The following is a 144,179-nucleotide window of genomic DNA, read 5'->3' on the forward strand; positions in this document are numbered from 1 at the left end:
TTCACCCCAGGAAATAGAATCAGAGAAAGAGACTATTCAACTTCATGTGTTGGTGCACTTTTTCAAATGGACAATTTAAATAGGCCAATTCCCCTGCTTTTCTCCTCCCCCCAAACAAAGTTTACATTAATTCTTTAGAAATTCAGAAAGAGGAAGCCTTCCAAGTACTTAACTGTTGGCATTAGGTGAGGATCACCAAAGTTTGTAAGTGATAGAAGCCTGACTTACATTAGTCTGGTTCTAATAACATGCCCTTATTAATTACAAAGCTGAAATATACCACCTCATCAATCTTCCCAGTTTACTCGAGAATGACCTCACAAAAAGAATCAGGGAACGCTGTTTAAATATTTTCGCTGCCACTTTTAAGACAGAGATCAAGAGAATTTGGAACTCTCTGTGCCTCAGAAAGTGGTGCAAGTGGGGTCATTCAATATTTTAAAGAAGGAGGCAGAAAAATTCTAGTTAGGCAAGGTTGTCAGAAGGCACATGGGAGTGTGAAATTCAGAACACAAACAGAACAACCCCAATTTTGTTGAAACGTGAAGAGGTCAGATGACCTACCTCTCCTCCTAATTGGCATGTACACTACTATATCTTAAATTCTTATGGCAAGTTGATGTCTTGAATCACACAGACCATTTTGGAACTCTGATTTGTAATGAAACAAGTAAGGCTAACAAACTCAATTTCTCGCCAACTATATTTAATAAGCATGAAACCTTGACCTTTTCCAAAATGGATAACCTGTTTAATGACTAGCAACAAGTTGAAAACATGAACATATCCTAAAATCTGTAATTTTCAAAGAAGCCTTCTCAATTCTATTGATCACTATGAGTGGCATAAATGTTAAAATAGGTCACCTCTTCTGTTGTCAGTTACTTCACACTGCACTCTGACAACCCTGGATGAGTTCCAAATGAGTGTAATTTAGCATACCACATCATTTGTTAATTTCTGAAGTTCCATACATGCATAGAAACATGGAAGACAGGATCAGGAGTGGGACATAAAACCTCTTAAAACTGCTTTGCCATTCATTATGATCATGCTGGCCATTGAATTCAATAACCTAATCCCAACGTTTCCCCATATCCCTTGATCCCTTTAGCCACAAGAGCTACATCTACATCCTTTGTGAAAACACATCATGTTTTGGCCTCAGCCACTTCCTGTGATAGTTAATTTCACAGGCTCACCATTCTCTGGGTGAAGACATTCTCCACATCTCAATCCTAAAAGGTTTTCACCTTATCCTTATCCTTAAGTTATGACCCTAGGTTGTGAACTACCCCATCATCAAGAATGTCCTTCCTGCTCCTAACCTGTCTGGTCCTGTTAGAATTTCAGAGGTTTTAATGCAATCACCCCTCATTCTTCTACACTCCAGCGATTATGATTGCATCTTTCCTCATATGTCAGATCTGCCATCGCAGGAATCGATTTGGTGAACCTTCACTGCACTGCCTCCATAGCAAAAACATCCTTCCTCGGATAAAGAGAACAAAACTGTGTACAATATTTTGGTGTGGCCTCACCAATCCTCTCTATAATTGCAGCTCGGCATTCTTGCTCCAGCACTCAAATCCTGTTGGTTTTGAAGGCCAACATATAGTTTGCCTTCTTTACTGCCTGCTGCATCTCATGCTTACTTTTAGTGACTGGTGCCCTATGACGCCCAGGTCTCATTTAATATTCACTTCTTCCTATCAAGTTCTGAAGAAGGGTCACTGGACTTAAAGCGTTAACTCTGCTTCTCTTTCCAAGACGCTGCCAGACCTGCTGAGTTTCTCCAGCAATTTCTATTTTTATTTCAGATTTCCAGCATCTGCAGTTCTGTTTTATGTTTCATTTGTTAATTTAATTACTTCTCCAGTTTTGCCCACAGGTTCAGAAAAACCAGGCAATATTTATATTACGTTAATAAGCTTTCTATTATCCTTTTATTTTGATACATTTTCTATCCTAAATAATATTTTGTTTGTACAGTCCCAGGTGATGTTACTGCTCAACAATTTCGATGGCAGATTGACATCTGGCTTGAGAGTTTTATTTGTATTAACAAGGCAGTCTCTCACTGAAGCATAAGTGTGCATTGTTACAGATTTAGTTTTCGTAAAGAATAGAAGCTTATTTTGCAAATGAAATAAAGATTCAATACAATGAACCAAACTATTTACATATAACACACATTTATAGATTCTAAACCCAAAAGTATTCCTTTACCATCCTTGTAGTTACACCAAAGACAGTTCCCTTTTCTATCCCATCTGACTTAGCTATATCTTCAATTCTTGGTCATGAGAAGCTGATAACCTCTTCCTTGATTTGTTGTAAAACTGAGTGTAACATTTCTCAGCTTCAAATAGCCCCTCCAGGATTTTAACAAACTTCCCAGTCTAGAACTTTTAATAAACTCCTTATGCAAAGATAACCTATTTTAACAATTCTAAACCAGCTTCTCAATTCCTCAGGAGAAAGTCCATTACACATCCAGCTTCAGTTAAGAACCCTGCAGCACTTCCCAAACTAAAACTAGATAAAACCCTTTTTTTTCCCGAGATCGAGATGTTTCCCCAATAAAAAGAAAAACAAAAGCAATCAGTGATCTTCGAAACTGGAGCCTAAAGCTTAACTGTTTACCTTTTTCCCACTCCTAAAATTATCCTGTTGTAAGGAAAAGGCCATTACTCTCCAGGACATTACTATCACATTAGGAAGTACAGACTTTAAGAAAAAATTTTTCAGGTCACATGAGCATCACCACCTCGGCCAAAGTTTATCCAGAGGGTAGTTAAAAGTCAACAAGGTTTGGAGTCACAGGTTGGTCAAATACTGTAAGGGTAGCATATTTCCTTCCCTGATGGTCAAGTGAAACAGAAGGATTTTGTGACGTTCAACTGGGATTACATGTTCACCATTAGCACAGTTTTTTAAAAAAATCAAATTCAGGTTTTGCCATCAACCACGGCAGGAATTCAACCTATGTCTCCAGAACACCTCATGATTTGCTTTACTGAGCCAGTGTCATTATCACTACACCAGCACCTCCCCTCTTGCACTGTAAGGCACACCAGCAATTAATACTGAAAGCCTGTTGGAAGGACAGGACAGACAGTATATTGATTGGATCAGGTTGCTCACTTGCTCTCTTAGCACTTGCTGCCTTTGCACCTACCTGTGTTTGGAACATGCATGTTATTTATTGCCTTGTCATGCCAGTCCATGCCTGTTAGCACTTTGGCACTTCAGCTAGGACCAACAGCTGTCAGTACTGCTGCATGACTGTATGTATTGTTTTGTGCAAACACACAAACAGACAGATGGTCATGCTTGTCAGTAGGGACTTGTCAGGGGTTGGAGTGGGGGTCACTATGAATGGCACATAACAACATCACTCAAACACCGCATGTGCCAGCTGTACAACAAAGACTCTGCATATTTATTCTGACCATGTCAGAATTGGATAGATGATAGTCCTCAGTCCAGTCAAGGGGGAGGAGGGATATTGCAGTCTGTCAGTGGTTCCAGATACTGGCAATCATGGGCACAGTCTCTCATCTCTTTTCTCTTTCTTAACCAGTTTTGTGGTTTTCCTTTGGTAGCTTTTAAAATGATCCCAATCCTCCATCGACTATCAACTTTAGTTAAAGACTGCATTATATTAAGTATAAGGGATCACACAGTGAAAGAATATCTATTGAGAGTGGACAACAAATCTGCAATATCTCATGAATTTAACTAAGTTCTTGGAACAAGATGAAAAAGAAACAGACAATGATTTGGGTATAATATTTTAACTGAGTACATCATGTAAATTATTGAACAAAAATATTTAACAACAGACAAAATATTTTAAATGCTTTCAATCCTTATTCCTCATAGCTGCCTGGACAGAGGTGATATCATTTTTAGTTTTCTTCAATTTGTTTTCAGTCATTGGATTCTAATCAGACTGTTATAGACTTTCTCTGAACTTAGAGTTTATTGACTAAAGCGGTCTAGCAGCACTCCCACAACAAATCCAACTGTTCGTCCTTCATCTATCTTGGCATTTTTTGCTTTTTATATTCCAGAAATGCTCTTACAAACAATTAAACATTTCTCTTCCATTACCAAATCACTCATGGTAATCTATCTTGACATCAATTAATCAATCAACAGCCATCACTTGTTTTTCTTCTAATCTTAATTACTTAATACATTAGTAGATTCCTCTCTTCTCTTTAACTAATACATGTTTCAATATCCACGAAATATCTAATTAAAAGAATGAAGGAATAAAATTAATTTTCTTCCATGTTTATACGCTGCCCATAATACAATCAATCTGCCATATTAATTCTTCATCCTTTAAAGAAGAAGTACTTCAATTTCAAAGTGGTCCAAACAAACTATTAATTTGTCATATTTTTATAACACAAGACATCTCTCTTTGAGATTTCTAATAAGTCTTTGTGGCAATCACTTCCTTTTGTTAAACAGGTTGACAATTGATGACTCATGTCAGTCCATTTTATTTTTGTAATATTTTTTCTCTCAAACATTTCCTTCATACTAGCAAGGTCAATTCTCAATCTTCTCTCTGTAACATATTTTGTCAAATTAACATTGCCCCAAAAAGAAAAATTATAAAAATAACATTATATGGGCAATGTTTATTCAGATTATAATGTATAGAATGTTTTCAGAATGTGTGACAACTATTCTGAATAGACATGTCTATTCATGTCTATTCACACCTTCATGTCTATTACTTCTACGAATATCAGGTGGCCAGATAAGTAGGGTGCCACGTCGGTAGGATGCCAAGTAAGTCAATTGTGATTTCTGGCCTTGCGCATTGTTACCTCATTTTGCCAATCCCTTGTTCCTACCTCTTGCCCCTCATCATACATTTTCTAGATTCCCTGGTTGCTTTTCCTGGCTAAAGTGGAATCCCTCAATCACTAGTCCATTCTAGCACATAAATTACCTTCAGGTTAACTTTTGGTCGTTGTCCATTGGAATAAATAGATCAATCCTGTTCATTGGCATCAATTTGTCCATTATCAGTTAGCCCTTCATTTGCAAGAACTTTCATTGCATTGCTGTGCAATATATATGTGTGCATAGTGCATGGTGCCTCATCACTTTCTGACACTTATTCCAGTTCAGCAAATGTATGAGGAGGAGAATTAAACATTTTGGTGGCAATGTAGTATAATTATTGATTTTTAAAATATCCATATCTAAACTTTACCAGGACCTTTCCACTGTTTCTGGCATTTTGTTTTGTAACATGCCACATCTACAGATTAAGATGTATTTCGAATGGCCTTACACATGCAGTAAGATACATCAAATTTTGTCTGAATCTTTCTCCTTATGGATTGCCCTTCTCTCAGCATTCAAATATTCAGAAAAAAGGAAACTAATTATAAATCCTTTCCAGCTGGGGCATTACCACTCATTGCCAGAGCAGTTTTAGGAATTTTCCAAGAAAACAATTGATACAATTGTAGCCACTTGTAGTGGATTTCTAACAGAGACCACACATGCTGGGGCAGCCAGGACAACCTGTACCTACAACAAATCCGAAGCCTCCAGCAACAGACCTCCCTCTGGATCCTCCGCTCCACCCTTGCAGCCATGCGTTGCTACCTACATTCCCTGCAATCAGCCCTACCCCAGCTCAGGACAACACTCTCACAGACCTGCAAAGGACCCCTGCTGTTACATGCAGGTCCTTGGACTCCTCCACCGGCAGAACACAACAACACGACGGCTGGAGGAGGAGCGCCTCATCTTCCGCCTGGGAACCCTCCAACCACAAGGTATGAATTCAGATTTCTCCAGTTTCCTCATTTCCCCTCCCCCCACCTTGTCTCAGTCGGTTCCCTCAACTCAGCACCGCCCTCCTAACCTGCAATCCTCTTCCTGACCTCTCCGCCCTCACCCCACTCCGGCCTATCACCCTCACCTTGACCTCCTTCCACCTATCCCACCTCCATCGCCCCTCCCCCTAGTCCCTCCTCCCTACCTTTTATCTTAGCCTGCTTGGCTCTCTCTCTTATTCCTGATGAAGGGCTTATGGTCGAAACGTCGAATTCTCTATTCCTGAGATGCTGCCTGACCTGCTGTGCTTTGACCAGCAACACATTTGCAGATGCTAGTTTAAACCTGGTTGGTTCACTATGATTTTATGAAGCATCTCACTTCTTAATACATTAAAGGACTTCCCACTGCAGTGTTCATTACCAGAATTTTCATATTTTCACACATATCTTTAAATGTATCATCGTCAAATTTATCATTTAAAGGTGTAGTGTGCTCATTGTACTTTACCCATTCTTCCTCCATTAGTCTTTAACTTGTGAGAAGTTACATGAACAAACCGGTCATGTCGTTTGAAGATAATCAACCTGTTTTCCTTCAAAATCCTGTTCCTAATACTTCTTTCATATTTTGATTGGAGAAATTAAGTTTCGTTAGAATGTTACAATAACGACCAGATGGAGTAAACTCTAAGTCTACTGACTCCCTCTCTAAACAAATTGTTTCATTGTGTTCTATATCCAGTTTTATTTGAGTCTTTTTTATTGACAGCCTGCTCGACTGGAAGAGTATTTCACGAGATATAACATATATACTGATAACATAGTTTACACCAATTTTTTTTTATTTGAAGTTATGACTCTTGTTCGTGTCTTCAGTATGTGGTCATCCACAAAACTGATGCACATAGAAATATTAAATTCTTTAATTTTACTTTGGTTTTTATTATTTAGGGAATTTAAGTACATTTTAACCATACACACTGTGAATATGTATCCTCTGTCCAATGTAGCACAATTGAAAGACTGCAACTGGAGCATTCAGGCCTGGGTTGAGTCTTCATGCAATCAGTTCAATTCCTTTTGTCCAATCAGTCTCTTCATTTTCTACTCAGGAACCTAGATGTTTTGTGTCATTTTGAAAATGTGTTATTCCATTTAGGACAATTCATTGCATAATAATATTCAGAGTCATATCTGAAATACTTGTTGACCATACCTCTGGCATTTCATTCTTCTCTTATTAGTCTCCAGTTCCTGTTATCTGTCACAGAGAGACTTTGGGCAGCTAACTTCACTCATTCTAATTATAATTTGTCTTCCTGTCAACACTTACGCCTCACACCTGGATGGTCCTGAAATGTGTTTAATATTGGATGTTCCATTTTTATGTTACTGCTGAATGCCTCCTTTGCTCTATAAAGACCTTTGGGAATGAATGTTTTCTCAGCGAGTTATTAAGGCTCTTGACATCTGTTCCAAATGTATATTTCTTTCTGAAAATCTAACTCCAGTTAATATTCGAAATGTATTTGTGTTCAATACCTTAGCACAGTCCAACAATTTGTGGAAGCGGGTAAAAAGTGAGGTCTGCAGATGCTGGAGATCAGAGCTGAAAATGTGTTGCTGGTTAAAGCGCAGCAGGTCAGGCAGCATCCAAGGAACAGGAAATTCGACATTTCGGTCCAGAGCCTGAATGAAGGGCTCGGGCCCGAAACGTCGAATTTCCTGTTCCTTGCAATTTGTGGAAGCACCAAGTTAGGAATCTCCAAATAAACGTTTTTTTTCTACTCTTAAATATGGTCTGCTGAAACCAATTATATACTCTTCTATGAAATAACCATCCAGCTTTCCAAATTTATCAAAATCTGATCATGTGTTTAAATGGATCATTTCTCTTTGTAGCTTTTTCCATCAATATTAACAGATTACCCAAACCTTTCTCAGTGTATAAGTTTTGAGCCTTTAGCTCTGAAAATACTTTGCAGCTTATTTTGCTTGTATTAGGAGGCAATTGTGCCAACGCCATACCTTGTTTGCTTCTTTGGAAAGGACATAACCCATGCAAAGTCTGACACACTCATTCAATTGGCTGAACTGATCCTCGCCAACAACAATTTCTCCTTCAAATCCTCCCACTTCCTCCAGAATGAAGGGGTAGTCATAGGCAATCGCATAGGCCCCAGCTATGCCTGCTTCTTTGTCGGGTTCGTGGACCAGTTAATCTCCCGCAGCTACACCAGCACCATTCCCCACCTTTTCCTCTGCTACATCAATGACTGTATCAGCACCACCTCATGCTCCCACGAGGAGGTTGAACAGTTCATCATCTTCACTAACACCTTCCACCCTGATGTCAAGTTTGCCTGGACTATCTTGGACACCTCCCTCCCCTTTCTGGGACTCTCTGTCTCCATTTCCAGTGACTGACTCAGCACGGACATCTGCTTCAAACCCACTGATGCCCACAGCTTCCTGGATCACACGTCTTCCCAGCGTGCCATCTGTAAAAATGCTATCCCTGACTCCCAATTCCTCTGCCTCCACTGCATCGGCTCCCAGGTGGATCAATTCCACCATAGAACATCCCAGATGGCCACTTTCTTACTGGACCACAAATTTCCCTCCCACATGGTTGATGATGTCCTCCTGCACATCCCCATCCACTTCCCGCACCTCTGAACTTGAACCCCACCCCTCCAATCGCAACAAGGACAGAACCCTGGTTCTTACCTTGCATCCCACTGACCTCTGAATACAACACATCATCCGCCGCCATTTCTGCCACCTACAAACAGACCCCACGACCAGGGATTTATTTCTCTCCCCACCCCTATCTGCATTCCGCAGAGACCATTCTCTCCACGATTCCCTTGGCAGGTCCATGCCTCCCATCAACCCACCCTCCACTCCTGGCACCTTCCCCTGCCAGCGTGAGAATTGCAAAACCTACGCCCACACCTCCCCCATCACCTCCATCCAAGGCCCCAAAGGATCCTTCCACATCTGACAGAGATTTACCGTACTTCCACAAATGTCATCTACTGTGTCTGTTGCTCTTGATGTGGTCTCCTGTACATTGGGGATACAGGACCCCAACCTGCAGAATGTTTCAGAGAACATCTCTGGGACACATGCACTATCAAACCCACCGCCCTTTGGCTGAACACTTTAACTCCCCCTCCCACTCCACCAAGGACATGCAAGTCCTGAGCCTCCTCTACCATCATACTCTAGCCACCTGACGCCTGGAGGAAGAATGCCTCATCTTCCACTTGGGACCCTCCAACCACATGGGATCAATGTTGATTTCACCAGTTTCTTCATTTTCTCTGTCCCCACCTTATCCTAGATCCAACCTTCCAACTCCGCACTGCCTTTTTGAACTGTCCATCTTCCTTCCCACCTTTCCACTCCACCCTTCCCTCCGACCTATCACCATCAGCTCTCCCACCTTCATTTAACTATTGCATTACCAGCTACCATCCCCATTCCCTCATTCCTGATGAAGAGTTCATACTCGAAATGTCGACTCTCCTGCTCCTCGGATTCTCCATGACCAGCTGTGCTTTTCCAGCACCACACCTTTCGACTCTAATCTCCAGCATTTGATGTCCTCACTTTCTCCAAAATGAAGTAGACATAAGGTTTACCTTCACAGATCATCACTGGGAAATCATCCTGGCACTTACACTTGGTTTTAGCCATTCTTCTTGAAAATAGCGCCAATTACAACCTTCTATTTGAGGTAACCAACCTTTGCTTCTATTGTTATTGGAGTCTAACCAAGATGTTCAAATAATAAAAACAATGACTTACGCATTGTTATAGCTGTCCAGTAACTTACCTGTACCCAGTTCTGACTGCCCTTTTATGTATCCAGGCATCTTTATTTTATGAGACGTAAGTATTAAGAGTTACAGAACCAGATATTTGCTAATCAACCAGTTCAGACATATTAATGCATACCTCTGAAGCAGTTGGGCCTTGAACCCAAGCATCCTGGATCAGAGATAGGAACACTACTACTGCATCACAAGAGCACCCAAACATTTTGTTTTGTATTGAGAAGTGCTCTTACACAGAATTAAATGTTTCTTTTCCTGATCACCAAATTACCTGTAGTATTTTTCTTTCATCTATTAATCTCCACCAGTAAATCACTCATGTTTCTGTTTGAATAATTTATGTGCAAAGCAGAAATTGAGGACTGAAGATGCTGAAGATCAGAATGTGGTGCTGGAAAAGCACAGCCGGTCAGACAGCATCCAAGGAGCAGGAGAGTCAATGTTTTGGGCATAAGCTCTTCATCAGGAATGTGCAAAGCCCGTTAAGGGTGATTCAAACCAACAAAGGTGAGGGAGATGTAGAGAGAGAGGCAAAGGGCTAAATCACAATGGAGTTGATATATCCAGCCATCAATTTATCAATTAACATTCAATAGCTGTTTCCGTTATAAACGTAAGTTTTTGTTATTTTGCATTCTCATCTCTGGCTCCTCATTCTGTTTGCTATGGCCCTTGAGGTCCCTAGTTTTAAACTCTCCACAGGTCTGCCTCCTTGCACTTTTGCGCATTGCCCCCTACCCTCTATAACCTAGTTCGCTGACTATGTGTGGTTTGGGATCTAATATATGCTCATTGGTGAATTTTGCATATCATTTGTTGATCATGTGACAGTAGGGTCCATATTAGTGGCATAGCAGCCATAGACAAGCCAGTAGGCAGCCAGCAGATTTCTGTGGAAAATTTGCATTTTTAAAAATGTTTTAAATTTGAACTTCTTCATAGCTGCAAACGATACAATCAATTACTATGATAATTCAAACTTTTCTACAAAAAATACAGAACTGAGTTCTGAGGAAGGGTTAGTGGATCCGAAAATGTTAACTTTGATTTCTCTCTGCAGATGCTGCCAGACCTGCTGAGTTTTTCCAGCATTTTCTGATTTTGTATTTAATATTGGTTATACTGCCCTCTTCTGTAAATTTTAATGCATACTGGACAAATTCCCTGATGCACTGGGAAAGACTTAAAGATTGTTGTTGCAAATGAATTTGATCCAGTTAGAAAATGAAGTACTGAGATGGAAACATTTTTGCAGTTCAAAATGCCTAAAAGTGCAGCCTTTATTCTAGTTGTCCAAATCTTGAAGGGGTTACATGAATGTTGTGGTTCTGTTCGCCGAGCTGGGAATTTGTGTTGCAGACATTTCGCCCCCTGTCTAGGTGACATCCTCAGTGCTTGGGAGTAGCTTCTGTGATGTTTCCTCCGGCATTTATAGTGATTTGTACCTGCCTCTTCCGATTGTCAGTTACAGCTGTCCGCTGCAATGACCGGTATATTGGGTCCAGGTCGATGTGCTTATTGATTGAATCTGTGGATGAGTGCCATGCTTCTAGGAATTCCCTGGCTGTTCTCTGTTTGGATTGTCCTATAATAGTAGTGTTGTCCCAGTCGAACTCATGTTGCTTGTCATCTGAGTGTGTGGCTACTAAGGATAGCTGGTCATGTCGTTTCGTGGCTAGTTGGTGTTCATGGGTGCGGACCGTTAGCTGTCTTCCTGTTTGTCCTATGAAGTGTTTGCAATACAAATTCCCAGCTCGGCGAACAGAAGAATCACAACGAGCACCCGAGCTACAAATCTTCTCCCAAACTTTGGTTACATGAATACTTTTCTGTGTTTGCAAATGGGTGATGAAATGATTGCAGATTTAATGTAGCTGTAGTTTGCAAGTGCATACTTTACATAATTGACTCTTCAACCTTCTCATGTTGTAGTTGCATCCTAAAGTTTTAGCCCATCAAAGTGACACTCTGCCCATGCTGGGCATTGTCCCAGCTATATTTCAGTTGCATTTCCCACCTAGAGAATGGCAAATGATAGCAGGGCTCACCATCAGCACTGGACTCTGGTTTGTAAGCAAATACCCTCCCAGAGCCTCTGTGTCCTATATTACCTCACACTACCCCCTCAGCCCATTTCCACCCACTCCTCCCTCTCCTCCTCCACAGAGGATTTTGCCTCTGACTCTCCTCCTTGCTCACTATACCCCAACATTCCTCCTTAATGATGCCCAACTAGGTTTCTCTGCTTCTCCTGTGGGGGCAAGATGCTGGTCACTGCCAATAAATGAGTGAAGAATGCAAAGTTTTATTGTATAAACATTGTCATATATGAGAAAAGGAAATGATTAGTATGAACAAAAGTGGGCTATTACAGGTAGGGACAAAAGAATTTATATTGGAGGACAGGGATATAGCAAAGAAAACAAATAGTTACTTTTTGTCAATTTTCACAGAAGAAATGAAAAACTTTCAAAAATATTTGGCAAATAAGGGACTTGTAAAATTGAGAAACTGAAAGGAATTAGAATGAGTAAAGAGGTAATATTTGAAAAGTTAAATGGAATGGAAGTTGAAAAATCCCTTGCAGCAGTTATGTTTTATTCCAGAGTGTTGAAAGTGATGATGAGAGAGATGGTGGATGCTTTGCTAGTTATTGTCCAAAATACTATAGATTCTGGAAAGGTTCCTGCAGAGTGGAAAATAGCAAATGTAAGTCTCACTATTTAAGGAGAGAGGAACAGGGAGAACAGAGGACTACAAATCTTTTAGTTTGATGTCAGTACTTGAGGAAATGTTAAAATATAAGGATGTGATAATTGGAATAATATAAGGAATGGTAACATTAGGTAGAATCAACATAGATTTATGAAAGGGAAATCATTTTTGACAAACTCGCTAGAGTGTTTTGAGTACATTACTTGTAGAATTGATAAAGTGGAACTAGTGGATGTGATATATTTGGGAATTCAGAAGGATATTGATAATGTCCCATACATAAAGTTAGTAAATAAAATTAGAGTATATGGGATTCGGGAAAATATTCTAGTATGAATTGAGAATTGGTTAACTGAAAGAGTAGGAATTGGCAGATCATTCTCAGGATGGCAGACTATTACTGGTGTGATACCACAAGAATTGAACCAATACACAGCTCTTCACAAACAATATTATTGATTTGAATGTGGAGAATGATTATATCTCCAAATTTTGAATGATAACACTAAACTGAACAAGAACATAAATTATGAGGAGGATGTAAGAAAGCTTCAAGAGGACTTGGCTAGGCTATGTAAATGAGCTAGAACATGACACTTGGAATATAATGTGTATCAGTGTGAAGTTATTCACTTTGGTAGCCAAAAAAAGAAAAGCAGAATAGTTCTTGAATGGTAAGAGGTAGGAAAGTTCAGGTATCCAGAAGGACCTGGGTGTCATAGAATCATGGAGTCACACAGCTCAGAAACAGATCCATCAGCCCAATTTGTGCATGCCATCCAGGTTTCCTAAACTGTAACTAGTCCCATTTTCCTGTGTTTGATCCATATCCCTCTCAACCTTACCTGTCCAAATAAGAGTTCATGTGTACATGCAGCAAGCAATTAGGAAGGTGGATGCAATACTGGCATTCATTACAAAGGGATATGAGTCCAGGATTAAAAATGTCTTGCTGCAATTGTGCAGAGTGTTGTTGGCATTGCATCTGGTAATTTTACTCCCATAGCAAGCAAGTTATATGTCCCACACACGAAGTGCACCAGTTCACCCGATTAATCCTTGGGATAGTGAGATTGTTTTATGAGGAGAGATTGAGGAGATTGCATTGTATACCCTAAGGTTTTGTAGAATGACAAAATTCTTGCAGGGTGTAAAGGTTTCTCCTGACAAGAGTCTAAACCCAGGGGCATTAGCTCAAGATAAAGCATTATTTAAGACTGACATGACCAGAAATTACTTCTTTTAAAGGGTGGTGAATCTTGTGAATTCTCCACAGTAGAGGACTATGGGAGTTCAGTCGTTGAGCATTTTGAAGGCAGAAATTGATAGATCTCTTGTGACTAAGGACATCAAGGGTTATAGAGTCCTAGAGTCAGACAGCAGGGAAACAGACCATTCAGTCCAACTAGTTCATGCTGACCATGTTCCCAAACTCATCTCACCTGCTTGCATTTGGCCCATCTTACTCCAAACCTTTTCTATTCATGTACTTATTCAAATATCTTTTAAATATTCCAACTATACCAGTATCCACTACTTCCTCTGCTAGTTCATTACACTAACCACTCTCTGTGTAAAAAAGTTGTCCCTCATGTTCTCTTTGAATCTTTCCCTTCTCACCTTAAAAACATGCTCCCTAGTTTTGAACTCCCCTACCTTAGGGAAAAGACCTTTGCTATTCACCTTGTCTATGCCCCTCATCATTTTATGAACTTCTAAAAAGTCATTCCTTAACCTCCATTGCTCCAGTGAAACAAGCCCTATAGTGCTGGAAGTTGACATTTAAGTGGATAATCACCTGTGATTTAGTTGAATGACAGCAGAACAGCCAGGACAGGCTAATTAACCTCCTTATGTTCTTATGTTTCTAACAAGACTAGGAATCTGATAGAATGGGAAGAGCACTACGAAAAAAACATCTCTAGAATCAGTCTTCGTAGCATCAATGATACTTACATCCTAACTGAAGTAGAAGCAAACTTTTTTTAAATAGCACAAAACATTGCCTCGAACCCCGTAGCTTCCATGTCTAAATTGGGAGAATATATGAGAGAGACTGTAGAATCATTAGTAAAACAGGTCAAACTGTCATAAATTGCATTAAGGTACAGTAAAACCTGGAAATTAGAACACAAGAAATAGACTTGAGAAAAGGAACATCAAACACAGAATGAGAAAAGTGTGCTGATTGCTTGAGCCATCATTGGCATGAATTTGAGGCAAAAACAATTAGCTGTAAATGTTAGTTCTCAGGTAGAATAATTGGTCAAGGTATTATCACAGGAATACTGCAGAGATATACAGTCTGCATAACCCATTTCTTTTGCAGAAAATGTGCAATGCACATACAAATTCCTTTTATCTAAGTAAAATAGTGTCTTGTGTATTAATGTAAGCAGTTTTAGGCACATACAAATGAAGCACACTGATATGAATGACTTAAATGAGGGAATCAAATGCAATATTTCCAATATTTGCTGACAACACAATTTTAGGTGAGATTGTGAATTGTGAGGAGGACGCAAGGAGGCTTTAGGGCAATCTAAACAAGTAAGTGTGTGGAGAAACACAATGCAGATGCAGCACAATGTGCACAAATGTTACTTAGCTCAAAACGATACCACATTTTACTGAGTATCTTGTAGTAAAAGTTGTGTAATGCATTAAACTCAATTTTGTTTAAAGCATAAAGATGTGCTGCTGATCCTTTTTAAATTTCAAATTTTAAAATGAAAAGAGGAGTGAAACAAGCGATCAAAATTCACAGTTCACAGATGATTCTGAATTTGGGTTAAGACGATATAAGGCTCCCTGATGCTAACAAAGCTGTTGGGAAAGGGAAAATGGTGACAATGACTTTGGTGCAACAAGTTATTAAGTTTATTAAGTAAATGATTGAACAAATATATCGCCATTGGTGATAATAATCAAGCTGGTTTTCATTCTTGGTCCTTGAATCTGCCTGGATACAGGTGATTTCATCTTCAATTTTTATCGATGCCTTCTGTCTGTTACATTCTCTTCTTTGGCTCCTCCTTCTATATGCCAAGGTCCTCAATGCGTGGCTTCTAAACCCTCCCCGGTCTACCTAAATACAGAGTTGCACATTGCTGCCCACCTAAGATGTAGCTACCTGATTCCTTTACTACATGTACCCGAGTCACATAACAACATATATTCTGGTGATATTTTCCATAGTATTTTCACTGCCCTGACCCAAAATTATAAGCTTTGATCTTCACAGTTATGACACTGCATCTTAATGGGTTGAAGGGTTATGGACCAGTGGGTTGGAAAATGAGGGCAAGATGAGATCAGCCATGATCATATTAAATGGTGGAGCAGGCTTGAGGTGCTGAATTGCTTACTCCTGCTCCTAGTTCTTATGCCCTTAAGTGTGATATCCAATACTATAGGTGCTATAGTTTCTGGGATTCACTGTACCTTTTTTGCATGGTGCAACACTCCTTCCTGTTTTATCAATGGTTCTACAGTTTCTGTCGACCATTCTCCCAGTTTAGACAGGAAAACTAAGGGTATGGAAGCAATAAGACCGTACACTATGAGACACAGGAGCAGAAATTAGACCATTTGGTTCATTGAGTCTACTCCACCATTCAATTATGGCTGATAGGTTTTTCAACCCCATTTTCTCAGTTTCTGTCTGTAACCTTTGATCCTGTTGGTTTTTAAGATCTTACCTACCTCTGTTTTAAATATAGTCAATTACCCTGGCCTCCACAACCTTCTGTGGCAATTAATTCCACTGAATCACCACTTTCTGGCTAAAGAAGTTTTTCCTATTTCCATTTGAAAAGGTCTTTCCTTTACTTTAAGGCTGTGTGCTCAGGTCCTCAGATTGGTAAGACGGATAATTCAGTTGCAGATGAAGTCTAACCCTAATTAGTGTGAGGTGGTGCACTTTGGAAGAAGTAACAAAACATGGAAATACCCAATGAATAGCCGGACATTGGAAGTTCTGAGGAACACAGGGATCTTGGGTGTTTGTCCACACATACCTGAAGGCAGCAGGGCAAGATAATACACATATGGAATACTTGCCTTTATCAGTCAAAACATAGATTATAAGAGCAGGGAGGATATGTTGGAGCTGTACAAGACTTTGTTTAGGCCGCAGGAGTATTGTTTGCAGTTCTGGTCACTGCGCTATAGGATGTGTTTGTACTAGAAGGGGTGCACAAGTGATTCATCAGGATGTGGCCAGGGATGGAGTACTTTAGCTATGAAGAGAGATACAGCCCACAATGCTCTCTAGATTAGATTACTTTTTAGGTTAGATTACTTACAGTATGGAAACAGGCCCTTCGGCCCAACAAGTCCACACCGACCCGCCGAAGTGCACCCACCCAGACCCATTCTGCTACATTTACCCCTGCACCTAATGCTACGGGCAATTTAGCATGGCCAATTCACCTGACCTGCACATTTTTGGACTGTGGGAGGAAACCGGAGCACATGGAAGAAATCCACGTAGACACGAGGAGAACGTGCAAACTCCACTCAGACAGTCGCCTGAGGCGGGAATTGAACCCGCTAACTACTGTGCCACCATGCCGCTCTTAGGGATTGAATAAGTTTGGTTTGTTCTCTGTTCCAAAGAAAACATTGAAGGGGGATCTGATAGAGATGTGTGTTCTGATGTGCTGGATAGAAGGCAGTTGTTCCCATTAGTTGAAGGGTCATTGACAAGGGCATAATTTTAATGTGACAAGGAGGTTTAGAGGGGTTTTGAGGAAAATTATCTTACTCAGAGGATGGTGGGCATCTGAAATACACTGCCTGGAAGAGTAGTTGAGGCGGGAAACCTCACAACATTAAAGAGGTACTTGGGTGAGCCCTGAAATGGCATAACATTCAAACACTATGGGCCTTGTGTCAGAAGTTGGAACTGGAACGGCTGAATGGGCCTCTTCTTTCCTGTATGATTCTATGAGGCATTGCATCCAACGTGTCTGCACTGGCTCTCCGAGTATTATGACTTTACGCTATTTATCTGCATTTTCCCCACACCCATGCACATTGAATTTGAATAGCACTGATGTTCTCTTGAATGCCTTGACCAAAACTGCAGCCAGCGCATTCCAGACTCAAACACCTTGCTATGTGAAGGTGTTTTTTTTCACATCATTTTTGCTTTATTTGCAAATCACTTTAATCTGTGCCCTCTCATTCTCGATCCTTTTATTCAGTCTATCCTATCCAGTCTATTCATACCTTCATAATTTAGAAAACTTCTGTCAGATCTCTTTTTTGCCTTCTCTCCAAAGAGAACAGTCCTAACCTCTTACATGTTTGCAAGTATTTCTAGCCTCCACAGTTCATTTCATCATAAATATCAGTACTTGGGGAATTTGATTCACTGGAGAAAGTGAGGACTGCAGATGCTGGAGATCAGAGCTGAAAATGTGTTGTTGGAAAAGTGCAGCAGGTCAGGTAGCATCCAACGAACAGGAGATTCGACATTTCGGGCATAAGCCCTTCTTCAGGAATGAGGAAAGTGTGTCCACTCCACACTCCACGTTAAAAGGCAGCTGAGAGCCGTGGAGACAGCAAAGTCCTGATGACATCCATGCAACAGTACTGAAGACCCTGGCAACACAGCCAATACTTCTCATTGAAGAAAAAAACCCCGAAATATTAAAATAGGACTAAATAAATTAGCAAAATTATATGGAATGGATTCAAAACGCCTTTGATCTTCATATGGAACTCTGGTAGTAGGTGGTGACTTCCTGATTTAAATTTAAAATAGGAAAATTTGAAAGTGATTTCGGCCCCCGAATGATTCGATGCTCCTCACGTCCACTTTTTCGCCCTGTTGTTGAAATTACTTCTTACTTTCCTTTGTTAAAGCTATCACATTTATCAATTAATTATCGTTGCATGTAAAATAAAACATTATTCCTCTCAGCTCCGACCCACAAGCCTCATTCCTGATGAAGGGCTTATGTTCGAAACGTCGATTCTCCTGCTCCTGGGATGCTGCCTGACCTGCTGTGCTTTTCCAGCGCCACATTCTTGACTTTCTCCTGTAAAATAAAACGCCATGCATCAAATTTAATGCTAGAATTCAACATTTGTAATGTCAATTGTAAGAGATAAAAACGGAGCAAGAGACGATCCCTTTCTTATTGATCATCGCCAATACCGTCTACCGAATGCTGAAGGCACTGTGACCAGTTTGTTTTACTTATCAGAACAATCCTGCGGGACAGTGCCATTTACTTTCACCGTAATCATCGTGTTTTGTTCTTCTACAGGGTGTGGTATTTATATAAAAGGCATTGCTTTATATTATTTTAATGCGTTTGTTAAGTGAGCAATCTTGGGCACCATGTATGATTTTTGCCATTCAGCTGGAATGGACCCGCTGTCCATTATTGCACGACAGGTGGAGAAAGACAGCAGTATCTACGTTTACCGCTGGAGGCTTTGAGATGCGTCGCAGGGTTACATTAGCAGTTCGCCGGATTGGAAATGCAGTAAAAGGAGGTGGTGAGGCATGAGTGTTGACAATAAAATGCAAGTGGAATTGGTCACATTCAGTTTTTTTTGCTCTTAAAAATACCAACCTAATATTGCATTTCTTTTTTTTTGTGCTTCTGTGCTGCTAGCTCCGTGATTTACTACTCATCTCTTCGGTATTCCGCTGCAGACGCCCGTGATTTCCCTGCATGCTGCGTTTGCCTGTAAGACAGAGCGGCTCTCAGTCAGGCTGACACGTCCAGGAGCGAAGCTGCAAAGGAGAGAGGGACGCAGCCGGCTCGTGCCGGGCATAGAACGCGGCCCGGAGGGGGGAAGCGCGCCTGCGCGCGTCGTGAGGGCCGAAGGTGCCGTTGAAGGTGTCTCCGGGCTCGGGTGTGGGCGCGAGCCCGGGCACCGAGGTGACACAGGGACGGGGGGGAGTGCGAAGCCGTTCCAACCGACACCAGGCAGGCAGCAGGAAGGCACAGGCTGCGGAGATGCCGCTGTTTACCGCCAATCCATTCGATCAGGATGTCGGTGAGTCCTCTCGCGGGGTCGAAATTGTAATTTGCGAATTGCTGGCCTGTGGGCTCAGTGTTTGTTTGGAAGTTGACAATATGAGGCTCCGGTGTTTTCCGGACTTTCTCCCGGAGAAGGACCCGGGCAGGGTTCGCAGACGTGGGCCTTTTGTTTGCGGGAGGACGGGGTGAGAATTCGGGCACTTGTGCGATGTATTGGTCAAGTTTTGTTTTCATTCAGCGTCGCAAATCATACTTTGAGGGGCAAAGAACGCCGAACCCCAGATTAAAATGCTTCATTTAAGTTCATTTAATTTTGCTTTAAATGCATAATTTGAAAGCGTCGGTTAAATTTGAAGCGTAAATCGCAAATGTCCAATTGAAATGTCGGTCTTAAAATCACAGCATGCTTCAGGTCCCTTGTTGGAGGAGCGTGTAAACAATGCAGAGCAGACAAGGTTGAACTGAAAATAAAACATTGAATTTAAAAAGTGCATGGAGTATTTGCAAATGATATTTTAATATTGGTTGGGGTATGTTAAATTATGCTTTGTATAAATTTGTAAGGAGTTTGAAAAACTACAGATCGTGTAGTGCCTGCTGCCTTAATTTTACTAATACTTGTCGTGACAAATTTTGCAATTACTCCCCTCCCCCTCCTGGGAGGTAATGGAAACAAGAGCTGAACCCCACTGAGCCAAATCATACAGTGGATTGAATTATATGATTGAGGCAGATCCTTTTGAAGGTGGTTAATCCTGTCTAAATAACAGCATGTGCATTTTTCCTACATTTGTGCTGATGAGAAGCAACAATTTTCATTTTTTTAAATTTCAGGAGAAACTAGTTGGAAAAATTATGAAACCGTTATTGTTTAAAAACAATTGAAACAGACTTGTTCCAGTTTATCTAAACAGAAGCATACTGGAGATAGGTTGACATCTGTAGAGAATATATAAGTATGTATGCAGTCTTTCTTGGAACTAGAAAAATTATAAATGAACACAGTACAGAAAGGGATAGAATAAAGGGTTGAATAATTCCCCTCTGTGGAAAAAACTGTCTGTTAGGTCCCTTCTAAATCTTCCCTTCTCACCTTAAATCTATGCACTGTCACTTTGGACTCCCCTACAGTGTCATTTTGGATTCCCCTACCCTGGTGGAGAGAACCACTTTTATCTATGCCCCTCATGATTTTACAAACCTCTTGTAAGATCACCCCTCAGCCTCCAGTGCTTCAGTGGAAAAAATCCTAACTTATCTCCTCTTAACCCAAACTCTCTGGTTAACATCCTTTTAAATCTTTTCTCCACCCTTTCTGGTTTAATAACATCCTTCTATAGCAGAATTGTGTGCAGTATTCCAATGCCGTATCAATGTCGTGAACAGTGGCAACATGATGTCCCAACTTCTTTACTCTGTGCTCTGACCAACGAAGGCAAGTGTGCCAAACATCGCCTTTACCAGCCTGTTTACTTCTGTCACTACTTTCAAGGAATTATATTCCTGCACCCCTAGGTTTCGCTGTTTGGCAACTTTCCCCAGAACCCTTCCATTAACTATGGAAGTCTCACCCTGGTTTGTCTTCTCAAAATGCAATACCCTGTACCTTGCATTTATCTATATTAAACTCAATCTGCCACTCCTTGGCCCAACTTATTAAGAGCTTATTGTACTCTTGGATAACCATCTTCGCTGTTCACTGTACCACCAATTTTGGTGTCATCCATATGACTTATTTTATTGTTGCACTGCTGTTTGTGGAATCTTGCTGTGTGCAATTTGGCTCTATTTTAAGAATGGTATGAGAATGAAACCAGGAATTTTAGACCTATTAAAACCTATCTGGAATATGCCACTCCTCCCCTTGCATTTGCTTTACCATTTTAGATTGTGCTTTTTTTTCTATCAGAGAAACAAAACAGATGCTTTTTGTCTGTCTTCACTGAAGAAATTACTAAAACTGTCCCAGAAATAATGGAGAATCTAGCGACTAGTAAATACAAATGAAAATAGTACCAGAGAATTTAATGGGATTTAAAGTAGACTTGAACCTGATGATCTGCATACCAGTATGTTGAATAAGGTAGTGATGGGGATGATGGATGTGTTAATGGTTATCCTTCAAAATTCTATAAACTCTGGAATGTTTCCTGTGGATTTGAAAACAGTAAATGTAACCTCACTATTTAAGAAAAGGTGGAGGGAGAAAACAGAACTCCAGACCTGTCAGCCTGACATCAGTTGTAGAGAAAATCCTAGAATTTATAATAAAAGATGTGATGACAGAATGTTTAGGAAATAATGGTAGGAAGATTGGATAGAGTCAACATGGATTTACAGAAGGTCAACACATGCTTAACAAATCTATTATAGCTTTGAGGGATTGTGTTTGCTATGTTCTCAATCTTGACATATTCAGTGCCTGAGCATTAGGTTAGTTTCATTACTCTGAGTTCTGAAGTTCCTTATCTTAGGCCTAAATGGCTTGCCCAATCTTCTGGCACCTATGCTGTTATATCCTTGAAGAAGCTTGAAAGTCTCTTTGAGATGACCTCTCATGCTTCTAAACTCTATCGAAAACAGGCCTAGGCTCCTCAATCCCTCCTCATAGGACAGTCTGCTTTCCCAGGAATGAGTCTGGCGAATTTTAACTGATGTAAGGTAGCTAAAATTGTACGCAATACGTCAGGTGCTGACGCGCCAAGGTTCAAAATGTGGAATGTTTATTTCTGTACTATTAGCCTACCATCTGTCAAATAGAACTTTGTAGAGTCTATTATGAAGGAGAGAATGACTGAACAGCTTAAAGTTTCAGCTGATCAGAAGGATTCAACATGGGATTTGTAAAAGATAGTTCATACCTGACAAGTCTGTTTGAATTTTTTGAAGATGCGATAGAGGTAGTGGACAGCGGAAGCAATGTCTTTGCATGTTCCATGTGAACTTCCAGAAATCATTTGAAAAAGTCCTTCATAAGTTCCTAGTGCGTGTTAAAATTCATTGAATTGAAGATAAGTCATGGGCCTAGTTGGAGAATTGACAGAGTCATGGGGGAAGTAAGAGTAGGGATAGTGAGCAGGTATTCAAATTGGGACATGCTTCTATGTTGGTGCCCTGAATTATTCACGATTTGGAGATGCTGGTATTGGACTGGGGTGTACAAAGTTAAAAATCGCACAACACCAGGTTGTAGTCCAACAGGTTTAATTGGAAGCACACTAGCTTTCGGAGCGACGCTTCTTCATCAGGTGGTAGTGGAGGGCTCGATCGTAACACAGAATTTATAGCAAAAATTTAAGTGTTACGATCGGGCCCTCCACTATCACCTGATGAAGGAACGTCGCTCCGAAAACTAGTGTGCTTCCAATTAAACCTGTTGGACTATAACCTGGTGTTGTGTGATTTTTAACTGAATTATTCACTACCTTTATCAATGACTTCGTTAAAAATCACACAACATCAGGTTATAGTCCAACAGGTTTATTTGGCAGCACTAGCTTTCGGAGCAAAGCACTAAGTTTGCTTCAAGAGGTGGTGGTGGAGCATAAGATCATAAGACACAATTTATAGCAAAATATGATGTAACTGCAATTATATATTGAAAAAGACCTGGATTGTTTAAGTCTCTCATCTTTTAGAATGAACGTGTTGGTTTCATTCCTTTCATATGTAAATCGCAGAACTTTTTGAAGTTACATTCTCAAGTGAACTTTAATAATTGGTGTCATGTCGACCCAGATAATGCATTGAAGGTGTGAGGTGGCCTGTGTGTGACTGTCCGTGGCACAGACAGATCAGACCAATTCTAATCTAAAAAATGGATTTACAGAACCTTAGATGGATTCATGTCATTTTTGAGCAAAATAAAATGTCATTCTGCAAGTAAAAATTTACCTCACAAACTTGTGTGTGTGCGCGCGCGCACGTGGGTATGTGTGTGGGTGGGGGTTATGAGTGTCTGTGAGAGAGTGTGTAAATGGGTATAAGGCTTTGAGAGGGTGCGTGTGAGTGTGGGAGTGTATGTGTGAGCATATGAGAGAGAGCTTGTGTATGAGAGGGGGTCTGTAGGAGTGTATGTGTGTATTTGTCTCTGTAGTGTAGTGGGGTCACCTGCAGTGTGACATGAACCCAAGGTCCTGGTTGAGGCTATCCCCATGGGTGCTGAACTTGGCTATCAGCCTCAGCTTGGCCACTTTGCGTTGTTGCCTGTTCTGAAGTCTGCCTTGGAGGATAGTCACGAGAAGGTCCGAGGTCGAATGTCCCGCACCGCTAAAGTGCTCTCCGATTGGGAGGGAACACTCCTTTCTGTTGATTGTTGTGTGGTATCTGTTCATCTGTTGTAGCCTCTGCTCAGTCTCGCCAATGTGCCATGCCTCAGGGCATCCTTGTCTGCAGCATATGAGATAGACAATGTTGGCTGAGTTGCATGAGTACCTGCCACATACACGGTGGGAGGAGTCCCCACGTAATGGTGATATCCATGTCGACACTCTGACACGTCTTGCAGTATCTACTGTGACAAGGTTTTATGGTGTTGTCCTGGAAGTCTGGCAGTTTGCTACGAACCATGATCAGTTTGAGATTTGATGGTTGTTTTAAAGGCGAGAAGTGGAGATGTGGGGAAGGTCTTGGCCAGGTGCTTATCCTCATTGATAATGTGTTGTAGGCCGCAAAGAACATGGCGTAGTTTTTTGGCTCCTGGGAAGTACTGACAATGAAAGGTACCCTGTCGGTTGGAGCTTGTATCTGTCTCCTGAGGAGGTCATTACGGTTTCTCACTGTGGCACATCAGAATTGGCGGTCGATTGAGTTGAGCATCGTACCCTGTGCTTATGAGGGCATCCTGGAGTACCTCCGGGTGCTCGTTACGTTCCTTCTCATCTGAACAGATCCTGTGTATGTGTAGGGCTTGTCCATAGGGGATGGCTATTTTAATATGTTGCAGATGGAAGCTGGAGAAGTGTAGCATTGTGAGGTTATCTGCGAGTTTGTGATAGAGTGAGGTGCTGAGGTGCCCATCCTTGATGGAGATGCATGTGCCCAAGAATGAGACAGATACTAGAGAATAGTCCCATGGTGAGTTTGATGGTGGGATGAAACTCGTTGATATCATTGTAGCTTTTTCAGTGACTCCTCGCCATGTGCCCAGAAGAAGAAAATGACGTCAATGTACCTGGTATATGGTGTTGGTTGTAGGTCCTGTGTAGAGAAGAGGTCTTGTTCAAACTTGTGCATGAACATGTCAGCATATTGGGGTACAAATCTGGTCCTCATGGCTGTTCCTTGTGTCTGAATGAAGAACTGGTTGTCAAAGGTGAAGACATTCTGGTCGAGGATAAAGCAGATGAGTTGTAGGACGGTGCTCGGAGATTGACAGTTGTTGGTGTTGAGTACTGAGGCTATTGCCGCAATGCCGTAATTGTGGGGGATGCTGGTGTAGAGTGCTAAAATGTCCATTGTGACGAGGAATGTTCCTAGTTCAACTGGTCCGTGGGTGCTGGGTTTCTGTTGCAACAACAGATTTCTTACAGAAGTTGGGGATCCCCTATACAATTGGTTTCAAGATGCCTTTGACATAGCCAGAGGTTCTCTCACAGGGTCCCACTGTCTGATACAATGGGACGTCCTGGTGTGTTGGCTTTATGTATCTTCGGAAGGCAGTAGAAGTCGCCTACACGAGAATTACGTGGGATGAGGATGCGTAGGGAACTCTGAAGGACTGAATCCAAAGTCCTGATCAATGTGTTTAGTTCACGGGTGTGCTCTTTGGAGAAAGAGTTGTATGTAATTCTAAGGCCTCAAGGGATGAAATGATATGGGGAGAAAGCAAGGAAAAGCTACAGAGTGATCAGTGATGATCATATTGAATGGCAGAGCTGGCTCGAAGATTTGAGTGGCCTATTCCTGCTCCTATTTTCTACATTTCTCAGTAAAGATTAAACATAGGCAACTAAGGTCATATTTCCTGCAATTTAGCAGGTCCAGCAAGGACATTTTGATTTAGGTTTTCAAGATATTCAGGGGAGCAATTGGGATAGATAGAGAGAAAGTCTTTTGGGGTGTTTATAATTGAGGGCAAAGTTAAGAAGTTATAACCAGGACTTTCAGGAGTGAAATTGGGAAACACTTCCACAGGCAAAGTTTGATAGAAGTTTGGAGCTCTCTTCCAGAAATGACAATTGATGCCATTATCAGTTGCTAAATTAAAAAATTGAGATTTTTTTTTATTTGCTCTTTTGTATCACAGGATATGGAGCAAAGGTGAATGTTTGGATGATATGGAGTTAGGTCATAAATCAATCACCATCACGTTGAATGATGGAATATGCTCAAGGAGCTAAAGAGCCTGGTCCTGTTCCAATAAATGTCAAATATTTTACACAAAGGTTTACACTTTGAGGTGTGGCATGTTTGGTTTCGGTGGACCTTTTGAAGAAGCTGTAGAATCGTGGGAAAGGTCCCTGCTTGTAATACCGTCGGATTGTTAATAAATGTTCGAGTGGAGATTGGCCTCTGTCATCTGGAAAGTTTGCCCTGTTGCTTTTGAGTTATGGACTTTGGGGGCTAGCATCATCTTGACCAAATTGTTACCTTGGACATTAGTGCAAACTTCAGAGACAGTGAAGCTCTGCAACCTCTGTGATTTTCTGTTCCCTAATTTTTTTTTGTTTCTGTAGTAATGTTTAAGTACTGTTTGCAAATGAGAAACTGAAAACCAGAATTGTTAAAAGACATGTCTTGATCTCCATACTCTGCTGCTAATCAAGTTTTGAAATATAACCACTTTTGTAGGGAGCTGTAGTCAGACTGCATTCAGTAGGATCATTTAAAACACAGTTAGATAAATAGTTTAATAATTTGATTTGTTTTAGGACAAATGTAGAAAAGCTTGGAAATACTAAGTAGTTCTGACAGTACCTTTGCAGAGAGAAACAGAGTCCCATACTCTGACTTGTAACAGGCATCGAAATCATACCCTGTATATTCTTATTGAAAGCTGTTGTATTCTAGAGTCTCGCTAGAGCAATCATCATTAGGTCATAGATTAGAATGGTGCTGGAAAAGCACAGCAGGTCAGGCAGCATCCGAAGAGCAGGAAAATTGACGTTTCGGGCACGAGTCCTTCGTCAGGAATAGATGAATTGATTTCCTGCTCCTCGGATGCTGCCTGACCTGCTGTGCTTTTCCAGCACCACTCTAATCTAGATTCTGGTTTTTAGCATCTGCAGTCCTTGTTCTTACCTTCTTGATCGTTAGGTCATGCCCAGTCATTAACAATAAGTTGTGCTCAGTTTTCATAATAAATTTAAAAATCACACAACACCAGGTTATAGTCCAGTAGGTTTATTTGGAGGCACTAGCTTTCGATGCGCTGCTTCTTCAAGTGGACAGCCATCTGATGAAGGGCTTTTACCCGCAATGTCAATTTTCCTTCTCCTTGGATGCTGCCTGACCTGCTGTGCTTTTCCAGCACCACTCTAATCTAGATTCTGGTTTTTAGCATCTGCAGTCCTTGTTCTTACCTTCTTGATCGTTAGGTCATGCCCAGTCATTAACAATAAGTTGTGCTCAGTTTTCATAATAAATTTAAAAATCACACAACACCAGGTTATAGTCCAGTAGGTTTATTTGGAGGCACTAGCTTTCGATGCGCTGCTTCTTCAAGTGGACAGCCATCTGATGAAGGGCTTTTACCCGCAATGTCAATTTTCCTTCTCCTTGGATGCTGCCTGACCTGCTGCGCTTTTCTAGCGCCACATTCTTGACCCATATTCTTCTGAACGTTTCCTCTCCATGTACCTGTCCAAACATCATTTAAATGTAATTGTACCTGCGTATACCACTTTGGCTGGTGGCTCATTCCAAATATGCACCATGCTCTGTTTGAAAATGTTGTCACTCAAGTCCCTTTTAAATCTTTTCCCCTCTCATCTTAAACCTATGCTGTCTAGTTTTGAACTCCCCTGGAGAAAGGACCTTGGTTATTCACCTTATCTCTGTCCCTTATAGATTTTATAAACATCAACAGGGTCACCCTTCAACCTCCTATGTCCAGGGTAAAAACAATCCCAGCCTATGCAGCCTTTCCTATAACTCAAACCTTACAGTCTTGGTTACATCCTTGTACATCCTTTTTTGTACACTTTTCAATTTAATAACATCCTTCCTATAGCAGGGTGACCAGAATTGTACTTTGCGAGTCAAATATAATTGGATTGTCAATTTCCATGATGAATGCTTCTAACCCTTTTTGAGATGCATTGACCTTTTAAGATTGTCTCTTTCCTTGAGTCATAATATGTTTTTAACAATGTTTAAATTGTTTGAACCTGTGTTGATGGTCCTCTTGACATTCATATGGAACTTCGTTGTGCCCTGGAATTCAGAGTATATATCAGTGATTTTGGGAGTGGGGACCAAATGTAATTTTTCTAAGTTTGTAGGTGTGTTAAAAGAAAGATGTAAACTAGTTTTAAGTATTTGGCCAGACTTTGAGAGTGGGAAAGAACATGACTGATGGTCTCTAATGTCAGAAAATATAAGAATGTTTGATTTGTTGGAGGAACAGGTATGTAAAGTATTTCTTTCATAATTGAGAAAGTATAGATGTTTAAATACATCAGGGTGTCCTTGTCAACAAAAGACTAACATGCAGGTGCAGTAAGTTATTAGGAAGGCTAATAGTATGTTCGCCTTTATCACAAGAGTATTTGAAACCAAAGACTGTGTCTGGAGTTGTATTGTGTGTGGTTTTCGTCCCCTTACCATAGGAAGGACATTATTATTGTACAGGGAGTGCAAAGAATATTCATCAGGATGTGGGACCATCCTGTGCTGAAAGACTCAGATTTCCCAATCTGTGTTCTCTAGAATTTCAAAGAATCAGAGGTAATCTTGTCAAAATCAACAAAATAATTATAATAGTTTGCATAGATGCAAGTAAGATTGTCTTCCCAGTTGAGAGTCCAGATCCAGAAGAGAGAATTCTGAAATAAAGGGAAACTCTTTAGGATTACTTTTACTTTGAGAATGGAGTTTCTTTGGAATTCTCTACCCAAGAGCGATATGGAAGCTCAGTAATTGGGTATGTTTAAAATAAAGATTCACAGACATTTTAAAAATCCAAATGACCTAAAGGGATAACTGGGGCAAACGTATTGATTAACTATGATCATATGAATGGCGTATCAGACTTAATGGGATAAATGGCTTATTCTGGCTCCTGTGTCCCTATGAGCTAATGTTTTGAATCTGTGACCCTTCATTAGAACTAGGCTCCTTTCGGTTCAGAGAAAGGGTCACCGGACCTGAGAAGTTAACTTTGACTTTTCTCTACGGATACTGCCAGACTTGCTGAGTTGTTCCAGTATTTTCTGTTTTTGTTTCAAGTTTAGAGATGTTTGGCTTTTGAGTAGATGTAAAAAGGGATGGAAGGCCTCTGATTTATTTGCTTTCAGATAGCAGTTTATTCAAGATCTTGCTAATGTGAAGTGAGAACATCAGAAGTCTGGATAGGCCATTCAGCTCCTCAAGCCTACCCCATCATTCAATAAGTTCATGGCTAATCTGTCCCAGCCTTCAACTTCACTTTCATGACAGTTCATTATAGCCCTCAACTCGTTGAGATTTCAAAATCCATTTACCTTGTCTTTATATAATTTGTCATGTGGCTCCACAACTGAGGTGGAGAATTCCAGATTCACTCTATCTTTTCGGAGAAGAATTTCCATCTTCTCCGATTTTCCTCTTTCTTTCCCCTGGTGTGAAGTTCCCCTACATGTGGAATCACCTTCTCAACATTTACCTTGTTAAGCCCTCTTAGAGTTTTCTATGTACCACCAAGCTCACCTCTCATTCTTCTAAACTCTAATCAATAAAACCCTAACCTGCTTAGCCATTCTTGATAAATCATCCCTGGAATCAGCCTAGTGAATTTCTTTTAAATAGCCTCTGATGTCAGTATATCATTTCTTAAATCCAGGGACCAAACTGTACAGAGTATTCCAGATGTGGCCTTAATAAAACCCTGTACAATTTTAACATGACATGCCCAATTTTAAACTCTAAACCCCTAGCTATAAAAACTAAAATTCCATTTGCCACCTTAATTATTTTCTGCACTTGCATGCTAACATTTTGTTGTTTTTTTTGCACAAGAACACCTGATCCTTCTGAAACTGGGTTTAGTATTGTTACCAAATGTAACCTGGCAAAATGTAATCAGCACCTATTCTTAAGTTGGTGTCATATGTTTATTAAAAGCTCTACAGCTTAATGGATTGTTTTCATTAACACAGGGAAAGCTTTCACGGTATAAGGAAAGGATAACCGAAAACATCCTTTGAATTGAAACTTCTGAGCCAGTTTATTCTGAAAGTCAGCTGCTTATGGAAAAATAGTGCTGACTTTAAAAATTGACTTATTGAAAGCACAATACAGTTCTGCGGAAAGAATTAATTGTAATCAAAGCAGATCTGTACTGTCAACAAATATTAAAGCTGAGCCAAACAGTTAGTCGTGGCCTTACATTCATCTCTGCTTAATAGTTTACCCATTTCCAGTGATGACAGATTAGCTCTTAATGTAATGTTAGGTTGTAGTAACAGTTTGTTTATAACCTTGTGTGACACTGGGCTGATTGTTCATTACTTGTTGGCAAATGATGATTGTTAGGTGCAAAATTTATTCCTTTAGAAATATTTCAGCTATTGCTTGCCGAAGCTATTGGATAAATCTTTCTTTCTCTTCACTACCCACGTTGCAATTGACAGATCATCCTCTTGATTGACATTGATATTTCTCTGAACTCTGAGTCTCCTTCTTCTGATAATTTGCCCAACTAAAGCTCTTCTGCTTCATTAAAGGATTGGAAAATTCTGGAAGCCAACTCAACTCTGCTAGTTTCTGTACACTTCCTTGCAACCGGTTGTGGTGACATTAGCAGATCTTTGAGCTGACTCTGGTAACAGGACAAGGTGATAAAGCTGTTTTGAAAAAAACAAAACATGCAAGATCTTGAGCTGTATAAACAGAAGCTTGAAGTATAACAGCAAGGCAGTTACTGTACCCAGTATATGTATTATATACTGGTTAGGCCTCAGCTGGATCTTGTTCAATTTTGGGAACTGTGCTTTAAGGATAGACCTTGGAGGTGGTGGAGAGAAAGTTTATATGATTTTTTAGGAATATCAGTTATGTGGAAAGATGTACTCTATTTAGTGTTACAGAGTTATGATCTGAAATGCAGTCTCCAGCAGACAAGATAGGGGAGTAGGATTAATGACTAGTCCTTTCAAACCAGCACAATTATGGTGGCCAAAAGTGCTTCCTCTGTGCTGTGTGATTCTAATATTTTGAGGTATTTCATAAAAATGAGGAGAGACAAGCAGGACGTGCTCAATATTTTTGAAGAGGGTTGTGAATGGAGAACAACATATTTCTTGGCCTCTTGTTGAGATTTTATTGGGGCTACCTTTTGCCTTTCAGGGGCACTTTTTACATACTCAGTAGTACATTAGGCTATGCACGACACAGCAATAAAACCCTCTCTTTGTATACTTCAGAGTATTTGGGCTCTCAGATGCAGAATTAGTGCACTTAATACATTATGCTCACTAAACATCAACATTCCATTCAACTTAAAGTCACAACACAAGGAAAGCATTAATTTCCTAGGCACTGCAATACTTAAATTGGCACTTGACAAGAGGCATAGGTTAGCAACACAAGTTATTTTGGAAAAGAAACTGACACACACTTGTATACAAAAAGCTATCACCCTAAACATACATTATGCAAATTGATGAGGTCACAGTTAATGTGTTTCCATTGTATATGTACAAAACTAAAACACTTTAACCAGACAGTTGGCTGCTTATCTGACTTCAATCCTAGGTTTAAATGACTTGATACTGTTGTAATTATAATAGCTTCCAATGCATTTTCCACATGCAGTGGCTCTTGAACAGATGCAGCCTTGAATTAGAGATTCCACATTCATTTGCAAGGAATTCATTCCTCCATTGTTTCACATTTTCTGCCGTTAGTGTTCCCTATCTGTAGCCTCTTTCTTCCATTCGCCTTCCCCTTACAGTCTTGATGACTTGACAGTGTTAAAGGCCATTCTGCTGACCAAGCAAGCAGTAGTTAGAACTCCGACCAGTACATTCTATTAAGAAAACATTACATCAATGATTTTATATTTTTGAAACACAAAATTGGACATTGTGAAGAAACAGGAGTAACTAAGATGATGAACTTCTAAATAATCGACCAGCTATTTACAAAACCTGGAAGATGGCCTTAGTGGAGAGATGATATCATCTGATGATTCATATTCTGTCCATGTAGAATTTGGGAAAATGCATGGAGAGCTGGAATTCTCAATCTTAGACTTGACTACAATCTGTAGTGGTTATTCGGCAGCCACTACAGTGGTTACCTCCAAATTAGGAATGAAGCCAGATACAGAGGAACCTCAACTATCCAAACAACACGGGCAGGGAGTATTTTGCCGGATAATCGAACATTTGGATAATAGATGCCGGATAATTGAAGTTCGTCTATATTAAAGAAGGGGAGAGGGAAAAGAAGTTTGAGATGAAATGCAATGGATTGAGTCATTGACCTGGGGGAAAGATGTAGTGTAACTGATTAATATTCATATGAAGTAAATAAAATAGCTTACATATTGGGAAATGTTGTAGTATCACATGACCAACAGAGTAATAATGATTCTCTTTTACAATCATGACAGAAGCAAAGTTGAGAGCTGTGTGGAACTAATGTTTATGATTGTTGACCCTGCAACATCTATTCTCTCTTTTGGGCCCAGTTGTATTATAGACACTGTGCTGTTGGAGAAAGTTGCTTCTGGCCTCAGAATCCTACTCCCACTAAACTTGACCACAACTTCCCCTGTTAGCTTATATTGTGAACAGTTAACTCTCCGTTCTTATAGATTAGATTAGATTACTTAGTGTGGAAACAGGCCATTCGGCCCAACAAGTCCATACCGACCCTCTGAAGAGCAACCCAACCAGACCCACTCCCCTACACTTATCCCTTCACCTAACACTATGGGCAATTTAGCATGGCCAGTTCACCTAACCTGCACATTTTTGGACTGTGGGAGGAAACCGGAGTACCCGAAGGAAACCCATGCAGACATTGGGAGAATGTGCAATCTCCACACAGAGAATTGCCTGAAGCAGGAATTGAACCCAGGTCTCTGGCGCTGTGAGGCAGCAGTGCTAACCACTGTGCCATCGTGCCACCCACAAGGTTCTGGTTTTGTCCTACTCACTTTTAATTCCATCACCGTCATCACCTATTAAGAGAAAAAACAACTCTTGAACTCACCATCCTTACAAGCTACTGCTTCCATCTACAAGCTCCCTCTCATTGAAGTCTATAAAATTCCACCAGAACTAGACTGGGTAGATGCATAACAAATGCTCCAGCTGGCAGGGGAGTCCAAAATCAGGGGTAGATGATTTAGAACTGAGATAAGAAATTTCTTGATTCGTGGATTGGTGAGTCTGTTGAAGCCAAAAGGATATAGCACTTTGGGCTAAAAACATGGCATTTTTTTGGACGGGGGTGGGGGAAGGGTTGGGGGTGGGGCGGAGAGAGAGAGAGAGAGACGGACCTGTGGAAGCAGGAATTAGCTATTGAATTGGATGGTCAACCATGATCATAATAAATTGCAGAACAGGCTTGAATGGCCTTCTTCTTCTCTTGTTTTCTGTTTCAAGCCTATAGAAATTAGTGCAGACACTCCGGGGATGTGAGCTTATACACTATCTGTTTCAGTCATGAATCATGTATGTGATACTCAGATTGCATAAGTTATTTTGCAGTTATATGCCCATGTGGAATCTTTTCGTGCACACAGATAATAGCTGACAGTTACAGGATTGATATTAGCAAGTGCTCGTTGAGTCGTGTTATTAATTAATTTTGCTAGAAAAGAGGAAAAAGTGATACTGCAAAACCTAAGAATTGCAATCACAGTCTGACTAGGCAGAACATGTTGTGAAAAATGTGTGACACTTGATCCAAATAGGAATAGGTAGTTTGTGTTATGGAGTGATTAAGGAACTTCACATCGGAACTATCATCAGAAAAGTGTGTAAGAAATAAGTAATTTATCACGGAAAAATAACATTTCATTTTGCAACCTGAAACATTTGTTCTTTATAGATGTTTGAATAGATTTATGTTGTGAAGAAAAATGTTGCACAGGATTACCGCATTATTTGTATTTAGTGAGAAGGATTTTCAGCTTAAGTTTACTGATTAGACTAAATGGTTGTGAGGTGGGTTCAATTGTATGGAAAATAGTGGAAGAAGTTAAAGGAGGAGTGTGCTCAGCAGAGGTTATTGAAGTTTCCACAACAAGTAAAAGGACAGGGAGTATGGTAAGGGTCAGGAATCTTACTTCAGGCACAGACATAAAGGAACAACTGTGAGAAGGAGGCAGTCAGTAAGAACGGTATGTACTATCAACAAACACATTGAGTTAGACCCTCTGAGAAAAAGAACAGGAAGTGATTTCACCACAGGAAATAACATCACCATCACCATCACCAACCCAAAGAAACCCAAACATGTAAATAGAAAGCAGGAATTTTCAGCGTTGCTTCGCCTGAGGCCCACTGAAGAGGTTACCTAGTGGGGTGATGAAACGTCTGGAAATGAACCTTCCAGCTCAGCGAGCAAACCTACATCCAGTAAGCAGCGTATGTACTTACAAAACAGGATAAGTAAGTTCATAGCGCAGATTGAAATTGGCAGGTACAATGTTGGCTGAGACAAAGACATGGCTGCAAGGGGATGAGACTGTGAACTCAACATCCACGGAAACACATCCTACTGAAAGGACAGGGCAGAAAGGGTGGGATTGCCTTAGTAAGAAATGCAGTAAAATACTGTTAAATGCTATTAAATCACTAGCAAGATTTGATATGAAGTCAGAAGGCTAAAGGTTTGTGCGGGGAGAGTTGAGGAGCTACAAAGGAAAAAACGACGATGATGAGAGTTGTGCATAGGCCTTCTAGCAGGAGTCAGGACATGGGGAAGGAAATAAGTCGAGGAAAATCAGGTTGGTAGTAGTATCATGAAAAAGGAATTTGTGGAAAGTCTGAGATGGTTTATTTTTTGGAGCAGCTTGTGACACAGCCCACTGGGAACAGGCATTCTAGATTTGATGATGTGTAATGAGGCCAGTTTGACTAGGGAGCTTAAAGTGAAGCAAACCTGAGGGGATAGTGACCATAATTCACACTGCAGTTTCAGAAGGGGAAGATTGAATCAGATGTAACAGTACTATGATTGAGGAAAGGTAACAACAAAAACAGCAGGGATGAGCTGGCCAGAGTTGATTGGAAGGGGAATTTAACAGGGGTGTTGGTGGAACAGCAATGGGAGGAGTTTTTGAAGACACAACAGAAATTCATCCCAAGGAAGAAGAAACATGCCAAGAGGAGGATGAGGCAGCCATGACTGACAAGGGAGGTCAGGGACAGCATAAAAGCAAAAGGCGAAGCATATAATGTGGTGAAGATTAGTGGGAAATTAGAATATCGGGAAGCCTTTTTAAAAAATCAGCACAAGATAACTTTTGAAAAAAGCAATCAGGGGCAGAAGATGAAATATGAAAGTAAGCTAGCTCATAATTTGAAAGAACATAGCTTTAGTTATTTTAAATAAATTTGCAAAGGGAGAGGCAAGGGCAGACATTTTAATTGCTGGAAAATGAAGCTGGAGAGGTAGTAATGGTGAACAAAGAAATAGCGGATGTACTGAATAGCTACTTCACATCAATTTTCACAGAAGAAAACATCAGAAACATACCAGAACTTTGAGAGTCGGGGTACAGAGGAGAGTGTGGTGGCCATCGGAAAGAAGATGATACTGGGAAATTGAAAGATCTGAAGGTGGATAAGTCTCCCAGTCGAGATGGGCTACATCCAAGAGTTCTGAAGAAGATAGCTGTGGAGACATTGAAGGTGATCTTTCAAGAATCACTGGAGTCGGGGAGGTTCCCAGCGGAGTGCAAACTGGCTAATGTAACACTCCTGTTTTAAGAAGGGAGTGAGGGTGAGGATGGGAAATTATAGGCTGGTGAGCCTGATCTCGGTCTTAAGTAAGATTTTAGAGTCCATTGTTAACAATGAGATAATTGAATATATGCAAATGCGTGGTAAGAGGGTGAGTCAAGTTAGCACAGCCTCATTATAGGAAGGTCATGCTTGACAAATCTGTTGAATTCTTTGAGGATGTACCATGTAAGTTAGGTAAAGGAGACAGGAGATGTGATCTATTTGGATTTCCAGAAGGCTTTTTGTGAGATGCCACACAGGAGGCTGCTGAATAAGATAACAGCCTATGGTGTCAGGGCAAACTACTGGCATGGATAAAGGATTGATTGACAGAGGGCGGAGCGTAGGGATAAAGTGGTCTTTTTCAGAATGGCAACCAGTAACTAGTGGAGTTCATGTGTTGGGACTACAACTATTCAAGTTATACATTAATAATCTGGGAAAGGAACAGAGGATATTGCTGCAAGTTTGCAGATGTCACAAAGATAGTTGAAGGGACAGATCGTATTGATGAAGCAGGGAGGCTGGAGAAGGACTTAGACATGCTAGATGAGTGGAATAAGTGGCAGATGGAATACAGTGTGGGAAAGTGAGAGGTTTTTTATTTTGGTAGGAAGTATAGAGGCATAGCCTATTTTCTAAACTTGGAGAGCATTTAGAAATCAGAAGAATAAAAGCAATTAGGGAGTCCTAGTTCTGGATTTTGTTAAGGTCAACATTCAAGTTCAGTGGCAGTTTGGGAGGCAAAGAAGGGCTAGAATACAAGAGCATAGATGTCATGCTGAGACTGTATAAGGCTTTGGTCAGACCACACTTGGAACACTGAGCAGTTCTGGGCTCTGTACCTGAGGAAGATATGGTGGTGTTGGAGAAGGTCCAGAGCAGGCTTAGACAAATGTCCTGGGGAAGGAGGGGGGACACTTGCAGAATACTGAGATGCTTGGATAGATGTTTCCAATAAAAGAAGAGACTAGGACTTGAGGGCACAGTCTGAGTGAAGGGATGAGCCTTTAGAACTGGGATGAGGAAGATCTTCTTTAACCAGAAGGTGGTGAATCTGAGGAACGCATTGCTGCAGAAGGCTGTGGAGGCCAAGTCATTTAGTGTATTTAAGACAAAGATGGATAGGACCTTGATTGGTAACAACAGGATCATGGGTTACAGGGAGAAGGCAGGAGAATGGGATTGAGAATAATATATCAGCCATAATTGAATGGGAGAGCAGACTCGATGGGCCGAATTGCCTAATTTAAATCCTGTATCTTATGGCCTTATGATAAGGCCATTCAACTATCAATCCTGCACTGACCCTCCAAATTGTTTCCCCTCCATCCCTGTGTTTACCATAGCTAATTCACCTAGTCTGCCTATCCCAAAACACTGGGCTAATTTAGCATGGCCAATCCACCTAATCTACACATCTTTAAACTGTGGGAGGAAACTGGAGTACCCAGAGAAAACCCACACAGGCACCGGATGAATGTGCAAACTCCACACAGGCAGTCATGTAAAGCTGGAATCTAACCCAGGTCCCTGGCGCTGTGAGACAGCATGGTAACCACAGCCACTGTGCTGCCCTTTTCATCTAAGAGATTATTGGAAAAATTAAGGCTAGTTATTACGAGCTATAATGTAAATGGAAAGTTTGCTTTAAGTAAATGCACCAGTTATTAAAAGTGAACCATTTTATGAGCTGTTATTGTTTATAGTAGACATTTGAAAATGTCAGTGTTAAAAGTACTTTGGCATATGTGATTAAATATTTTGTGATTAAAGAGGCATAAAATGTTTCAGTTAACAAATTTGACTAGAAACAGAATTATTGCAGAGCAATAAGCAAATTGATGTCTAAATCTTAGTCCAAAGATACTTAAACTTCCTTTTGGAGATTTACGTACTTTTCATAATAATAGAATTCTGCTGTGCGAGAAGTAGCTGTGATTCATCCTTTTAATGTGTACATGTTGAAGTGTGTACAAAATCGATTCCACAATTTGCATGGAAATCCATTTAGCTGCTGCAGTTTATGTTGGGAGCAGTACTAATCATTGTAACTTAAAAGCTCTCTACTTTCAAAAGTGGAACCATCACTAAATCTATATTTGTAACAACTGTAAGAAAACAAAGAATTATGAATGCTCAAGATCTGAAGCAAATAGAAATTGCTGGAGCTACTCATCATCAGGTCTCGTAGCATCTATGGTAAGAAAGAAGATTTACCATTTTGGGGGAGTTGGGTGGCTTAGTGGTGGTTGGTAGTCATATAAGCGGGAAGAGAGATATACCATAGGGGTAGGTAAACAAGGAGAGAAGATAGCATAGAATTGTTAGAAATAGGTACCTCAGCCTAAGGGATTTTGGACATGTTCCAGACCAGAGATGTTTGGTTCAAATGGTGAAATGGGAATTTGATACTGAGAAAGCTTAAGCTGTCATATAATGAATCAAGGAAGAGGCTGTCAAATTCTCAAAACTGGGAATTAAACCTACAGCTAAGTCAAACTCTATATGGGATAGTGAAAGTAATTCCCTGGTGTTTGAGAGTGGTCCAGGCTGATGAAATTTAACATGAGCAGATGCGAGGTCCTTCACTTTGGAAAAAAGAATATAGGCATGGACTATTTCCTAAACGGTGAGAAAATTCATGAAGCCAAAGTGCAAAGGGATCTGGGAGTGCTAGAAAGGATTCTCTAAAGGTTAACTTGCAGCTTGAGTCCATGATTAAGAAAGCAAATGTAATGTTGTCATTTATTGCAAGAGGGTTGGAACATAAAAGCAGCAATGTGCTTCTGAGACTTTTTAAAGCTCTAGTTAGGCCCCATTTGGAATATTGTGTCCAATCTTGGGCCCCACACATCAGGAAGGGCATAGAGTCATAGAGATGTAAAGCATGGAAACAGACCCTTCGGTCCAACCCATCCATGTCGACCAGGTATCCCAACCCAATCTAGTCCCACCTGTCAGCACCCGGTCCATATCCCTCCAAACCCTTCCTATTCATATACCCATCCAAATGCCTCTTAAATGTTGCAGTTGTATCAGCCTCCACCACATTCTCTGGCACCTCATTCCATACACGTACCACCCTCTGCATGAAAAAGTTGCCCCTCAGGTCTCTTTTATATCTTTCCCCCCTCACCCTAAACCTATGCCCTCTAGTTCTGGACTCCCCCACTCCAGGGAAGAGACTTTGTCTATTTATCCTATCCATGCCCCTCATAATTTTGTAAAGCTCTATAAGGTCACCCCTCAGCCTCTGACGCTCCAGGGAAAACAGCCCCAGCCTGTTCAGCCTCTCCCAGAAGCTCAAATCCTCCAACCGTGGCAACATCCTTGTAAATCTTTTCTGAACCCTTTCAAGTTTCACAACATCTTTCCAATAGGAAGGAGACCAGAATTGCATGCAATATTCCAACAGTGGCCTAACCAATGTCCTGTACAACCGCAACATGACCTCCCAACTCCTGTACTCAATACTCTGACCAATAAAGGAAAGCATACCAAATGCCTTCTTCACTATCCTATCTACCTGCAACTCCACTTTCAAGGAGCTATGAACGTGCACTCCAAGGTCTCTTTGTTCAGCAACACTCCGTAGGACCTTACCATTAAGTGTATAAGTCCTGCTAAGATTTGCTTTCCCAAAATGCATCACCTCGCATTTATCAGAATTAAACTCCATCTGCCACCTCTCAGCCCATTGGCCCATCTGGTCCAGATACTGTTGTAATTTGAGGTAACCCTCTTCGCTGTCCATGACACCTCCAATTTTGGTGTCATCTGCAAACTTACTAACTGCACCTCTTATGCTCACATCCAAGTCATTTACGTAAATGACAAAAAGTAGAGGACCCAGTACCGATCTTTGTGGCACTCCACTGGTCAAAGGCCTCCAGTCTGAGAAACAATCCTCCACCACCACCACCTTCTGTCTTCTACCTTTGAGCCAGTTCTATATCCAAATGGCTGGTTCTCCTTGTATTCCATGAGACCTAACCTTGCTAATCAGTCTCCCATGGGGAACCTTGTCGAACGCCTTACTGAAGTCCATGTAGATCACATCTACTGCTCTGCCCTCATCAATCTTCCTTGTTACTTCATCAAAAAACTCAATTAAGTTTGTGAGGCATAATTTCCCACGCACAAAGCCATGTTGACTATCCCTAATCAGCCCTTTCCTTTCCAAATACATGTACATTCTGTCCCTCAGGATTCCCTCCAACAACTTGCCCACCACCGAGGTCAGGACTTACCGAACATACTGGCACGGGAATGTGTCCAGCGGAAATTCACATGGATGATCCTTGGAATGTAGGCCTAACATAGAATGAACAGCTGAGGATCCTGGGATTGTATTCATTTGAGTTTAGAAGGTTGAGCGGAGATCTAATAGAAACTTACCAGATAATGCATGGTTCAGAAAGGGTGGATGCTGGGAAGTTGTTTCTGTTAGGCGGGGAAACTAGGACCAATGGGCACAACCTTAAAGTTAGAGGAGGTCAATTTAGAACAGAAATTAGGAGACGTTTCTTCAGCCAGAAAGTGCTGGGCCTGTGGATTTCATTGCCACGGAACGCAGTGGAGGCCAGGACCTTAAATGTCTTCAAGGCAGAGATTGATAATATTTCAATCTTGCAAGGAATGTAGGGCTTTGGGGAGGGTGCCGGTAAGTGGAGTTGAAATGCCCATCAGTCATGATTAAATGGCAGAGTGGACTTGATGGGCTGAATGGCCTTACTTCCACTTCTATCTTATGGTCTTATAATTGAATGCTTTTGGGATTAATACGATTGTAATTTTACTGTATATTTTGAAATCTTTAAACATGTGAAATATGTAAATTGTTTGATTTATTCTAATTTTTTTTATTTTGCCATATAAACTTCTGTTTTATTGTCAAAGCCACATTTTCAGTATTTTGTTTATATTTCCATGAGAGGCCACTTCAGTAAAAACCAAAAGAAAAGCAAAATATGATCAATCAACCTAGATTTCAGTCTGGGGTTTGACTTGTCTACTAATAACATAGCTAGGATCATAATCAAATTCCTTTACTGCCAGTACATTTTTATATATTTCCATAACAACTTAATATATTACTGAATTATGCTGTCACTGAAATGTTCCTGAAAACTGTTTTCAGTGCCACCTGTTGACTTGTAGGATTAAAATGTACCTAAGAGAGCTTTTTAAGAATTCCACCCCCAATAAGCATTTCGCACTTTGTCTATCCCACTTAATATTGGGAAAGTTGGAATCCCCTACTATAACTACCTTATATTTTCACATTTTACTGAGATTTGAAAATATCACCTCCATACTGCAGTAATTGACTATGTGATCAATGGAGTCACACCACTGCCCCTTTATCTCTCTCTCTCTCTCTCTCTCTTTCACATATTTCCTCCTCCCCATCTATCTGAAGGTTTTATACCATAGAATATTGAGCTGCCAGTCTTAATCTTTCAACCATGTCACCATGATAGCAATGATGTCATATTCCCATGTGTTAATCAACACTTTCCACTACTCATCTGCTTTTCATGCAAGACTTTTTGCATTCAAATAAATGCCATCCATGTTCTCTTGTGCATTGTTTTTCCTTCTAAACCTGTCCATGCATCACTTTCTACTGTAGCTGTACTACACATCCCAACGCGATGTATCGCAAATTGGTGAAGCTACATGCTGGCATTGTCATACTTTATACACAATATTCTAGCCATCGCCATCATTGAACAGAACCTGCAGAAAAGACCCAGCAGCAGTGATATATTAGTGATATCACAGTTGGGAATGATTTGGCCTGTGAGTCCTGAATGCAGACTCTGACCCATATCAAGTGTCAGTCGAGCAGAGGCAGGGAAACTGCCTGCTCATTATAACCTCCTCCCCGCCACCACCAAATTCCCCTCCAAGCCACTCATCTTCCTCTCTTGGAAAGATATCATCCATTCCATCACTTGCTGGGACAAAATGCTTAAATTTCTTCACCAGCACTACAGCAAATGGACAGCAGCAGTTCAAGAATGTAGCTCATCTCCACTTCAGCAGGCAGCTAGGAATGAGCAATAAATGTTCGTCCAACCAATGATGTCCTCATCCTGTGTAAGTTGTACCTCATTGGTTCACATGGCTCAAATTGTTATTTTTATGTTGAGTTTTATATATGTAAGCTGCCATTGTTATTAAATGAGGTTCTAGAAATAACAATAATGTGCTCAAATATATTCAGATTGTCCGGCACTGTGGTTCAGTGGTTAGCACTGCTGCCTCACAGCGCTGGGGACCTGCGTTCTGGTCCACACTCTGGTGACTGTGCAAACTCTACATAAACATTCTCCCTGTGCCTGTGCGGGTTTCTGCTCTTGTTTCCTCCCACAGTCCAAATATGTGTAGGTTAGGTAGATTGGCCATGCTAAATTGCCTGCATTGTCTAGGGATATTTAGGTTAGGTGTGTTAGCCATGGGAAAATGCAGGGTTACAGAGAAAGGGGAATGGGTCTGGGTGGGATGCTCCTTGGAGAATTAATGTGAACTAGTTGGACTGAATGGCCTGTTTCTGCACTGTGGGGATTCTATGGAGATTGTGTTTTCGGTGTATGTGACCACTTGTATCAAAGTACAATTTTGTTTGTTTTTAAAAATTTAACAGAGAAAGCAACCAGTGAGATGAACACTGCAGAAGACTGGGGCCTCATCCTAGATATCTGTGACAAAGTGGGACAGTCTCGTACTGGGTGAGCATATTCTTGTTTTTCTTGAGTACCACTAAATTCTGCAGAATTTGCATCTACCCCGCAGAGAGAGAAAATTCATGAGTAGCTGTGTAAATGGAGCATTCATCATCCGTTTCTAAATTAAGCAGTGCCATGTCAAAGTGAGAGTTTGTGTAAAAGTTGAGTATAACCAAGTATAGTTCCGCAGTGCGGTTCAGTTAAACTTTTTTTTTCCCGAGTGTTTTTGATCTGGAACGTACAGCTTGAAAAGGATAGAGGAGTATGAGAAGATGATTTCATTGGACAAATTGAAATAAATAGGTATGATTTAGTTGCCACTGTAGAAACCTGGCTATAAGATGAACTTATTAACTAATTAAGGACAGGTAGAAGTGAATTGCACTCTTCATGAGGGATGAGATTGGTAAGAAAAGATTTCAGATTGCAGGATCATGATGTAGAATCAGTTTGGGTGGAGCCAAGAAATAGCAAGGGGCAGCAAGTATTGATAGTTGTTTATTAGCCACCAAATGTTAACGGTATTGTCTGACAATGCTGTCACTTTAACAAGATTATTTTGTCTTTTTTTTTGAAGAGAGGTAATAAACACCGAGGTCTTGAAAAGTCAAGTTTAACAATGGAAGCAGAGTGGCCAGTTCTCCCAGTTCCGGTTTTTCTCGAGTTTGTTTTTAGCTGTAGCAGCCGCAAGATGTGAGTCCAGGGAAGTTGCAAGCTTCAGTAAAGAATCACCAAGGGAGGTGTTTACGATATGTAACTGTATTGGCACAGTTCCTTCGTAATAGATACTCTATCGGGTCGGCTATGTTTTCCAATAGTTATTCTAAATTCCGCTGTCATTTGTTAGTGTTTCAACTTCAGTATTTAAATAAATTCTGTTTTGCTTAAAGCTGAGTGGTTTGACCAGCTGCATCACTCCTGGAATAGCTACTTCACATCTGCCTTTAAAATAAGAACCAACTAGGGTCTGGGATACTTTCTCAAAATATTTTGTGTGTCTGGCCTGGTCCATAACATTTACAAATTATACATTGCAAAATTAAAACCCATGTAATATGGGTGATAGAGTAATAATGAGTAATTTGTGTTTGCACACAGACTGGACATACTGAGTTAGCACACTCTGGAGGCTGAATTTCTGTTATATGTATGAGATGGGTTTATGGAGCACCAAGTTGTGAAGTATTGAACACTAGGGATCAGGCTATTTTGAATTTGATGTTGTGTAGGAGAGGCAGTGTTCACCCAGTGGTATTATCATTTGACTGTTAATCCAGAAACCCAGGTAATGTCCTGGGGACCCCGGTTCAAATCCCACCACAGCAGATGGTGGAATTGGAATTCAATAAAAATCTGGAATTATGCGTCTAATGATGACCGTGAATCTATTGTTAATTGTTGGAAAAACTCCTCTGATTCACAAATATCCTTTAGGGAAGGAAACTGCCACCCTTATCTGGTCTGGCTGATTGTGTGACTCTAGACCCACAGCATGTGGTTGACTCTTAATTGCCCTCTGGGCCATTAGTGATGGGCAATAAATGCTGGCCTAGCTGGTGATGCTCCTGTCCTATGAATGAATTTTTTCTTAAAAAAAAGTTTCCATTTTGTAAGGTTAGATCACGTGGGATCCAGGAGGCGCTGACCAATTGGGTACAAAATTGGCTTGAGGGAAGGAGACAGAAGCTGTGACAGGTTTGGGTTTTTTTCCCTGGAGTATCTGAGACTGCGGTTTATGGAGGTTTACAAAATCACGAGGGGCATGGATGCGGTGAATAGCCGAAGTCTTTTTCACAGGATAGGGGAGTCCAAACAAGAAGACACAGGTTTAAGGTGAGAGAGGAAAGATTTGAAAGGGATCTGAGGGGCAGCTTTTTCACGCAGAGCACGGTGCTTGTATGGAATGAGCTGTCAGAGGAAGTGGTGGAAGCTGGAGCAATTACAACATTTAAAAGGCATCTTGGCAAGTACTTGAATAGAGGGATATGGGCTAAATGCTGACAAATGGGACTAGATTAGATTGGGATGTCTGGTCGGCATGGATAAGTTGGACCGAAGGATCTGTTTCCATGCTGTATGACTCTATAATGAGGCATTCATCAAGAACCTTGCTGTAAAGGAGCCTTTGGGAAATAGTGACCATAATGGTGAGCAGTGAGTAACATGATAAGATTTCACATTGTTCTTGAAAGAATTCTAGTTCATTCTGAAACTTGGGTCAGTGATCTTAAGCAACAAAATTATGTAGGTATGAGGAGCAAGTTGACAAAGGTGTATTAGGTAAATACATTAGAAGATTTGACAGCAAACAGGCAATGGCTGGTATTTAAAAATTATACTCAGTTCAGCTATAACACGGACGTTCCGTTCTCGTTCAATGCTGTGTTTTAAGAAAAATGCTTAATAGCAGTACCATTTACACTGATGGGGCTGGAATTGCGTTTATAACCAATACATGCTTTAAATATTTGTACTTTACAAACAGTGTCCCTAATTCATCAATCGTGTTCTCGTGAAGTCACTTGAAATGAAACATGCATTACAGTAGAATGACCTGTATGTGGTAAGGAACAGATACACATTTCTTTAAAGCACACACATCCAAAGACAAAGGTACAGCTTGGGCAGTTAATTGTGGTAAAGAAAATAGTTAAAGATTGCATTAGATCAAAGGAAGTCATCCCAGAAAAAGTGGTAAGCCTGAGCTTTGCGAGCAATTTAGAATCCTGAAGAGAAAGATCATGAAACTGGATAAGGGGAAAGAGAATAATAAGGCAGACTGGAATGGAATGTAAAGGCATACTATAAAGCTTTTTGTTAAAGTATGTCAAGTGGAAACAATTAGGCAGGACAAATGAGTCTCCATTGCAAGTGGAGTCCGGAGAGCTTACAAATTTTGGAGACGTTCCTGTAGATTGGAATGTAGCAACTGTGGCCCCACAATTGAAGAAGGGAAAGGGATGGAAGATGGTAAACTACAGATCTGTTAATTTGATGTCAGTAGTCGGGAAAATGTTAGAAACTATTACAAAGGATATGATAACTAAGCATTCAGAAAAGAATGACAAAATTCGTCAGTCAGTATGGATTTGCGATAAGGAAATAACGTTTAAGAAACATGCTAGAGCTTTTTTTTAGGACTTTGCTTGCAGAATTGATAGAGGAGCATCACTGGGTATCATATCTTTAGATTTTCAGAAGACTTTTGATAAAGTCCCACACAATGTTAGTAAGTAAATTTAGAACACGTGGAATTGGGGAAATATGCTGGTAAGAAGTGAGCACTGTACCATATAGAAAACAGGGTAGGAATAAATTGATCAATCTCGGGATAGTGGGGTTCTACAAGGGTCAGTTATAGGTTCACAACTGTTCGCAATCTCTATAAATGATGTGAATGTGAAGAACAGTTATGATACTTCCACATTTGTTAATGACACCAAACTGTGTAGGAATGTAAGTTGTGAGGGGGTGAAGTGAATGATCCAGAGCAAGGCATTTGGAATATAACGTTAATGTGTACGTACTTAAATTGGTAGGAAAAATAGAAAGGTAGAATATTTCTTTAATGGTGAGAGGTTGGAAAGTGTAGGTGTCCAACCTGGGAATCATTTATATTAGCATACCGACGCAGCAAGCAGTTAGGAAGACAAATGATATGTTAACCTTTGTTGCAAGGGAATTGCAAGCATACACTAATAATGATGTCTTGTTGTAATTGTATAGAATCTTTGTTAGATGCTACTTAAGTACAGTGTACAGCTTTAGTCCTTACACAAGGCGGTGTATACTCTCCATTGTGAGAATACAGTGGTTCGTCTGATTCCAAGGAAAATGGAGAGATGTAGGCAAGTGGCATTGTGGTAGATGGTGATACAGGTTCGACAGGCTGAAAGACCAATTCCTATTCCTAAGCAAAAGAGACAGAAGTTTTGAAGTTTGTTTGCTACTCGCGATTCAGCGGTAATTTTTAGAAAGGAATTCGATATTTCAGTAAGAAAAAAGACGACAGTGAAGCAGGGCTTTGGGGTTATTTAGGTAGCTCTTTCACAGAGTTTGCGTAGGTTTGGTGGGTCTAGTGTCTGTCATCTTTGATGTGTAATTCTGTGAATTTGAACACTCATTTGGAATTTGCATTTATTTTATCTTGCATTTTGCTTTGGTCAGAAAGTGATATTTTCCTTTACTGACTTGCTCTCATTGCATTAACTTTCATTTTTATCTCTCCTTGCCCATTTCTGCTCTAATCTCCTTGTTTGAGCTGTGCCTCAATCCTACCCAGGGATCCCTGCCAGAATTTTCTTAAGCCCTCTCAAAGTAATTAAATGGATTGTCAATTTTTTTTGCAGTTATTAAATGTGAGTTCTAACACCTCCTTGAGCTAATAGTACTGCCTGTTGGTTTCATTACAATGCGCATTAACCACTGGAATTCAGGTACAGGTAGTTTTGGGATAGCGCGTGATTCGGCTATAACATGATTGAAGGTGTAAGTTTGCTTGCTGAGCTGCAAGGTTAATTTCCAGACGTTTCATTACCCTACTAGGTAACATCTTCAGTGGGCCTCAGGCGAAGCAATGCTGAAAATTCCTGCTTTCTATTTATATATTTGGGTTTCTTTGGGTTGGTGATATCATTTCTTGTGGTGAAGTCACTTCCTCCCCTTTTCTTAAGGGGTGGTAGATGACGTCTAACTTGATGGGTTTGTTGATAGAGTTCCGGTTGGAATGTCATTCTTCTAGGAATTCTCGTGTGTGTCTTTGTTTGGCTTGACCTTGGATGGATGTGTTGTCCCAGTCGAAGTGGTGTCCTTCCTCATCTGTGTGTGAGGATACTAGTGAGAGAGGATCATGTCTTTTTGTGGCTTTCTGGTGTTCATGTATCCTAGTGGCTCGTTTTCTGCCTGTTTGTCCAATGTAGTGTTTGTTACATTCCTTGCATGGTATTTTGTAAATGACATTAGTTTTGCTCATTGTTTAGGGTCTTTCAAGTTAATTAACTGTTGCTTTAGTGTGTTGGTGGGTTTGTGGGCTACCATGATGCCAAGGGATCTGAGTAGTCTGGCAGTCATTTCTGAGAGGCCTTTCATATAGGGGAGAGTGGCTAGGGTTTCTGGGCATGTTTTGTCTGCCTGTTTGGATTTGTTGCTGAGAAATCGGCGGATTGTGTTCATTGGGTACCCGTTCTTTTTGAATACGTGGTATAGGTGATTTTTCTCTGCTCTGCATAATTCCTCTGTGCTGCCGTGTGTATTGGCTCATTGAAATAATGTTCTGATGCAGCCTCGTTTGTAGGTGTTGGGATGATTGCTTCTGTAGTTCAGTATTTGGTCTGGATGTGTTGTTTTCCTGGAGACGCTGGTTTGAAGTTTCCCATTGGCTGTTTGCTCTACTGTGACATCTAGCGATGGCAGTTTGTTGTTTTTCTACTTGTTTTTTTCCTCTCCCCTACATCTAAGACATCTCGGAAATGACTGCCAGACTACTCAGACCCCTTGGCATCATGTTAGCCCACAAATGCACCAACACAGTAAAACAGCAGCTAATGAACTTGAAAGATCCATCCTAGGACAAGCCAAACAAAGACACGCACGAAAATTCCTAGAAGCATGGCATTCCAACTGGAACTCTATCAACAAACCCATCGAGTTAGACCCCATCTACTACCCCCTGAGAAAAGGAACAGGATGTGGTAATGGTATTTTGGAGAAAGCTTACCTCCGTTCACAATTTACAAGGTTTCGCTAGAAAACAACCATGGTGTTATAGGAGAACTACCTGTACTCAGGGCAAGTATCACTTAGTGTGTTAGTTAGTTACCTAGGGGTAATTCACTGAGTTGGACTGGCTGAGCCTGCACATTTCAGCAAGTGTCTATTCCAGGCAAGAGAGAGACTACTTGGGTATTTCTGAACAGAACAATTTTTTTTCCCCTTGCAACATGACATTGGTGAGGCATTGTGTTTTGCGCTGGTCATCCTACAATTCTATGATGAGGGCATTTATCCTTTCAGATCCTTTGCCTCCTTGCATTCTGCAAAGTTTTTATCATATTTGGCCAAAACATGTAGCCGTCATAAAATCAGAGGAGTACATTGAGTAGGAAGGAAATAATAACATGGAGGGGTGTCTAAGTAAGGGGTTTGAATGTTCTTGACACCTCTGATCTGCATAGTTGATTGTCGTGGTTTTAAGTTACTTGATCACTGACTGCATGTGGTTTTTTATTGCTTCCTTTTTGTTTCGGGGGATATACATTGCATGTATTGCTTTTGTCTTTGTTTAAACCCTGTAGGTGATTTAATGTGAAAAGGTATCCTTTCTAAATTCTGCACCTGATTTGTGCTGTTGGCAATATCAAGTCTCCATGGTCCAAACCAATACTATGTATGTAAATTGGTATATGATTAATGAAGGGGTCCTTCCCCTATCTCCAGACAGAGTAGAAAAATGGACCTCAAAGCTTTACTTTTGTCTTTCTTACTCTTTTAACTTCAGTGTATTTCTCTTCTGTCACCTCATTTTCCCGAATGTTGAATTCCACCTATTCATCAACGCAATACGCATCAATATACTTACTTTTATACTTCGTTGTTTTTTTTCTCCCCCAGGATCAAAAAGCTCAGATTTTTTTGATTTGTTTCCTCATCCCCCTTTGCATCTTGTGGTCTTTCTCTTAACTAACTCCAGTTTTTGAACGACAAGAACTTTGATGCACAGTAGTATGCAAAACTGTCCTTGTTTGACTCGAGCGCTGTGTAGTTCATTACATCCTGTCCATTAAATTTTAAAATGCCATTTGCTGATGGCTTCTCTGCAATGATTGGATATGTTAGGCACTGAGTTTAATAAAGCCTTTAGATATCTCTCCGTTCCATCATCCATGTCATTTGTGAACTCTGTATGATGTTGTTTTTCTTTTAAATCTAATTCTCTGTCCATATCAAATCTTGGCAAGCCAGTTGGATTAGATTGAGTTTGTTAGTTAAGTTGGAAACATTTGTATTTTTAAAAATTGATTACTTACTCCTTTATTTATCATTTAGGCCAAAAGATTGCTTGAGATCTATCATGAAAAGAGTGAATCACAAAGATCCTCATGTTGCAATGCAGGCACTAACTGTAAGTACTATCTGTTACTTCTAAGAGATTGTTATTCGTGCTTTTCTCTGCAACAGCTTTAGCCCACCTTCAGAGTTTCTGTTATTGTGCAGTATTGTTTATGTCTTGGGATTACTAAACTTTGATATATTTTGTATTCTGGACCATTTTGAGAGTACTCACTGCTGTCAAGGTGGTGCTACTTTCATTGATCATCTCTGTCATAATTTGAAATGTGTTCATGATTGAATTATTTCTTTAAAGCTGCTTGGAGCATGTGTGTCAAACTGTGGCAAAATCTTTCACCTTGAAGTTTGCTCAAGAGACTTTGCAAGTGAAGTGAGCAATGTCTTAAATAAGGTAAATATTTTTGTACTTTTTGATGCAATTATTTTTCTTAATTCTCCAAAATTTGCTGTAATTTATCAGTTGTAGTTAGGCTATATCAGAAAAATAAGGCAGTTATTAATCTCTTGCTAAGTTATTTCTTCATTTGTCGATCTGATCGTTATTTGAATATTAAAGATTGCTTTCTTGTAATCAAGAATGCTATTGTCTGTTGTTGTTGTTAAGAGGCTGAAGTGAAGATTTGAGAGTAGGGACAGGCTAATAAATATACTTCTAGTGCTATCATGTATTCATTGTTTGCACATTTCCTTGTTTTACAGTCTCTATGAATCTGTGACACACTGATCTAAATCTCTTTTGAATATAAAGATTAAACTTATCCACATTGAAAATAATTTTTAAGAAGGAATTTCCAGAAATTTTAGAAGTAGCCTAGGTGTAATATTAAATAATTTATTTAAGTTTAATCGTGGCAATGCCGCTTAACAATTGAAATCTCAAATTATGAATAATAGGTCCCAGGAGTTTATTTTTAGCACTGGAATGGTTGGACTTTATTTAAAACAAAGTTTCTTTTCTTCTCTGTCACCATTCACTTAGCCCTTAGTATAATATGCATCATTCTTCATACCTCGGAGAGGAATCCAGTCCATTTCCTGATTCCAATCAGTATTGCGCTAAGCCAGTTTCTGCATGTTTCACAGTGGTACGTGACTTTGCTTGACATGATGTGGAGAATTTTTAATACTTTTAGAGTAGGGGAGATAAAGTTGTGTTGCAAATGTATTGGTAATTAAAATAACAGATTTTATTTTTAAAAACAAAGTATCTGTCCTCTGTTCAGCCCTAAAAACAAGTTAGAATTGTACCAATTCAGGTTCTGCATGATCAATAGGCTACTTTCTAGGAATTCGTTATCTCTCAAGCCTACAAAAGAATCCCAGGAAGTTTGCAAATCATCTGATTATTGTTTTTGGAGCTTAGCATGCTGTGACTGAAAAAATTAAATATCTATGGATTTCAGTGTTTAGTTAGTTCTTTCTAGTTTTGCATAAGTTTAAGACACTCCTGTACTAACGATCATGTCTCTTGATTTGTCAATATCCCTGGGAGAGGGAACTGCCATCCTCACACAGATATTGAAGCCATTGAGTTAGTCTCAGCTCCTTGACAAAGCCTGCATGTTGTGGCTTTTGTTTTATTATTGCACTTGCTGACTAATGTACAGTAGGATCCATAATGATATCTTTAAGGTTCCAGTGTTATTGGGAGTCTCCTAGTAGTTTAGAAACATAAAAGGTCCCTCAAGGTGGCACAGTGGTAATAGTTGAAGTAAGATAAAATACAACCATGCTGTCAATTATGTTGTCCAGCCTTTTTTGTAACTTCTCACTTCTGAGACTAATGCTTCTGTTAATGTATGTTTCCCATGGGAGTTTACTGACGAGGCAAAACCTTGCAATATGTGTGATTTTTAAAATAATTGCAGAGAATCCTAATCCAGGGAAAACTTGTGATTTTGTTTTGTTAATGAGAGTAGTGATCACTAACAGGAAATATTTTTGTAAAGATTATGAGCAATTTAGAGCTAATTTAGTCTCTTTTTCTCAAATGTAGAGTCTTCCTCTGTTCCCAAATTCCTGATGTTGTGTATTTCTAATTTTGTCCAGTTTCTTCATTTGTAAGTCCAGTTTTTCATAGACAAGTGGTTTTGCTGCTATTCCTCTGCTGATTTAAGTGGATTGAAGAATTTAATTGATTACACTGCAAAAATACAATAATGCTATTCTTCAAATAAAGAAGACAATTGGAATTTTTAGTTACTGGACTTGGATATGGTGACATCGAGCAGTTTACCTTAATCAGGCCAGATTTTCTGACCTTTTTTCATGTTTGTTATTGATCATTCTTAATAATGGACTTCAGTCAAAATTGAATATTGATATTGGAAAAAACTAAATCCATCTTCCAGATACAGTTTTAATGATAGACCATACATGAAGGTTAGATTATGGCTGGACTTAAGTAGATATTTCAATCATTATACTTCAATGTTATGCTAGAGATGCAAAGTAACTGTGTCTGAAATGAAGTGCAGTAAATTTGAAAATATCTCCCAAAAAAACTAATACACAATATTAGTGGCTGTTACTTGTTACTCTTGTAGTTTTTGATGTTATGAAATATGTTTCAAAGTGAGTTTCAGACTTGTGTTAATTTTAAAATAAATTAGAAAGAATTGTGGCCTTTTGGGAAGGATTGTTATCACACTTTTTTCTTTTTTTAAATTTCAGTTGGACAATTATAGCTAGCATCTGTTCCTCTCCATGGACACAACTTAAATATGCACGATGGAGATCTCAGTCAGAATTAGGGGTCACCTTCTAAGGAGAAGACTATTTAGTACTGAGATGAGGAGAAAAATCTTCACCCGGAAAGTGATGAGCTTGTGGAATTCTCTGTCACAGAGAGTGGTTGAGGCCAAGACATTGAGTGTTTTGAAGGGGGAGTTAGATTTTGTTCCTAGGAGTCTAAGGGTATGAGGCAAAAGTAGGACTATGGTCCTGAATTAGATGACCAGCTATGATCCTGTTGAATGGCAGAGCAAAATTAAAGGGCTGAATGGCCTATTTCTGCTCCTATTTTCTCTATGTCGAGATGATTTTTTTTCTGCGGGACGTCAATCTGTGAAATTCTCTTTCCCAGAAAGCAGAGGAGCCTGCATCATTGAATTTGCAGATTGAAGTAACATACAATGCAAGCCTCTTCTATGATGTACTGGTTGATAATGAGAGAGTGTCTTCATTCTAAACTACAATTTTAAATTAAATATGTTTATATTAAAAAATATATTTGTAAAAATATTACAACAAATACAAAACAATAAATTCAAAACAATACAGTGAAAGAACACCAAAAAAATGTAAAATACTCAAACCGCCCTCATGTACAAATGTATAAATATTGATAGAAAAATACATGTAAGTAGAAAACTCCAACTAACTACTTAACTAAATAAATAGTAACTCAGTTCAGCCAAACAAAACACTCACTCTCAAATATCAAGAGCATTAGTTTTCATATATTCATACATTAGCAGATGTCCCTCCTTGGATATTAGACTCGTAAAACACAATAGTTACAGCTATATAAAAGTCCTAATTAGTATGGTGGACAGATGTGTATGGTATTCCTAAAAGGGCTGCCATGCCTTTATAAAAATTTCAGTTTTGTGGTGTACAATACTTGTGAGACAATCCAAGGAGATATGCTCCATAACAATCTTCTGCCAACCCGACAGGCCTGAGGGATTTTCAGGTACCCAACCCAACAAGATATTCTTCCTTGCGCAGAAAGCGAGGATGTTGAAAAGTTTTTTCTTATGCGCATCTACAGGGAATACACTGGGCATGCCAAGAAGAAGAGAGATCGGGTCCTTCTCCACCCTTACACCCAAAATCCCCTCCATTGCACCTGCCTCAGTGCTCCAGTATGTTTGAAGCCTACCACAATGGGTAAGAGTGCCCATACTAACTCTACACTTGGGGCATGTTGAAGATACCCCTGGTTTCAATTTTGACACACAATCCAGAGCCAAGTGGACCCTGTGGAAAATCTTCAGCTGTAAAGCGTAGGTCCTATCGCAAATTGATATCTTACTTGCGTTTTCCCAAATATCTTCCCATGCCTCTGAGGAGACCTCAACGCCTAGCTCTCTCCCACACCCTGCAGAGTCTATTGAACTCATCTGAGGGGACGCCCCCCAATTGACAATACAAAGTGCTGACAGGAAGTGCACTCTCTTAGCCCTGAGCACCCTCCTCTCTATGTCAGATTTGCAGGGATCAAAAGTGTAGACTTTTTTGAATAGAATCCCTAATTTGAAAAAAAATGAGAGGTCCTTGTTAGATGGCTCGTATTTCTGTGCTACCTGATCAAAGGACACATTATATTTCCCTCAAATAAATTACCCATGCAAGATACACCTCTCGCTGCCCAACGTTGGAGTCAGTGCAGGAGAGAGAGAAAACCTGCAGTTACTGCCTTTGCTGTTTGAATTCGTGTATCGCTGGACATCGGCGTGCATCTGGGAAAATTAACAAGCAGTGAAATTCACAACTAATCTTGGAGGAACTGTTGGGCGAAGTTCACAGCACAAAATCGGATAAGTTAATTGTTGTTTTAAGTCTGTCCTAGAGAAAGGCTGCAGTCGTGGGTACAGTGGATTCTTTCTTGATTATCTGTTTTTGGAGATAAGTCTCTTGATTAAACTTAAAATAATAGCCATAGCTATTAATTTAACCTCTGGCAGTATTTGTAGAGGAATAAGACGGTGTTATTTTCTGGGTCTGTAGTTTGTGAAGGAGGAAAAATGGCCTTTACAGTGATATGTACTTCTTGTCAGATGTGGGAGTTTAAAGAGAGTTTAAGGGTTACTGCGGATTATATCTGCCATAAATGCTGTTGGATGCGAATCTTATCAGATCAAGTGGATCGGTTGGAGAGACAAATAGAAGCGATGAGGAATTTGCAACAGCAACAGTATGTGATGGGTGACAGTTATAGAAAGAGGGGAAAGTTTCAGATACAGTCACATAGATGGGTTAACTCCAGGAAGGGTAAGAGAGGTAGGCAACTAGAGCAGGAGTCTTTTGTGGATCTACCCATTTCAAACAGGTATGCTGTTTTGGAAAATGTAGGGGGTGATGGATTCTCAGGGGAACGTAGCACAAACAGCCAAGTTTCTGGTATTGAAACTGGCTGTAATGCAAAGAGGGGTACGTCGGCTTCCAAGAGATCAATTGTTTTAGGGGATTCTGTAGTCAGAGGTACAGACAGACGTTTCTGTGGCCAGCAGAGAAAAAGCGGAATGGTGTGTTGTTTCCCTGGTGCCAGGATCAAGGATGTCTCAGAGAGGGACCAGCAGGAGGTCATTGTCCATATTGGAACCAACGACATTGGAAGGGAAAATGTTGAGACTGAAGAGAGATTAAAGAGTTAGGTAGAAATTTAAAAAGGAGGTCCTCAAGGGTAGTAATATCTGGATTACTCCCAGTGCTACGAGCTAGTGAGGACAGGAATATGAGGATAGAGCAGATGAATGCGTGGCCGAGGAGCTGGGAGAAGGATTCACATTTTTTGATCATTGGAATCCTTTTGGGGTAGAAATGACCTGTGCAAGAAGGACGGATTGCACCTAAATTGGAAGGGGACTACTATACTGGCAGGGAAATTTGCTAGAACTGCTTGGGAGGATTTAAACTAGTAAGGTGGGGGGTGGGAGGACACCCAGGGAGATAGTGAGGAAAGCGATCAATCTGAGATGGGTACAACTGAGAACAGGCGTGAGTCAAACAGTCAGGGCAGGCAGGGACAAGGTAGGACAAATAAATTAAATTGCATTTATTTCAATGCAAGGGGCCTAACAGGGAAAGCAGATGAACTCAGGACATGGTTAGGAACATGGGACTGGGATATCATAGCAATTAAAGAAACATGGCTCAGAGATGGGCAGGATTGGTCCCTGAATGTTCCAGGATACAAATGCTACAGAAAGGTTAGAAAGGGAGGCAAGAGGAGGGGGAGTGGCATTTTTGATGAGGGATAGCATTACAGCTGTGCTAAGGGAGGATATTCCTGGAAATACATCGAGGGAAGTTATTTGGGTGGAACTGAGAAATAAGAAAGGGATTGTATTATAGACTCCCCCTCCCAATAGTCAGAGGGAAATTGAGAAACAAACTTGTAAGGAGATCTCCGCTATCTGTAAGAATAATATGGTGGTTATGGTAGGGGATTTTAGCTTTCCAAAATCGACTGGGACTGCCACAGTATTAAAGGTTTAGATGGAGAAGAATTTCTTAAGTGTGTACAAGACAATTTTTTGATTAAATATGTGGATGTACCTACTAGAGAAGGTGCAAAACTTGACATACTCTTGGGAAATAGGGCAGGGCAGGTGACTGAGGTGTCGGTGGGGGAGCACTTTGGGGCCAGCGACAATAATTCTATTGGTTTTAAAATAGTGATGGAAAAGGATAGACCAGATCTAAAAGTCGAAGTTCTAAATTGGAGAAAGACCAATTTTGATGGTATTAGGCAAGAACTTTCAAAAGCTGATTGGGGGCAGATGTTCACAGCTAAAGGGATGGCTGGAAAATGGGAAGCCTTCAGAAATGAGATAACAAGAATCCAGAGAAAGTATATTCCTGTTAGGGTGAAAGGAAAAGCTGGTAGGTATAGGGAATGCTGGATGGCTAAAGAAATTGAGGGTTTGGTTAAGAAAAAGAATGATATGTCAGGTACAGACAGGATAGATTGAGTGAATCCTTAGAAGAGTATAAAGGAAATAGGAGTATACTTAAGAGGGGAAAACGGGGACATGAGATAACTTTGGCAAATAGAGTTAAGGAGAATCCAAAGGGTTTTTACAAATATATTAAGGACAAAAGGGTAACTAGGGAGAGAATAGGGCCCCTCAAAGATCATTATCTGGATTAGTGGTGCTGGAAGAGCACAGCAGTTCAGGCAGCGTCCAAAGTACAGCGAAATCGACGTTTCGGGCAAAAGCCTTTCATCAGGAATAAAGGCAGTGAGCCTGAAGGGTGGACAGATAAGCTAGAGGAGGGTGGGGGTGGGGAGAAAGTAGCATAGAGTACAATGGGTGAGTGGGGGAGGGGATGAAGGTGATAGGTCAGGGAGGAGAGGGTGGAGTGGATAGGTGGAAAAGGAGCTAGGCAGGTAGGACAAGTCATGGGACAGTGCTGAACTGGAAGTTTGGAACTAGGGTGAGGTGGGGGAAGGGGAAATGAGGAAGCTGTTGAAGTCCACATTGATGCCCTGAAGTTGAAGTGTTCCGATGCGGAAGATGAGGCATTCTTCCTCCAGGCGTCTGGTGGTGAGGGAGCAGCGGTGAAGGAGGCCCAGGACCTCCATGTCCTCGACAGAGTGGGAGGGGGAGTTGAAATGTTGGGCCACAGGGCAGTGTGGTTGATTGGTGCGGGTGTCCCGGAGATGTTCCCTAATGTGCTGTGCTAGGAGGCGCCCAGTCTCCCCAGTGTAGAGGAGACTGCATCGGGAGCAATGGATACAGTAAATGATATTAGTGGATGTGCAAGTAAAACTTTGGATGTGGAAGGCTCCTTTAGGGCCTTGGATGGAGGTGTGGGCACAGGTTTTACAGTTCTTGCGGTGGCAGGGGAAAGTGCCAGGATGGGAAGGTGGGTTGTAGGGGGGGCGTGGACCTGACCAGATAGTCACGGAGGGAACGGTCTTTGCGGAAGGCGGAAAGGGGTGGGGAGGGAAATATATGGTGGTGGGGTCTTTTTGGAGGTGGCGGAAATGTCGGCGGATGATTTGGTTTTTGCGTAGGTTTATAGGGTGGAAGGTGAGCACCAGGGGCATTCTGTCCTTGTTACGGTTGGAGGGGTGGGGTCTGAGGGCGGAGGTGTGGATGTGGACGAGATGCGTTGAAGGGCATCTTTAACCACCATGGGAAGGGAAATTGCGGTCTCTAAAGAAGGAGGCCATCTGGTGTGTTCTATGGTGGAACTGGTCCTCCTGGGAGCAGATACGGCGGAGGAATTGGGAATACGGGATGGCATTTTTGCAAGAGGTAAAGTGGGAAGAGGTGTAATCCAGGTAACTGTGGGAGTCGGTGGGTTTGTAAAAAATGTCAGTGTCAAGTCGGTCGTCATTAATGGAGATGGAGAGGTCCAGGAAGGGGAGGGAGGTGTCAGAGATGGTCCAGGTAAATTTAAGGTCAGGGTGGAATGTGTTGGTGAAGTTGATGAATTGCTCAACCTCCTCGCAGGAGCACAAGGTGGCGCCAATGCAGTCATCAATGTAGCGGAGGAAGAGGTGGGGAGTGATGCCGGTGTATTTACGGAAGATCAACTGTTCTACGTAGCCAACAAAGAGACAGGCATAGCTGGGGCCCATACGTGTGCCCATGGCTACCCCTTTGGTCTGGAGGAAGTGGGAGGATTCAAATGAGAAATTGTTAAGGGTGAGGACCAGTTCGGCCAATTGAATGAGAGTGTTGGTGGAAGGGTACTGTTGGGGACGTCTCAGCAAGGCGGCCTTTGTGTGGAGCCACAGAAAATGGGGGAGATACTGATGCAAAATATTCATTTAGTATTTCCAGTGGAAAAGGATATGTAAGATATGGATTGTAGGGAAATAGATGGTGACATCTTGCAAAATGTCCAGTTTACAGAGGAGGAAGTGCTGGATGTCTTGAAATGGTTAAAGGTGGATAAATCCCCAGGACCTGATCAGGTCTACCCCGGAACTCTGTGGGAAGCTGGAAAAGTGATTGCTGGGCCTCTTACTGAGATATATGCATCATTGATGGTCACAGATGAAATGCCGGAAGATTGGAGGTTGGCAAGTGTTGTGCCACTGCTTAAGAAGGGTGCTAAGGACCAGCTATAGACCAGTGAGCCTGACCTCAGTGGTGGGCAAGTTATTGGAGGGAATCCTGAGGGACAGGATGTACCTCTATTTGGAAAGGCAAGGACTGATTTGGGATAATCAACATGGCTTTCTGCGTGGGAAATTATGTCGCTCAAACTTGATTTGAGTTTTTTTGAAGAAGTAACAAAGAAGATTGATGAGGGCAGAGCAGTAGATGTGATCTATATGGACTTCAGTAAGGGGTTCAACAAGGTTCACCTTGGGAAACTGATTACCAAGGTTAGATCTCATGGAATACAGGGAGAACCAGCCATTAGGATACAGAACTGGGGGCTCAAAGGTAGAAGAGAGAGGGTGGTGGTGGAGGGTTGTTTTTCAGACTGGAGGCCTGTGACCGGTGGAGTGCCACAAGGATCGGTGCTGGGCCCTCTATGTTTTGTCATTTACATAAATGATTTGGATGCGAGCATAAGAGGTACAGTTAGTAAGTTTGCAGATGACACCAAAATTGGAGGTGTCATGGACAGCGAAGAGGGTTACCTCAGATTCCAACAGGATCTTGACCAGATGGGCCAATGGCTGAGAAGTGGCAGATGGAGTTTAATTCTGATAAATGCGAGGTGATGCATTTTGGGAAAGCAAATCTTAGCAGGACTTATACACTTAATGGTAAGGTCCGAGGGAGTGTTGCTGAACAAAGAGACCTTGGAGTGCAGGTTCATAGCTCCTTGAAAGTGGAGTCGCAGGTAAATAGGGTAGTGAAGAAGCTGTTTGGTATGCTTTCCTTTATTGGTCAAAGTATTGAGTACAGGAGTTGGGAAGTCATGTTGCAGCTGTACAGGACATTGGTTAGGCCACTATTGGAATATTGCTTGCAATTCTGGTCTCCTTCCTATCGGAAAGATGTTGTGAAACTTGAAAGGGTTCAGAAAAGATTTACAAGGATGTTGCCAGGGTTGGAGGATCTAAGCTACAGGGAGAGGCTGAACAGGCTGGGGCTGCTTTCCCTGGAGCATCGGAGGCTGAGGGGTGACCTTATAGAGGTTTACAAAATTATGAGGGGCTTGGATAGGATAAATAGGCAAAGTCTTTTCCCTGGGGTTGGGGAGTCCAGAACTAGAGGGTATATGTTTAGAGTGAGAGGGGTAAGATATAAAAGAGACCTAAGGGGGACCTTTTTCATGCAGAGGGTGGTACGTGTATGGACTGAGCTGTCAGAGGTGGTACAATTGCAACATTTAAGAGGCATTTGGATGGGTATATGAATAATTAAACAAAATTAGCTTTGAACAACCGATCAAGAACTGAAGTGATGAATATGCCCAAATATACAAAACCTCCCTGTGACCACTGAAATGGGAATCGAGATTCGCTCTCGAGACCTAGCACCCTCATAAGATGACCCAAAGGCATAGTCTCTTATTTTGCAAAATTAATCTTGTACCCCAAAAAGATGTCGAACGAGCTGATGCATTGTATCAGGCGAGGCACCCAAACTGCTGGGTTTGACAGAAAAAAAGGACATCGTCCACATCCAATGAAATCTTATATAATTTTGCCTCCTACGAATGGCCTCCGCCAGCGGTTCAATCACCAATGGCGAAAGGGCATAGCCTTGCCAGTTGCCCCTAAAAATGTTAAAATTGCTTGATCGCACCCCATTGGTGATGCCTGTGATGAGATGCTAATTGTAGAGAATCTTACTGATCTTATAAAGGCTCCGCCCAAGCCAAGCTGCTCCAGAGTGTATAAAAGGTACGTCCACTCAACTCTGTCAAGTTCCTTCACTGCATCTCGAGAAATCACCAATCCCTGAACTGACTGTTGTTGAAACACTTGAATTGCATTAAGCAGCCTTCTAACATTATTGGAGGATCTGCTGCCCTTTATGAAGCCTGCCTGGCCCTCTTTAAAAATAGAAGGTAACAGTCTCTAGCCTTAATGCAAGAGTCTTGGAGAGGATTTTGAAGTCCATGTTTAAAAGTGAAATGGGCCTGTACAAAGCATAGTACTCTGGGACCTTCCCTTTTTTAAGAATAAGTGAAATATTGGCCTCTCAGAGATGGCGGGAGACGATCATGGTTGTATGAGTCATTGAATATGTTCAGCATTGGGCCTGACAATATGTTTATAAATTCCTTGTAAAATTTGCTGGGAAATCCATCAGGACAGGGCCCGTTTCCACTCTGAAACTGCTTCACAGCCTCCTGCACCTCTTGCTCTGATAAGGAGGAGTTGAGAAAAGACTCTTGTTCAGGGGTCGCACTTGGGAACTCCATCTTGGCCCACCCTACCTCACAGCCCTCAGATTGGTATAGCTTAGAGTAAAATCTCTGTATGGAATCACGTGTTAGGTTCCCAGACCCTTCCCTAATTGACGTAACGGCTTGAGGGGCATTCCTTTTCCTTGCGAGATATTCTATCTACTTGCCTGGCCTGTCACTATGCTCATATAACCTTTGCTTTGTGAAAGTAAGCTCCTTTGTTGTCTGCGTGGTCACAGAATTCAGATCAGACCACAGCTCTGTAGCTTGGCTAACGATGGCCTGCCAAAGTAAGCCTTCTCAACTGCCTTCAGCTGTACTTCGAGGAGACGTTGCTGTTTGCCCTTTTGCTTCCTACTGGCAGAGTAGGCACTAAATAACCCCCGGCATAGGCTTTGGCAGTTTCCCAAAGGACAAATGGGCTACTAACTGAGTCTGAGTTCATGTCTAGGAATGCCTGACATTCACTAGAGAAATATGCCACAAACTTATTAACCTGAAGCATAAAGGGATCCATTTGCCAGTGCCTCAGGCCCACTGTAACATCCTTAATCTTAGCCAACAGATACACTGGAGAGTGATCGGAGATGATAATATTACTAATCATACAAGATACCAGCAAGTCCAGGGTTGCCACGGGGGTCAGAAAAAAAACAATCCTGGTGTGACATTTGTGCAGATTGGAAAAATAACATAAAATCCCTGCCTGTAGGGTGGAGACGCCTCTAGACGTCCACCAACCCTAACTCCAGATACAGATCCACGAAATGTTTAGTTTGTACAGAAGGTATCGAGAGGCCTTTGGGCAACCTGTCTACCATGGGATCCATAAGACAATTAAAAGTTCCCCTATAATGATATGCCGGAATCAAAACTGATCAATTTGGAGAACAAATCTACCAGAAATTTGAGGGGATGGGCCTGAGGGTAATAAATATTTAAAACACCACATTCTTACCTGTTTATCCGGGCTTTGAGAATTACAAACCTCCCGTGTGCGTCTTTAACACCCTCCAGTCACTTAAATGAGAGAGATTCCTCCTAACCAATATAGTCGCTCCACTACTTCTGGTATTAAAAGATGAAAAGTAAGCCTGATCAAAGCCATTCTGCTGTAGTTTCAAATGTTCCCTGTCATTCAAGTGTGTCTCCTGTAACAAAACAATATCCACCTTTTCCTTTCTAAGACTTGAGAGTACCTTTTTCCTCTTAATTTGTGAGTGACTCCCTTGATATTCCAGGTACACCATTTAATCAAGTCATTAGCCATAACCTTCAGCAGTAATATTTAGATTCCAGAGAGAAGGAACTCAAATTACAAATCACCAAGCCTTAGTATTGCAAGATCCATCGAACATCTAAAACCACTACAGTTAACAAACCCACAAAGCTATCAAAGATTATATCCAATAAAAACTAAAAAGCAAACCAACATATAAAGTACCAATTGGCGCTGAAAAGGGGAACTTACCCCCTACCCAAAGGGGGCATCTACACATCCCAAAACCCAATTTCCCATCCGGCTGCCAATATTGCAGCCAGGGCATTTAAATACCTGAACTGGGCAAAAAACTGCCTATAGGTAGGCATCTAGACATCCCACCCGTTCTTCCCTCCCCCCTAGCTAGAGCCGCATCACAAACAAGCAGAAAAGAAAGAAAATACACCTTGGAATATCAATTTGGAAAAAAATAGGTGAGTACCCAACCATCCTTTTGCATAACTTAGAAATGAAAATTACACCTCTCAACTGCTGCCAAACATAGCTTTGACCAAATTATTATGAAAAAGTGACAGGAAAAGAAAGCCCCAACTGGACTCCCTCGTTTTTTTTTCCAAAATTAAAAACAGAGACATACCTGAACAACATTACTATTTGTACATACTAAATTGTTCACGTTAAGTTAATTTGTCCACAACGTCTCTTGCCTTCTCCGACGTATCAAAGAGATGTATGGATCCATCTAAGGTGGTTCGCAGCACCTCCGGATACCTCAGGGAGTATTGGATCCCAAGTTCACTCCGTATTCTCTTGACACTGTCACAGAGTTTTCTTCTCTGGATCACTGCTACTGAGAAGTCCTGGAAGAACATGACTTTAGACCCATCATAAACTAGGACCTTTGGATCCTTTCCCCTGGATTCTGGAAGCTTCCGTGATTCTCTCCTTATCTGTAATGATGAAACTGCACCAAGATAGAGCGAGGATGTAGATCCAGTACTGACGTCTGTGCCATGACCCAGTGAGCCCTCTCTATCTTCAAACCTCTCATTCCAGCCTCCAACTTAAGGAATTTGGCAACCAGTCCTCAGTAAATTCCACTGGCAGCTCACCTTCCCAACCTTTTGGCAGACTGATGATCCGAATATTTTTTCTCGAGGTCATCAACTTGGTCAAGCAAATTCCGGACTTGCATCTCCAGGGCTTGGATCCTATCCTTGGACGAATCGGTATCAGCTTCCACCACTGAGACTCTATGTTCTACCTCCAGGTCTCCCAGGTGCTGTTCATGCTTCTGCAACATGATAGAGATCAGGGCCAGCTTCTCCTCTATGTTTACCCAACATCCTGTGATATTTTGTGAGCTCCTTTACCAGCGCCTGATAGGTAATTGAGTCCAAGGATCCTGCCTCGGATGCTCCTCCTCTCTTCTTTGGCATCCCTGGATGGTGAAAACCAAGTTAAGTTAATTTTTCACAATTTTCCTGGGACTCCAGGACCTTTACAGAATCCCAGGATATCGCAGTGGTCAGGGATGGGCGGGTTAAAAGTTTGTCCCACATGCACTGTGTTGTGGAGCTCTGCAACGTGATATTCCTAGACTGCCGCCATCTTGGATCCTCAGTAAGCGGCAATCTTACATGTTCCTTATTTAACAATGAGACGAGTGGATTAAAATGGTTCCATGCATTATGATGGATTTTAAAATCATTACGGAACTTAAGCATTCCAAATATCCCTGTTTAAAAATTCTTCTGCGAAGTCATGTCTCACAAACTTGATTGAGATTTTTGAAGAAGTAACTAAGAGGAGTGATGAGGGCAGAGCGGTGGACGTGATCTATATGGACTGCAGTAAGGCATTTGCCAAGGTTCCCCATGGGAGACTAGCTAGCAGGGTTAGATCTCATGGAATACAAGGAGAATTAGCCATTTGGATACAGAACTGGCTCAAAGGTAGAAGACAGAGGGTGGTGGTGGAGGGTTGTTTTTCAGACTGGAGGCCTGTGGCCAGTGGAGTGCCACAAGAATCGGTGCTGGGTCCACTACGTTTTGTCATTTATATAAATGACTTGGATGTGAATATAGGAGGTATAGTGAGTAAGTTTGCAAATGACACCAAAATTGAATGTGTAGTGGACAGTGAAGAAGGTTACTTCAGATTACAACTTGATCTTGATCAGATTGGCCAATGGGCTGAGAAGTGGCAGATGGAGTTTAATTTAGATAAATGTGAGGTGCTGAATTTTGGAAAAGCAAATCTTCGCAGTACCTGTACACCTGATGGTGATGTCTTAAGGAGTGTTACTGGACAAAGAGACCTTGGAGTGTAGGTTCATAGATTCTTGAAAGTGGAGTCGCAGGTAGATAGGATAGTGAAGAAGGCATTTGGTATGCTTTCCTTTGTTGGTCAGAGTATTGAGTACAGGAGTTGGGAGGTCATGTTGCAGCTGTACTGGATATTGGTTAGGCCACTTTTGGAATATTGTGTGCATTTCTGGTCTCCTTCCTATCGGGAAGATGTTGTGAAACCTGAAAGAGTTCAGAAAAGATTTGCAAGCATGTTGCCAGCGTTGGAGGATTTGAACTTAGGGAGAGGCTGAACAGGCTGGGACTATTTTCTTGGAGCATCTGAGGCTGAAGGGTGACCTTTTATAGAGGTTTATAAACTCATGAGGGGCATGAATAGGTCAAAGTCTTTTCCCTGGTATGCGGGAGTCCAGAACTAAAGGGCATAGGTTTAGGGTGAGAGGGGAAAAATATAAAAAGAACGTAAGGGCAACTTATTCACATAGAGAGTGGTACATGTGTGGGATGAGCTCCCAGAGGAAGTGGTGGAAGCTGGTACAATTGCAACATTTAAAAGGCATCTGGATGGGTATATGAATAGGAAAGGTTTGGAGGGATATGGGACAGATTAGGTTAGGATATTGGTTCACATGGACGAGTTGGACTGGACGGTCTGTTTCCATGCTGTACATCTCTATGACTCTAAGTGGCGCATGTGTTGAAGTTAGATATTCTTACAGAGATTAAACTTTCAGATGCTATATTCAATAGCTGTGGCAAAGCAGTACATTTTTTATAAAACAAATTCTGACCACATTAGAAAGCTCCACATGAACCTAAATGGAGTATTACTTGAATGATAGGTTTTGACTCATCAGGCTCTGTTGGTGCTTTGCCAGGGAAAACTAATAGCACTACTCTGATAGAAGACGTTTTACATTTTTTTTCCCTTGGGAAATGGACAACACCGGTTGTATTGTTATTCATCCTTAATTACTTTTGAGAAGGCAGTGGTGAGCTGCCCTTTTGAACTGCAGTTTGTGTTGTGTAGCTCTGCCCCCATTGCTATTAAGAAGGGGGTTCCAGAATTTGATCCAGTGACAATGAAAGAATGGTGATATAATTCCTAGACAGAATGATCCGTGGCATGGGGATGAACCCAAAGGGTGATGTTATCATGTGTCTGCTGCCCTTTGCTTTGTAGATTTTAACATTTGTGGGTTTGGAGGCTTGATAAGTTATTGCAGTGTGTCTTATAGATGCTATACACTGCAGCCACTGTGTGTCAATGTTAGAAGGAGTGAAGCTTAAAGGTTTGTGTGTTTGACCTCTCTGAGGCATTTAGACTATTCTTGGTTATTTTATAGTAAATATTTGAATCTTACTAAGTATTTTCAGGATTTGCAGACCAGACCTAAGCATTTGCAGGTTTTCCAGAAGAGTCATTTATTTCATTTTCACTTGGGTAGTCCTCTGCTGGGAAACTATTACAAAGTACCTACTCTGTCTAATCAAAATACTAATGCTGTACTATACCCAGCACAGGCACAAGCTGACTTGACAGTATGAGACTGCCCCAGGATATCGTATTAGGGCACAGACCTCCTTTTTTCTTTGCAATAAATCTGGGTATTCATGACATATCTTGTTCTTTTTTTTATTTTAATTTCGGCATACAAAGCTGTCTTGATAAGCCTCTGGTCTTTTTGAGCTAGCTGTCATAAAGAGCTTGAGAACATTCCTTGTGTGTTTCCTGTTTTCTTTGCTATGCTGGTATTTGCTAAAGTTGTCGTTCAGAACAAAGTTTTATGATTTATAAATACAGAAACGAGGACAAGGAGTAAACCATTTGGCTCTTATAGCTTGTTCTGCCATTCAGTAGTGTAATGGTAGATCTTCTACCTCATTGGTGTATTCCTGCTTTCTCCCCGTAACCCTTGATGCCTTTAAAGTTGAGAATTAATCTGTCTGTCTTGTGAATATAATTGGTAACGACCTCCACAGTCTTCTGTGGTGGTGAATTTTACAAGTTCGCTATGTTTTGTCTGAAGAAACTTTTCCTTGTCTCGATTCTAAATGACCCACCCCATAAATTGAGATTGCGTCCCCTATTCTAGATTCCCCAACCAGAGGAAAAAATCCTCCTTGCATCTAGTTTGTCCTGTTCTGGTAAAACGTTGTATATTTCAATCCGATCTCCTCTCATCCTCCTAAACTCTAGTGAATACCAATGTCTCCTTGTAGGACTGTCCTGCCATCCCTATTATCAACCCAGTGAACCTCTGCTGCACTGCCTGCATGGTGAGTCTATCCTTTCTTCGGTAGGGAGCCAAAACTGCAAGTAAAAAATGAGGTCTGCAGATGCTGGAGATAACTGCCTCAATACTACAGACATGGTCTCCTCAAGGCCCAGTATAACTGCAGTGAGACATCCCCAATTCTGAATTTGAATCCTATTGTGATAAAGTCCAATGAGCCATTTCCCTTCCTAATTGCTTGCTGCACACGCCTGTCTACTTTCATTGACTGTATAAGATCACCTAGATCCCTTTGTGCCTGCAAAGATTGCTTATAAAATCTGTTGAGATAGTGATCTAAGGAACCCCTTACCTTCCCTAGCCTTTCTTTTCTTCCTATGCCAAAGTTGAGCTGCATTCAAATGGTGAAGACGACCATCTGTGATATTTGTTGATACCTTGCGATATTGTGTCATAACCATACAGCATGGAAACAGACCCTTCGATCTAACTTGTCCATGCTGACCAGACATCTCAGTCTCACCTAGTCCCATTTGCCAGCATTTACCCTCTAAACTCTTCCTATTCATTTACGTATCTAGATGCCTTTTAAATGCTTTAATTTTACCAGCCTCCTCCACAGGATAGGGGCTGCACAGTGGTTCAGCAGTTAGCACTGTTGCCTCAGCGCCAGAAATCTGGGTTCGATTCCTGTGTCGGGCGACTGTCTGTGTGGAGCTTGCATGTTCTCCCAGAGTCTGCGTGGGTTTCCTCCCACAATTCCGAAGATGTACAGGTCAGGTGAATTGGCCATTCTAAGTTGCCCATAGTGTTAGGTGCATTAGTCAGGGGTAAATATGGAGTATGGGAATGGGTCTGGGTGGGTTACTCTTCAGAGGGTCGGTGTAGACTTATTGGGCCGAAGGACCTGTTTCCATACTGTAGTGAATATAATCTAATCATTTCCTGTGGCAGCTTGATCCATACATGCACCCCTTGGGTCCTTTTTGAATCTTTTCCCATCTCACTTTAAACCTATGTCCTCTAGTTTTGGACTCCCCCACCCAAGGAAAAAGACATTGGCTATTCACCCAATCCATGTCCTTATGATTTTATAAACTGATATAAGGTCACTCTTCAACCTCTGATGTTCCAGTGAAAATAGCCTCAGCCTATTCGGCCTGTCCCCATAATTCAAACCTTCCAGTCCCAGCAACAGCCTTAAATCTTTTCTATACCCTTCCTAGTTTAAAAACATCTTTCCTATAAAAGGGTGACTGGAGTTGTCCACAGTATTCTAGAAGTGGCCTCGCCAACGTCCTGTACAGCCACAACATGACATCCCAACTCCTATACACTATGCTCGTACCAGTGAAGACAAGTGTGTCAAATGCTGCCTTCACTACCCTGTCTACCTGCAACTCCACTTTCAAGAACTATGCACCCGAACTGTTGGATGACTTCAGGTTACGAAATAAATTAACTAATATCAACTCGGTTACATTAATCACAGTTTAGAATAGCTTCTTAATTACGTCTTGCATCTTTAATTTCATTTCAGGGTCACCCAAAAGTCTGTGAAAAACTGAAAGCCCTCATGGTAGAGTGGGCAGAGGAATTTAAGAATGACCCTCAACTTAGTCTTATATCCGCTATGATAAAAAACCTGAAAGAACAAGGAGTTACATTCCCTGCAGCAGGTTCTCAGGTAGTTTTTTGTGTTTGTATTGGCTGAATGAATTGCTCACTCTGTAGCTTAAGCTCAATATTTGTCCGTCACTGTTGAGGAAGAAAAACTGTCAAGATATGCATTTGAGACCTTGGTTTAAGTTACCTTTTATTAACAATGATGTTTATCTCTAACTATATTGTTGAGATAGGCTGCAGAACAGGCAAAGGCGAGCCCTGCTTTGGTGGCAAAAGATCCAAATGTAACAGCAACCAAAAAAGAAGAGGAAGACTTAGCAAAAGGTGAGTTCACTCAAAATCCTTGTGCTGCATTAGTTTAGATCCTAGGGGGCAACCTTTTAATATAGGGGGTGTCGCTTGTATGGAATGAGCTGCCCGAGGAAATGCTACAATTAGAAGATCTGGCTGGTTACATGAATAGGATGGGTTTAGAGGAATATTGGCTGAATGCTGGCAAATGGGACTAGATAGGTTAAGATATCTGGTCGGCATAGATGGGTTGGACTGAATGATCTGTTTCCATGCTGTACATCTCTGATTCTATAACTATGAGATCAATATAACATTTTAAAAACTTGAAAGGAGATAGCAGCACTTTTACACCGATGCTGTTATTAGTTGGTCTAAACCGCCAGAACTTATGTAGCATACTTGCACATTTTAAGGCACTTTGAGGTGTTTCAAAGAGGATACCATGTAATAACTGATATAAAAATGTTTGAGGCGCAGCTAGAATTGTAAGAGTTGAGGATAATTTTAAATTTGTAAGATATAAAAGATAGGTAGGGGAGTATATAAAGGGCATCCTAAAATGTAAAGTGATGATGGTTGACAGTGTTGTATCAAGACTGAATTATCCTGAATCTGAGTCTCCTATCATTTATTTATATACACAGGGAGATTCAGCATAACAATTATAACACCAACTCTGCAAAATTTCATAATTCAGGCTTTAATCAGAATATAATGTCTTGAATTCTTTACGCACTTATGAATAGAGAACAAGAGTAGGCCCTTCAAGTCTACTGTGCCATTTAGTAAGATCGTGACTTCTGATTTTAACTCAACTCTACGTTCCTGCATACTCCTGATAAACTTTCATCCCAGTGATAATCGAGAATCTATTTACATCTGTCTTGATTCCTCATCTCTCTTATTTTAAATGGGCATTTCCTTCTTTTTAATGTTTACAATTCCTACCACATTTGACCAGGTGTCTGATATAGACTACTTTTTCCCCATAATATATATAATTATAATGCACAGTGGCACAATGGTTTTTAATCCCCACAATGCACGGTGGCACATTGGTTAGCACTGCTGCCTCATAATCCCAGGGTCCCAGGTTCGATTCTAGCCTCGGGCGACTGTCTGTGTGGAGTTTGCACATTCTCCCCGTGTATGCGTGGGTTTCCTCCAGGTGCTCCGGTTTCCTCCCACAGTCCAAAGATGCGCAGATCAGGTGAATTAGCCATGTTAAAATGCCCATAGTGTTAGGCGAATTAATCAGAGGAAAATGGGTCTGGGTCAGTTACTCTTCGGAAGATTGGTGTGGACTGGTTGGGCCGAAGGGCCTGTTTCCACACTGTAGGGTATCTTATTTAATCTAATCTAACTTTTTATATATATATATATATATATATATATATATATATATTTTAGGCATGTCTCTATTTTATTGATGTCCTTTGTTACCTGTGCTAATTGTGTGCCCTGTTGGTTCCCCTACCCTGTGTTTTCTGTATATCTGTGTTCCCTTAGTTCTGACTTTTTCAGTTAGGGTTTTAGGAAATTTTAACCCTTAATTAAGTAAAACTGATTCAAACTGAGTTTATGCCTTTGCTTCTGGAGGTAGAAGCAAATGTGTAGACATCTGGATTTAGAAGAGCAGAAGGTATACCTCCACACTGAGCTGGAGGAATAGAAGCGTATAGCCATGGAAGAGTTTGTTAAACAAGCTTTTGAAATAAAACTACCAAAGTTGAAGAGTCAGTGAGTGTCAGAGTATGCTTTGGCGATGGGTGAACAGGTCTGAACATGTGCAAAGATGCTGATGTTTGCCTAAAGAAGATAGGAATTGGTAGGTGAACAAAAAACAATCTTTTTCATCTTGAATTATTTCTTGTATCATATGATAGTTGCATGATCCAAACTTTAAGGAGTTGTTAACTAGATATGGCAACCAATTTTTACCATTGTCTAAAAGAGCCATGTGCATGAAGTAAGGGAAATCAGCTCATGATGGAATCTTCTGACACCCATAAAAATGTTTACAGATTTTCATAACCTCAGGACAGAACAAAATACTTTACAAATAATGGCATACTTCTAAAGTGTAGGCCTTCAGCAATGTAATATGATGGCACAGTGATGAGCACTGCTGCCTCACAGTGCTAGAGACCTGGGTTCAATTCCCACCTCAGGCAACTGTCTGTGTGGAGTATGCGCATTCTTCCCGTGTCTGAGTGGGTTTCCTTCGGGTGGTCTGGTTTCCTCCCACAATCCAAAAAATGTGCAGGTTAGGTGAATTGGCCATGCTAAATTGCCCGTAGTGTTAGGTGAATGGTAAATGTAGGGGAATGGATCTTAATGGGTTGCTCTTCAGAGGGTCGGTGTGGACTTGTTGGGCAGAAGGGCCTGTTTTCACACTAAGTAATCTAATCAATGTCCATTTGTTTTTGGGGTAAATGTTGTCTCAGAACGTCAGAGATATCTTCCCTGCTTTTCAAATTATGTCCTGGGATCATTTATGTCTTCCTGAGTGAGTAAACAAAATGTGATGCCAATCAAACAGCCTGCTTTGTCCTGGATAGTGTCAAGCTTCTCGAGTGTCAGAGCTGCACTCACCCGGGTAATTGGAGCGTATTTCGTCACACTCCTGACTTGTGCCTTGAAAATGATGGACAGGTTTTGAAAGTCAGGAGGTGAGTCATTCATTGCATTATTGCTAATGAGCGCTAATACATGGACTTACAGTAATTGCAAGCATTATGTGGAAAATGGAACATAAAAGATGCTCCTTGTCAATGTGATTAGATACTGTAATGGAGTTGGTGATTCGCTTCCTATGGTTCATGAATTGGTGGGCTAATTTAATAATTGCAAAGGTGTAGCTCGTAAATTTCTTTTCAGAGATTGTATGATTTCAAACTGTTGACTATTTTAAAGATGCTTGAACTAAATTTGCAATGACCCCACCCCATCTGAAAACTATGGTGTTTTCCAATTCACCCATATGATGTAAGAGCGTAACTAAGAGCAGGAGTAAGCAGTTCAGTCAGCTCCACCATTTAATACGATTGTGGCTGATCTCATCATGGCCTCAACTTCATTTTCCTTGCCCATTCCACTTTAACTTTTTACTAATTAAAAATCTTCTATCTCCTCAAATTTATTCAGTGACTTGGTGTCCATTGTACCCAGGCATATTGAATTGCACGAATTCACAACCCTGTGAGAGAAATTATTCCTTGTTATCTGTTTTAGATTGAAGAGCAGCAGATTTAAAACCATGATCTCTCATTCTGGATTGCCACACAAAACACACTGAAGTTACCTGTTCTGTCTACTTTGTCAGTCCCCTTTAGCATCTTAAATACTTCGATCAGATATGTTCCCATCCTTTTAAACATTAGGGAATAGATGCCTAAATAGCTCAATCTCTCCCGGGAAGACAAGCCTTTCGTCTCTGAAGTTTATCTAGTGAACTTTGTCTGAACTGTCTCCAATGCAAATACATCCTTCATCAAGTAAATCGGACCAAACTGTACAGAGTACTCTTTTGATTTGTTTTTTTTCTCACCAATGCCTTGTCCGATTGCAACAATGCTTCCCCACTTCTCTCCTCCACTTCTTTAGCAATAATTATCGATCTTCCATTTGCCACCTTTTATTACCTTCTGTACCTGCATATTAGCTTTCCATGACCCATGCATAAGGACACCTGGATTCCTCTGCACCCAATCATCTTGAAGTTCATTTTAAATAATTTGCCTTTTTTTTGGTTCTTCTGCCCAAAATAAATAACCTCACATTGACCAACTTAAACTTCATCTGCCAACTTTTGGCCCATTCACCTAACCCATCCACATCCATTTGTAAATTCCCTAATCCTAAATTGTAACTTACTTTGCCACCTCTTCCACTGCCATCTGCGAATTTGATTATAGACATTCCGTCCATGCAATCCCATCATTAATGTAGATTGTAAACATTTGGTGTCCAAGGACCAAATTAGCTTTTGCTTGCAAACCAGAAAGACCCATTTTATCCCGGTTCTTTGCTTTCTGATATGTAACCAATCCTCTATCCATTACCGTTACCTATTATCCCTAACCCCGTGTGATGTGGGATCATATTCAAATAACGACTGAAATTGGTGAATGGCGAAAATAACCTCTTTGTTTAGCGCCTGCACTGACCCAAGTTTGAGGAAGCGATAGAATCCCGAAATACAGTTCTTACACTAACCTCTTTATACACAGTTCTTATATATATTAAAATTCCATTATTATGGTGTTACATTTTTTTGATCAATTGTAAACAAAAGTTTGGGTGATTTCTGTCCTGGGAAATAGGAGATGATTTAAACATTTGCTAAGTGCTGGATGCTACTCCTGATAGGATTAAGTGTCTCTGTCTGGTTTGCTTCCATAAGTTTAAGTTAGTAAATGTTAGTAAAAGTGCTAGGCCTATATGGTCTTAATAAGTTAGAAATTATACATTTTCTTTTTTAAAAAAAAAGACATTAAATTGACTACTGCAGCTGGGCCGTGAGGTTTGTTTATTGTTTGCCAGTGTGAGTTTCATTCATTCATGCAGTTTCACACAAGCATTGTTCTGACAGTTAAGGGGATAGTGGCCCTGTTAAAAGGTATTCAACACTGACATGAAATTGAGGAAACTGCTTGGTGTTCTGTCATCTATTCAGGTCCTGAGAGACGGTTGGTGAGGGCCGATTAATATTATACTCTTTTGTGGAGACTTGATAGCGGGGAGTCATTCTTCTGAATACAGAATGTTACTATATTGACACTTATTCAGAGGGAGCTTTTGATATAGATATAGGTCCGATCAGGTGTGATAGGGTTGAAGGTATGAGGAAGCAATAATGGGTTTGGAAGAAATCTTTTAATTTGTAAAAGTAAAATTTACTATAGAACTGTGGTTTTATGAATAAATGAATAAAAAATGTGTAGTAGTAAAGAGTAATGAATAATTGAAAAGAGAACTGGGTACTCAATAAATACAGAGCCCTTGTGAGTGGGTTAGTAAGAGGTATGTATGAATGGAAACACAGTATTTAGTAAATATAGCGAGCTGGTGAGTGACTTAGTGAAGATACCTGTAACACAATGTCTCTGTGACCACAGCTGTGTATTCAATTTTTTGTGTGACATCTTATTAAGTGCCTTTTAGAAGTCCAGGTATACTTCATCTATAAGACCCCCATTGTCCGCTTTGTCACATCTTGAAGAACTCTATGAAATTATCAAATATAATTTATCCTACATAAAACTTTATGACTCTGATGGATTGTGTTGACTTTCCAAATGTCTTATTACAAATTCATTAATAATGGATTCCAACAATTTCCCAAAGACAAATGTTAAACTGACTGGTTTGTATTTTCCTACTTTCTGTTTCACTCTCCTTTTGAATAAGGGCTTTGCTTCAGCTTTTTTCCAATTCACTGGAACCTTTCTGGAATTTTATAAGCAATGCATTACTGCAGTACTTTTTTTATGACTCTAGGATACATATCAGGCTCTGGGACCTGTATGCCTTTAATTTTATAATTTACTCAGTGTGTTTTCCCTAGTGATAGCAATTGTTTAAAGTTCTTACTTTTTTATAATCTGTGCATGACCTGTTAAATTAGGGATGGTTTCTGTGTCCTCCTCCATGAAAACTGAGGCAGAATATTGATTTAACATCTCTGCCATTTCTGTGTTCCCCACTATTAACATCTGTTCTCTCACACCTAATGCAGTACTTCCTAAGCTTTTCTCTATAAAGGCACACTACCATGAGGTGAACAATTTCATGACACACTACGTTTTCATGCTGTACATGTGGTAATGGGAGCCTGTGCATACACTGCTTTGGAGGCTTACTTATGTACAAATGAAAGGGGTGATAGGGGCGCCTGGTGTCAGCAGATACTGCCTTCAATAATAGACACAGTGGCTCTGGAGGAAGCACAGACATGACCTCGATGCTCAGCTAAAGCACTCTGCTGCTCATGAATTTCATGCCATGTTTCCATAATCGTCAAATGATCATTCCCATCTGTCTTTTTATGCAGTTAACCCATTTATTCTGAATGCTATGCACATTCAGATACGAAGCCTTTAACTTTGTCCTAATATCAGGTTTCCCTAACCTTGTATGATTGCTTGGTGCAACATGATATTTTGGTATTCCTTTCATTTTGTGGTAATAATTAGCTTCATTCTGACCTGCACTCCTCCTTTGTCCATACAGTTTTTAAAAAATATTTTCCATACACCTGAACCACCCTACCATTACCATCACCAATATACATTTTAAAACCCTGATTACTGTAGCTGTACAATTCAGCAGAAATGATTATTCTAGACTGCGCACATGTGCACCCCTTTCCTCAGTACTAATGTCAATATCCCATGAATTTGAACTCCATTCATCCACACCATTTTTTGTGACATACATTTACTTCTTATTGACCCCGTGTCATTTAGCTCATAGCTAGTAATCTGTTACCTTTTGTGGTTCTGCTTTATAATTTACTACCAAGTTACTTGTATTCCCTCAGCAGAACTTCTTTCCTATGTTGTCTGTACGTACCTGCACCATGACAACTGGATCTCTGCTGTCACAATTCTAAGTTCTTCTGCTGCTCAAATGTGATATACTGAACCCTGGTGCCAGGTAGGCAACACAACTTTCAGGACTCTTCATCCTGGCTTCAGAAAACAGACATTATTCTCCTAACAATACTGTCCCTAATTATAACTATACTCTCCTCCCCTGGCTTAAATCACTCCTTGTCCCTATGTATGTTATCATAACTGTTTTCAAAGGAATAATTAATGCTTATCAGTACACAATGAACACTGCTTTCAGGTAAAAGTTTGTTTCAGTATTTTCCAAAATGCCCTTTTGCAAAGTAGACCATAGTGTGTCCTTTGCTTAAAGAAACAATCACTCACTAGAGCTGTTTGAACTGATGTGAATAAGGAAGAATACAATTCACTACCTTCAGTTTTCAAACTCAATTATCATATGGATTTGATATCCTTCATTTTACATTCCAAGATTTTGTTTATCCAAGATATGTACTGTGAAACAGTAATGCAATGGTAATTTTTTGTTGCCACTTGTAGGCTGAAGACAAGACCAAATTATGTTGCTAAATTGAAAGTTTTGCATATCAGTTACAGTTTTGCAGAGACATGATAATTTACTGATCATGTTGTGAAATTGTTTATAGAAAATAGAATATTTCCAACTTTAACATTGTGTTTTGGATTCTGTTATTTTACAGCCATTGAATTGTCACTGAAAGAACAGCGACAGCAACAGACCATTGTCTCTAATTTGTATCCGAGCACTCCGAGTCTTATGACAAGTAAACCGGAAGGTCGTAAGGTGCGAGCCATCTATGACTTTGAAGCTGCAGAAGATAATGAGCTCACCTTTAAAGCTGGAGAGATTATTACTGTACTAGATGACAGGTACATGGAAATAAATAGATAATGGATAGGGAAGGAGCACTCGAAGTAAAGCAGTCTTAAAAATACCTTAACTTGTAGTGTGGTGGAAATTAAATGCAAGGAAAAATAGATGTTTGGTTAGAAAATTTATGCAAAGTAGAGCTTGTACAAAAAAAATTAGTAAGTAAATGAAACGAGTGCAATAGAATAATGATTTTAAACCGCCGTGTCCTGAAATATGGCACTGAACTATGTAACCCTTCACTCACTGTCAATAGTGATCCAAATTGGTGGAAAGGTGAAACATATCAAGGGATTGGATTGTTTCCATCAAATTTTGTGACAGCAGACCTTACAGCAGAACCAGAGACATGTGAGTAATGAACATGTATTGATTAGTCCATTTATAGTTGTTTACCAAATACAAAAATGAGTTCTAAAATTTATCATTACCAATAATTTTGCAAAATATTATTGGTAAATAATTTTCTTCCATTGTTAAGATCAAAACTTCCAAGTGTTTTCATTTAATTAAACACAACTGTGAAGCTAACAGTATGTTTTACATAATTGTTCATTTTGGTTATTACTAAAGGATGGTTTATTCTTCACAGTGAAAATTGAGAAGAAAACTGTACAATTTAGTGACGAAGTTCAAGTTGAGACACTGGAACCAGAGCTTGAACCTGTTTATGTTGATGAAGTAAGTGTGCTATGCTTTACTATGATATTCATGCAAAGCTACAGCCACTTGCGTTTGTGGCTGCTCAAGGAGCTCTTAAGCATATGAAAGAGAGAGTTTTTAAAGAATGTCTTGAGAGAGGTACGTTTTAAGGAGCATCTTGAGGGTGGATGAAGAATTGGCGAGGTTGAGAGAAGTGCTGAAGTTAATTCCAAACATTAGAACTTCAGCAATTGAAGAAACATCTGTCAGTTGCAGAATGATTAAAATCTGGGATCTGCAAGCAGAATACATGCACAGTCATCTGGCTGGATTGGAGGCCATGTGGAGGTTGTTTAGATGGCAAAATCAGTACAAGTACTGAAAGTTGTGTCCTGTTATTCAGAAAACTTAATGGCATGCTTTAATTGGAGGTCAGAACGTGGTTTGCTTGTTTCTTTACTGTGATGTGAACCAAAGTTGAACTAACCATGACTTCAGTAGAACTTGAACTGTAAATTTTGTATTTCATTATGGTTTTGATTATAGATCTGCATAATCCTGTACTAGCAAAGAAAAACTTGTGGATTGTTATACAATCTTCCTTAGACAATTGTGCAAAAAAATCATTGAATATTTTGATTTAGACTGAGATTGTTGCAATATTGGTCTTAGTACATGATGTAAGTGCGAAATTTCATTGTCTTCAATATCTTACTCTGTTTCTTCATCTATAGTTATTAGCTGGAAATTATTGAAGAATGTCCTGTATGGTTGATATGCCCATTTAGCACTATAAGCTCTTTCATTCTTTCTTATAAATCTTGTCAGTTGTACAACATGTTGAATGTCTGAGCTCTAATGTAAGTTGACGTAATTTAGTTCAATGAGGAAGGAGGATATGCTGGTTCTATTCCACAAAACAAAATGGGGTAAAAATAAAAGAACAGTTAACTGCTGTTCAGATTCAGTAATTAAGCTTAGTGCCAACGTTGTTTAATGTAGGAGGTAACTGATTTAGGAAGGCAGTTCACAGGGGGTTTTCTTGATACCTGGGGTGAGTGCGTTTCTTATAAAGACTAGGTTTGACAGCCTTGGCTTGTTTTCACTGGAATTTGAGAGTATGAGTGAAGTGGCTCAGGAATGGCCTTGACAGGTGTATGCAGAAAGAACAGTTCCGCTTGTAGGTCAGCCCAGAACTAACGGCACTGTTTTAAAATTCGGGATTGCCATTTCAGGATAGAAATTAGAATTTTTTTTGAGGGTTGTCCGAATTTGGAAATCTCTGACTCAGAAGGTGGTGGAAGTTGGGTCATTTGAATATCTTTAAGGTAGAACTAATTGGATTGTTAGGGAGGGGAATTGACGGTTATCAGAGCAGATAGGAATGTGGAATATGTGTCCTTTTAGCAGGTTTACAAGATGCCTTCAGGCAATAAACATTTTACAAATGCAAACAGATCAGCCATGATTTCATTGAATGCTGCAGCAGGCTCAAGGGGTCAAATGGTCTACCTCTGCTCCTATTTTGTGTTTGTATGAGAAGGAATGATAAAATAGATTTAAAAATTAATTTCCACGGGAGTATAAGCATAAAAATTCAAAACAACCTCAAATCCCTTGTTTGTTTAGTTATTAAAATTCAAAGACTTCAAAACTGAAGCAAAGCTAAATTAAATGCAGCATAGAGTCAACCGTGACTTAGTCACAGTTTCTTTTCTTCATTCAAACGTTGTATGTTCAAGACCCATTTTAGGCTTGACTTCATTGCAGTAGTGCTGTATTGTCAGGGATACCAATTCTAGATGATATGGAATTATAGCAAAAACTATGTTTTCCCATGGTTCTGAAATTAAAATCCTGCAAAAGAAATAGCACCAGTCAAGTATGGACTTCCTTCTAGTTGAAGAAGATTTATAATTTACAGGGCTGAAAATGTGTTGCTGGAAAAGCGCAGCAGGTCAGGCAGCATCCAAGGAACAAGAAATTCGACGTTTCGGGCATTAGCCCTTCCTGATGAAGGGCTTATGCCTGAAATGTCGAATTTCCTGTTCCTTGGATGCTGCCTGACCTGCGCTTTTCCAGCAACACATTCTCAGCTCTGATCTCCAGCATCTGCAGACCTCACTTTTTCCTCTTATAATTTACAGGACCCTTCTCTAACAACTCAGGTGCCGACAATTGCAAAGGCTTCTTCACGTGACTAACTAGGGAGAAACGGTTCTCATTTGTGCACATCTGGTCATCAGTCTCTTCAATGTGACTCTATGCACAAAGCAAACAGATCTCAATGAAACTTTATGCACTGGGCTTTTAAAGGTTCTCTGATTTCCCTGCTTCTTTGGAAGGATCCATCTGACAGCAAGACCAAGAGAATTGTAATTCTATTTTCTCTACTCTTCAAGCCAATCTGAGCAAATAATTCAAAACCCTCAAGATCCTAGTGTCCTTTTAGCAGGTTTACAAGATGCCTTCAGGCAATAAACATTTTACAAGTATCCTGGTAAATGTAAGATCATTTAATAATAATATAAAAGATAACATTCAAAACAAAACATTGTCCAAGTGTAGTTTTGTAATGCATTTTGACTTTCAAGGTTGATTATGCAGGTCATATCTTGTACTATTAAAGTAGGTTTTGAGTGAAATGGTGATGCTGCATGTCCACATTTGCTTAACTGATGACACAGCAAAAAAACTAAATATAGTACAGATATGACTGCTGAGAGGTTGACGGTAGCTTTTGTCACTTTAAATATTCTGACCATTGTTGAAAAATATAGCATTATATTGAGTCTCGCAACTTGAGCTCATGAGCAATTTTAAGACCAGTTTGTAGAGAATGGAATATATCTTGATCACAGTAGGTGTATCATTATTGACATCTGCCTTACTTGAAACAACCAGGTCCCCCTCAATTTATCACTGAATGACTTCCTAATCAAATGTCCTATTGCTATCAAATTGTTGAGTATATTTATACAGGCAGATCTAAAATTGGATGTACATATTCTGTTGTAAAATGAGCTGAAGCCATCTGCATCTGCTTTGAAAGCCGAAACATCATTAGCGCTCAAGCAGTGATCTTGTGGTCATTTTCATTTCATTTATTCAACTTCTTAACAATGCACTCATGAGATGTAGGGCCAGCGTTTATTGCCCAGACCTAGTTCACTTGAAACAGTGGTGGAGAGCTACCTCCTAAGCTGCTGCAGCTCATTTCCTCTAGGTAGACCCACAATGCATCTATACTGGAATGTAGGATATCAGTGTGGTCAAATGACATCACAATGTAACAATCTAAAGTCCTTTAACTCATTCACCGAAGGCCTCCAAAGTTATTCTTGGCCCTAGTATCACCACAGTAACTCAGATTTTTCTTTGACTTGCATGATTGTGATATAGTTAGTGCACTTCTTTCACAGTATTGCTGCAGACTTTCAGGGTTTACTACTGTGCTTTCATAGGAGCTAGCACTGTGGAATTTTAAAACGACTTACTGAATTGAGATGTAAAACAATAATCAAGAAGAATACTGCAGTGCCACATCTCTTCCATATAACAAACAAACTCTAATGATTATTAAACTTTGAATCTTGATAATGCAGATACCCTAATTGTTCAAGGTTTGTGCGAAGATTTGTAGCTCGGGTGCTCGTTGTTGTGGTTCTGTTCGCCGAGCTGGAAGTTTTTGTTGCAAACGTTTCGTCCCCTGGCTAGGCGACATCATCAGTGCTTTGGAGCCTCCTGCGAAGCGCTTCTTTGATGTTTCTTCCGGTATTTATAGTGGTCTGTCCTTGCCGCTTCCGGTTGTCAGTTTCAGCTGTCCGCTGTAGTGGTTGGTATATTGGGTCCAGGTCAATGTGTTTGTGGATGGAGTTTGTGGATGAATGCCATGCCTCTAGGAATTCCCTGGCTGTTCTCTGTCTGGCTTGCCCTATGATAGTGGTGTTTTCCCAGTCGAATTCATGTTGCTTGTTGTCTGTGTGTGTGGCTACTAGGGATAGCTGGTCGTGTCGTTTCGTGGCTAGTTGATGTTCATGTATGCAGATTGTTAGCTGTCTTCCTGTTTGTCCTATATAGTGTTTTGTGCAGTCCTTGCATGGTATTTTGTACACTACATTAGTTTTGCTCATGTTGGGTATCGGGTCCTTCGTTCTAGTGAGTTCAGGAAGAAGGGCTCATGCCCGAAACGTCGATTCTCCTGCACCTTTGATGTTGCCTGACCTTCTGCGCTTTTCCAACAACACATTTTTCAGCTCTGAAACACTACTTCCTCAATTTTCAGTTCTAAGCACCTTTACCTGACGTTCCATTAGTCATTTTGAATGTGTTTCTCTTTTGCCTTTGGATCAACTTTTAATGATTTATGTCGATGGACAATGGAATATTTTTGATCACTGTAATCTCTCACTATTAAGAAAACTTGTCTGTGATTCAAGTTGGGTGACTTCACACTTTTCCTCATTGAATTCCACCTGTAATTATTTTGTTCACCACTTTGTCCATTTGTCTTTATAATTGCCTCCTTTCAACAAATCTTGCTGTGTCTCATGACTAAATGTCATCCGTACACTTGAATGTATGACTGATCTCTTCTCAAATCTTTGGTGAAAAACATGTCACTAAGGAGAGTTTCGTATCCTAGCTTGTCAATGAACGCTTAATCCACAAGCTCTGTCTCTTATCTCTCAATAAATTAATTTAATAAAAGGACGCATCCCATTCTGTGTGCTCTTAAATTTTGTTAATAATCTCGTTTTGAACTTTACCTAATGCCTTCTGGAAGTCTGTATGTACCTTGTCCTGATCATCCTTTTCTGTTGTGTTAGTGACTTATTTTTTAAAAAGGTGTAATTCAAACAGAAAATCCACACTAGATCCTAGTCTTAAGCCTATTCTTTTGCACCAGTTATTCGATTGACCTGACTAAGAGGCTAATCATGTTATCTCTTGATGAACTTCAGCAAATTACCCAGAATTAATATATTGGCAGTTCTATAGTTTACTTGTTTGTTCCTCTCCCTCTCTCCTCCTCCATCCCTCTCTTCAATAATGGGGTGATGCGTTCAATCCAACTGCACAATTCCTTAATCTCAAGATTTGCACAATGATCATTGATTTGGCTGCAATTTACTTACTTATTTAATTTGGTACTCTGTGAAGGATGGTGATTTATCTGTCTTAAACTCCATTATTTTTTCCGTTACTATATTGTTTTGTTTATTTCAACAGGAAAAGATGGATCAACTATTACAGATGTTGCAGGGTGCTAATCCCACAGATGGTCAACCAGATTCACCAGAACTGCTTCATCTCGAAGGTGGGGTGGCTATGTGTTTTCTGTTATTATTTACCCTCTTCCATAGTTCATTAGCAAATCATAAAATAATAACAATATGTTTAAATAGTATGCTTACAAATGATGTACCAAAACTGCAATATTGATTTTAATAAAGCATTTCGACTGTTGAGTCAAACAAAATTTGATACTGACCACACAAGGGGAATATTAATCAGATGACCTCCTACCTTTCTGAAAGAGTTAAGAAGGTGGAATGAGTTAAAGAGGGAATTTGAGTCTTGGCAGTTGAAGTCATGCTTGCCAGTGGTGTAGCAATTAAAACTGGGATATGCAAGAGGCTTGAATTGTTGGACTGTAGAGATCTTGATAATTGAGAATGGTTGCAAGTGCTGGAAGGACTTAGAGATTGGGAAAGAAGAGGCCATGAGTGAGTCAGTGACCGGGATGAGAATTTTATAATTTAGAGTATTTCTTGACCGAGAGTCATTGAACGTCTGCAAGTATAAGGGCCTTGGGACTTGGTGCGAGTTATGATATGGGCAAACAAGCTTGGGATCAGCTGGGATTTATGGAGGATATAAGATTTGAGATTGGCAGAAAGAATTGTAGTAGTTAAGTAAAAGATGTGGTGCAGTGGGAGGATACGAGTGATGTTATTGTGGTGGATGTAAGTGATTACGGTGATGAAGTGGATATGGGTAAGAATTTCATTGCAGGGTTAAATAGAGGTATTAATTTGCGAAATTGTCTAAAATTGAAATGGACCATGGTCAGTGAGAATGATAAGAGTTAATGGTTAGGGAACACTGCTTTTGGAGTGGAGTTAATGACATTGGCCACGCCAGTATTTAATTGGAGTAATTGTTCATCCTATACTTGATGCCAGACAAGAAGTGTGACAAATCAGAGGCAGTCTGAAGAGGTGCATGCCATCAATTTACATGTGGAATCTGACATTGTCATTTTAGATGATATCTCCAGGGGGCAGCACAGAGATGAAACATGTCCACAGAGCCACAGGAAGACTGACTTCCCAGCACAGATTATGCTAGTTTTCAGCAATTGACAGTGAGAGCTAATGTTATCTATTTGTGTAACATTGTTATTAATGATCGGCAAGCAGGGACAGAGTCTAACATAGCAAACTTCACAGACGGTGCTAAAATAGGTGAGAAAGCAGGGCCAGATGAGGAGATAAAGTTTGCAGATGGATATTGATAGGTGAGGAAAATGGAAATGAATCTGGCAGATGGATTTTAAGGATGTGGATAAGTGTGAGGTTGTCCATTTTGGCTGGAAAAATAAAAGGGTAAATCATTATTTAAGTGGGAAGCAGATTCAGAGTGCATCAGTATAGAGGGATCTGGGCATCTTTGTGCCTGAACAGCAGTAGGCAAATGGAATCCTGGCATTCATTGCAAAATGGATTATGAAAGTAAAGGAATATTATTAATTATATAAGGTGTTGGTGAGACCACACCTAGAGTATTGTTTCCAGTTTTGGGTATCTTACTCGAAGGGTGGGGGGTACTGCAGGCAGCTCAGAGGAGGTTCACCAGATTGATTTCAGGGGTGAAAGAGCTGTTGTACGAGGAGTGATTGAATTGATTAAGCCTAAGAAGAATGGGTTGGGCATCTGATTTTGGGGTATGCAAAATGCTATAGGGGACTGATGAGGTGGATGTTGAACAGATGCTACCTCTTCTGGGACAAGAGGGTTTGGAGTGAGGAGGTCATTTCAAAACTGAGATGAGGAAAATTTATTTCTCTCGGAGGGTTTTGAGACTGTGGACCTTACTGTCTCAGACTGCAGTGGAGGCAGAATCAATCAACATATTCAAGAAAGAAATAGATATGTTTCTGATGAATAGCAGGATAAAGGACTATGGGGAGCAGGCAGGAGAGTGGAGTTGAGATCAGGATAAATTCAGCCATGATCACATTAAATGGAGAAGCAGGCTTGAAGGGCTGAATTGTCGACTCCTGCTCCTAATCTCTCTGTTCCTATTTATTATCATCTAATCCAATTAGTTTTAAACGTTTTAATTTCTCTGTTATTTAATGCTGATCTTTTCTTCCCCACCTTATCTCACCAGAAACAAGCTTAGAAAACTGTACATTTCTCCATTTCTTAAACTTTCCCAGGTATCTGTCACCAAATGGGACCACTCATAGATCAGAAGTTAGAAGAAATTGACAGGTAAAAATATATGTTTTCAGAGTTTGTTCATTGCTTCATGCCAAGCTGATGCTAATTTGTATTTTGCACATATCTAATATACAATCTCAAAGTCGTGAAGCCTGACTGTGCTACAGCAGAATAACCAGAACAGGGTACAGGAATTTGCTGTGAAGCCAGTTCCTCAGAATTTCAGACTTTTTAAAAACTTTCAAACATTAATGTACGGAGAGTTGTGGTAGAGGATTGCTTTTCAGACTGGAGGCCTGTGACCAGGAGTGTGCTGCAAGGATCGGTGCTAGGTCCACTACTTTTTGTCATGTATGCAAATTATTTGAATGTAAATAAAGGAGGAATGGTTAACAAGTTTACAGATGACACCAAAATTGGTGTAATAGACATTGAGGAAGGTTGTTAAGAGTACAAGGGACATTTATCATTCAGGCTATGGGGAGAGGCTGAATATGCTGGGACTTTCTCTCCTGAAGAGGAGACAATACTAGCAAGGTGACCTTAGCATTTTGCTTCCCAGATCCCCTTTCATTATCACATTTTGGTCCTGGTGGCAGAGAACTACCTAGAGATAAGTGTCCCTAATGGCAGTCAATTAGAAAAGTAACAACAAAACATTCTGTTCTCAGATGGACCTGTAGGTTATCGCAATGAAATTGTTTGTCTGGACTTTCACTACCTCTTCTCTGAAGGATAGATGTTTGGAGGTTGCCTGGTGCTTGTTTCCTTTTATGTGATGACTGGAAAAGACCATTGTTTCAGAATCTCATTTCACCACCGTCTGTCAGTGGAAGGGAGCTTGAAAGCTCTCAGGCTTACCAAATTTTCATTGTCTGTGCTGCAATCTCCTGGACTACCTTTTTTTCTTAAATGCCTGTTTATTGAAATTTTAGGAAACACTCTGAACTATCGGATTTAAACGTGAAAGTAATGGAGGCTCTATCCTTGTATGCTAAGTTGATGAATGATGACCCAATGTATTCCATGTATGCTAAACTCCAGAGCCAACAGTATTACATGCAGCCATCTTCTGTAGCAGTTTCTCAGGTGTGTTTAATGTAATTTAATGTAACAAAAGAATTAATGTGGCAATGCATTCTTCTTGTTGCTCTGATAAGGATTTTTGACACAATTCTTCCTGAGCACTTAGTTTTCTTTCTAGATTTAAATGAAATATAATTTTTAAATGGCAAATGATGTAATCTGATATCGTGTTTTTACCACACCAACTGTCAGACTTTAATATCCAAAGTAATTTGTGGATAAATGTTTCAACCACAGTAATCCTTTTTGTACGGCAGTTGATGTTATTGAAAATATTATTTAAACCATCAATATTCTCTCAGCAGAACTTCCTTTCCTCTTTCTATTTTTATTGTTGGTACCTACATGGATCACAATAGTTGGATCTTTCCCCTCTTCTTCCAAGAAGACATTCCAGCTACTTTAGTATCTTCACATCGTGGATCTCTTTATCCCTGGCATAATTCTGAACAATCTCTATTGCACTCCTTCTAAATTCTTGGTGGCCTTCCTGATGTTGTCTGCCTAATACTGGCTGCCATACCCAACCGAGGCCCAGCCAGGCATTAGTCATGGTTAACTTAACTTGCTCATTTTCCCCCCTCTGTCTCTGTTTATAAAGCTAGAAACTGAAATCTTCATCATTTTGTGGTCAGGGGTGCTGTTTGAATGTTTACCAGAGCACTGGAAAATGCCCTACTTATAGAATGGTTCCAGGACAACCATCACAATGGGCAGGTACAACATTTAGCTGATTATTTTATGTGAAAGACTGCAGCTTATCCAGCATATCTGCAGTACAGCATTGAAGTGAGAACCTAGATTATTTTCTTAATCCTCATGTAGTCATGAATATAACCACCTGAATAAGGTGAGAGTGCTTCCAACTCCACTAAATTGAAGCATATTTTAGCTACCTTTGTTTGCTCATTTTTGTTTTTGATCCATTCCTTCAGTTTCTATGAGTGATATTTTACCCAAGAGACATTTCTGGTGCCTGTACAACCCTAATAAATGTTGTAACCTAATTGTGCTTGGTTGCTTGAGTCAGTTGCTGCTGCAAATACTCAGTGAACAGACTAGAAGTGGTTACTGTTCAGAAAAAAATTCTGTTAACCAAAGAAAAATGGCTGCTCTTCTTGGTACGTTTGAATACTACAAATGCATTTTAAATTATGTTGCAATTTAATTCTGCTTAAATACTCTGAATAGGTATATACAGGACAGCCTCCAAGTGGTGCGTATGTAATATCTGGAACACCCCAGATGGCTTCAGGCCAGGGATACAGTATTCCATCAGATCAAATTCCATCACTTAGTCAAGCTGGTCTGCCACCAACTGTCAGTTCAGCCCTATCCAGCCAGCAAGCTCCAACATCTTACACCAAGTAAGTAATAATTTATAATGCACCATCTGTACTAACCCATTTCCATCTGATAGCTTTGATATCCATTGCAGAACTGAATGGCTGTAGACCATTTTCAACCACTGCATATGTTAACTGCTAATTTGAAGCCTTGTGCAATAATATGATTATATAATTATTTCCAAAGTTTGTGTGTTTTAAGGAAAAGTCTAAATATACCCAATGTCTCAAATTTGTGTGGTCTTGTAATTATTTTTAACTAGGAATAACTGGACCTCAGATCCATTTGTTCAGGTTGTTTGTTGTATATTTCAGATACAGTGCATTATTAGTCAATAAAAGATCTGTGGATTAATTTCAAAAAGTAAAGTTGAATTTGTTTGAATGCAGCTGATTTTAAATGGCAATGGATGGCAGCAATTAAATTATAAACACAATTAAAATATGAATGCTTATAACTAATTTTTGAAAAACACTTCAGGCACTGAAGCTGAGTTGTCAGCTTTTTACAATTTATGTAACTAGCCTGAGTGAAGGAGTCAAAAGTGTGGTTGCTACATTTTCTAAAGATACAAAGGTGGGTAGAAAGATACAAAGGTAGGTGAAGCAGACATGAGGCTACAAAAGGGTATAGACCAGTTAAGTGAGTGAGCAAAGATCTGGCAGATGTGAGAAAATATGAAATTGTCCATTTTGATTAGAAAGCTGAAAAGAGGCAAGTTGTCTGAAGGTCAGAGATTGTTGAACTCGATGCAGAGGGATATATAGTGTTGTGCATGAATTGTTCTTCATTGTGAAAAGTGCTAAATACAAAAGCAGGGGTATTTGTGCATGAAACACAGAAAGCTAGCACGCAGGTGCAGCAGATAGGAAAGTTAATGGCATGTTAGCCCTTATTTCAAAGGCCTTGGATTATCGGAGTGGGGAAGTCTGAATAATAACTGTACATGGTGCTGTTGAGGAACACTGGAAAATTTGGAACACTGTGAGCAGTTTGGTCCCCTGACTTAAGAAAATATATTATTTCTTTGGACGAATTCAGAGAAGTTTCACCAGAATGGTCCCTGGTATGGAAAGATTTCTTATGAGTAAAGATTAAATAGGTTGGGACTCCACTTAGTGAAATTTAGAATCATGGGAGGTGATCTCACTTAAACATATAGGATTCTTGAGGGGCTTGATGGGGTAAATGCTGAGAAGATGTATCCCCTCATGGGAGAGTCTAGGACCAGAGGGCATAAGATTGATGGCAGCATCTGGAGGAGCATCGGAAGTGGTGCAGTTGGTATGAGACTAGGCCTACGGCTCCTTCTCAGACTTGGTAATTGTGGGAGTGGCGGCGATGCTGGAGATTGGCCGGGCTCTCTGTAACGGGCCGATGTCAAGCAGATTCTATTGCAATAGAATCTTTTATCTGGTGTTTCAAGATGGTGCTGGAGCATGATGACATTTTGCGTCATACATTCAAAGAAATGCTCTTCACTATTTTTATATACATGTGACAATAAATGTAAATCTAAATAATTTCAGAATCAAGATTGAGGTGAGAATGAATTTTTTCTGAGGCTTGAACGTCTTTGGAACACTTTGTCACAGGGCACAATAAGGGCGGAGTACTCATGTATATTGAAGGCTGAGATAGATTCTTGAGCAATAGGTGAATCAAGGCTTACAGGGAAAAGGCAGGAAAGTGGATGTCATCACTGCCATGATCCTGTTGAATGGCAGAGCAGTTCGAAGGGTCGGCCACAGGGCAGTGGGGTGTTTCCTCCATGTGTCCCAGAGATGTTCCCTGAAACTCTGCGTGAGTTGCCATTGTCCACACCCAACACCTTCCCTTGCTGCCGCACGGAGTGTAAAACCTGCCCCCCTCTCCCCAACCTCCATTGAAGGCCCCAAAGGATCTTTTTACATCCGACAGAGATTTTCCTGCACGTCCACCCACCTCATCTACTGTGTCCATTGCTCTCGATGTGGTCTCCTCTACGTCAGGGAGACAGGACACCAACTCGTGGAGAATTTCAGGGAACATCTCTGGGACACGGGCACCAAACAACCTCAACTCCCCCTCCCACTCCACCAAGGACATGCAAATCTTGGGCCTCCTCCACAGCCAAATCAAAGCCACCTGGCAACTGGAAGAGGAACGCCTCAACACACGACCCTCCAAACAACATGACAACAACATCGACTTCACCAGTTTCCACATCTCCACCCCTCTCCTATCCCACATCCAACCTTCCAACTCAGCACTGCCCTCTTGAACTGTTCCACCTGTCCATCTTTCTTCTCACCTATCCGCCCCACCCTCCCCACTAACCTATCACAATCACCCCTACTTGTATCCAACAATCGCCTTCCCAGCTAACTCCTCTCCAGCCCCTTTTGCCCCCACCCCCACATTCCTGTGGAAGGACTTATGCCTGAAACGTTGATTCTCCTGCTCCTCAGATGCTGCTTGACGTGCTGTGCTTTTCCTGCACCACATTATTTGACTCTGGTATTATATTACCTCAAAAATTCTACTTAACAGTTAAATTCTTAACAGTTTTACTATTTCAGTAATCGATCGGTTGCATTTTCTTCGCCAAGTTGCTTGAGTTCTATATCTTCAAGTGCATGATATACATTTCTGGAGCCTATATTTTTCTTGTGAATTCCTGTAATGTTTTGTGCACTATTTTGCTTCTTTCAATAAAGTGGTGAGCATTCTTATATAATAAATGAAACAACAACATAGGAATAGCATTAAATTCTGCATGTCTACTGTTACGTTCCTTTACGTATTTAGTTATTTATTTGGTCAAAAATCAACTCCGAACCTACCAAAGTGGCTTTTAAGATTGGGAGCAGGAAGAGGAATTTGTAGGCACTGCGTCATATCCTATCATTAAGGACTTTTGTAATACAGCGGTAGTACCCCTACCTCTGAGCCAGGAGACCTGGGTTTCAAGTCACATCTGTCCCAGAGGTGTGCCATATTATCTCTGAATAAGTTGATATTTGCACATATCCAGTCAGAGTAACAGTTGAAACTTCAGTTGTGGAGTCATGCCTTTTCATAAAGTAACTGTTTTGGCTATTTACTATGTAAAATAAAATGCAAAAATTGTAATGTGTTGCAAAAGCAGGCAATCAAATGAATTTCTTTGTTTCTTTTTTAGTGCAGTGGACAGTACTGTGACTGCAAATACATACCTAACGCAAGCACCTGTCTGCAGTCAACCTGCCCCTTCAAATGTTGATATGTCTAGTTACCAGAATACTGGCCTAAATGGACAGCAGATGCCAAACTACAGTGTTGCCTCAGCGAGCCATGGCCAACAGTCCACCAATCAGCAACAATCTCCTTACTCACAGAAAGCACTTCTATAGGAAATGTGATCTCTCTCTCTTATCCATCTTATCCTTGACATCGGCTAGGAACAAATAGGTAGTAGTGCAATTTACAGGAATTGAAAAGTCATCAATTTGCGCAAACTGCACCGAACATTTTTTTTAAAAAACAGAACCACCTTGTGCTGAAGGAATATGAATGGTAACCTACCCCGATCAAATGTTATGTTCTCACAATGACTGCAGCTATTTATGATGAACATGATTTCCTGTTTTGTAGGAAAATGTGGGACTGGTTGTTAGTTTTGTGTACATGCATTGGTTTACTGCATTCGTGCTAAATTTGATAGCTTTGAGTAAATGTGTGAACATGAACTGTTGCAGTTGGTTTAGAAATTAATTCATGGTGGTTTTAAATTTAGATTATCAAATTTTTGTAGTAATTTTAAGTTATGTATGTATGTTATAAAATCTTGCTTTTTCCCTATGATGTGACGAATGAAATCTATGTAGTCTCATTTTGCACTTTGTCAAAAGTGACCTCCCAAATGCCTGCAGTGATCTTTCTCCTTTGGACCAGAGCAGCTGCCCGAGTAAATAAGCTGTTAGATTGCTTTATGCATTAATTTTACTGCCTTTTCACCCCAGTAAGTCCACTTTAGTGTTTAAAATAGAAACTTTACTGCTAGCAGTATTTTTTTTAAAAAAACTTTACATGCAGTATACATTTTTTAATTTCTCAGTGGAAGGCTAGGAGACCTATTTATGAGCCACTTTGCAACTATATGCAGCTTAAAGTTCAGCAATACTCTTCTGATTTCCTCATGCTGTTATTTCCTCAGGGTTCAGGCAGCCAATTGCTATTGTGATTAAAAAATATTTAATTTCTAGAAGGAAGAAACTATTCTACTCCAAGGTAAAATAAATGTGATGAAGTCCAAAATGAAAACTGGAATGGCAATATAAAGCTGCTGGGGCATAAACTTCTTGTCAGACATATAATTTCGTTTTTCTCTCTGGTAGTATGATGTGGTGTGTGAAATTTCTTTTAACATATCGCTTGATATTTTACCGCCCAACTTTAAAACCCCAGCTTTGAAGCAAAAGCTGCTGTTCATTCCTGGCCATAATTGGAATAAACTGTGTGGAATGAAAAATTTGAATCGAGATTGTGAGATCTGATAGCTTCTGCAATTATGGTTGAAAAAGTTTAGAGTACTATTCGAGAACTTATTAAAATTTATATGGTGTTATTTATGTTCTATCTTTTTCTTGACTGACTGTCTAATAATTGTATTAAAAGGGTTTGAGTGCTATGGCTATGAAGACGTGTGGCAAATTTTTCCATGGTCTTCAGAAGTCAACAATTTTATGCTCAAATGTGGCTAAGTGTATGTTCACTTAACTACATAATTCTGAATACATCGTCCAATCAATGTTCAGAGACCGGGCATATAGTCCAGTGAAGGTGGCCTGTCAAAGTTGGCGGACCATTAGCAAACCCCCCCCCCCCCACTACTTGGAATGAGCAGCAGGATGCTGCATTGGGTGAGCAAGGGAGGAAAATGGAGGATCCATTTATATTTAAATGTAAAATAAAGAAAAGGTCTTTGCAGCCAGTCCACTCACCAAAATGCAAATATAACTCTTCTATAGGGTGGCCTGTGATTGCTGCTGAACGCAGGCAAACATGAAGAGAACATATTTGAAATCCTCATCTCACCTCCACCATCCTGCCAATCAACTGCTGAGTACTGTATCCAGATAACGGCATGTTCACCACTCTCTGTGGTGACATAGAGACCAGATGGAAAGTTCTCCTCTGCTGCTATTACTTGCACACTCAGCAGACCTTTGACAACTGGTGTTGCTACAGACTGAACTTGGCCAGTTTCAGTTTGTAGGCAAGCAGCCTTGCAGCACCCATCCCAAATCCTGCCTTGAGGAAAATGTCTCCAGGCGGGTTATGGAGCTAGGGAACTGTATGAAGACCAGTGGCACCCAACTCCACACCTTTCCAAGTCTGCTCCCACCCCCACTGGGATGGCAACAGCACATTAAAAAATTCATTTAAAAATTGAAGATCGGTTTCATTTACAGCCTTCATTAGGAGTATTGTTTTTGTATTCAGTGCATTAGTGGACTTGCTGGTAATTTGGAGCAGGACATTCAGACGTGTGTGTTACGATCTTCTTTTTAAACCATGTTTGGAAACTTTTTTTTAAACAAAAGGTAGTTGTTTGTCGTCGTCTTTGACGCTAGAGTTTCTCTCCTTTTTAAGGCACTACCTTCATGAAAAAAGTAGTTGATGAGACCTTGTTTTGGAAGGAACCAAACCAGTGCAGTTTAGCAAAAATATTGCAGTCAAGTGACTCAGTAATTTAATCTCCAACATAATTATTCATTCTGTTTGCAGGTGATTTTGGAAAGATGGTGTTGTTCAAGCTTACATGAAAATGGCACTCCTTTGACTTAGTACTTTAAACTGGAGGTGTGATATTTGCAAATGTTTGTTGTATTTAAGCTTTTTAAATGTCTTAAAATAAATATTTTGTTAGGTTTTCTAATGTTCAAAATGATCACATTGTTTGCTCATTCCAATGCCATACAATGTCCAATGTAATTTAGTTGGAAATGTGTGTTGATTAATGTGCAGATTAACAGATGTAAACATTAAGATTTTTTTTCTAAATTCACAAAATAGTTACACTAATGGTCCATAATTCTACAAATTCAGTTGAATGTTCATTTAACACGAATCAGAGAACACTACAACGATAATTAATTTGTGCTCTGTTGTCCATGTGTGCAAATTATTTTGGAGGGGAGTTATAAGAAAATAAGCAAAGATCCACATATTAAATGTGAAAACACTTGTGCTCAAGAATGCTGAAGTATGTTTCAACAAAATTTTACAAGTTTGAATTTAAGAATAAGATGTAAAATGACTAAATCTTATGTTAGTATTAACTTTGACTTGTTAGCTTTCAAATAACTCGTTAACAGAACGGCTGAATGCGAAAATTCTAAGACCATGTCATACCATTTCTTATTCTACTGCATGTCCTGAGTTTAAAAGAAAAGAGGAAAAAAATGTTGATTATCTTCATTGGGAGATAATTTCACAGTTGACCTGTGATCAACCAAGAATAGTTTAAATAAATATTGAAACTCAAACTACATAATGGTGTCAATTAATTTAAATTTGTTTATAGGTCAGTACTCTGTAATGTGGACTTAAGTAGAAATATCGACAAAATTGTTTTATGCTTCCTTGGAAAAAACTCTGGCTTTATGGTCTTTTTTTGAAATTGTTGCTTTGTATCATAACTGAGTAAACTATCTTGAGATTACCATAAGACATAGGAGTGAAAGTAAGGCCATTTGGCCCATTGAGTCCATTCCGCCATTCAATCATGGCTGATGGGCATTTCAACTCCACTTACCCTCATTCTCCCCGTAGCCCTTAATTCCTCGTGACATCAAGAATCTATCAATCTCTACCTTGAAGACATTCAGCGTCCCGGCCTCCACTGCACTCTGCGGCAATGAATTCCACAGGCCCACCATTCTCTGGCTGAAGAAATGTCTCCGCATTTCTGTTCTAAATTGACCCCTCTAATTCTAAGGCTGTGTCCACGGGTCCTAGTCTCCTCGCCTAACGGAAACAATTTCCTAGCGTCCACCCTTTCCAAGCCATGTATTATCTTGTAAGTTTCTATTAAGTCTCCCCTTAATCTTCTAAACTCCAGTGAATACAATCCCAGGATCCTCAGCCGTTCCTTGTATGTTAGGCCAACCATTCCAGGGATCATCCATGTGAATCTCCGCTGGACACATTCCAGTGCCAGTATGTCCTTCCAGAAGTGTAGGGACCAAAACTGGACACAGTACTCCAAATGGGGCCTAACCAGAGCTTTATAAAGTCTCAGTAGCACAACAGTGCTTTTATATTCCAACCCTCTTGAGATAAATGACAATATTGCATTCGCTTTCTTAATTACCACCTTTTGTGAATCAGATGATCATCCAGTCAGTTCAATCCTATGTGCATTTGAACAGGTGAATGCAGTTTGTTGCTTTGATATTTTTAATTTTTTATTGAAATTCAATAAATAAGGAGGGATGTTGTGAAACTTGAAAGATTTCAGAAAAGATTTACAAGGATGTTGCCAGGGATCTGAGGGTCTGAGCTATATGGAGAGCTGAATAGGCTGGGGCTGTTTTCCCTGGAATGTCGGAGGCAAAGGGGTGACCTTCTAGAGGTTTATAACATCATGAGGGGCATGGATAGGATAAATTTCCCTGGGTTCGGGGAGTTCAGAACTAGAGGGCAGAGGTTTGGGGGTGGGCTGTTTTTAAAAGGGACTAAAGGGAGAACTTTTTCACACATATTGTGGTAAGTGTATGGAACGAGCTGCCAGAGGAAGTGGTGGAGGCTGGTACAATTACAACAATTAACAGGCATCTGGGTGGGTTTATGAATAGGAAGGCTTTAGAGGGATATAGAGCAAGTGCTGGCAAATGAGACTAGATTAGGATAGCTGGTGGGCATGGACGAGTTGGACTGGCTTTCAGTAAGAAGGCAACAGGTGGTGGTTGATGGAAACTATTCAGCCTGGAGTCCAGTACAAGTGACGTGCCACAAGGATCTGTTTTGGGCCATTGCTGTTTGTCATTTTTATAAACGACTTAGACACAAGCAAAAGTGAATGGGTTAGTAAGTTTGCAGATAACACTAAAGTCCATGGATTGGTGGATAGTGTGAAAGAATGTTGCAGGGGGACTTGGATAAACTGCAGAATTGGGCTGAGTGGTGGCAAATGGAGTGTAATTCAGATAAATGTAAGGTGATTTATTTTGGGAAGAATAACAGGAAGGCAAAATACTGGGTCAGTGGAAAGATTCTTAGTCGTGTGGATGTGCAGAGGGATCTTGCTGTCCATGTACATGATTCCTGAAAGTTGCCACCCAGGTTGATAGTGTTGTTAAGAAGGCATACAGTGTGTTAGGTTTTATTGGTAGAGGGATTGATTTCCGGAGTTGTGATGTCATACTGCAACTGTACAAAACGCTAGTGCGGCCTCACCTGGAGTACTGTGTTCAGTTCTGGTCGTCCCATTACAGGAAGGATGTGGAAGCATTGGCAAAGGTGCAGAAGAGATTTACCAGCATGTAGTCTGGTCTGAAGCAAAGGTCTTATGAGGAAAGACTGAGGGACCCGAGTCTGTTCTCATTGGAGAGACGAAGGCTAAGAGGCGATTATAGAGAGACATACAAAATGATAAGAGGATTAGATGGGATGGACAGTGAAAGTTTTTTTTTAGAACATCTGCTTGTATGAGGGGGCATAGCTGCAAATTGAGGGATGATAGATTTAAGACAGATGTCAGAGGTAGTTTCTTTATGCAGAGTGGTAAAGGTGTGGAATGCCCTGCCTGTCAATGTAGTTAACTCACCCACATTAGGGGCATTTAAACAGTCCTTGGATAAGCAAATGGATGATGATGGGATGGTGTAGAGTGATGGGCTTAGATTGATTCACAGGTAGCTCAGCATTGAAGGCCAAAGGGCCTCTTCTGTGCTGATTGTTCTATGTTCTATGAAGGGTCTGTTTCCATCTGTACATCTGACTCTGACTATAAGTCATACTGAGTAAGTGGATTTGTGGTTCTTAATTTTTGACACTGTTTTGACTATCTTTTTATGCCTAAACGGGAGTTGTGGATTTTTACTCTTTCATCTTCTATTGACTCTTCTTAATACTTGACATCCAGTCTTTTGGGCCGTTGTTGTATGAGCTCTTGTTGGATTTGGTTAGGATATTTCTGTTACCAACCTTTTGCTTATTTAACATGCAATACATAATGAGCAGAAATATCCTCGAAATAAACTTTAAGAAGGCTGAAGATATTATCTTTGTGTGTGTTGCCTGCTCTAAACTATGTCCCCTTGCTGTTTGATGCTATCTCTGGCTTTGACAACAGTCTGAGATTAATTCATCTGTTCACAGCCTTGATATCACATTTGCTGTTGAGGTGAACTTACAACCTTGTATTTATGCCTTACTAACACCACTTATTTCCACCTCCATAGCATTGTCCAAATTTACACCAGTCTGAGCTCATCTGTTGGTGAAACCTTCATGATTTGGAGGTGCTGGTGTTGGAGTGGGGTGTATAAAGTTAAAATTCTCACAACACCAGACTATAATCCAACAGGTTTATTTGGAAGCACTAGCTCTCGGAGCGCTGCTCCTTCATCAGTTGGTTGTGGAGTATAAGTTCATAAGACACAGAATTTATAGCAAAAGTTTGCAGTATGATGCAACTGACATTACATATTGAAAAAGACCTGGATTGTTGAGTCTCTCCTCTTTTAGGATGATCATTATTGTACATCCCCAATTATAATTGCCCCAGTATAGGTGGCTGTACCTCAATTTGCTGAAGCTTCAGGTTTTGGAATTCCCTTTCTGCTCATCTCCATCTTTCCTTTAAGACACTTGCTCCTTTTTAAAGACTAATTTTGGATCAAAGTTTTGACTTGAATCTCCTTATGATTCTGTTCCATGATATTGTGTTACTTCATTTTATTAAAGGTGCTAAATAATCATGAATTATTTTCATGAATAATTAGCAAGTCATTTGGTGTATCACTGCTTATGTTTAGCTTCAACTAATTTGTTAAAAGGTCTGTGGAAGACCGGTTTAAAAATATATGCCAAAATTCCACACTCAATTATTAGCATTTGCACAGAAGCAGAAGTTGTAAATTTGCTTCATGGTGGTGGATTGGTGAGCAGTTATTGATTATGCTAATTGTCTTGGAAAAAGTGGTGATAAACTGACTTCTAACAGGGTAGGGGATACCCCTACACCCCCTGTTCAAGTAATGGAATTTCAATATTTTGACTTAGTGATATAATCTCAGAGGTATTGTGGTGCAGGTGGAGGCCATTGTTATGAAGTTGAAAGTGTGTACTGTATCTTTTAAGAGAGTGAATGCTGTTTTGCACTGAGAGTTTATAAACACCTGTCATATGACTAGCTAGCAGCCTCAGATTGTACTGGAAAATTGAAAATATGTAACATTTGGCTATGAAATAGATACCTGAGCTGGTTGCTGTTTTGACAATAATTCGAATTGAACCAATCTGTTTAAATTATGCCCCAGGATACGAAAACCCAGTCAAATTTGAATTTATTGTTTTGCCGTCATCGCACCAATGAGATGATCCAATGTTTGAGGTATAAATAAAGACGGCATTTTGGATGTCAAACAGAGAGTAACTGTCATTGAGAAAGACTGCCATTCAGAAACACTCTGTATCCAAAGTACCTTTTACATATGAAGCATCTTTGTAGTAAAAGACAGAAGATGACCCAGGGAGATCTTCAGCCAAAAGAAGACAGACACCAGAGACAACAGCCACTGTATGTGGTTTTGAAATTAAGTTGATATTTTCATATGGGTTTTTATTGGAACAGCATATTGTTATAAAGTTGGAGGCAGATAACAAGCAATTCAGAGAAGGGGGGCTTAGAGTTGTGAATACTTATTTAATGTTCACTTTTAGAGTTAAGGAATAAATTTGATATTTTTTTTAAATAGTGCAATTTGGGAGTTCTCTGTTACTCATATTTTAACAGATTATAAGGCGAGGTGAGCTCCTCTGGGTTGGTTTAATTAGCAGAAGGGTTCACCACAATGTCATAACACCATTTGACCGACTGTGTTTGTACCAGCTCTTGAAATTTGCATCTGTGCTGTGATGTTGATGTTCCTTTAACACAGTCTTAGCCAATGGGTTTTCAAGTTTAAAATAAAACGCATGTACAATGAAAGGGGAGTGGCCAGTTCTCCCAGTTCAACCTTTCTCTGGTTTGGTTTGGTTTTAGCAAGCAGTCAGTTGTGAAGCTTCTGGAACCAACAAAGCAGGTCCCTGCTGATCCTCTACCTCTCTTATGAGATACTGTTTGTTTTTACCTTTTTTTTTGCAAATGGGTTTTTATGGGGATTCTTGCAAGTAGTTAGGACAGCATCAATAAGTTGGGATAATCTATTGGGTTTTTGGATAGGTTAAGTTATTCTACATTCTGTTCTCTTGTTTGTTTCATTTGGTAATTTTGCAAATAAATTCTGTTGTTTAAAACTAAATGGTTGGCCCAGCTGTATCTCTTCTGGAATATCCACTTTACACCTCCTTAAAACAACGAGCCAAGTTAGGGTCTGGGCTATTTCCTTAATACTTTGAGAAGGTATGGCCTAGTCCATAACAATACCTACTACCAATCCTTTGCATATCGTGCAGTCTTTACTGGGATTGTACTATAAATCCTCCAATAGTCAGCAGGAAATTGAGAAGCAAATTTGCAAAGAGATCTCTAAGAATAATAGGGTGGTAATGGTAGGGAATTTTTACTTTCCAAACATAGACTGGGGTTGCCATAGCGTTAAGGGCTTGAACGGAGAGGAATTTGTGTGTACAAAATAAGTTTCAGGTTCAGTATCTACGAGAGAAGGAGCAAAACTTGACTTTTCTTGGGAAATAAGGCAGGACAAGTGACTGGTGTTTCAGTAGGGGGAGCATTTTGGTGCCAATAATCATAATTCTATTAGTTTTAAAATAGTGATGGAAAAGAATAGTCCGATCTAAAAGTTCAAGTTCTAAATTTTGACAGTGTTAGGCAAGAACTTTCAAAAGTTGATTGGGGGCGGATATTCTCAGGTTAAAAAAATGCTGGAAAGTGGGAAGTCTTCAAAATGAAATCGAGTCCAGAGACAGTATTAGATTAGATTACTTACAGTGTGGAAGCAGGCCCTTCGCCCCAACAAGTCCACAACGACCCGCCGAAGCGCAACCCACCCATACCCCTACATTTACCCCTTGCCTAACACTACGGGCAATTTGGCATGGCCAATTCATCTGGCCCGCGCATCTTTGGACTGTGGGAGGAAACCAGAGCACCCGGAGGAAACCCACGCAGACACTGGGAGAACGTGCAAACTCCACACAGTCAGTCACCTGAAACAGGAATTGAACCTGTGTCTCTGGCGCTGTGAGGCAGCAGTGCTAACCACTGTGCCACCGTGCTGCCCAATATCTTCCTGTTTGGGTGAAGGGCAAGGCTGGTAGAAGCAGGGAATGCTGGATGCCAATGGAAATGGAGGTTCTGGTCAAGAAAAAGGCCTATGTCAGTTATAGACAGGGATTGAGTTAATCCCTAGAAGAGTATATAAGCAGGAGGAGTACACTTAAGAGGGAAATCAGGAGCGTATGAGATAACTTTGGCAAATATAGTTAAGGAGAATCCAAAGGGATTCTACAAATACATTGGATGGGGCAGGGATGCTGGAGTGATACTAAAGTAATTTGTATCAGTGTTTACTGTGGAGAAGGGTATTGAAGCTAGAGAACTTGGGGAAGTAAATAACGATATCTTGAAAAATAGCCATATTACAGAGGAGGAGGTGCTGGACGTCTTAAAATGCATACAAGTTGATAAATTCCTGGGGTCGTGTACCCTGGAGCTCTGGGAAGCTTGAGAAGTGATTGCTGAGCCATTTGCTGAGATATTTGTATTGAAGTAGAGATGGCACGGGGCAGGGTGACACTGGACACACGAGATGGGCACTAAGCCATAAGTTGGCCACTTGACACATAAGATGGTTGCTGAACCACAATATGGAGAGAGGCAGCAGAGCAAACACAGACACTGCTTAGGGCCACCAGAATGCCAGCTCAATACACTCACAATTTAGTTGATTAGTTTAAGGCGGGTGGGGGAGAGAATGCACATGAGTAGCGTACACTACCCACTGAAGTATCTGTGGCCAGCCAACACCTTCGATAGAAATAATAGTGTGATACGTACTCAATACAAAGTGCTAATAACTGGGGCTGCAATAATTGTCCTTCTCAGGAAGAGCAATGGACTTCCACACAGTGTCTGTGCTGAAACTGACAACAACCGCACTGAAAAACACAAAGGCTGCTGGAACTGACAATGACCATACTGAAACTATCAACGATTCTGCAATGTTTACAATAAACAAACTACGTTACAGAGACAATAACCTCATCACTGACCTACTATATTACAAGATGTATAAATGTATCTTGACATGTGTTCCGGGTTGAGAGAAGACTTGCAGTTGACCACTGTGCTGTTGATAACTTTCTCTCCCCAGAGCTCCGGGATTTCCTTGTACAATAAACTCTATTGTTGAACCCTGATTCTGACTCCGAGGCAAGTGATTTTCCCTACAACAGTTGGTGCGGCGAGCAGGGTTCTTATTACTGGTGCCCTGGTCGAACACCACGATCGGGGAGCTGGGGTAAGAACCCATTTGTACCTGCAAATGGAAAGAATCAGATCCGGCCAAAGACACAGTTTAAAAGGTATACTGATTGTAATGTCTAACTTGCTACAGTACGGAGTTAAAAAATTTTAAGTGCATGTCTGTGGAGAATGTGTTAACTGTATTAACTGCTGTATGAACCTGCTGCTTGTGTTGAAACAGCCAGAGGACAAGGTAATGCCAATCTCAATCCTGCCTAAAACCGTTGTTAAGAGGGGCAGCCCCCCAATGCAAAGGTTGGGGTTTGAAGTGGGAATTGAGGTGCCAAGGCTACTAGGAGTTGTGAAGCACCAGTGACAAAGTCAGATAACATTGGACTCTAAGTGCCAACAATGCAGAATTCAGTTAAAGTTTCAGTTAAAAGTTGGGTGCTGTTTGTACATGTAATTTCCAGTAGGGTGAGGAAAAGGACTCTGACTAAGAGCCAAACCTCAGTGGAACGCACGTTACCAAGGTGGAGAGCATGGACACCTAGTAATCGTGATACCCTATCTATAGTAGAACGACAGCGTGATACCCTATCTATAGTAGAACGACAGCTTAAATAGTGGCAATGGCTGGGAGGGTAAAGAGTCTCACTGGTAGAGTGCACACTGGGCTAGAGGTAGGTTTCTGGGCCTATCAGGAGGCGTTGGGTCAGTAGAGGTGGCTGGGAGGATAGAGGAGTCCTGGTATCACACCTTACTGAGCCAGCATTCCCAGCTGGTGATGGCCGGGAGGGTTAAGAAATTCCACTGGTAGAGAGCACACCTTGCTGGCTGCTATGGCTGTACAGACGGTGCTGGGACAGTGTTATTGGCCAGGGGTAGAGAAGTCCCCATTGGTTAGGAACACTTTACTGTTGGTGGTATCCGCAAGTACACAATCTGCTAAATAGCAGATCAAAGTTTTAAGGAGGATACTGCAGGTTCCCTTATTGAGAAATACAAGGCAGACATACGAGGGTTGACGGACCAAATGAAGAAAAGTGGTTGTGATCCATCCCAGACATTAGCACAACAGAGAGAGGGGATAGATAAACAGAAATGGAATAAAACTGAAAAGATAGGGGTAATGTTAGTGTACCAATTAGCAGGCCTAATTGAACAAAGTGAGTGCCTCCACAAGTAGGTGGAGAAAGGGCCAAGAACAAATTGAGGAGCTGGAGGACAGGATAACGGAGTTAGAACACAGAAACAGTAAAAGAGGAAAAAGATTGACTTTCTTTCCTCCTACGAAAGTGTCCAGTAGGGACCAACTGCTCCCTCTGTTGGAAGAACCGTGCAAGAGTATAACAGTGCCCGTTATCAGAGGAGGGACAGAATCACAACCCAAAGCAAATTATAAACCATTCACCCCCGGGAGAGGCTCTCTGGGAAGAGCTGGATAGTGTATGGGTAGGGCACCAACTGCACCTGAGGCACATACACAACCAATCTGGGCAACTTGCCTAGCGGACAAGTGGAGGCAGGTAGCTGGCGGACCTGATGCCATAGCAGCCTGACACTTTAGGGGAGGATGGTGGACACATACTGTCACCCTTATAGCTGCCCAACAGGCCCCCTTCTCTCACTTTAAAGAAGAAATCCAGAGGGTGCAAGGAAATGTGCCCACAAACTGGAGCAAGATCACAACCACCAAGCAACTTAAAGAGGAAGGAGCCTCTGAATATGGGGAATAATTATTTAAGAGTCTACCAGAAATGCTTAGGGCAGGCAAACCCCGATCGGCATTCATCCAAACTTTTAAAGATGGGCTGTCTCTACCCACCAAGCCATCCTGAAAATGGGAGTAATAATGTCCCAGGATTATGATGACCTAGTCGAATGGGCTAGCGGGGTGCAGGATTCCTGGTGTCCTGACTCAGACCTTGAAGCAATTAGGATATCATCTACATATTGGAGGGCAGTGCTACCCTCTGTAAATCTACTCTCTTCAGAATGTCATTCATCACCCTGTGAAAAATAGGGGGCCTGTTGTGGAACCCTGTCGCAGGTGAGTCCACGTGCACAGCCTGTCCCTTACTGTAAAAGCAAATTTGTTCTGGGACTCAGAGTGTAACGGGATAGATCAGAAACTGTTGGCTCTGAATAAAACAGTAAAAATCTTGTGCTCGGGGGCCATCTCTTTTAAAGTGGTGGAGAAAACCCAGCTGAGGGAATTCTGGACGCAGGGGAACCGCACAGCTGTGGGGACATAGATGGGGATGAGGATGGGGACAAGTAAAAGATACTCCCCTAGACACGTCCAAGGAGATCCTCTTCGTGGACAGGTCACAAAAATACGTGGCAGGGTCGCCCCGAACAGGATGGGCTGTGGTAAATGATAAGACAGTCAATATGCCTTCTGTGTAGTCCGTGACTACATGGTGGCATGGGGTAGAAGTGGGTTCACCACTGCGGGAGGAGCCCCTATCAGTATTCAAACATTGCGTGCCAGTGAACAGCCAAAGGAGGCTTCAGTAATAAAAATAAAAACCCATCAAAAGGAGCCAGTAAAAGAGAGCCCAAATTGGCTAAAATTCAAAGGAAACCAGACAGCAGACTGAGCAGCTTAGAAAGTCCTCGAACGAGATGCCATTGATGAGGCTGCAATAGCCAGTATTGAGTTAATGAAAGATGCTACCCAAATTCAGTAGCTACTGGAAGACACCCAGCAGGAAGAGAGAGAGCAATGGAAACTGCAGGAGGCATTTAAAGAGGAGGATTGTGTCTGGAGGTGAGCAGACAAGGTGGTAGCACTGATGTGTGTACAGAACACATTACTTGAACTGCACTACGGGCTCTCCCATACAGGGCGAGAGGCCATGATAGCAAGCTTAGGGAGAGTGTGGTGGTGAAAGGGAATAGGAAGAGATGTGGCCAAGTACCGCTGCAGATGCATGGTCTGTGCACAACATAACCCAGGGAGACACATAAAAGTTAGAATGGGACACCAGCCCAGACCTAGGGGACCCTGGGAACACCTTCAGGTGGATTTTACAGGGCCACTACCACCCTCCCTTGGGAAACGTACTGCCTGGTCATCCTAGACCAATTCACCCAGTGGGTAAAAGCATTTCCAACCAAATGCTGCACTGTGGCCACTGTAGCCAGAATATTAGCGGAGGAGATAATCCCTAGGTGGAAGGGAGGGAGGGAGGTACCGTTCTAGATTGACTCTGACCAAGAGACACATTTTACAGGCAAGGTAATGAAGACTGTCTGCCAATTACCCGGCATTAGACAAAAAAATTCGCATCCCCTATCATCCCATAGCTCAGGGATGATAGAGACAATGAATAGGATGCTCAAAGATATGCAATCCTCAGGCAGAACATGGGCTTAAGTGCTGCCAACCATACTGATGAGATTAAGAGCCAACACTATTCAGGAAACTGAGCTAATACCACATGAATTAATGACCAGGCAAGCAATGCAATTTCCAGAGACAATAACCACAGGTAGCACTGATGTGGGTCCACTGAAAGACAAAATTCAGCAATTATGTTGTAGAATTGAGCGCCTAAGGGATTCGGAAATCATAATTGATAAACAGGACGAAAAGGATATAGGAGGGGAACTCAAAATCTTCCCTGAGGTCCCAGCAGCAGGAAGCCATATCCTCGTGTGAGCACTGCCTGACAAAGCAGGCTTTGACCCAAAATGGAATGAGCCATACAACGTGGTAATAAGTGGGAGCACCAGTGCCTGTATAGATATTAAAGCAAAAGGCACGTGGAAGCACTGAACCCAACTGAAACCATTTAAAGAATCCTGTGACCAAACTAATGTCATTGACCATTCCCCAGGTGCAGACAGGAACAGCGGACAAAACAGTCATCGCTGGGAGGGGGTACCAAAAACACAACAGAACAAACCACACAGAAGCACGACAGCACCTCCTGACAAAAGCAATGACTTTGACTGATAACTTTATTTTAACTGCAAAATGTATATATCTGTATGTACTTCATTGTGTTTAAGTGTCGCGACTGTTGGGAGCATGACAGGATTTGCAATGCCGCCTGACTATCTTAAGCAATTGTACCTCAAAAGCTCTGGAAGCAATTAATACAGAGTTGGCTGAACTCAGACTCTACACACAGTAGACACGTTACGTGGTGGATTATCAATTAGCACGGCAAGGGGGAGTTTGTACAATTATTGGTGAGAATTATTGATGCCTCATATAACATTACAGAAGCTATCAAGAATATCTGAGACCAGCTAGATAATTTTCATCAGGAAGCCACAATTACAGACAGCTGGCTAAATTGGAGACCCTATTTGACACACGGGATAGTTCTCCTCATTGTACTCATGCTGATATACTGTGTGGACTGTAGAGGTTTACAGCTCTGCTGTAAGGCGCTACTGACAAGAACTGTACCAGCAGCGAGTGTCACCACGGAAGAGCCCCCCCCAACGAAATTGGCATTCCATGATACCCCTCAGGAGGAGGAGCTCCTAGAGATGACTTACCTCTACATGTAAATCGGGTGGTCTGCGGGAAATCACTGAAGTTGTCTTCTTGACCACAAAGGGAGGAGTGAAGTGGGAGACGGCACGAGGCAAGGTGACACTAGACACACCGACACACCAGATGGCTGCTGAGCCATTAGTTGGCCACTTGACACACAAGATGGCCGCCGGGCCACTATATGGCGAGAGACAAGAGAGCATATACAGACATTGCCTGGGGCCACCAGAATGGCAGCTCAATGCACTCACAACCTGGTCGATTAGTTTAAGGTGGGTGGGGGAAAGAATACACATGAGTAGCGTACACTGCCCGCAGAAGTATATGGACTCAATACAAAGTGGTAATAACCAGAGCTGCAGCAATCGTCCTTCTCAGGAAGAGTGATTAGCGCCCATTACTACAGCAATGGACTTCCATGCAGACATTGAAGCATACAATGACTGCACCAAAACTATCAACAATTCTGCAATGTTTACAATAAACAAACTATGTTACAGAGACAATAACCTCATCACTGACCTCTTATATTACAAAATGTATAAAAGTGTCTTGACATGTGCTCCAGGTTGAGAGGAGAATTGCAGCTGACCACTGTGCTGTTGGTAACTTTCTCTCCCCAGAGCTCCGGGATTTCCTTGTATAATAAACTCTATTGTTGAACCCCGATTCTGACTCTGACTCTGAGGCTGGTGATTTTCCCCACAACAGTATCATCAATAGCCACAAATGAGGTGCTGGAAGACTGGAAGTTGGATGATGTGGTGTCGCTATTTAAGAAAGGTGATCAGGAAAAGTCAGGGTATTCTAGAGCAGTGAGCCTGATATCGATGGTGGGAAAGTTGTTGGAGGGAATCCTGAAGGACAGATTTACATGTACAGTGGTGCCTTGGAAACAGAATTTAATTCATTCCAGGAGGCTGTATGGATTGCGAAAAGTTCGGATTCTGAAACTATTTTCCCCATTAGAAATAATGGAAAGTGAATTAATCCATTTCTGGACCCAAAAAAAAAATTCAAGACAGTTTTGACTGTAAATACACATGGTTAAGGTAAAATAATATTAATAACTCACCTAAATATCAAGTAATAATAATAAAAACAAGAAATAAATGTACTATCTTGAAAATAACTTCATTTAGTGAGTAGTGCTAATGGTGCATGTGGAAGCTGGAGAGGAGGAAGGAGGGAGAGGGTTTACTGCTTGGAAGGTGAGTTACCTTCCATAATAACATCAGGTAACTGTACTTCTGCTGTTTGCTCTCTTTGTCTCTTCATTGTCGTAACACTAAGACCACTTGTAGAGGGCTGGGGCTCACCAGACTGGCTTTCTTTAGAGAACCACCTTTCCAAAATTGTCTGGTGTTGGCTACATTTCTGAGTTTTTCTGAAGTGGTCAATCACATTGTCATTGAACATGTTTATGCTCCTGTTGACCACTGCCTTGTGAGGATGCCACTTTTCAACAACAGGAGGTTCCTCAAAGCCTTCAAAGTCTCTCCCTGCAACACATTCAGACCAGAGTTTCTTCCAGGTAGAGTTCATTGTCCTCAGAGACATTTCCCTCTATGCTTTGTCTATGATTCTTAAGCAATGGAGGAAATTATAATGATCTTTCCAAAACTCTCTGACGGTCAGTTCAGTTTCGTTTGTCAACTCAAAGCCACTCTGGAACATAGCCTTGGTGTACAGTTTTTTGAAATTTGAGATAACTTGCTGGATGAGAGGAGTGGTATTGGAGGGTATGAACTTCACCTTGATGAAGCTATATTCGCCCAGCAAATCTTCTTCCAAATAAAAGCAAATTGCTGCAGATGCTGGAATCTGAAACCAAAAGAGAAAATGCTGGAAAATCTCAGCAGGTCTGGCAGTATCTGTAAGAAGAGAAAAGAGCTGACGTTTCAGGTCTAACTGACCCTTTGTCAAAGGGTCAGTTAGACTCGAAACGTCAGCTGTTTTCTCTCCTTACAGATGCTGCCAGACCTACTGAGATTTTCCAAATCTTCTTCAAAGCCTGGAGGATGAGCAGGAGCGTTGTCCATCACAAGAAGAGCCTTCATGGGTAGATTTTTTTCCTCAAGATAAGCCTTCAGGGAAGGGGCAAACTCCTCATGAATCCACTCAGTGAAGAACTGCCTGGTAACCCATGCTTTCATGTTTACCCTCCACATAACATTAAACTTGCTCTTCATAACATTGTTCTTATTGAACACCCATGGATTCTCTGAGTGGTACACAAGCAAAGGCTTTATCCTGCACTCTCCACGAGCATTACCACACAACAAGAGAGTAAGCCTGTCTTTCATTGGCTCATGGCCTGGTAAAGACTTTTCTTCCATAGTTATATAAGTCCTCCTTGGCATCTTTTTCCAGAAGAGATCTATCTCATCACAATTGAACACCTGTTGTGCCACATACCCCTCAGTGTTCACAAACTCACAAAATTTCTTCACAAAATTTGCCGCTGCATCCACATTCGAACTAGCAGCCTCTCCATGCATAACAACACTGTGGAACCCAGTTCTTTTCTTAAAGTTTTCAAACCACCCCCTACTGGTCTCAAACTCATCACTATCAGCACTACTTCCAGGCATGTCTTTTTTAAGGTCAGCAGAGCCTGGCTTTCTCACAAATTATGTCCTCAGAGATGGGATCACCAACCAACTGTTTTCGTTTATCCACGCTATGAGGAGTTTCTCCATCTCCTCTATAAACTTCGATCTCTTAGAGGTCAGAATCGTAACACCTTGTGCCACATCAGATGCTTTTATCACTTTATTTTTCAGAATCGTACACACGGTCAATTTCAGCATCTCAAACATGGCAGCGAGATCAGACACACGCGTACCGCTCTCATGCTGAGCAATAAGTTCTTTCTTCAACTCAATTGTCATTCTCACGGACTTCCTCTTACTTTTATTTGCATCACTACTCTTCTTGGGTGCCATGGTGAATGCACAAGGGTGATAATTAAAAACAAAAGCACAAATCAAGGTGAAAACACGAGATAAACTAGTGATGGACACACGAGAGATGCTTTCACGACTACTTCCGGGTACAGACTGAACAAACAATCTAAGCTCTGAACGGTACGTGGTGTTCGGATTCTGAAAATGTGTTCGGATTTTAGGGCAAAATTTTCTCAAAACAATTGTTTGGATTCCGATTTGTTCGAACAATCAGACGTCTGGACTCCGGGGTCACCACTGTATTTGGAAAGACAATGACTGATTAGGGATAGTTAACATAACTTTGTGCAAGTGAAGTTGTGTCTCGTTAACTTGATTGAGTTTTTTGAAGAATTAACGAGGAGGATTGATGAAAGCAGAGTGGTGGACACTATCTATACGGGCTTAAGTAAGGCATTTGACAAGGTTCTACATGGTAGACTGGTTAACAAGGTTATATCTTATGGAATACAGGGAGAACTCATCATTTGGACACCGAACTGGCTCGAAGGTAGGAGACAGAGGGTGGTGATGGTGGGGGATTGCTTTTCAGACTGGAGCCCTGTGACCAGCAGTATGCCATATAGATTGGTGCTGGGTTCTCTACTTTTCATCATTTATATAAATAATTTGTATATGAATATAGGAGGAGTGGTTAATAAGTTTGCAAATGACACCAATATTGGAGGTGTAGTGGACAGCGATGAAGGTTAACTCATGTTACAGTGATATCTTGATCAGATGGGCCAATAGGTTGAGGAGTGGCTGATGGAGTTTAATTTAGATAAATGTGAGGTGTTGCATTTTGGAAAGGCAAATCAGGGCAGGACTTATATACCTAAGGTCCTGGGGAACCTTGCTGAATAAACAGACTTGGAGTGCAGGTTCATAAATCTTTGAAAGTGGAAGCCCAAGTAGATGAGATAGTGAAGAAGGTATTTGGTATGTTTGCCTTTATTTGGTCAGTGCATTGATTATAGGAGTTGGGAGATCATGTTGTGACTGTACACAACATTGGTTCGGCCACATTTGGAATACTATGTAGAATTCTTGTGTCCTTGCTACAGGAAGGATATTGTGAAACCTGAAAGAATGCAGAAAAGATTTACAAGGATTTTACCCCTAGGGCTGGAGGGTTTGAGCTATAGGAAGAGGCTGAATAGGCTGGGACTATTTTCCCTGGAATGTTGGAGGCTGATGGGTGACCTTATTGAGATTTATAACATCATAAGGGGCATGGATAGAATGAACAGTCAAGATCTTTGCCCCATGGTAGGGGAGTCCAAAACTAGAGGGCCTAGGTATAAGGTAAGAAGGGAAAGATTCAAAACAGAGCTAAGGGGCAACTGCTTCGCGCAGAGGGTGGTGTGTGTATGAGGAAGTGGTGGAGACTGGTATAATTACAATATTTAAAAAGCGAGAGTGTGGTGCTGGAAAAGCACAGCAGGTCAGGCAGCATCCGAGGAGCAGGATTTTCCTGTTCCTTGGATGTTCCCTGACCTGCTGTGATTTTCCAGCACCACACTCGACTCAGACCTCCAGTATCTGCAGTCCTCACTTTCTCCCAATATTTAAAAGCCATTTGCATGGGTATATGGTTAGCAAATGGTTAGAGGGAAAGAGCCAAATGCTGGAAAGTGAGATAAGATTACTTTAGGATATCTGGTCGGCATGGACAAGTTGGAACTAAGAGTCTGTGGCCATGCTGTACACGTCTATGACTAGTTAGGATATGAAATGCCTGGAAATGTGGTGGAGGCAGGTTCCGTTGAGGTATTTAGAAAGGCATTGGATATTATCTGAATAGAAATAGTGTACAGGGCTATGGTGAAAAGAGGAAATGGACATGAGGTAATAGAACTAGCACAGGCATGATTGGCCGAATGGCTGCCTGCTATGCCATAACAATTCTGTGATTCAAGTAATCATCCAACACCCTCTTGAGTGTCTCAATAGCATCAGTCTTCACCATATTTCCTGGCATTGCATTTCATACCCTAAGTGTTTGCTGAAAGAAAACGGTTTTATCTCTTCGTATTTGCTTCTTTTGCCAAACACTTCAGATCTGTGCTGACCGGCTCTTGCTCCATTCATGAGTGGGAATGGATTCTCCTTATCTCTTATCAAATTTTTTTCTCAGTCTCCTTTTCTCCAAGGAAAGCAGTCCCGAATTCTTCAGTTTGCCACCAACTGAAGTTTCTCATCCCTGAAACTGTTCTTATAAATCGTTTTTGCAATCTGTTCAATGTGTTCACGTCCTTTCTAAAATGTGGAACTCAATAATACTGTACACAGTAATCCAGTTAAAGTCTAAGATGTTTCTTTTACAAATTCAACATCACCTCCTTGCCCTTGTATTCTATGCTTGTATTAATAAAACTATTGATATTCTATTCTTTTATTTATTTCTCTCTCAACCTGTCCTGCAAATCTCAATAGTCTGTGTGCATACAATCCCAGATTCCTAAGTTGCTGCACCCACTTTAGAATTGTACTTTTTATTGTCTTTCAATGTTCTTCCTACCACAATGCATCAACTCACACTTCCCTGTACTGGTCACCATCTGCCACCTATCCACCCACTCCACTAACTCTGTGCCCTTTTGCAGTTCTATACAGTCTATGCTGGGATTTGTGAGTCATCCATGAATCACAAACAACTAACATCCAAGTTCAATTGGTAACAGTGAATGCGCATCAAGTTTTGCCCTTTTATTTTAAAGGGAACGTTAAATAAAAGGAGAGAGTTCTGAAGAAGGATCACTGGACTTGAAGCATTAACTCTGAATTCTTTCCACAGATGCTGCCAGGCCTGTTGAGTTTCTTGAGCAGTTTCTGCTTTTAGAGTCATAGAGATGTAAAGCATGGAAACAGACCCTTCGGTTCAACCCGTCCATGCCGATCAGATATCCCAACCCAATGTAATCCCACCTGCCAGCACCCGGCCCATATCCCTCCAAACCCTTCCTATTCATATACCCATCCAAATGCCTTTTAAATGTTGCAATTGTATCAGCCTCCACCACATCCTCTGGCAGCTCATTCCATACACGTACCACAATCTGTGTGAAAAAGTTGCCCCTTAGGTTTCTTTTATATCTTTGCCCCCTCACCCTAACCTATGCCCTCTGGTTCTGTTCTCCCCGACCCCAGGGAAGAGACTCACCCCTCAGCCTCCAACACTCCAGGGAAAACAGCCCCAGCTTGTTCAGCCTGTCCCTGTAGCTCAAATTGTCTAACCCAGGCAACATCCTTGTAAATCTTTACTGAACTCTTTCAAGTTTCACAACATCTTTCCGATAGGAAGGAGACCAGAATTTCACGCAATATTCCAACAGTGGCCTAACCAATGTCCTGTACAGATGCAACATGACCTCCCAACTCCTGTACTCAATACTCTGACCAGTAAAGGAAAGCATACCAAACGCCTTCTTCACTATCCTATCTACCTGTGACTCCACTTTCAAGGAGCTACGAACCTGCACTCCAAGGTCTCTTTGATCAGCAACACTCCCTAGGACCTTACCATTAAGTGTATATGTCCTGCTAAGATTTGCTTTCCCAAAATGCAACACCTCGCATTTTCTGAATTAAACTCCATCTGCCACTTCGCAGCCTATTGGCCCATCTGATCCAGTTCCTGTTGGAATCTGAGGTAACCCTCTTCGCTGTCCACTATACCTCCAATTTTGGTGTCATCTGCAAACTTAATAACTGTACTCTTATGCTCGCATCCAAATCATTTATGTAAATGACAAAAAGTAGAGGGTCCAGCACCAATCCTTGTGGCACTCCATTGGTCACAGACCTCCAGTCTGAAAAACAACCCTCTGTCTTCTACCTTTGAGCCAGTTCTATATCCAAATGACTAGTTCTCCCTGTATTCCATGAGATCTAACCTTGCTAATCAGTCTCCCATGGGGAACCTTGTTGAACGCCTTACTGAATTCCATATTGATCACATCTACTGCTCTGCCCTCATCAATCTTCTTTGTTACTTCTTCAAAAAACACACTGCACAAAGCCATGTTGACTATCCCGAATCAGTCCTTGCCTTTCCAAATACATGTACATCCTGTCCATCAGGATTCCCTCCAACAACTTGCCCACCACATTTAAAAGTAGAAAGATTTCGCTAAAACTATAGAAGACATTTGTCAGACCACAGCTAGAATGGTTTGGCCCCTTATCTAAGGAGAGATGTACCGGAATTAGAGGCAGCCTAGAGAATGGACATTATGCTGATACCACCCTTACAAGGAGAGGTTTAGTAGATTAGGCAAATTGGACCTATATTTATTGGAATTTAGAAAAATGAGGGGCACCCTTCTTGGAATATACAAGACTGTTGAGGGACCTGACGGGGTAATTGCAGAAAGATTGTGAGAGAATATGGGATCAGAGGACATGATCTCAGGATTAAGGGCTTCACATTTAAGACCGAGGAGTAATTTCTTCTCTTGAGGTTGGTGAATCTGTGGAGTTCTTCATCTCGAAGGGCTGTCATTCTGTGTCAGTAAGTATAGTCAAGGCTAAGATGGATTTATAATCAGTAAAGGAATCGAGGGTTCTGGTGAAAAGGTAGAACATTGAAATTGAGAATTAACAAATCAGCCAAGATTCCACTGAGTGACAGAGCAGTCTAGATGGGCTGAATAGCTTCTGTTGTAGATGCCAATGTTGTAGCTGTCATGGACCAACTTGGCTAGGGATGCAGCTTGTCCTGGAGCATACCTCCAGGATGGTTTGATGGCCCCTCTCAGAACAAATAAGAGTGAACCACATTGCTGAGAGTTTGGACTTACATGTAGATCAGACCAGGTAAGGACAACACATTTCCTTTCCTGAAAGACGAGTGATCAGATGAGATATTTTATGACAGTCTAATGGTTATATTCAACTCATTTTTAATTCCAGATTTTACTGAATTCAAATTTTATCATCCACAAAGATTTTAAGCCAGATCCCCACAATATAATCTGGGGTGCTGTAGTGACATGATCACTGTTATTGTCTTCCCAAAGAATTTTGAGCCCAAGTCCCTCAACGTTGTTGGCTGATACATGAGGGCAATATGGAGGAGTACTGCAGTATTGAGAATGACATTTTTTGAATGAAATGTTAAGCCAAGACCCTCTGTGCCTGAACAAATGGACAGGAAAGATCCCGTGCTATTTTATAGAGAAGTGCAAATTTTGCACCATGTTCTAGTCAACATTACTAAAACAGATTATCTGGCCATTTATCTCAATTCCGTTTATGGAGTCTTGCTGTCTGAAAATTAATTGCTTGCCTCTGGCAACATCAAAATAGTCATTGACTGTACTATGTTCTCAGATGCACTGAGATTTTCAAATGTGTTAGTAAGTACACATTAGTTCATCTGCAACTCTTTCCTCTAAATTGAATATCTTGAGTGAGATTTCCTCATATTTTGAAACTAGCTTTGTTGAAACTCTCTTGCATACTATATTAGCATTGACAAAATTCACTTAATAACTGACCCAGATGGCACAAGCTCAAATTTAAGATTTTAATGACAAGTGGTAGTCTCCCATTTTATTTTTCATCAATTTTACTCTTGCACAATTTGTCAGAAAATGGAATTATACAATTTTTAGTCTGTTTATAGGTTCAGTTTAAGGTTCCTATTCAGTTTTTACAAAAACACTAACTTCATGAAACTCATGAAGTTTGAAGATTACAATGCTGATAAAATGTTTCCACTGTATAATTTATTTGTCTTTCATCTAAAATTCCACCAGTATTCTTGTTTCACAGTTGTTAGTGGGCTTTTTCTTGAGCTGCTGAAGATCAGCTGTGCTAAATTGCCCATAGTGTCAGGGAATGTGCAGGCTGAGTGGATTAGTCATGCAAAATGGAAGTTTACAGCAATAGGGTACAGGCTGCGTCAAGGTAGGGATTCTATAATATTACCATAGGTGTGACGTAGAATTGTCTGAATAGCCAACATTTATTATCATTCCTAATGGCTTTTTCAGAGGGCATTAAGATTCAATCACATTACTTTGCACCTGCAGTTGCATTGAGGCAAGACTGATAAGGACTGTAAGATTGTTCTTCTTAAAGACATTAAATAACTAAATGGGTTTTTAACAATAATTATAACCATCAACACTGAGACTAGCTGTTTTTAAACTCGAGAGTTACTCATTCAATTTAAATTAGATCTCTTACCATGTGGAATTTGAACACGTGTCCATTGGCCTGTGACATTACTACAATGGCAGCATTTCCCCAAAATAGGAATTACACTGAAATTCTTGAATTAATATCCTAAGACATAGGAGCAGACGTAGGCTACTTTCTCCATCAAATCTGCTCCACCATTCAATGAAATCATGGCTGGTCTGATATCCCCAACTTCACTTTCATGTCATCGAATCATAGAGATGTACAGCATGGAAATAGACCCTTCGGACCAACTCATCCATGCCGACCAGATATCCCAATCTAATCTAGTCCCACCTGCCAGCACCCGGCCCATATCCCTCCAAATCCTTCCTATTCATATACCCATCCAAATGCCTCTTAAATGTTGCAATTGTCCCAGCCTCCACCACTTCCTCTGGCAGCTCATTCCAGACACATTCCACTCTGTGTGAAAAAAATGCCCCTTAGGTCCCTTTTATATCTTTCCCCTTTCATCTTAAACCTCTGGCCTCTAGTCCTGGATTCTCCCACCCAAGGAAAAAGACTTTGTCTATTTATCCTATCCATGCCTCTCATGATTTTATAAACCTCTATGAGGTCACCCCTTAGCCTCTGATGCTCCAGGGAAAACAGCCCCAGCCTATTCAGCCTCTCCGTACAGCTCAAATCCTCCAACCCTGGCAGCACCTTTATAAATATTTTCTGAACCCTTTCAAGTTTCACAACATCCTTCCAATAGGAAGGAGACCAGAATTGCACGTGATATTCCAAAAGTGGCCTAATTAACATCCTGTACAGCTGCAGCATGACCTCCCAACTGCTGTACTCAATGCTCTGATCAATAAAGGAAAACATAACAGATGCCGTCTTCACTATCCTATCTACCTGCGACTCTACTTTCAAGGAGCTATGAACCTGCACTCCAAGGTCTCTTTGCTCACCAACACTCGCTAGGACCTTATCATTATGTGTATTAGTCCTGCTAAGATTTGCTTTCCCAAAATGCAGCACCTCGCATTTATCTAAATTAAACCCCAACTGCACTTCTCAGCCTATTGGCCCATCTGATCAAGATCCTGTTGTAATCTGAGGTAAACTTCTTTGCTGTCCACTACACCTTCAATTTTGGTGTCATCTGCAAAGTTACTAAATATACTCCTGTGTTCATATCCAAATCATTTATATAAACGACAAAAAGCAGTGGACCCAGCACCGATCCTTGTGGCACTTCACTGGTCAGAGGCCTCCAGTCTGAAAAACAACCCTCAACCACCACCCTCTCTCTTCTACCTTTAAGCCAGTTCTGTTACCAAATGGCTAGTTCTACCTGTATTCCATGAGATCTAACCTTGCTAACCATTGTCCCATGGGGAACCTTGTCGAACGCCTTACTGAAGTCCATATAGACCACGTCCACCACTCTGCCCTCATCAATCCACTTTGTTACTTTTTCAAAAACTTAAATCAAGTTTGTGAGACATGATTTCCCACGCACAAAGCCATGTTGACTATCCCTAATCAGTCTTTGCCTTTCCAAATTCATGTAAACCTGCCTACCTCTCCTACCTTTCTTGGAGTTAACCCATCTACCTGACTGTATCTGCGGTTTTTCTCCCTTCCTATACCTGCCAACCATCACACCTCTTAACTCTTGTAAATTCCTCATTGCCTCTAACTGTCACTCCAACAATCTGTTCAATCTGATAGGATTCACCACCAATGACATTTATTGCAGATAGAATCCTCAGTAACCCTTAAACTCTCCCATTGTTTTTTCCATAACCCTTGACTTTCTTATTGATTAAAAACCTACCTATCTCAACCTTGATTATTCTTAATGATGCAGTCTCAATCGCCCTCTGAGTCACTTTTGATGAGTTGTTGGAGGAGAACTTGCAGGTGATGGTATTCCTATTTATCTTCTCTAGTTCTTCTAGATGGAAGTGGTCATAGGTTTGGTGAAGGAGCCTTGTTGAATTTCTGTAGTGCATCTTGTAGATGATGCGCTCTCCTGCTATTAAGTAATGGTGGTAAAGAGGCTGAATGTTTGTAGATATGGTGTCAATCAAGTGGTCTGCTTTGTCCTGGATGGAATTGAGCTTCTTGAGCATTGTTGGAGATACACTCATGCAAACAAGTGCAGGATGTTACGCTGTACTCCTGAGTTGTGACTTGTGGATAGTGGACAGGCTTTGTGGGGATCAGGAGGAGAGTATTTGCTACAGGCTTCTTAGCCCTTTGGGCAAGCTCAATTTCTGATCAATGGTAGCTCCCGGGATGTTTATAGTGAGAGATTTAGTGATTGCTCATCATTTAATATCAAAGGTTAGTGGTTATGTTGTCGTTGTCTTATTAGAGATGGGAGAAAGTGAGACTGCACATGCTGGAGATCAGAGTCAAAACGTATGTGCTAGAAAAGTGCATCCAGTCAGGCAGCATCCGGGGAGCAGGAGAGTTGATGTTTTGAGCATAAGCTCTTCATTAGGAATAGAAAGGGTTATTTCCTGGCATTTGTGTGACATAAATGTTACTTGCACAAGCCTGGAAATTGTCCCAGTCTTGCTGCTTTGGAACATGTACTGCTTCAGGAGTCTCGAATTGTGCTGAACATTGTGCAATCATTGGCAAACATTACCACTTTTGATGTTTACAATGGAGGGAAGGTCATTGATGAGACAGATGAAGATAGTTGGGCCTCAGACACTGCACCAAGGAACTCAGGTGGAGATGTCCTCATGTTGAGGTGACTGAACGCCAGCAACCACAATAATTCTCCATTGTACCAGGTGTGTCTCCAACCAATGGAGAATCTTTCCCTTGATTCCCACTGATTCCAGTTTTGCTCAGTGTCCTTAATGCCGCAATTGGTTGAATGTAGCCTTGATGTCAAGGATAGACACTCTCCCTTCACCTCTGGAACTCAACTCGTTTGACTATGTTTGAACCAAGGCTGTAATGAGTTCAGGAGCTGAGTGGCCCTGGTGGGACCTAAACTGGATGCCCTTGAGTTTGTATTGGTGATTAATTTGATAGTGCTATTGATGACTCCTTCCATCTCTTCACTAAGGGGTGGTAATTGGTTGGGTTTGGCCTGCTTTTACTGTACAGGATGTACTTAGGTAATTGTGGGTGGCACGGTGGCACAGTGGTTAGCACTGCTGCCTCACAGCACCAGAGACCTGGGTTCAGTTCCCGCCTGTGGAGTTTGCACATTCTCCCCGTGTCTGCATGGGTGTCCTCCGGGTGCTCCGGTTTCCTCCCACAAACCAAAACAAAATGTGCAGGCTAGGTAAATTGGTCAGGCTAAATTGCCCGTAGTATTAGGTGAAGGGGTAAATGTAGGGTAATGGTCTGGGTGGGTGGCGAGACGGTGTGGACTTGTTGGGCCGAAAGGCCTATTTCCACACTGTGTAAGTAATCTAATCTAATCAAAATTCCAGTGTTGTAGCTGTACTGGAATGGCTTGCTTGACTTGCTGTATTCATTGTAAAGATATTCTCATTGTAGTTTCTTATCTGGTGTGTTTATCTGCATTGAGTCCACATTGGAAGCAACTAGAGCTTTCTCTTGCACTATGAACCTTCCTTATTTAATCAACATCTCAATAATTTTGCTAAGTTATAAATGAAACTGCTCTCAAAAATGACTGTGGCATATAGTATGATCGGCCTGGCCTCTGCACTTACACTGGAAAGAGGAAGTAGGAAATTTGACTTCAAGGCTAACACTTGATACTTGTGATTTGGAGATGCTGGTGTTGGACTGGGGTGTACAAAATTAAAAATCACACAACACCAGGTTATAGTCCAACAGGTTTAATTGGAAGCACACTAGCTTTCGGAGCGACGCTCCTTCATCAGGTGGTAGTGGAGGGCTCAATCCTAACACACAGAATTTATAGCAAAAATTTACAGTGTGATGTAACTGAAATTATACATTGAAAAATTGATTGTCTGTTAAGCCTTTCATCTGTTAGAATACAGTGATAGTTTCACTTCTTTCATGTGTAAATCACAAAACATTTTTAAAAATGTTGCATTCTCGGGTTAGCTGTTAACAATGGTGACAGCTAGACAATATGTTGAAGGTGTTGGCTCCCTGTGTTCTCTGTCTATGCCATGATGTTTAGATTGATTCTAAAGTAAAAAGTGAGATAACCGAGTTTTACATAAATTCATGCAGATTTTGAGCTCAGAGTTCTACATGAATGCATGCCGTTTTTGAGCAAAGCAGGGTTATATTGTACTTTGTCAAAGTGGGAAGTGCAAGTTATTGTAATTGAGAGAGCACCAAGATCTTGAAGGGTTGTAGTATTTGAAGAGATTACAGAGATGGGCAGGGTAGATGCCACGGAGCAATTTGAACCATTTTGTCCACTGTCCCCTGCTAAGCTTAAGGGACAAGACACCTGTTTTTAACCCTGTTCTGCAAAGAAAACACACCATAGTTGATGTCTTTGTCATACTTCAGTAGTTCAGTACTGATTTCTCAATTGATACAAGTAAACTAGTAATGTTAGCCTGTTTCCTTTTAAATTACAGGCCAACATTTTCTGCCCTGTTTCTGTGACTAGTAGCATTAACTTATAAAACTTATTCTGTATGTGTGCTGGAATGTTCTGCTTTTGCAGGTGTAATGATTGGAAACGTCTGGTTTGGAGTGAATAAACAGGATCATATTTCTGACTTCTTGAATATGTCCTTAATCATAGGATTTTGTGACTGACTTGTGTTTAAAATGTAGTATTTTAAGTGATTTTGCACAAGCTTAAGCAGAAAAGCAAAAGTATTCAAATTTAGGAATCAACCAGGAGAAAGGGAGGACTGCAGATGCTGGAGATCAGAGTCAAGAGTGTGGTGCTGGAAAAGCACAGCAGGTCAGGCAGCATCCGAGGAGCAGGCGAATCCAAGTTTCAGGCACGAGCCCTTCATCAGGAAACAACCATTCAGTCCTTCGAGCACACCCTGCCATTCAATGTGATTGTTCCTGATTCTTCCTCCAACACGAGTCTCCTGTGATATCCCTTGATGATTTAAAGATGTAGAAATGTATCAATCTTCATTATTAATGTACTGAATTACTGAGCCTAAACTATCCTGTGGTGCTGGGTATTCTACCAATTCAGCACCCTTTGAGTTTCTCTTCATTTCAGTCCTAAAATGCCTGCCCCTTCTTCTGTTTCTGACCATGTTCCTTTATTTTAAGCATTAGCCATGGGAAGTATCCTGCACTTTACTAATTCTTGCTAAAGGCTTTATACATTTGAGTAGGATTGCGTCTGATTCTCCTATACTCCAGAGAATATAGGAATAGTTGACAAATATGTCCTTTTACGACAATACCTTTTCCCAAGAATTAGCTTAATTAGCCATTTTTTGAATTTGCGCTAAGGTAAGTACACTTTGGATAAGTTAAGAAGTTTGTTAATATTTGTATTAGTTATATGAATATCATACCTAGTTCTTTCTTGATATAGTTGGTATTCTTTTGTGTTTAATAAAATGTTATGTTCTTTTGTTAGAAGTACATTTGGCATTGTTATTTACTGAACATATTGACAAGACGATCATGGTAAACAAACAGGATCAATAAATCCTAAGATTGAACCAATTGGATTTCACAACTGTTTAAAACAAAAATTCAAATCAAATGACACCAGGTTTATTTGAAATCAGAAGCTTTCAGAGTGCAGTCCCTCAGACGAAGGAACAGTGCTCCGAAAGCTTGTGATTTCAAATAAACCTGTTGGATTATAATCTGGTATCTTGTGAATTCTGACTTTGTCCACCCCAGTCCAACAACAGCACCTCCACATTATGGTTTTTTAAAAAAAGTGCTGGAGAAACTCAGCAGATCTGGTTGCATCTGTGGAGAGAGAAGCAGAGTTAACCTTTCAAGTTATGACTCCTTTTGACTTATCCAGTATTACCATCAGCTGGGAACATAAACAATACTTCCAAAGTTTACAGCCATGCAGAAAACCTACCCTATACATATCTGCGTCAGCTTTTATTTTGATTAAGAAACATTCTCCGAATACCTTCCTACAATCTAATGATTAATCATTCACCATTATTTCAGTTTCCCATCATTCAACCAACTTGGTATCTAAGATGCTATTGTCCTTTTTTATTTCCATGGACTTTAACAAGGCAACAAAAGGTAACTCCTACTTTTCTTTCATAACTCCATCTCTACTGCCGCTGTGTTTTCATCTTGCTTGTCTTACATCAAGTTTTTGATGATCTGTATTTTACCTAAACATTGGAAAGATGAAAACCCTCATCATAAACTACATTCACATGACAGTTTCATTACCCCTGGCTTTTTTTTTAAACACTGATTGAATACATGTGCAAGTTGCTGCTCTTAATGTTCTGGGTAGCTATGTGTTAGCATTTGACTCTACAAGTGGCAGTAATGTAAATTCTTAAAAAGTAATTTATCAGTTGGTCAAATGTTGGTTGGAGTCATTTGTGTTTATTACCTGATTAATACATCAAAAAACTACAAGTAACACTTTTGCCTTGATTTTCAATCTCCTTTTTCTACTTATTTTTAAATGAAAGAAAACAAGTGAAGTATATATTTTTAAACAAGAAGCTGGTATTACTGTTTTCCAAGAAACTGCTTTCTGCCAAACCTTGGAGTTTTCAAAACAAACTTTCTAAAGAATTCGTTGTTCTGATATTGGTTGAAGATTTTTTGTTTCCTTTTTAATCTCATTTAGCGTCATACAGCACAAAAACAGACTCTTCGGTTTAACACGTCTGCACTAACCGAGTATCCTAAACTAAACTCGTCCCATTTGTCTGCATTTGACCCATATTCCTCCACACCTTTTTTTTTCATGTACCTGTCCACAAAGTCTTTTAAATATTGTAATTGTATTTACCTACCATATTGTCTGGCAGCTCATTTTAAGTATCGTTCTGATCTTTCAATAAAAAAATATGTCATATAACCATTAATGATTTATTAAAAAGAACAACTGTTTGTATGTACCATGAGATACGTGCAAAACTACTTGGCAAGAAAGCTCAAGAGTTTTATTATGAAAAATAGATGGAGATAAGTCCCACCACATGGCCTTTTAAATGTTTATTTGTAACTACTGAAGTAAATACATGTCTCCTAGAAGCAATACATGTACACAGAAGGAAGTTGAATATGATCCCCATCTTATCTCAGTTTCAATTCCACACCCATATTTTATTATTCCCTCCATTATAAAACAATAATTTGTGGAATTAAAAGCAGATATAGTTTGGACTATGAGTCTGAAGTTTCTCATCAACACAATTTCAGCTTTGTGAAAATGATAGTACATGAATTCCAAAACATTTCCTTATTATGTCCAATTCTATATTTTTGTTCATTGCACAAAGTTACTCAAATAATATTTAGCTCAATTCAAATTCTGCTATTTTACACAATCTTGCATTTCTACTCAAAACACAGGTATCCCTTTGTCAGGAAATGTCATTCTAAGCAGCTAATAAAGGCTTGATGAGTTTCAATTCTATCCTTAAGCCTGGGCAGAGAGTTTAATGTTGGACTACATGCTGAACATGAGCTTTAACCTTCTTTACTTGTGATAGCATTGTTCAAAAACCTCTCCATGTAGTGAGTCATTAGTAGATGCCATCCAAGCCAAATGCATATTCCATGGAGCACATTCTCAGCAGATATCTCAAAATGTACTTTAGTTGCTCCCATGAACAAAATTAACCTCTCCAGAATGGGTATGAATACTTCGAATCATCTGAGGCAAGTTGAGAAATGCTCAGAATCCAGTCATTTTTTAAGAAAGTGCTTGGTTAGCAAGAATGTAATCATTGCTAAAATGAGACAGGAAGATTAGGCTTTTGTCTTGCACTCATCAGGAATAAAACACAAGAGCTGGACTTTGAAAAAGAAATACCAGTTATTCAGCATGACAAGAAGGTGCTGGTTGCTTTAGCCGTCATTAGCAGGGGAGTGTGGCTCGAATAATTAACTGTCATTCTTTGTTCTCAGACCAAGTGGATAGACTCCTATTTGGCAGGGTGTTATCATGGGAATACTGCAGAGATTGACTGTCCCCACTGGCTTGCAAGCATCGACCAGCATACTATCTGCTGTGAATGGTCAACTACTGGTTTGTTTGATACTGTCATCAATCGTTGGGATGTATGGTCAACATACCTGGCATCACACCAGCACTAAAGCCCATTACATATTTGTAAGGTTGATCTTTTTGGTTTGAGGTCAGCAACCTATTAGTGGAGAAAGCCGTATGTGGATTTACTCAAAGTAACAGCATGCAAATATCAATACAAATACAGTGTTGAAATTTGTAACAAGCTTTCAATAAATTCCATTCATGCCCATGTACCACAAAATTTCTTGGTCTGTGTTAGGCACCAGGCCTTTATTTTTGTTTCTCCATGTCCACACGATGACCCAAAGAAGTCGTCTTTCCTTTGGTAAATTTATTGTTAGAAAAATGTAAGGTAATTGTTCCTCTTTGTAACCAATCAAATGGTTTGTTTATGCGTTGTAAGTGTTCTGTCCCAGGTTTGACTGAAAATAACCAATTTATTAATGTATGCATCATCTTTTGATAACCTTGTTAGTTATTTGTTGAAAAACTTGCTTGGGCACTTTTCATTTCAAACAGCATGACCGTTACATTGTTAATGTATATCCACAGTTACAAAAGTTGATATTTCTTTTGTTGCAGTAGTCACTGGAACTTGCTAATATCCTTTTAACAAGTCAATTTTTGTAATGTGCTCGTCCAATCCTCTTAATGTGCCCTTCAGTCATGAAGTCACCTTTTTTACTGTATTGACTTTGTAATAGTATTTACATTATCATTGTGATCCATCTGGTGATGGGATAACTCTTTAGAACTGAGAGGAGGGATTTCTTCAACCAGAGGGTAATTAATCCGTGGAACTCATTGCTTCAGAAGGCTTAGGAGGCAAAGTCATTGAGTATAGTTAAGACTTCAAAGTTTGTGAGAAGATTTGTAGCTCAGGTACTCTTTGTTGTGGTTCTGTTTGCCAAGCTGGGAATTTGTGTTGCAGATGTTTCGTCCCCTGTCTAGACGGGATCCTCAGTGCTTGGGAGCCTCCTGTGAAGCACTTCTGTGATGTTTCCTTTAGCATTTATAGTGGTTTGTCTCTGCCGCTTCCGGTTGTCAGTTCCAGATGTCCGCTGCAGTGGCTGGTATATTGGGTCCAGGTTGATGTGTTTGTTGATAGAATCTGTGGATGAGTGCCATGCCTCTAGGAATTCCCTGGCTGTTCTCTGTTTGGCTTGTCCTATAATAGTAGTGTTGTCCCAGTCGAACTCATGTTGCTTGTCATCTGCGTGTGTGACTACTAAGGATAGCTGGTTGTGTCGTTTCGTAGCTAGTTGGTGTTCATGGATACGGATCGTTAGCTGTCTTCCTGTTTGTCCTATGTAGTGTTTTTGCAGTCCTTGCATGAGATTTTGTACACTACGTTAGTTTTGCTCATGCTGGGTATTGGGTCCTTTGTCCTGGTGAGTTGTTGTCTGAGAGTGGCTGTTGGTTTGTGAGCTGTTATGAGTCCTAGTGGTCGTAGTAGTCTGGCTGTCAGTTCAGAAATGTTCTTGATGTATGGTAACGTGGCTAGTCCTTTGGGTTGTGGCATGTCCTCATTCCCTGTCTTTCCCTTAGGCATCTGTTGATGAAATTGCAGGGGTATCCGTTTTTGGTGAATACATTGGAGAGGTTTTCTTTATCCTCTTTTTGTAGTTCTGGTGTGCTGCAGTGTGTTGTGGCCCTTTTGAACAGTGTCTTGATGCAACTTCTTTTGTGTGTGTTGGGGTGGTTGCTTTCATAGTTTAGGACTTGGTCTGTGTGTGTGTGGTTTTCCTGTATACCTTTGTGCTGAATTCTCCGTTCGGTGTTCTCTGTACCATACCGTTTAGGAATGGGAGTTGGTTGTCCTTTTCTTCCTCTCTAGTGAATCTGATTCCTGTGAGTGTGGCGTTGATGATCCGGTGTGTGATTTCTATTTCTGTGTTTTCAATGATGACAAAGGTGTCATCCACATATCTGACCCAGAGTTTGGGTTAAATTTGTGGTAAGACTGTTTGTTCTAATCTTTGCATTACAGCTTCTGCTATGAGTCCTACTGTTATAGGACAAGCCAAACAAAGAACAGCCAGGGAATTCCTAGAGGCATGGCACTCATCCACAGATTTTATCAACAAACACATCAATCTGGACCCAATATACCGGCCACTGCAGCGGACATCTGGAACTGACAACCGGAAGCGGCAGAGACAAACCACTATTAATGCTGGAGGAAAGATCACAGAAGCGATTCATAGGAAGCTCCCAAGCACTGAAGATGTCACCTAGACAGGGGACGAAATGTCTGCAACACAAATTCCCAGCTTGGCAAACAGAACCACAACAATAGTTAAGATTGAAATAGTTAGGTTGTTGATTGGTAAGGGATCAAGGATTACAGGGACAAGGCAGGAGAGTGGGGGTGAGAAACGTATCAGCCATGATGAAATAGCAGAGCCGCCTCGATTGGTTGAATGGCCTGATTCTGCTCCTATGTCTTCGGGTCTTATGTTGCTGTACAACATTGTGCTATGTCAATGTCACAATTGTGACATATTCCAGCAGTTTATGTAGCCATTATACAGTATCTTGCTTTAACCAAATCACCATGACTGATAGACAAAGCGGCCCAGTTCTTGGTGCCCCTTCACTCCATTATGCTGAGTCAGTGAGTGCTGCCACACTCAAGGAGCTGGTCCGATCTCAGTCCATGTGGTTGGCCAGGTCACAGAATCTTGGTCTTACTGGAGTCCAGGGATTGAGCTGCAGTCAGTCCTGCAGATTTAGTGCATTCAGTCCAGCATTTGCGGCTACTTTAGTTGGGATGTTATGGGAACATCAATCCAGAGCTTGGGCCATGCTCTTTTGGGACTGTCCTCCCAATCTAGTATGGGAAGATAGCCCACAGTCAGCATTTGGGAATGAATGCTATTAGGGACAGCCCATGCAGAAAGTGGGAGGCTCAAGTCTGGGGTTGAGATTCATTTGACTAGGTCACAAAAAGAAGGATGAGTTTGAAAGGAGCAATTCAAGACAGCAAGACAGGATCTTTTAGATCACTGGTGGGGACAGGAAGCTGCTGTGGGAGAGGAGTTTCACAAGTGAGAATCACTCTGGCCTCAAAATAAGCAAAGTGAATGGTCAACCAGGGCATAACAATGGGTTTACTGGGTAAAATGGGACAATAAATGTTATATAAAGAGGGATATGGAAATGGTGGGGCTAGAAGGTCACCGTGGATGCAAGGACTGGAACACAAAAGGGAATGTGAAGATTGGGGTGGATGGGATCATCCTGTGTCTCAACTGGAGCTATATTTCCCCAGTCAGACTTCAAAGTCAAAACCTTGGCATCTTTGATTCAAAGTCACTAATTGCACTAATTCCACCAAGTGGCTGGCACCACATGCAGAGCTGGTGAAGTAAGTTACCGTTATTCTCTTTAGCAGTAGAATATGATTTTTGAATACGAGGCTCTGCTAAGAGCACTTATATTGATCATGCATCTACGAATTGTGTGATGTCATCTGTGACGTCAAATTAAATTTCATTGAAAACTTATTCTTTTTGCAATATTGTGAGATATTTTATCATGTAAGAAGACAAATAGAGGGATTGGGTGTTATGGAAGTCATTGGGAGAGGTTTTAATAGTGATGCAAGAGTAGGAAATGTGGTGAGGGAGGAGGAAAAACATTGGGGAAGAGAAGTTTGAGAAGATGAAGTTGGTAAGAGAATTGAGTGAACATGATGCATGCAGCAGTGAGAATCATAGAGCAAGAGCCATGGTGAGAGGCCTGTACAGTGGCAGGGTTAGAGTGAGTGCGATCTTTTGTGGGTGAGGTAACTGAATGAAAATGGTGGTACTCAGCCTTGTGAAGCATAGAAGGTCATCTACATTCTGCTGCTAAGCATTCCTTTTAACCTCTGACACAGCACTGAACAAAGCTGCTCAGTTGATCTGGGCTGGTTATCGCTCCTTTGGAGTGGCCTCCTTTGCTGAGTGGCAGGTGAGAGGACTGTTCTTCTTTTGACAGCCTATTTACTAGCACCTCCAGGTTTCTGTTGACTTTGCAAAGAGCTAACTTGCCTTTTGGACTATGTCCTTCAGGTTAGCAGTGCAGAACTACAGTATGAAGGACAGTTCTTGGCTTGCAATGTCTGAAAAGCTGTTGAGCTTGGAGTGAAATATGGTGGCAGCGATGTAAATGTTGCAAAGTCGTGGTAGCAATGAGCACTTCCATCCGTTTTGATGCACGATTTCAGGTGCTGGGTGCTATAGAACTAATGAGCTGAAGAGCAGAAGACTGCTTAAGAAAACTCAACATGGACCTTGATAGGCTACTTACCATTAATCTCTTTGATAAAAAACACTGATAAAATGGGAAAACTTGACCCCATGTCTCTCCTTATAAATGCACACAATATAGAAACACAAATCAAACTTAAAGCCATACATGGTCCTCAAACAAAGATATCCAAAGAATAGTAAGAATAAGAATAGTAAGCATTTTCAACATGATTTTTGAACTGCGAGGAGGCCAGTTGGTGACACTGAGAGGGTATTGGCAGCTGTGGAATGGACTAATGCAATTTAACACAGAGCAGCGGAAAGTGACAGATTTTGATCAGGAGAGCATGAGCTGATATTTTCTCAAGAATAAATTTGTAAAAGGGGTGCAGGGAAACAGATCTAGAGATATAGGTGCAGAAATGATTGAATGGATTGTGAAAGTGGTTAAAACGTGTTTGAACTCAACTGAAATATTGTGTTGTATGCTGGATACTACACTTTTAGAAGAATGTGAAAGCAATGGAGAGAGTGCAGAACTCATCAGTGAAGTGAAGGTTGAGAGAATATTTAGTAGTGGCATTTAGTTTCAAATGTGTCTGGACAGTGTAGATAAGAAGAACCTGATCCCATTGGAAGGGTCAAGGACTGGAGAACACCTCAGTGTATGGTACATTCAAAGAAATAAGATAATCATCCAAACAGAAAATGTACAGGGCTGTGGGAAAATGGCAGGGGAGTGGGGTTAGCTGGCAGAGAGCCAGCACAAAAATGAAGGGTTAAGTGGCCGCATGTGTTTTTGATGATTCCCCATAAGTTTTAAATTTCCCAATTCCTCTAAGTCAGAAAATCACCTCCAATTATGTTGTGACAGTAAAAGATTTGAACAGACTGTTTTCCAAGTTGACACTCAATTCCAAAAAAAATTGGTTTCAAAGTTATACATTTCTGATCGTAATCCATAATCAGTAAGGATATAATTTAATATGCAGTAAAGTATGGTTTTAGTTATGAAATATTTTAGGTAAAAGAAAACAGCAATGAAATTAATAATTCAAATCTGGTGCATGCAGCAAGGAATGAGATGTAAGCAGACCAGCTATGACATTTTTAAATGCTGAGTGACCCACTCCTGCTCTTGATTCATACGTTCACATTTTATCATTATATTAATTTCATTATCAATGAAATTATCATTCATTGAAGTATTTAAATTGGGTCCACTGACTTTTATTTATGAGAATGGGGAACTCTATCTTTGGAGACCTATCAACTTTTCTGACATCTCATATCAGGTTTCATTTTATTTTCCTGAACACTATGGTGCCAAAAACTGTTTATCTTAAAATAATTATTTACATGATGTATAATTTAAAAACTTTGAATCTTACTCTGAAACTTTCAAAGACTAGCTGGCAATTTAAGTTATTCAATAACCTTTTTACGATGCAGAAGATTACGTCTTCAAGTCAAGGGGCAATAAAAATCTATGTTTAGCCTATTGTTGTCATAGTCTTAAGCAGTTAAACCATAGGCAGAGTGTGAAGAAGTGGCACAAGTAGTGTGCAATTATTACAGCTGAGTGGAATTCACAACAAAGAAATGATTTCAGGAAAGAAAATCAAGTTTTTTGTGTTTGAAGTCCTTCAGTTTGCTGCTCTGTGTGTTCCAACAATTGTTGTTGCAGAGCGGTTTGCCTCCATTGTCATGGCAAAACATAAACCTGCGGACTTAAAATCATATCAACTCATATTGGCCTGTTCAGTGGCTTATGTTGCATGTGTATCTTTGATTGTCTGGGTTCCAGTGAAGTTTCTGATGTTCAAGAAGCGCATTCTGTCCAAAGTGAAAGAATGGTATGTGTTTGGAAATCACTGTATTTAAAATGTATGACATGCATTTTTAGAAGATATTTGGTATTTATTGCATTATCCATTCCACAAATAATAATGAAAGGTAAATTCACAGGGAACTCACCATCTGAATCTTGCCAACATATTTGGTTTCCTCTGAAGTGTTTGTTAGCCAAATGGATGGGAATCTTATAGAAAAACTGAAAGAACTGCAGATGCTGTAAATTAGAATCAAAACCAGAAGTTGGTGGAAAAGCTCAGCAGGTCAGGCAGCAAAGAGAAATCAAAGTTAATGTTTTGGGTCCGATGACTTCCTCAGAGCCTTATGGTCTTTCACTTCTGGATATAGGTTTAAATCCCCATTAGTAGGATGAATGTTTTATTTTTCTGCTCACTATTAAAATAACCCAGTTCTGAGTCCAGAGTGAAAACAATAGGTTCGTATGAAATTAAAAGTTTTAATTTCAATGCTTTCTTTTTCTGCACCATCTTAGATTTTGTTTTGCTGTTGAGGTTACTAGTTAGGTTTGTTCTTTGCAAAAGATAAGACAAATCTTGGTGTACACCTTCACCACGTAATCACTATCCTAGAATGTTTCATCTTGACATTAACTAAGAAGACAATGTTCTTTATAAAAGCAAATTACTGCAGATGCTGGAATCTGAAACTAAAAGAGAAGATGCTGGACAATTTCAGCAGGTCTGGTAGCATCTGTAAGGAGAGAAAAGAGCTGACATTTCGAGTCTGACTGACCCTTTGTCACAGCTTTGACAAAGGATCAATTAGACTCGAAACGTCAGCTCTTTTCTCTCCAGACAGATGCTGCCAGACCTGCTGAGATTGTCTGGACAATGTTCTTTGTTGTTTTAATTATGGACACTTTTACCATTTAAGTTATCCAGCTTAATACTAAACTTTAAATTATGGGTCTGTGTTATAGTCTGAATTGTTCAATGAGAAGCTGGTTCATCATTTAATCATCTGTGAGAAAATTGGCAGTTGTGTTGTCACGTATCTATAATTAATGCAATTCAACAGTGGAATGCTTCAACATAATGTAAGAATGTGATTAAATCATTAAGGAATTGCACTTTCTTTTTAAAAAAATAGACATTTCTTTTTATAGAAATAAATTTAAAAATCATAGGTTTACAATTTTGAGAGTAAGGCCTGTTCAAATCTAATAATGGGCTAGTACAATGAAGTTTGTGTTATCAAGTACATACTATGTTGTACTTTTTTTTTGTTTATCTCACTCCATATTAAGCTTTAAGAAAGTTTAGGCAGATGAATTTAAAAAGCTGTGCTGTGAGAAATTTTTGTTCAATTTTATTAAAATTGCAGTCTTACCTTCTTTTAACAGTAAGAGGTCAATAAAATTTATTGCAATTATCACACAGTAACTACTCTTTGCAACATACTGGAAACAATAATATTTTTCAGAGGATTTTATATTTGCATTTCAGGCAACCAGCTTTGCTTATGCATTTGATTTTCACCACGTTGCCTTGCTTTGGGTTTATAATTGCTGGCTCTCAGGTAATGGATGCTAAATTGTTTTCATTATATTGTGCTGTTACCTAGAATTCAACTGCTTTCAAGAAATACATAGCAAACACATAAATTGCTGGAGAAACACAGCAAGCCTGGTAGCATCTGTGGACAGAAAACAGAGTTCATGTTTTAAGTTCAATTTCTTCAGTACCTTTCTCTCAATGAAATAGGAAAACAGCTGAATTCATGGTTGGAGGAATGGTCCTCTAGAGGACTTGGGTTTCCTGAGACATTCGATTCAGTCCTGGAAGACCTGCAACCTGGCTAGGCCAAATAGATTGTACCTAGAGAACACAGTGGGGTGGTATGATAGTTTAAACTGCTCCCAATAGAATTAATTTGCCGGGGTGTGGAAACAGGAAACTGTGAAACCAAGGGGAACAGAGATTTAGGACAACAAAGTAGAGTTAAACTAGTTAAAAAGGCAAGTTCTTAAAAAGGGTCAAAGTATCAGTAAGAGAGAATGGGATAATTGCAAATTAAATTTGTTTGACATTGATGTGTAATTGCAGTAAATAACAATGTAAGCTGTAGGTGCAGATCATCAGATGGAAATAACAATGTTGCAGCAACAATGGAGATTCATCAAACGAAGAGCCAGGCACTAAATATTCCTAGATACAATAGGGAAGAGAAGAATGGAAGAGATAGTTGTAATGCTATGGGTGAATATAACAACAGTCAGGGTGGGGCAAAGAGAGAGAGTGTATTCAAGAGAATTTTTTACAGCAGTATGTTTCCAGTCTAATAGGGCAGGAGGGACAATGATCATAGATTCTTAAGATTTGGATACCTTAAGGCCATGAAATGCAACAAGAATAATCTAGAGTAAAAAATAATTTGGAGAGGGCAAACTTCAAAATGTTGTGATATCTGGGCTAGGTAGATTGGAACCAGAGATTGGCAACAAAACTGCAACAAAATAATGGGCTACCTCTGGAGGAGATAGTTCAGATGCAGTCAACAGATGCTAGGATTAGATGAAAAAAGTGATAGGGAGTATGAAGAAGTAGAAAAAAAGGTGTACACAGTAGATGTCTGGTGGAATCTATGAGAACCAGATTAAATGTAAAAAGGTTCAGAGGGGAAGTAATTTAAAAAAGCATAAAACGTAATAAGAAAAGATTGGCAGCTAACATGAAAGGGGATTCAGAAGTTATCTTTACACATTTAAAAAGTAAAAATGCTATTAAAGGATGAATGGAGCTTATTAGGGACCTTAAAGTGGATTTATGTATGGAAGCATGGGTATGGCTGTTGTACTAAATGAGTACTTTGCCCGAATTGTAATGGAAGAGAGAGTAGTCAAGACATGAATGGGCCTAAAATTGATAAAGTAGAGGTATTAGAAAGGCAAGTTGTACTTAAAATTATTAAGTCACCAGGTCCAGATGTGATGCGTTTAAATATACTTAGGGAAATAAGGGTGAAATTTGTTTAGGTATTGGCCTTAATCTTTTAATCCTCTTTCGATATGGGTCTTCAAGAGGACTGGAGAATTGCAAATGTTACAGGTTTGTTCAAAAAAGTAAGCTTAAGATCAGGAACAACCAGCACATCAATCTTACCTCAGTGGGAAAGCTTTTCAGAAACAATAATTCAGGATAAAATAAACACACCCCTGAGTAACTGTGGATTAAAAATGCAAATGCTAATTTGTAAAGAGAACTCACACTTAACTCCTAACAAAAGCAAAATACTATAGATGCTGGAAATCTGAAATAAAAACACACAATGCTAGACTGTAAATCTTCAGCAGATCTGATGGCGTCAGTAGAGAAAGAAAGAGTTAACAATTTAGGTCCATAGAATTAGATGTAGGGTTACTGACCCGAAAAATTAACAAATATTTCTCTGCACAGATGCAACCTGGCATGCTGAGTTTTTCTTTCTCTGATGTCTGTGTTAACCTTGCAGGAGATTCAGATACGGTAATAGTGAAAATTGATGAAAGTAAGCTGGTTACATAGTGAATATGGACTTTCAAAGGGCATTTGATCAAATGTCATGTTACAGAATATCAACAGAGTTAAAATTAAACATACTGTAGCTGGTGATATGAAATTATAATATGAATTTATGAATTTTAAATTATGTGACAGAGAACTTTGAGTACTAGTGAACATTTATTTTTGCATTGGAGGATGGGATGTTGTAGACTTTCCCAGGAGTTGATGTTATTGCTTCTACTTTTATCAATGACCTATATATGTGCACACAACAATTTCAGAACTTGTGGATGGCTCACAAATCAGGAACTTGAGCAGAATAGTGACTATTTCCAAAGGACATAGACAAACTGAGGGAAGGACAGACATTTCGCAGGTGAAATTTACTGGAGAGAAGTGTGACATCGTACATCTTGATGGTGAGAATAAAGGAGAAGTTATAGAAATAAAAGTTATATTCGAACACCAGATCAGCAGTACCTGCCCAAAGTATAAATGGTAGCAATGTAAGTTACAAAAGCATTTGGGATCTTGAGTTTTCTAATAAATGGAATAAAATACAAAAACAAAGAAGTTAAGATTAATATGTTAAAAACAACGGTCTGGTCTCAAATGGAGTGTTATATCCAGTTCCTGAAGGATATATCTGCTCGATAAAATAAATCTGCTTTTCACCACTCTGAGGAAGACTAAGGGAATTGAAGTTACTAATTTGTAATACGGTATGCAATATTGTCATGGCTATATTTGCTATTACATTTGTTTGTGTTGAGCCAAAGAGACAAAATATTGTTAGTTTCATCTCTGATATGGTCTAATCTCATCTTGAACGATAAAGCTATTAAAATTAGGGAGTGGGAACAGAGTGAAGTTAAGAAGGGTATTATTCCTGGATGTAACCTGATGATGACACGATCATACTTGACTGTGCAACACAAATTTGGTGAGATCTTAGATGGCTTCAGAAGAAAACTTTCAAGATCTACTTGTGGGCAGGTATTAGTAATTTTACATAAGGGAGATTAAAAATTACAGCTTGTTCTTTTTAGAAAAGCAGTAAATTTTACACAATATTCTGCCATACATTATAGACAACATTACAACTAAATCAAGAATTTCAGACAGATTACATCATCATTTATTGAAGAAATGTCTTACAGGCACATGGCTTGGCAATTGCTTCAACGCTTTATGCTGATTTACATTTCTTTCTTCAAAAGGTACAGTCCGGTTTAACCAACATCAAAACATTTTCAGATCTTCCCGTGTCCCTGGTCTTAATGTGCTTGATTATTGTGAATATCAGTGAAAACCTACGTAAGTGGCAGCTGACTGGAAACATTGATGGTAAGCAACTGCCAGGTCATTTGCCTGATTAGCTTTGGTTACAAAAACAGCCCATGTCTTTCTAATACCAATGAATTATCTTACTTGGTACAATTGTTGGCCATAAAACCTGTGAAAGAGAATTTCATTCAGATGGACCGTTCCAGTTTCCAACAACTTTCGGAGTGAAATATTTTTCCTTATGACCTTCTGGATCCTTTAACAATGATTTTGAATCTATTACTTTTGGAGAATATGTGTTTTTGCACAGTAGATGGAATGAAAATATTATCATCTGGAACACCTCTTCACCTTTTCTGTTCCAAAGAAAAATTTAACCTATTCCCAATCTCCCCTGATAACTTTTAAATCCATCATTCCTGGTAAAATCCTAAAGGCCTCCCATGAAGATTTTAAGATTTTATATGTTACATGAAATTTGGGACTGTCCACAATATCACAGTGATGCTAACCAGTAACTTTTAAAGGCTGCGTCGAATTTCCTGTTCCTTGGATGCTGCCTGACCTGCTGCGCTTTAACCAGCAACACATTTTCAAGGCTGATCTAAACCCAAGTAACTCATACAATTTTGATCAACTTAGCTACCTGTATGTCACCAAAATCCCTCAACCCATTATTATTTTTCAAAACATTACCATTCAGAGTAAAGTATCATAACATCTTTATCTACCCAAAGGGCATCATTCTCACAGTGAACTCCATTTTTTGCACATTTCACCATCTTAAAGTTTACAACTGTCCATATCAATATCTATTACTTCCCATAGAACATAGAACATATAGAACATAGAAGGATACAGCGCAGTACAGGCCCTTCGGCCCTCGATGTTGCGCCGACCGAATCCTACCTAACCTATACTAGCCCAATAACTTCCAAATGCCTATCCAATGCCCGCTTAAATGACCATAAAGAAGGAGAGTTCACCACTGATACGGGCAGGGCATTCCATGAACTCACAACCCGCTGTGTGAAGAATCTACCCCTAACATCTGTCCTATACCTACCACCCCTTAATTTAAAGCTATGTCCCCTAGTAACACCTGACTCCATTAGCGGTAAAATGTTTTGCATCATTTGCAAACTTCATAATATTGCACTTGACTCTAAGTTGCTTATACAAGTCGAAAAGTATAACCCCTCCTTAGGGAACGACACTGCAAGCCAATTGGAATATGGTAAACATTAACCCAGCATAACTGTTTGCATTTTGCCAGTGAACAAATTTTATGACCGTACTTGCTTCTTGATTCCACTGTCTTCCATCTTATTGAGATTCTGATGTGGCACTTTGTCAAATACTGTTCAAAATTTCATATGTACAACATATTACACTTCAGTGACCAAGTTTCTGTTATTCCTTCAAGAGAATATGGCATTTCAGGTTAAGCCAATGATTATTGTCCATCCCTAACCGCCCTAACAATTTAACAAACTTAAAACATTAGTGACCTTCCAGTTCTTCAGCATTACTCATTTATCCAATAAGGATTGAAGAATTATGTCCAATGCCTGTTATTATGGCCTTTGCTTCTATATACACTCTACCTGGATGATGTGACTCATCAACATTAAGTAATGCGAATCTTTTGAGTACACCTCTTTTTTGCTGTCCTATCTATTACTTGCCACTCCTGTTTGCTGTAATGTTCACAAGACCCCTTTCCTTTGTGAAGACAGATACAGAGTAAAAATACTTATTTTTAAGACTTCTGTCATATCTTTTGGCTCTACATGAGGATTTCCCTTTGGATTCACAATGGTCAATCTCTTTCCTAGCTGGCTGCTTAAAATTTGTAAGCCATGACAATAGCATAGCGTTACTGAACTAATGATCCTGGGAGAATGCTTTTGAGGTATTGGACAGGATTTTCTGGACCCACCCAGGTCTTTTCAGAGGCCAGATAATTGGGCAGGAGTCAAAATTTAGTTTGCTGTCAGTAGGTTTAGGTTTTGCTATGAGGTTTTGCTCAGAACCTTTCAGGAGGGTCAGGTTTGCTACCTTTATTGTTGGAACCTGCCTTGCATTCATTAGCAAAGTTATGGATAGTCATTACCTCATCCCAGTTCATTGGAATAATGTTCATCGGCAAAAGCTTGGGAGCCAAAATCAGGATCATCTCATGAAATATCTCTGTCGCATACAGTTTGGCTTGTTGATGTTACACGTTTACAGTGTTAAGAATTAAGCGTAGCTGACGAGCGGCCATACTGATAACGATGAATATGGTGAACTGCTAGTAATTATTAAAAGAATTGGAACATGGTTTCTAATCAGGATTGATGTTAAATACTGCATTTGTCGACCAAAGGAAAACAATATGTTTAACGGAATAATTTACTTTTAATTCATTTCTTGGACTTTGACATCGCTGGCTGGACCAACATTTATTGCCTGTCCCGAGTTGCCCCTGAGAAGGTGGTGATGAGATGCCTTCTTGAACCATTGTAAGTTGACCCACAATGTCCTTAAGGAGGGAATTATAGGAGTTTGACCCTGCAAGTGTTATGGAATGGTGATACATTTCCAAGTCAGGATAGTGAGTGGCTTGGAGGGCATTTGCAGGGTGATGTTCCCAAGACCCTCTGCCCTTGTCCTTCTAGATGGAGATGGTCGTGGGTTTGGAAAGTGCTGTCTAAGGATCTTTGCTGAGGTTCATCCTGCTTTAAAGCTTACTTCTACCCGTTAACTCCTAAAAAACAAAATTCTGCCCATGGGTTCAATTCCCACTGTGGTAGCTGGAAAATTTAAATTCAATCAATGAAATAAATCTGGAATTTGAATAATGGTGCCCAAATATTTGATCATCTTTAAACTCATCTGGTTCATCAGTGTTGTTTAGGGAAGGAAACCTTCCATCCTTTTCTGTTCTGGCCCATCTGTGACTCCAGACCTATAGTTATTTGATCGACTCTTTGCTGCATACCAAAATGAATGTGAGAAAGGGATAGTATTGATATTGATAAACTCTCCTCACTAGTATCTGGTGACATGCCTGGGTTAGGCGAACTGTCCAACACTAATCAAGCCACAGCCAAATACTCATATTCTCAGAAATATATCGTAGGGCCAATATCCCAGGTTCCTTTATGTGACAAGATTGTGTGACAAATTGGCATATTAGGGAGGGAGTACTCAACATTTATTTTGAATCGAATGAAATCTCATAGCATTAGGTCAAATCTAGGAAAGGAATCATTCTGCTATCAACTTTAAGTGAAAAATCTGCTTCTACATTACAAAACACTTGGAAAATGCACTGAGAATGGCTAGGGTGCAAAATGTCCTCTGATGAGGACTTCACTGTCAAAAGGTATCTCAGTGGTACCTGATCAGCACATCTGTCATATTATCTGGAGAAGAGGCTGAGACGATAAACACAAAGAAATAGCTACTTAACCCTGGCCTTACTGTCATACGTGCATGTTCATGACAGTGTTGTAACATGTGACTACTTCTCTGTCATTGTGGAGATGAAGTTCCATCTTCATACTGACGATGCCCTCTATCATCTTGTATCATTTTATCACAGGGCTAAGTTGGGTAGAAACAGATCAGATCTTGGAGTTTACAATTGGGCATCTATGAAAGCCTGTATGTCATCAGCAGCTTCAGAATTGTATTCAACCACATTTTGTGACCCCATGGACTGACATATCCCTGCACAGTGGCTCAGTGGTTAACACTGCTGCCTCACAGTGCCAGGGACCCAGGTTCGATTCCAGCCTGTGTGGAGTTTTCACATTCTCCCCATGTCTGCATGGGTTTTACTCCAGGGGCTCTGTTTCCTCCCACAATCCAAAGATGTGCAGGTTAGGTGAATTGGCCAAGCTAAATTGCCCATAGTGTTCACGGATGTGTAGGTTAAGTATATTAGTCAGGGGTAAATGTGGAATAACAGAAGGGAATGGGTTTGGGTGGAATACTCTTCAGAGGGTCGGTGTGGACTTGTTGGGCCAAAGGGCCTGTTTCCACATCTAGGGATTCTATGTGCCAATATCAGCATGTCAGGGGAGCGGATCCTGGTTTAAGAGAACATACCAGAACCACCACTAGGTTTACCTGAAAATGACGTGCTGACCTGATTAAGCTACACCATTATGCATGCATGCATGTTAAGCAGTGGAAACAGCACATGGTGGACAGTGCTAAGTAATCCCACAACCAAATGATCCAATTGAAAATCTGCAGTGCTGCCATATCCAATCATGAATTGTAGTAAATAAAACAAAAATTAACAATTAACAGGAAGAGGATGGTCCACAAATAACTCTAACCTGTGGATGATAGTGCTCAGTCAGTGCAAAACGAATGGTTGAAACCTTTGTAGCTATCTTCAGCCAGAAGTACTGACAGAATAATCCATTTCAGCAAATGATTGCCATCAACTGTTTCATTTCACTCCCCATAACATGAAACAGCTGAGTGCACTGGGAAAGACTGCAGACCCCAACAGACTTTTTTTCTGTACCGCTGAACCCATACCTAAGCCGTTCCAGTGCAGCACTGGCAGGGGCATGACTGTCCAGTCTATAAAATGCAGAATAAATCCAATCCAGCCACTCACTAATGCCCTATAAAGCTGTAATAAAACATTCTGACTTTTATATTCCATTCACTTTGCAACAAATACCAATATTTCATTTTCCTTCAAAATTACTTTCTGTACTTGTGTACTAATATTTCATGATTCGTGTAGTCGGACACCAGCAAGGATTTATTTTTTAAGCAAGTTATCTCATTGATGCACAGTAATATGATAAAATGTCACATATATTGCAAGATCCTCTACATTATATGAAGATCATATGATTAATAGATTCTAGAGTGGATGGCCTGTTGATGTCCTGTGTTTGGAGTAGAATTCCAATGGTAATTTGAGAGGGAGGTTACAGAAAGAATATAATTTCTGCTAGAATTTCAAGGTATTTAATTGTAGAAGCTCATGTTGCTCCTTTAGATAATTCAATAGTGATAACAATTGTGTTTGCAGTGCTGAATTTCTTGCTATAACACTGATTAGATGTTCAGAGCTTGCAAGGTTTTGGTACATGGCTCATATGGCAACCAGCGACTTGTCTAACTTCTGAACAGACAGAGCATTGTTTTCCATATTATAGACTATTAATAAGACCCTGCTAATATCCAAATCATATATTAACCGCCGCAGTCAGTGATGAGGATTTTAAAAAATTGGTTCATGGGATGGGGGCAATGCATTTGATGGCTGATTCTGGTTGATCTTGAGAATGTAGTGGTGAACTGCCTTCCTGAACTGTTCCCGGCCCTGGAGCAAGTGCTGTTTGGAAGGAAGTTTCAGAATTTTGGCCCAACAGGAATGTTGGAACAGTATTCCTGATGAAGGGCTTATGCTCGAAACGTCGAATTCTCTATTCCTGAGATGCTGCCTAACCTGCTGTGCTTTGACCAGCAACACATTTGCAGCTGTGATCTCCAGCATCAGCAGACCTCATTTTTTACAGCAGTATAGTTAGTCAAGACAGGAGTGTATGTGATTTGAAGGGGAAATCGCAGGTGCTGGTTGTCAACGCCACTGTTGCTGAGGTCATTCTAGGAGGTAGTGTTCATGTGTTTGGAAGGACACTAACTTGAGGAACTCCCACAGGAATATATGGAGCTGAAATAACAGATCTACAACAATCATAATCACCTTCCTTTGTGCCAAGCAACACCAGTGAAGTTTTTCTCTGATTCCCATTGACACTACTTTTGTTAGGAGTTCTTGATGCGGTACTTGGCCAAATGTGGCCTTGATGTCAAGGAAGTTGCTCTCACCTCATCTCTGGAGTTCAGCTCTCTTGTCCATGTTTGATGCTTTAAAAAGGTCAAAACAAGAGGTTTCAAGTATAGGACCAAGGATATCTTGCTACAGTTATACAGGGCATTAGTGAGGCCACACCAGAATATTGTGTGCAGTTTTCACCTCTTTATGGGCGGCACGGTGGCACAGTGGTTAGCACTGCTGCCTCACAGCGCCTGAGACCCGGGTTCAATTCCCGACTCAGGCGACAGACTGTGTGGAGTTTGCACGTTCTCCCCGTGTCTGCGTGGGTTTCCTCCGGGTGCTCCGGTTTCCTCCCACAGTCCAAAGATGTGCGGGTCAGGTGAATTGGCCATGCTAAATTGCCCGTAGTGTTAGGTAAGGGGTAAATGTAGGGATATGGGTGGGTTGCGCTTCGGCGGGTCGGTGTGGACTTGTTGGGCCGAAGGGCCTGTTTCCACACTGTAAGTAATCTAATCTTATCTGAGGAAGGATGTTCTTGTTAATGAGAAAATGCAGGAAACCTTTTACTGAATTGTTTCCTTGGATGACAGGACAGGAGTATGAGGGGAGATTGAGTTGGTTAGGATGTATTCACTTGAGTTTAGGTGGGATCTCATAATTCTAACAGGTGTAGACAGATTAGATGCAGGAAGGGTGTTCCTGATGCTGAGGGAGTCCAGAACCAGGGGTCAAATTTTAAAGATGGGGGCAAACCTTTCAGGAGTGAGTGGAAGAGAAATTTCTTCATCTAGAGAGTGGTGAGCCTGTGGAATTCACATAGAAAATGGTTCAGGCCAAAACATGGTGTTTTCAAGAAGGAGGTAGACATTGCTCTGGTGGCTAAAGGAATCAAGGGATATGGGGGGGAGGGCAGGATGAGGGTATTGAGCTGGATGATAAACCATGATCATGCTGAATAGCAGAGGATGTTTGAAGGGTTGAATGCCTATTTGCTACCATCTTCCATGCTTATGTGAACTCCTGAACTGAGTGGTCCTGGTTAGAACTCCTAATTGTCAGTGAGCAGGAATTGTTAAGCAAATGGTATTTTATAGCACTGTTGATAACACCTTCCATCACTTTGCTGATGATCGACAACAGACTGATGGGGTGGTACTTGGCTGGCACTGCAACTCCCAGGTCATTTCCTGTACTCTATGCTATTTTCTCCCCACCCCCACCCTCCTCTAGCTTATCTCTCCACGTTTCAGGCTCACTGCCTTTATTCCTGATGAAGGGCTTTTGCCCAAAACGTCGATTTCGATGCACTTTGGATGCTGCCTGAACTGCTGTGCTCTTCCAGCACCACTAATCCAGAATCTGGTTTCCAGCATCTGCAGTCATTGTTTTTACCTAGGATCTCTCCTGCCTTTTGTATACGATATACCTCACAATTCTCCAAATGGTGAGGTGGAAGCCACAGTTGTAGCTGTAATGAAACAGCTTGACCAGGGGTGTGACAAATTATGGAGTATACGTCTTCATTACTATTGCTGGAATGTTGTTAGTGTTCACTGTATCCAGCAACTTCAGCCATTCCTTGAAATCAGGCGGAGTGAATTGAATTGACTGAAGACTGGCATCTCTGATGTTTGGGACCTCTGAAGGATGCTGAGATGGATTATCCACTTGGTACTTCTGGCTGATGATTACTGAAAATGCTTCAGCCATATCTTTTTCACCGATGTGATGGACTTTCCTATCATTGCAGGAATATTTATGCAGTGAGTTGGTCTGTCTACCATCATTGATGCCTAAATGTGTTTGGATTGCACAGAGTTTAGATCTTATCTATTAGTTGTGGAATCACTTTGCTCTAAGACTTGCTTTTATGCTGTTCTGCTTTTTGACATACAAAATTTTGTTGGTAAAATTCTAGAATCCATAATTAAGGATGAGGTTTCTAAATTCTTGAAACAGCAGGGTCGGATTAGAACAAGTCAACATGGATTTAGTAAGGGGAGGTCGTGCCTGACAAACCTGTTGGAATTCTTTGAAGAGGTGACAAGTAGGTTAGACCAGGGAAACCCAGTGGATGTGGTCTATCTAGATTTCCAAAAGGCCTTTGATAAGGTGCTGAGCAAGGTGAGGGCCCATGGTGTTCGAGGTGAGCTACTGGTATGGATTGAGGATTGGCTGTCTGACAGAAGGCAGAGAATTGGGATAAAAGGTTCTTTTTCAAAATGGCAGCCGGTGACAAGCGGTGTCCCGCAGGGTTCAGTGTTGGGGCTGCAGCTGTTCACATTATATATTATTGATCTGGATGAAGGGACTGGAGGCATTCTAGCGAAGTTTGCCATTGATATGAAGTTCGGTGGACAGGCAGGTAGTACTGAGGAAGTGGGGACGCTGCAGAAGGATCTAGACATTTTGGGAGAGTGGTCCAGGAAATGGCTGATGGAATTAAATGTGAGCAAATGCGAGGTCTTGCACTTTGGAAAAAAGGATACAAGCATGGACTACTTTCTAAACAGTGAGGAAATTCATAAAGCCAAAGTACAAAGGGATCTGGGAGTGCTAGTCAAGGATTCTCTAAAGGTAAACATGCAGGTTGAGTCTGTGATTAAGAAAGCAAATGCAATGTTGTCATTTATCTCAAGAGGGTTGGAATATAAAAGCACCGTTGTGCTACTGAGACTTTATAAAGCTCTGGTTAGGCCCCATTTGGAGTACTGTGTCCAATTTTGGTCCCCACACCTCAGGAAGGACATACTGGCACTGGAGCGTGTACAGCGGAGATTCACACGGATGATCCCTGGAATGGTAGGTCTTACATACGAGGAATGGCTAAGGATCCCGGGATTGTATTCATTGGAGTTTAGAAGATTAAGGGGAGATCTAATAGAAACTTACAAGATAATACATGGCTTGGAAAGGATGGACGCTAGGAAATTGTTTCCATTAGGCGAGGAGACTAGGACCTGTGGACACAGCCTTAGAATTAGAGGGGGTAAATTCAGAACAGAAATGCGGAGACATTTCTTCAGCCAGAGAGTGGTGGGCCTGTGGAATTCATTGCCGCAGAGTGCAGCGCTAAATGTCTTCAAGGCAGAGATTGATAAATTCTTGATGTCACCAGGAATTAAGGGCTACGGGGAGAATGCGGGTAAGTGGACTTGAAATGCCCATCAGAGCTGAAAATGTGTTGCTGGAAAAGTGCAGCAGGTCAGGCAGAATCCAAGGAACAGGAGAATCGATGTTTCGGGCATGAGCCCTTCTTCAGGAATGAGGAAAACGTGTCCAGCAGGCTAAGATAAAAGATAGGGAGGAGGGACTTGGGGGAGGGGCGTTGGAAATGCGATAGGTGGAAGGAGGTCAATGTGAGGGTGATACTCCAGAGTGGAGCGGAGAGGTCAGGAAGAAGATCGCAGGTTAGGAAGGCGGTGCTGAGTTCGAGGGATTTGACTGAGACAAAGTGGGGGGAGGGGAAATGAGGAAACTGGAGAAATCTGAGTTGATCCCTTGTGGTTGGAGGGTTCCGAGGTGGAAGATGAGGTGCTCTTCTTCCAGCCATCGTGTTGCTATGGTCTGGCGATGGAGGAGTCTAAGGACCTGCATGTCCTTGGTGGAGTGGGAGGGGGAGTTGAAGTGTTGAGCCATGGGGTGGTTGGGTTGGTTGGTCTGAGTGTCCCAGAGGTGTTCTCTGAAACGTTCCGTAAGTAGGCGGCCTGTCTCCCCAGTATAGAGGAGGCCACATCGGGTGCAGCGGATGCAGTAAATGATGTCTGTGGAGGTGCAGGTGAATTTGTGGCAAATATGGAAGGATCCCTTGGGGCCTTGGAGGGAAGTAAAGGGGGAGGTGTGGATGCAAGATTTGCATTTCTTGCAGTTGGAGGGGAAGGTGCTGGGAGTGGGGGGTGTGGACCCGACGAGGGAGTCATGGAGAGAGTGGTTTTGGAACGCTGATAGGGGAGGGAAATATATCTCTGGTGGTGGGATCCATCAGCCATGATTGAATGGCGGAGTGGACTCGATGGACCGAATGGCCTTCCTTCCACTCCTATGTCTTATGGTCTAAATTGTCCTGTTTTGTAGACTTTTTTTAGGTATTTCTGTTGTTTCTCAGGTATGCCCTCATGTAGTCTTCATTGAACCAGGGTTGATCCATTGGCTTGATGGCAATGGTAGAGTAGGGGATGTGCTGGGCCCTGAGGTTGCAGACTGTGTTAGGGTACAATTCTTCTGCTGCTCACGGCCCACAGCGTCTCATTGATGCCCGGTTTTGAGTTGTTAGATCTGCCTGAAGTCTAGCAGCAATGTCTTTTCAGATTGGTCCAGCTTGGTCAGTAGTGCTGCTGCCAAGCCACTCTTGGTAGACTTTGAATTCACCCACCCAGAATGCCTTCTGTATCATTGACACCTCCTGTGCTTCCTCCAAGTGTTTATTAATCTTGAGTATTTCCAATTCATCAGCTGAGGGGGACAGTATGTGACAATCACCAGGAGGTTACTTTGCCTATGTTTGACCTTATGCTGTGGGACTTCATGGAGTCCAGAGGCAAGGTTCAGAACTGCTAGGGTAGCTCTCTCCAGACTGTACACAGCTGTGCTCCATTTTTTGCTGGATCTGACCTGCTGGTGGGACAGGCCACATCCATGGATGGTGATGGTGGGGTCTGGGACATTGTAAAGTATGAATCCATGAGTATGACTAAGGCCAGGCTGTTGCTTGACTAGTCTGTAAGATAGCTCTTGTTTTGACACATGTTCCCAGATGTTAGTAAGAAAGACTTTACAATTGTCATTTCCAGTGCCTTAGTTGATGCAAGTGACCCGCCCAGTTTTGTTCCTTTTTTCGAGACTTTTTTTTTCAGTTGAGACAACTGAATGACTTGCCAGGCTTCTTCAGAGGACAGGTGACAGTCAAGCACATTGTTGTTGGTCTGGAGTCACATGTAGGCCAGATCAGGTAAGGACGGTGGTTTTCCCTCCCTAAAGTATACTGCTGTACAAGATGGGGTTTAAGACAATCGACAATGGTTTCATGGGCATCATTAGATTTTAATTCCAAGTCTTTATTGAATTCAAATTGTACCATTTGACACAGTGGAATTCAAGTCGGGGCCCCAGAACATTAAAAAAGAGAAAAATGAAAATTATTTTTCACTTGCATTTCATCGCATTACAAACAGTGAAGGTCTCAGATGCATCAATTTGAAATTATACTGTACAGTTGTTAAAGCCTATTTTGTTTTATTGCAGTTCATTTCATATTTACATGTGTTTATTGTGCTCCCAAGGTAATTGTAAAGCTGATGTTGTTGCTTCCAATGGAACTGTGCTCACGAACATAGAACAAATCTCAACTGTTTCGACGCAGCAGAACAGAGCACATGAAGAAAACCAGGCACCTACAAGAGTGACAGGAAATGAGTTTGCTTCATCTGCGGCACAAAATAAACTTCATAGTGTGTTTCAGTCAAGTGTGTATTCAGAAATTGCTGAACACAACATGTTAGAACACAACGTTCCAAAATCTCTTAAAGTTTTAGCAGTGAATGATTACAGAGCTGAAATATTTGTAATGAGTATTGTTAATTGGTTGGATACTGTAGAGCTTGTGAGAGTAGCAGGCCTTCAAGCTGTGATCATAACAGGATGGGTTTACCCTATATACATATTCAGCTTTTTTTCACTACTAAGAATTATTTTACATTCAGCAAATCCATTTTTACCTTTGTTGACAATTGCATTGCAGGATTTCCCATTCTTTCTTATTCGCATTAGCTTAATTGGAGTCATGGGTTTTGTAACCCCAGTCTTATACCCATTAAAAAATATTATTGTTGTCACTACATTTGTTTATTTCAACTATGCGTCAAAAGCTAAGTGCTTCAGGCGTACACAACAATTTTAAAAATTGCAACACAATTGTTTAATACTATGATTTTATATTTATTGTACTGTTGTATTCATACAGTTCTAAAACAAAATGATTTTATTCTGTTGCTTTGTGGTTTGGAATGTGTGGTGGCATTAAGTAGTGCAGCATTTGTTCAATTCAT

At 40.6% G+C, this 144,179-nt stretch overlaps 2 protein-coding genes across 6 annotated transcripts; both read left to right on the forward strand.

The window, feature by feature from the left end:
- Nucleotides 1–18,855: 18,855 nt before the first annotated feature.
- On the forward strand, nt 18,856–92,519 carry LOC132815781 (signal transducing adapter molecule 1-like). Of its 5 annotated transcripts, none has more exons than XM_060824974.1 (15): nt 18,856–18,898; nt 19,018–19,405; nt 42,151–42,235; nt 49,277–49,352; nt 49,596–49,691; nt 67,670–67,816; nt 67,989–68,079; nt 75,326–75,515; nt 75,773–75,867; nt 76,109–76,197; nt 81,391–81,478; nt 83,606–83,660; nt 84,545–84,698; nt 85,887–86,062; nt 89,206–92,519. In XM_060824974.1, the coding sequence occupies exons 2-15, from the start codon at nt 19,366–19,368 to the stop codon at nt 89,414–89,416; spliced, it is 1,593 nt and encodes a 530-aa protein (XP_060680957.1). In that variant the 5' UTR covers nt 18,856–18,898; nt 19,018–19,365; the 3' UTR covers nt 89,417–92,519. The 5 variants fall into 5 exon arrangements, 4 of the variants coding, with proteins under 4 accessions (XP_060680957.1, XP_060680959.1, XP_060680958.1 ...); XR_009644704.1 differs by lacking the exon at nt 18,856–18,898 and having other exon boundaries at nt 18,904–19,405; nt 89,206–89,474; nt 91,794–92,519; XM_060824975.1 differs by lacking the exon at nt 18,856–18,898 and adding an exon at nt 35,227–35,402 and having other exon boundaries at nt 18,904–19,405.
- Nucleotides 92,520–127,287: 34,768 nt separating this feature from the next.
- Nucleotides 127,288–144,031, forward strand: LOC132816212 (transmembrane protein 236-like). The gene is made up of 4 exons (XM_060825706.1): nt 127,288–127,541; nt 129,006–129,078; nt 132,263–132,389; nt 143,415–144,031. Exons 1-4 carry the CDS (start codon nt 127,288–127,290, stop codon nt 144,029–144,031), a joined length of 1,071 nt encoding a protein of 356 aa, XP_060681689.1.
- The last annotated feature ends 148 nt before the right edge of the window (nt 144,032–144,179 follow it).

Source organism: Hemiscyllium ocellatum, chromosome 5 (genome assembly GCF_020745735.1).
Source record: "Hemiscyllium ocellatum isolate sHemOce1 chromosome 5, sHemOce1.pat.X.cur, whole genome shotgun sequence".
Lineage (NCBI taxonomy): Eukaryota > Metazoa > Chordata > Chondrichthyes > Orectolobiformes > Hemiscylliidae > Hemiscyllium > Hemiscyllium ocellatum.

Bases quoted from the DNA above. Each gene is read 5' to 3' on its own strand.
- LOC132815781 (XM_060824974.1), top strand. From the start codon at position 19,366: ATGCCGCTGTTTACCGCCAATCCATTCGATCAGGATGTCG. The intron at 75,516-75,772 runs GTACATGGAAAT...CACTGTCAATAG, and splicing joins ATTACTGTACTAGATGACAG to TGATCCAAATTGGTGGAAAG. The intron at 86,063-89,205 runs GTAAGTAATAAT...TTTCTTTTTTAG, and splicing joins GCTCCAACATCTTACACCAA to TGCAGTGGACAGTACTGTGA.
- LOC132816212 (XM_060825706.1), top strand. From the start codon at position 127,288: ATGATTTCAGGAAAGAAAATCAAGTTTTTTGTGTTTGAAGTCCTTCAG. The intron at 127,542-129,005 runs GTATGTGTTTGG...TTTGCATTTCAG, and splicing joins CTGTCCAAAGTGAAAGAATG to GCAACCAGCTTTGCTTATGC. The intron at 129,079-132,262 runs GTAATGGATGCT...TTTCTTCAAAAG, and splicing joins TTATAATTGCTGGCTCTCAG to GTACAGTCCGGTTTAACCAA.